The sequence below is a fragment of the Engystomops pustulosus genome, chromosome 1, assembly GCF_040894005.1.
Source record: "Engystomops pustulosus chromosome 1, aEngPut4.maternal, whole genome shotgun sequence".
NCBI lineage: Eukaryota > Metazoa > Chordata > Amphibia > Anura > Leptodactylidae > Engystomops > Engystomops pustulosus.
Genome location: NC_092411.1, coordinates 102,849,909 through 102,968,346, shown reverse-complemented (window position 1 = coordinate 102,968,346; position 118,438 = coordinate 102,849,909). Strand labels below are relative to the sequence as shown.

Sequence of the window (118,438 nt, the reverse complement as noted above, 5' to 3'; positions counted from 1 at the left end):
TTATTTAAAGGGGGCTCTGCTGTGGACATTTCATTAATGGAGGGCTCTGCTGTGGACATTTCTTCAAAAGGGGCTCTGCTGTGGACATATAAATAAAGATTATTATTATTAATAATAATAATAGGTGGCTCTGCGGTGAACAATTCATAAATGGGAGCGGGATGGGCATTTATTTAAAGGGGGGCTCTGCTGTGGACATTTCATTAATGGAGGGCTCTGCTGTGGCCATTTCTTCAAAAGGGGCTCTGCTGTCAACTTTTCTTTAAAGGGGGGCTCTGCTGTGGACATTTCATTAATGAGTGGGGGGGGGCCCTGCTGTAGAAATTTCATTAATGAAGTGTGGCTGCTAATGGACATTTCATTAGTTAGGGGAGGCTGCTAGACATTTCATTAGTGTGGGGGACTGCTGGACATTTTATTAGTGAGGGGAGGCTGCTGCTAGACATTTCATTGATGAGTCAAGGCTGCTGGACATTTAATTAGAGAATTTAATTAGAGAAGCAGCTGCATTTTCCTCTCTAGGTTTATACTTGAGTTAATAACTTTTTCCAGTTTTTTTGTGATAAAATTTGACTTGGCTTATATTTACAGTATTAAAAATGAATGACTACAGAAAAAACAGAACTATCAACAGAGGTCTACAGAAAAAAGGGGTTGCTGCAGGAAAGGGGGCATTTTAAACCGGAGGCTGCTGGAAATTATATTTGTTGGGGTTATATGTGAGCTATTTGCGGGGCAGCCAAATTTTCTCCAAGTCGCTGGAAAAAAAATTTGGGTGCAGCTGGTCCCCAGATACAAAAAGGTTGGGGAACACTAATTTACTGTAAAGCTTTTTTTTCTTTAGGGAGACAAAATAAATGGCAGCACTGTGAGCATACATAAAAAAAGCACTAAGCATTCTCCACATGTCTGTATTATAGAGAATGCGCACAGACATAGCACTACTATTTTTTATTGTACCGGCATCTGGAGGACTTGTGTACAAGTAGATTTAGGGAGGGTGAGCAGCTTGGAAGCATATGGAACTGTGTGTGTAAACCCTGGTTTTTTCCCCTGCAGGTTGCTTCTCAGTGCAAATGCAGTGATTGCACATGGCTAGAGTCATTTATGGTCAAAGCTCACAGTCTACCCGCATTGAGACCTTTCTGATGAGTCCAAGTCAAATATCATTTGCCAGAAGTGCTCTAATATACTCTGCTGCCATATTGTATTTACTACTAACTTTGTAACTAAAAGTTCATGGACCCCAAAATATGTTCCTGGGTACCTCATCATCCATGTACCTTTTTAATACTGGTACTCCGGATTCTCTCTAGCTGTGCCTCTGGTATATGGTATAAGGCAGTGGTGGCGAACCTATGGCACAGGTGCCAGAGGTGGCACTCAGAGCCCTCTATATGGGCACTCTTGCCATCACCCCAAGGCAGGGCTCGCCAGACAGGACCCAAGGCCTCTTGCAATCACAGGCAGCCCAGGACCCTAGAAGGAAGCTACAATGATGATCCAAACTTCTTCTCCTTCTTTCTACTGTATTGGTGTCCTCAGGTGTCTATAGATTTTAAACCTGTGACAGAGCAGGGAGTAATAAGTTACTGCTTAAATTGTGGCATTGGCACTTTGCGGAAAAAATGTGGATTTTGGATGTAGTTTGGGCACTCGGTGTCTAAAAGGTTTGCCATCACTGGTATAAGGTGTGGTCGTTTCACACTCACATCTCTTACATTTGCCTTAAGGTTCATTCTCACACGGTATGCCCGCCATGCGGGCATACCAACGTGTGCTGGAGGTGAGGATGAGGTGACCCCTCCTCCCTCCATAGGAAACAGTAGCGCACGGCCGGACACTCGCAGAAAGATAGAGATTTCTGCTTCTTGTGTGGCACCGTACTACCACCGGGCCGCCATCGCCATTGCTGTGTGCCATGAACGGCTGTGTGAATGAGCCCTTAGCATAAAAGAACTCATGGATCAGAGATTCAGTGTACAAACATACCCAGCCGTCCTATGCTGCAGAATATGTACATCCATAAACCTTTCTTCCTGCAAAGTGTTTATGGATACAAAGATATAAGGTTGTACTCATATGACCCGTAATGGAGACTGTCATGTGCCTGTGCACACATACTCACTTTTGTAATATAATCCTTTGTATAATGACAGCCTGAGATCAGTACAAACTGAGCTGGAAATATCACTGCCCATATCAAATTTTAATTTGACTATCTAATTCCAGGAGTTTGATGACATAATTAGAGGATGTGGAGCTGTAAAGTGCCTGATGCAAAAATGCCATGAATTATAAATTAACCCTTGACTTATCGATTCTAACTGATGTACATATACAAAAGAATGTACAGTACTGGATATCAAAATTAGAGAACAATATATGATCACTTGATTTTTTTTAATTGAACAACATTTGATGGATTTTTGGGGTTCTCCATTCCACTAGAACGGTGTTTTACAAAATTGACAAAGTATTTCAACATGTAACCTTTAAAAAAAATGATGATCATAATTAGAGAACAGCAATAATTGTAGACAGATTATAATTCAATTTTATGAAGTTTACAACAATCAGTATGACTTTAACACATGTGCATCCACAGGACATCACTAGTCTTTCACACTGCTCTGGTGTGATTTTGGTCCACTATTCTTACTGTTCCTTTACAGTTCTGTTGTGGATTTCTAGGCCATAACTTTGTCACCAAGGATTTCCCAGAGGTTTTTATTGGGTTTATGTGGACACTTGCATGCACTCTGCCATGTAGTTGTATGAGAAGTCCAACCTGTGCTGTAGAAAAAAATCCCCACACCATGTGCAACACCCTCGCCGATGCAATGGCGAGGTAGTGCTTGCGAATAAGCCCCATAACATGTCACCACATCACAAAGGGGAAATTGCAGTGGTTAATCCTGCCTGGCAAGGCAGAAGTTAAATCTGTATATGATGTAAAAGTCCAGTATCCAATGATCTGTGTTACATCCTGTCTCTGTGAACTGAGAGGTAATTGGAGGAGCAGCCACCACCTGACCAAAGGGAGGTAATAAAACCCCCTGGCCAGGAATGTTCTAGAGAACACTCCGAGAGGAGTCTCTCTCAGGAGAGAGAGGAGAGCAGATTCTCCCAGAAGGGAGAAGAGACCGGTCCTAGTCAGGCCCTCTGGGTCTGCAGGACGCAAGCAGAGAGTAGTTAGCTGAGCAGCAGCTCAGATTCTCTAGCACACCAGACCAGTGTAGGAAGAGCCTAGCCCCTGCCTGAAGTGGAAGATAAGACTAGAGCTAGTGTAGTGAGGAAAGGGGTATCATCCTACCTTTAAGGGTGATACCTGAAGAGATCCAGGACCGAGCTGAAGCCTCCTCTAAGGACCCAGCTGCCTCCCAGCCTGCCCTATACATCCAGGCTGGTGAACTACATCCTGTGGCTCCCTCCAAATACCTCTCCAGTACTCCACCATCTTGTTAAAGGCACGTTGCTGATGTTCCTGTCGGTTCCAATAAAGAACTGTAAGTTGTTTTCTTCAACCTCTGCCTCCGTCTGGTCCCTGCTACTACCCCTGCCTACATCACCGGGCACCCTGTCCATCACCCAGAGACTCACACTCGGGACATTAAGGGGTTGCCCCAGGGAGATCCGCTATAGCAGCCACTCCCTCATCTTTTCTTGCCAACACCACCCTGCTGGAGACCTGCCAGGCTGAAGGACAGCCCTCCGGTTACCCCGTACCAAGCACCGTGACAATAGCGTGCTTAGGCCGCAACCGCCAGCCACTCCGGTACCGCGGGCCCCGGCTGTCTCCAGGCCTCACCTCAAGGGCTAGGCCCCGGTGGGGGATGTTGCAAGTGGCGTCACGAACAGGATTGATACTTCTGTGCCTTATTACGGCATTAAAGACTTTCCTTTATTGAAAAGACTGTGCTGCCTAACCCTGCTGCCATCCGGGTTTAGGCCCAAGGACTTGTGTGTTTCTGGAATGAACTGTGTTATACTGCTGCCACGTGCTGTCGAGCGTCGCTCCCGCACTCCAGAGGTTAATCCTGGCAAGAACTGTACCAGCTCTGCTACATCCGGCGCTGCCGCGCCTGAAGATTTTTACCTCAGAAACTGTGGCGCAGCAAATAATTCAAGCCCGCCAAAACCTTCACTGGCGGGAAACCCAGATGACGCATCAAGCGCGAAGGGCGCGAACCCCGCCTCCTGTGGCGCAGGAAAAATTAGAGCCCGCCACAGTTCTTGGCGGGAAGGACTTTGACTCCTCCCACTGGCTCGAGGCGGACTTCCTGCCCCACCTCAGAGAAACGCCAGAACTCGAGTGGATTTTGGACAGTGAGGACAACATCATGTGGGGTCCTCTGCCCTTCCCTCCTGTGGAGCGGCCTGAGTTCTATGAAGTCCTAGAGACTATGGTGGTGGTCTCTACGCAGCCGGTCCGGAGACCTTCCGCTGGACATCGGCTGCACCGAGGATTGACTCGGGCCTTCGTCACCCGGACGTGTTATCAAACGGTGACGCAGTACCAGGTCCCACCCGGGCGGTTCCTGATACCTATCCCGGTTACCATCCCGGTACCGCAGGCCCACGTGGAGGCGCCACGTGGGGAGGCTCCGATTCCTGCAGAGCCAACGCCTGGGCCTACTGCGGCTGTGCCACCTGCTCCGAGGCCTACCATCCCTGCTGTTCGGCCTACCAGCCCTGCTGTGACGGTTCCTGATCCTCCGGCTGCTCCCGCTCCTGTTCCGGCACCTGCCCGATCAACACGGAGGTCCGAGCCTGCACCGGAGCCACGAGCCCCAGCACCGACACCTCCGCAGCCACGTGGCCGAGGTGAGGCCGCCCGCCAGCGACTCCGGGATGCTGTCTCGGAGCAGCGCCGCCGCGAGAAGGAGGCCCAACGTTACATGGCCGGCCGGTCTACAGCTGGAGCTTGGGTGGAGAAGAACCGCACCACCGGCATGGTCCGGTTCTTTGATAAGCAGCGGGGCTATGGCTTCGCCACCCAGGACTACACCGGACGGGAAGTATTTATACCCCGCCGGTCTGTCAAGAGGCCTGATCTGCCGGAGAGCCAGCACAACCTGAAGCCAGGCGAGTGCATTGAGTTCTCCCTGCAAGAGGGGCCCCGAGGACCTTGGGCGGCTGGTGTGATCCGGATCCCCGACTCCGATGAGGACCGCTACTACCCGCACGATGACTGGTATGAGGACGACGAGTGGCCGGAATCTCCGAACACCTCTTCTTCCTCGGCTGCGAGTCCCCGGGCGGTGACCCACGTGAATGCCCCATCCACGGTAATCGTGAGTACGGGTCCCATTGCCATCCATGGGCCGGGCATGATACAGGGCGCCACCCCCACCGTCTCCCCTGCCGGGAGCATTGCCAGGTCCCGTGGCTCTTCTGTGGGAGAAGACATCCCGGCTAGTGAACCTTGTCCGGAGGTTCCATCTAGGCCCACATCTCCCCTTGCCGGTTACCAATGGGGTGATGACCCGGCCCCGGAAGAACCGGAGCTGGAAGGAGCTGCGGCGCGGCCGCCGGGCTCTGTTTATTTCTTCCTGGACCCCTCCGTGGTCCCTGGCTCAGTTGAGCCCCCGGCTGGAACAGCCGACATCCCGGGCGACAGCGCTCCTCCCCCCTGAAGGTCCGGAGGATGTTGCTGCACCTGCAGTACCCACTACTGCCACCGGATGTCCCCAGCCGGCACCTACTCCCGCTGAGGATGCACAGGATTCCCTGCTGACTTTGGATCCTGTCCCTGCTGAACCCAGCGAAGGTGCATCTGACTAACCCCTGAAGGGCTGTAGCCCTCTGCAGGTACTATGTACAGATTGTGTATATTTCTCCATTTTCCCTAAAGAGCCAGAGACTTTCCTGAGACTCTTACCCTTATTTATCTCAGTCAAGAGATTACACACTGTCATGTGCTATGATAGCACCCTTCCTCTGCCACAGCAGAGATCTCTTCAAAGGACCCTGTCCCTCTACACATAGAAGAGACCCTTTGCTTCTCAGTGCACTTTTCCCCACCTCAAGGGCTGTACCCAGAAGATGGACTTTGTCAGTAGAGACCTTCTGTGAGACTTTTGCCAGATACTCCAGGGAAAAGTTGCTATTGCTATTGACTATTATTTTGCACTTAATGCCTTCCTTTTTAGGTACGGACATTCTGCATGCACTTTTTATGCCTTTTCTTTGCAGGAAAAGAGACATTTGCTACCGTGCTACTCTGAGTAGCCTATCTATCTGTAACGTTATGTTATAAGATGTGTACCCATTGGGCTCCTAAGCCAATGTGAATTAACCTGTTGCACACTGTCATATATGCCAGTAGTCTGCATTAACCCTTTCATAGGCTTTTCAGGTTGTAGTGTGGCTGTGTCGGACCGTCTTTTTGTGTAAAACACTGACCGCTACCTGATCCCTCAAACTGAGGTTTGCACATGGGGGTAGTCCGTAAACTGCGGGTCTTTAGGGGACCGGGGGTGTTACAAAGATAGCACCTGGATGCCACTCATACATGGGTAAGGTTGTCAGTCAGGAGGTACTCGTGTCGCATATGCTAACGCAATGCAGATAGACACCTTATATAATTGCCGCCAGGGAAGAAGCGTTGATCAAACAAATATACAGGCCTTGGTGCAAGGAGTGGATTACAGGACATGACACCACACCTTTCCTACTGTACAGTTCGGTTCAATGGCGTCAGCGACCAACTGTCATACAGCTACATGTTTTTTTGTCTTAGTCCGACACCAACCCAGGTGCCTGTCTCCAGGACCATGGGTGGTTTGTCCCTACACCTCACACAGCCTGCACTTCCCAGAAGTGCCCTTAGCCCCCTCTGTGCCCCAAAACATCTATAGTCGAGCCGAGGGCGGCTCTTTCAATTGCCCCCGGGGTATGCAACACCCTCGCCGATGCAATGGCGAGGTAGTGCTTGCGAATAAGCCCCATAACATGTCACCACATCACAAAGGGGAAATTGCAGTGGTTAATCCTGCCTGGCAAGGCAGAAGTTAAATCTGTATATGATGTAAAAGTCCAGTATCCAATGATCTGTGTTACATCCTGTCTCTGTGAACTGAGAGGTAATTGGAGGAGCAGCCACCACCTGACCAAAGGGAGGTAATAAAACCCCCTGGCCAGGAATGTTCTAGAGAACACTCCGAGAGGAGTCTCTCTCAGGAGAGAGAGGAGAGCAGTCTCTCCCAGAAGGGAGAAGAGACCGGTCCCAGTCAGGCCCTCTGGGTCTGCAGGACGCAAGCAGAGAGTAGTTAGCTGAGCAGCAGCTCAGATTCTCTAGCACACCAGACCAGTGTAGGAAGAGCCTAGCCCCTGCCTGAAGTGGAAGATAAGACTAGAGCTAGTGTAGTGAGGAAAGGGGTATCATCCTACCTTTAAGGGTGATACCTGAAGAGATCCAGGACCGAGCTGAAGCCTCCTCTAAGGACCCAGCAGCCTCCCAGCCTGCCCTATACATCCAGGCTGGTGAACTACATCCTGTGGCTCCCTCCAAATACCTCTCCAGTACTCCACCATCTTGTTAAAGGCACGTTGCTGATGTTCCTGTCGGTTCCAATAAAGAACTGTAAGTTGTTTTCTTCAACCTCTGCCTCCGTCTGGTCCCTGCTACTACCCCTGCCTACATCACCGGGCACCCTGTCCATCACCCAGAGACTCACACTCGGGACATTAAGGGGTTGCCCCAGGGAGATCCGCTATAGCAGCAACTCCCTCATCTTTTCTTGCCAACACCACCCTGCTGGAGACCTGCCAGGCTGAAGGACAGCCCTCCGGTTACCCCGTACCAAGCACCGTGACAATAGCGTGCTTAGGCCGCAACCGCCAGCCACTCCGGTACCGCGGGCCCCGGCTGTCTCCAGGCCTCACCTCAAGGGCTAGGCCCCGGTGGGGGATGTTGCACATGCGACTTCCTACACCACCTTTTACGGACTTCTTTACACACTTTGGCTTCAGTCTTTCCCGTTTGTCAATGAACACAGTGGGGTACATTTACTAAGGGTCCAAATCACGTTTTTCTGCCAGGTTTCCCGAATTTTTACGGTTTGCGCCAAATTGCCCCAGGATTTTGGTGCACACGATCGGATTGTGGTGCATCGGCTTTCATGTGACAAAAATTCATATAAAAAGAGAGATTCAGAAGATATAGGCTTTTCAAATCTGCCCCTTTGAACCTGTCGGCTGAAGGCAGAAGTCGCAGGAAAGTCTTAGCTACAAATGCAGAGGGCGCATGAACTGTAAGCTGAACGTGGGATGATAAAATGATGCTCTAAATATTTATATCATATTTTAGTAAGAGTTTTATTAGTTTACTTTGGAGAAAGCTTATTTTTTCATATTTGTAGTTATTTATCAGCTAATTTTATAAAGAAAAAATGTAATTAATAAGCTATCAATTTAAAGTCTTACATGTCATGAAAAAAAACACAGTACTTTTTTTTTATATGTAAAGCTTTTCCAAAGATATCATCTTTTAAAGAAATGCACAACAGAACTGCAAAAATTTACTTGGACATTCAGGCAACAATGACCCTCAGTCAAGTAGGGGTTAAAATAAACTGAGGAGAACCCCTCTGTACACACAACATGCTCCTCAGTAAAGGTGAGCCTAGCCAGATTCTTTCTGCTGATGAGAGGTTTGGTTACTGCAGAGTGGCTCTTAAGTCTAAATGCTCTCAAACGTTGAGACACTGTATGATGAGACAGGTCCTTACCCTGTTCAGTGCTATACTGGTGAGCGATTTCAGCTGCAACGTTGAATCGATTACCCATGGAGATTCTCTGCATTATCCTGTCCTCTCTTGCATTTGTTTTTCAAGGGCAACCAGCCTTCTTGGGGAACCTGAATTAGTTTATGATGTTGTAAAGATGCAATATTCTAGAAAGCATTAGGAATAACCTACTTCTCTTGCTATGTGAAAACTGAAAACAGAAAAGTTAGGCAAGGTTAGGGTCTGTCAGATAATTAAAGGGGTTTTCCGACTAAACAAGTTAGGCCCTATCCACAGGATAATGCCTAACTTGCTGATCGGTGGGAGTCTCAGTGATGAGACCACACAGATCATGAGAACGGGGGTCCAATGGGTTCCCAGGTGCCTCCATCGGACCCTTTGTTGCTCCCTAAGATGAATAGAACAGAGCATGCGGCGCTCGTCAATCTCAGTCAGCTCTATAGAGAAGAATGGAGTAGAACGGACATGTGCAGCCATCTGTTCCAATTATCTCGGGGAGCGGCAAGAGGTCCGACAGAGGTATCTGGAACCTCACTGGACGCCCGTTTCCATGATCTGTGGGGGTCTCATCATTGAGACCCGTATCGTTCAGCAAGTTAAGCCATATTCTGCAGATAGGGTGCAACTTGTTTGGTGGGAAAAACCCTTTAAGGAAAATAACACCAGGTAACAGAATTACATCAATAACTTGCAAGTGTCTAAAAATGTTGTCTAATTTTTATCATAATAATAATAATTCCTTATTTATATAGCACCTTCAGATTATGCAGCGCTGCACAGAGCTTGCCAATTTGGTCCCTGTCCCCTTGGGGCACACAATCTAATCAACCTACCAGCATGTTTTTAGAGTGTGGGAGGAAACAGGAGGACCCAGAGGAAGCTCACGCAAGGACGGAGAGAACATACAAATATCAGTGTTCTTTTAATATGATCTCATTAACATTTTTATTTTGTGCTTAAGGATATATACAATTTATGAAATAAGCTTAAAATACAGCTAATTTACTCATGTTAGGATATATTCACAGAAGACTACAAAATGACATTGACATTTAGGAAATTGTGTGTTGTTCTCTTATTTTTATCTCCAGTGTATATATCAAAAAAGAAACGGGAGGTAGGCAAATACTTGAATGTTAGAACTGATTAAAGGTATATTGTAAAACATTAAAGGAAGACTGTAAAAACAAAATAATTTCTATGCAGATCACAATTAGTAGTAATAGAAAGATGGTCATGACTCATTCTCAAGGACTCCCCGAAGGACAAAGTCACACAGTGGAATGTCTCCCCACCACTGTCTCTGCTACCAGTGTTTACTATTTAATACTGTTTATCGGGAACCTGTCACCAGCTTTTACACCACTAAATTAACAGCACCCTTAGGTAGGGTCTAAATAAAATCCTTTTCAGTATACTCACTTTTATGTTAAAGGGGTATTTCCATGAAGACAAGATCCTTAAATATACTCAGGATAACAAAATGCCTCTGGAACCGACCATGAATCTTGGGACTATGGTCGAATTTGTCTCTCTGCCTCTTTCTCCTCGCCCTGCTTTACAAGACCAGCTCAGACACAAGCACTTCCTGTCGGCAAGTAGTGTGTAGAGGCTTACTCTACAAGCTACAGACAAGATAAGGTCTTTATCCAGGAGGGAAGCATATAGCAGAGCTGACTTTGTGTGTGTTATAGGTGAGGGAGCAGAGTTTTATATCCATCCATGTTTCTCTCTCGATGTGTCAGATACTAGTAAAATGTTCAGAAGCTTAATAAAAATTTAGCTAAACCTTGTAGCCTGAAAATATAAGCACATTGTCAGCTCACAGCAGGGATCAAAATTTGAGAACTTTCTTTCAAGGGCAAAAAATCACTAATTTACCTATACAAAATTGTCTCCAAAGAAATGCAAATGAGCTGAAAAGCATTTTTTTTTTCCCTAAGATGAGTTAGGCTGAAAGGCTGACGAGGAAGGATCATTTCAAATGATCCTCTATACCTACAACCATACTTCTAGTGTCATTTGAAAAGTGAATTGTGATTAATTGAAGTGTCATTGGAAGTGCCATTGAATTGTGATTCTGTGTGCTATAGAACCGGAGATAGTGGTAGTTTCCAAGCACCTGAAACCAACTGATGCTTTGAAAGATGAGATTCCCAAATGACACTAGAATCCTTGGTCTAGGTGCTTTAGAGCCCAAGGTATGAATGTCTGAAGCAATGCTTCCCCTCAACCATCTCAAGGTGACTCATCTCGGACAAGAGGTTACTCTTTTCATCTCGTCTGCTTATGGCCCTGGAACTGGAAGCAATATTTTAAGGGAAAATGGCAGAGTATTAACATAAAACAGAGAATGCTAGAAACAGGGGCCTCTTAGTAGTGTAAAAGCTGGTGAAACGTCTTCATAGAAGATATTACTACTAAAGACATCTTAAAGGGGTTGTCCAATGAACATCACTTAACCCCTGTCCACAGAATAGCAGACAAGTTATAGCTTGTGAGAACCACAGCAATTGGCAATAGGAAGGACCAAAAGACCCTATGTGAATGGACCCCAGGTTCTCATGCTTGACTGGTGCTCTCTTCTCTTATGGTTTCCCTCAGCTCATATGTGCTCCTCCCACTTTCATCGCCAGTCTTTTTTTTTTAATCTCCTTCCTTTTTCTTCATTGAAGTTGAAGCTGGTACCATTATATTGGATCATGTGTGCAAACTTTAATAAAAATGGAGTTTCCAAAATCTCATAAAGCTGTCAACTTTCCCCCTACCATACATTGGCAATGTGCATGTGAGCACTTTTCACTTTTAAAGATATATAGATATTAATATATTATATAAATATCATATTTTTCAAAAATCTATCCAATAATACTAAACTTGGCCACTACCCCCACCTCTTGGGTGCAATTTTAAAATCTTAAATGTGAACCCCTATTTTTCTTTGCAAACGCAGATTCCCCAGGAAAAATTATAATCTGTAATAGGAATTCATGCTCTCTCTCAATAAGTCCACCAATTGTGAAAAGATATTAACACTTTGAATTAAAGTAGTAAATTGTAAACCTTGTTGCAGCCTTACAGGAAATCTACCATTTGATTTCATGCATTATGAATAAACATACCTTGAAAATGATGTAGCTACACTGATGCAGAAGCATATTTTGTTTAATTCTTGAGCTGAGGGGTTTTGCTGAAAAATTAATTATAACATTCAGGGCCTTGGGAAAGCTTGGGAACTGTCCAGACAGGACTAATCAACCTGAGCTGGATCACTCATACACAGCAGATGGGGGATGGTGCAGCGATTGATTACTTCTGCCTGTTGGGGACAACACAGTGATTAAATCATTCTCTGGTGCAGTGCATACTTAATGTGAGAGGAGAAGCGCTGAGCCAGACACAGGAGCAACAGAACTTCATTATCATAATTTTATAATAGTTTTTTCAGCAAAACCACTCAGCACAGGGATTAAACAAGATATGATCCTGCTTCAGTGTAGCTACAGCATTCTCAAGGGATGTTTGGTTCATAATTGGCAGGCTTCAGGGTGAGTGAACTCTATAGACCACTGAGGATGATGACACAAGCCGACACCTGGGACCAGAATCTAAGTGGCACCCGGTCTTCACCAGAGCCCGCCGCAAAGCAGGATGGTCTTGCTGGGGCGTGATGCTACCAGGTCGTTCCACGGGTGCGACTTGTCCGTGGTGGCAGCCAAGGTAGAAGTACAGAATCAGCGGGCAATCTCGTGGTCAGGGACAGGCAGATGGTCAATACAGGCGGCAAGGATGCAAAGTCGGGGATGGAACAGGAGGTCAGGGCTGGCAGCGAAGGATCTAAGTCAAGGTCAGGTCCGGGGTCACAACAGGAGGTCAGCATACAGGAATCGTAAACAGGAAGCTTTCTCATAGGGTAGTAGCACTAAGATCCGACAGGGGTTGCTGGGAGCAGCGGCTTTTTTATAATTCCGGAAGTGACCAGCGCCAATCAGCAGCGCTCTGGCCCTTTAAATCTGAGGGTGCCGGAGCGTGCGCGCACCCTAGGGAGCAGGAAACCGCATGCGATGGCCAGCAAGGATGGGAGCAGGAACGCGGAGAGGTGAGTGAGCTAGGGACGGGGCACAGCCACACAGAGGGGCACGGGTGTGCCTGCAATCTGATGCATGGATCGCAAGGGCACCCGTGACAATAATGCAGAAATCAAATGGTAGATTTCCTTTAAGTAAGTATACAATTGTGGTAAGTTTCTTTTGGTGGTAAAAGTGGCCTTCATCATCCAATGAAATCACAATTAATCAATCCTAAACTATTGGATATTCTTTTGATCTCTCTAACCCCTTGTGACTGAGTGTCTTATGGAGTGTGAAGCAACATACATCTAAGCATGTTTTATGCATAAGACAGATGTTGAGATGAAAGGAATGGATAAAAGACTGTTCTGAGCTGAGAGCAACACTGAGGAAACTGTGAAGCAGCTCAAGTATGAAAAGCCACAGACAACCCTGTAATTTGTATTAGAAGGACTATCGGTCAAATCTGGCTCAGCTTTGGGTGAAAGAAGAGGAGACCTTCCTCATATATACATCAGAGAGGAGAATAATTTACTTGAGGTAACAACACATCACATGTTCATGTGTTATCCAAAACGTAACAGATACAAATAAAATAATTTGTCGAGCTTATAACTTGGGATTATTCATCTTAGAAAAAAGACGACAGAGGGGAGACCTCATTACAGTGTACAAATGTCCATAAGAAGAAAAAAAAACTGGCACTCACCCGATTAAAACTTCAAGGCTTTATTTCATCAAGATTAAAAAGACATCGTTGCGGGAGGGAAGAACATGAACTGCTGGAGCCCACAAAAGGCGACGGTCCATTTCATTACAATGTACAAATACCTGAATGGGCAGTACAAGGATCTTTTTATACCTAGGCCTGTGACCAGGACAAGGAGGCATCCTCTACGCCTAGAGGAGAGGCGATTCTACCATCACCATAGACAAAGGTTCTTTACTGTAAGAGCAGTGAGACTATTGGAACTCTACCGCAGGAGGTTGTTATGGCGGACTCTATGTACATGTTCAAGAGAGGCCTGGATACCTTTCTGGAGAGAAAAAATACCACGGGTTATGGGGATAAAACATTTATCCAAGCTGCTTCCCTATGTGTCAACTCCTTAGGTTTTTTTTATAAATTATGAAAAGTTTTTGACTTTAAAGAGGACCTTTCACAACCTCACAAACGTGGAGATGAAGGTACCATAATGTAGGGACTGCTTAACAGATACTGAGGCACTTAGAATTTTCTTTCTAATTTTCTTACATAGCGTTCGTGTTTACATTGCATGTGTGTTTACCAATGTGTGTAACATTGCATTTTTGTTAACATGGTGTAAATGCAATGTCAACAGAATATTAGAATGTGTGTGAACATAGCCTTTAGATACACATAGAGAAATCTCACCACTGACAGCATGAGAAGATTAGTATAACACATGCCCCCAGCTCCACCCCCAGCTCTGCCTCTCTGACCAAACACAGATTAGAATGGTCAGATCTTGGGACTAATAACTCCGCAACTGTGGGAGCTAGAAGGAAAATTCAAAGTGTCCTTGAATCTATGTAGCAGCCCCTACAGAATCTCCATATAAGTGAGGTAGTGAAAGGTCCTCTTTAAACTATTACAGTCCAGCTGGCAGACAAGAATGAGATGTCACAGTGTCTCACAGAAAACATACATTTTTAGCAGCCATCTTACTTCCTGTTCCTCCTACACTGGAACAAAGGCACAGACGAATAAAAGGCCTAGTAGCATTCATCATTACATTGTATGTTCATAGCATTTTTCGGCTAAGGGAAGCAAAATTTTAAATAAGAACTAAACACATTTACCTTATATTTTAATGTCCCGTTTGAATATAAAAAATGCTTATTCTTGGAACATCCCTTTAAAGTTAATTTTAATGGTTAGATGGTGATAATACATAATGATGGGAAAATCCAGTATTTTGAAAATCTGTAAATAGGAGTGATGGTGACCTAATAAAGACAAATAAAGACCATTTAGCCACAAGAGATACAGAAGAACAGAAGGCAACACACAGAATATGAGAGCGCTTCAACAACAAGCCAAGTGGAAACAAATGAAGCACCTTTGAAGTAAACTTCCCCGCAGGAAAAAAAAAGCCATAAGAGCTCAGTGTGCTAAATGCCAAGGGAGTGTAGATCTAGCAATAGAAAATGTGGTTGGTGTGTCAAGTGCAGAAGAGCAATCAAAAAGAAAAGTAGCAGGAAAAGTGACCTTTTCCTTTGCCTCTAAGGTAATTGTTCACTTTTGTTAGCATCACACTGGTTGAATGTGCTGGGCCAAAACCAAACTGAATAGTTGAGGGGTTATCTGGGATTGCAGAATATGGGCATATCTTCTATTACCTTCAGTGCATTGGTAAGAAGGACGCTGCATGGTAAATGGAGAGTAGAGGAGAGTCAGGAGAGGGTTTCTTCAGAAGGACTGCAGAAAAAGGCACCTGTGTATAAAGAGAAGTCAAATATTAGTGATGATGGGTAGAGAAATTGGATCCGACTGAGTTTTAGTATTAGATTATGAGAGAAAGGGAATAGGAAGGGTTACACTGTGGCAGGTGTATTGATATGTCATGTCTGATGCAGGGATGTAAGCATTGAAGCCGATGGGGGAGGAGGTGATGAGTGCTGGATGTTGAAGTGTTTGTAATCAAGGAATTGCTACTTAAAAAAGAATTTGTTTCTCAGGTTATAGGAAGACACAGCTGGAGATTTAGGGTACAAGGACAAGGATATTTAGGGTACAAGGATATACTGTTTTATCAGGAGGGTTATCACATAAAGGATACGCAAAAAATGTAAAAAATGTTTACCCTGTAATCTAGAAACTATGGCGCATAACAATTGCAAAGTGAAAAACAGAAAAATAAAGAATCTAAAAATCCATACTATATGTAAGGGATGCAGTTTCGGGACAAGGCATTTTAGTACCCTAGGCAGACAAGTAAAATTGCACACACCCTAGAAATTCTAGCAAAAGCGCAGCAGAATCAGAGTCGACGGGAAACTATATGCCAGTGATGGCGAACCTTTTAGAGCCTGAGTGCCCAAACTTCAACCAAAAGCCACGTATTTATTGCAAAGTGCCAGCGCAGCAGTTTAAGCAGTAATTTATTTCTCCTTGTTCATTGACAACTTTCAATCGCTCAGCCTCCTAAAGACACCAACGCAGTTGAAAGGAGGAGGGAAAATTCATCTATCATTGTAGGAAGATTCTTTGAGTTCTGTCTGGTGAACTTCATGCTGGGGTGATGGCCTGGGTGCCCACAGAGAGGGCTCCGAGTGCCGCCTCTGGCAGCAGTGCCATAGGTTCGCCACCACTGCTATATGCTATGGCAGGGGTCTCAAACTCGCGGCCCGCGGGCCAACTGTGGCCCGCGGGACAATATTTTGCGGCCCCCACCTGGAAAAGCACCGCCCGCCGTGTATTCACGGCGGCAGTCGGGTCACGCTGCATGGAGAGGGCTCACGGGCTGAGCCCTCTCCATAGCCGGTAAGTCTTTGCTGCATATTGCAGCAAAGGCTTACCGGTAACACCCGCGATCGGTGCTAGCACCGATCGCGGGTGTTTGCACAGCGATAGCTGCCGGCAAAGCTGCCAGCAGCCTCAAAAAGATAGCGGCGCATGGGCGCCGCCATCTTACCTGGGATCGCCGCTCCCCGTGACGTCATCGGGGGGCGGCGATCCGTCTCCATAGCCTCGGGTCTTCGGAAGACCCGAGGCTATTTCGTTTTAACCCCTTCATTACAATGTGCTGATAGCACATTGTAATGAATGAGGAGGAAAATCCCCATATACTGCCATACTGCAGTATGGCAGTATATGATAGGATCGATCAGACAACCTAGGGTTAAAGTACCCTAGGGAGTCTGAAAAATAGTATAAATAAAAATACAAAAAAGTTTAAAAAAAAAAATTATAATAAAAAAACCTAAAATTTCAAATCACCTCCCATTCCCTAGAACTGACATAAATATAAATAAACAGTAAAAATCATAAACACATTAGGTATCGACGCGTCCGAAAATGCCCGATCAAAATATGATAACGGTTTTTCACTGCTTTTAACCCCGTAACGGAAAATAGCGCCATTTTGAAAAATATAAAAAATCTATAAAAAGTGATCAGTACAAAAGGTCGTACAGTCCTAAAAATGATATCATTGAAAATATTATCAAATTTCGCAAAAAAATACACCACCCACAGCTCCGTACACTAAAGTATGAAAAAATTATTAGCGCCAGAATTTGGCAAAATCAAAGAAATAAGTTTTGTACAGGAGGGTTTAATTTTTGTAAATGTATGAAAACATTATAAAACCTATACAAATTTGGTATCCCCTTAATCGCACCGACCCAAAGAATAAAGTAGACATGTCATTTGGGGCGCTTGGTGAAAGACGTAATATCCAAGCCCACAAGAAAATGGCGCAAATGCGTTTTTTCACCATTTTCATTGCATTTGGAATTTTTTTCCCGCTTCCAAGTACATGGCATGGAATATTAAATACCATCACTGTGAAGTGCAATTTGTTACGCAGAAAACAAGCCGTCACACAGCTCTTTACGTGTAAAAATAAAAAAGTTATAGATTTTTGAAGGTGGGGAGTGAAAAATGGACATGAAAAAACAGGAAAGGGCCCGTAACCGGTTAATCCCCTTCCCTCCGGTACTTGAAGAAGATGAAGTCGCCGCTCTGAACGCACTTGGTGCAGGTCAGAGCGGCGACTTCATCTTCTTCGATGGGAGGGACACGGGGAGGCAAGTACCGGGGGGGAGGGGGGCGATGGAGTGTCCCTGACTGGGCTCAGTGCGGTAGGAGCTTGGGACCCCTCGGTGCACAGGACGCGTTCATAGAGAAAAAACATGTCTCCCAGCTCGGGGCTTTCCTTGCGCTGGGAGACGCCATGACATTTGAATCTGAATAATGCTATTTTGTAAGTGCATTTTGTGTGGAAAACTTGATGCGGCCCAGCCTTACCCAGAATCTACCTCAAGCGGCCCCCAGGTAAATTGAGTTTGAGACCCCTGTGCTATGGTATCATCTAAATGATGCCTACCAGGAGCAAATATAGCACAACTAGGAAAATATGTTATTCCAGCAAAAATACTACTCATATACCGTATAAGCCTACCTGAATATAAGCCAAGGTTTGTAATTTTACCACAAAAAAATGGAAAACCCAGTTGACTTGAGTATAAGCCGAGGGTGTGTATTGGTCACAGCCTCCCCACAGGAAATAGCCCCCTGCCTCCAGTATATAGCCAGACCCTGCCCTCAATATATAGCCAGCCAGCCCCCGTCCCCAAGTATATAGCCAGCCAGCCCCCATGCCCCAGTATATAGCCAGCTAGCTCCCAGTTTATAATCAGCCAGCCTGTCCCCAGTATATAGCCAGCCAACCGCTGCCCCAGGGGCGTTGCTAGGGTCATAAAAGATTTGTGTCACGGATCCCAATGCATATGTATTGAGTTTAGTAACATCCACTCTTGTTCATAGCCCCCATATAATATGATTTTGCTCCCAAAACACCAGTTCTTATTTTATGCAGCAACACAAAAGACTGTAGAAATACCTACATATTACATCCACTGACATTGGAGTCATTGTCATCCCCACACGTAAAGGGATATTCTCATGAATAGTATTTATGACATTGTCAAGTTCTGCCCTTATTCACACAACCTCAGGTTCTCTAATGACTGATAACATTTACAGAGTTGAGCTCAGGAGAGATCAAACCAAGACAATCGCATGGTATAATATCTCAGTCTCTGCGTACTGTTGCCATCAAAAGTAAGGCAGATGTGAGATGCTTTATTTGTGTCACACAGTATTATACAGAAACCTGCAGTGGGGCAGGACAAAGGCTAAATTACTTAGGGATAAAGAAGTAATGTCCATAGTCCATTGGTTGGTAAATTATTACATGGGCATCGGAGACACTTCTCTGAAGTGGATACACAGTCGTAAATCCCTCTTGATAGATGTAAACATTGACTAAGAGAGATGCAAACAGCAGCTGTGGGGGGTCTTTCACTCCTTTGGTGGACAGCAGTGGACTTTGATCAGCTTCAGCCATAGTCAAACATCTTCTTAGTTTCAACACTCAGCAAGTATATGAAAAATAAAAACATTTTCATTAAACATAAAACAATACTTCACAACATATCCACAGCATATGTCATTAATACATGGTAGGTCAGGATGCCACCTCTGGGATCTGCAAATGCAGCTGGGCAGAATATGCTTGCACGGCCATTCTCCATTCAAGTCTATAGAAGTGATAAAAATGGGCAAGCAAATAGAATCTTCATTTGACCCATCTGCACAAAGGGAGTCAGCAGACCCTTGTTCTGTTTTGGAGATAGCCCAGAGGGACCTGCACAGGCCAATGTAATGAACTGCTTGAAGTATGGGACGTGTTTTAGTGGTGTCCTCACAATACTGAGGGTTCTGTACTGATGCACAGAACTGATGACCCTTTACTTAAAGGGGTTTTCCAACTGAGAAAATGTAGGCCCTATCCACAGGATAGGACCTAACTTGCTGATCAGTTGGTAGATCAGTGCTGAGACCCCCACAGTTTGCAAAAACGAGGGGTCTGCTCCTCTCTCCCCCACATTGTTCTGCCCCCTCCTAGTCCCGTACATTAGACCTGCTGAGCAACCGATGCAGCGGGACTCGGAGGAGGTGGGATAAGCCCCTACTATCTGCTCACATGTCCCTTATATGACACCTTCAGACATGTGAAAGGTAGCTCCACCCCTCAGCCAGCCCTGTCCTTCCCCCGATTTACAGTCTGAGCCCTGGAGAAAAAGTGATTGCCGTGGGGGAACAAGGGAAGAGGAGTATAGAGGGCAGGAGGCCACAGGAGGAAACTGGAGAACAGAAGGCCACAGGAGGAGGCTGGAGGACAGGAAGAGGATAGAGGACAAGAGGCTGGGGGATAGAGGACAGGAAGCCACATCATTAGGCTGGAGGACAGGCGGAAGATAGAGGACAAAAAGAGGATGAAGGATAGAGGACAGGAGGAGGCAGGAGGACAGAACGAGGAGGCTAGAGGAAAGGAGGGGGAGGCTGGAGGGCAGGAGGAGGCTGGTGGGAAGGAGGGGCCTGGAGGGAAGGAGGAGGCTGCAGGACAAGAGAGGGAGGTGCCACAGGAGGAGGCTGGAGGACAGGAGGCGACAGGTATAGGAGGATAGAGTACATGAGGCCACAGGAGGAGGCTAGAGGACAGGAGGAGGCTGGAGGACAGGAGGCCACAGGAGAAGACTGGAGGACAGGAGGCCATAGTATGAGTAAGATGAAAGACAGGAGCCCAAAGTATGAGGGGGATGGAGGAAAGGGGCCACACCAGGGGTGGGGGTAGGAATACGGATAGTATTATGTGTATGTTTGTGGAGATAAATAAAAGTGAAAAACCAAATGTAAAGGGAGGATAAAATTAAAAAGGGGTTTTATATGTTGCTGAGTTGCATTAGGGGGTATTATATGGGTCCATGGAGGGGGGGGGGGCTCAGTAATGGGGCATTATACTATGTGGGCCATGAAGGTAGATATTACACTATGCTTTTGGGTGGGGCAATGGCAGTGGTTTATAAAAATAGGGGGATGGACTATTTGTCCCTCTTTCTCTTACCCCAAAAGTTTGGAGGTATGAAAGTAGTAGCAGGTAGTTCAGTCCTGTTCTCTATTCCTACCCCATATGCTGAGCCTGGGGCAGTGGGAGGGAACTATGTCCAGAGCATAGTGTTTATCTGTGCTCCAGCACAGAAATCTGCAAGTGTTTGGAGGCAGAGACCTCCCGAGAATCTAAACCTTCCGCGGGACCAACGGAGTTTAAGACAAAAGATCTGGGACACGTGCCCTAAATCTTTTGACCTAGTGACACCTCTGCCCTACTCTACGTAAATAGCAAGCCCTCAGTATATAGTCAGTCTGCTCCTTGTATATAGCTAGCCAGCCCCTGTATATATCCAGCCAGCTTTCACCCAGTATATAGCCATCCAGCCTCAGTATATAGCCAGCCAGCCTTCCTCCAGTACACAGCCACCTTCCCCCAGTATATAGCAACCTGGGTAAAACAGAGGGTGCTGCCTGCCGCAACATCAATGCCTGCGTCAGTAATCAGTGATATGTGCATCTTAAAGACACGCATACCACAGATTGCTATTGAAGGACAGGTCAGTGCCCCCACGGTCGGCTACAGGTTTCAGTAGGCCCCTGGGCAACAGAGCCTCAGTGGGCCATTTTAAGTAAACTCACATGGCGGCATAAAACATTCAGAAACTAAAACAGTCTCCCGTTCCCTAAAGTATTCCCTAGTTTATCATCCCAAACAGCCCCCTTGTGGTTATTTTTTGGGCCCCGACACTCGCCCAGGTATGACCAGTGCTGGCGCCACCCCTGAGTTGCCCCCAGGGTAGAAGGCAAGGGTGGTTCCCTGAAAGGATATATGGTACAGGCAGTCCCCGGGTTACGTACAAGATAGGGTCCGGAGGTTTGTTCTTAAGTTGAATTTGTATGTAAGTCGAAACTGTATATTTTATAATTGTAGATTCAGACCAAAAAAATTTGGGCCCCAGTGACAATTGGAGTTTAAACATTTTTTGCTGTATTGCGACCAAGGATTATCAATAAATCTTCATTACAGACACCTTACAGCTGATTATTGCAATCTGTTACTATAGTAAAGCATTCAGAAAGCTTCACCAGAGGTCAGAGGGGTCTGTCTGTAACTATGGGTTGTCTGTAATTCGGGTGTCCTTAAGTAGGGGACCGCCTGTATTTGGCCTCCCATCACATGAGCATCCAATCTAGTCAATCGCAGACTGACAATCTGACCTACCAGGAAGATTTCCTGGAGGGACACTCAGAAATCTTATATATGGTTCATGATCTTGGACCTGTCACCAGGCTTTACCCATTAAACCACTAGCACTCTCAGGTAGCGTCTGAAATGATCTTTGTGGAATTACCTCTTTTATGTGATATCTCATCCATTTACCCCCAAACTCCCCAGCCTCTGTTCTATTGTGCATAGAATGCTTGGCTTATGGTTTTTGTGAGCTACAGAACCAGAGATACAGGTACAGATACAAGCTACAGATGAACATCAGATTTATTTTTCTATTTTTAACTGCCTGTTTGTCCAGTTCTGTAGCTGACAAACCCATAAACTTGATCGGATCTAAAAGATGAGATTCTTATCTTTAGTATGATTCAGTGCATGTGTAGTATAGAACCAGGTGAAAAAGAGGAAATTTTGGAAAGGATATTTCATACCATAACCTGCGGGGACCAGTAGTTTAGTGGCGTAAAAACTGGTGACAGGTTCCCTTTGACCATACTCCCTATCCTTTATGGGTTACTCTTTGTTTTTAGTTGCAAATTTTGTCTCTCTTTATTGAAAAATATATTCCAGTTTTTCCTATTTCTTTTACTTGATCTCTTTTCCCTATTTAAACCTTTTTTTTTATATTCCTGTGCTTCTACCACATCCCTTGGGTGTGACTGTACATATTTTCCCTACCTATCAAAGCTTTATACTACCCAGTTTTGGTAGCATTTCTTGGACTGTGTACTTTGTGTACTATTGTTCCCCTTTTTCTGTATAGATGTTCCTAGGGTTAGTGGAGGGCAAACTTGGTAATTGCCTAGAGTCCTCTTTTCCTCATGGACCCCTGCCCAAGGGGTGCCTTTATAGCACTTATTTAGGGGCAGTAGTTGGGAGCATCATGTATAACTAGCAGCAGCGGATCTTAACTGCTGTACTGTGGGTAGCCCTGGATGACTCTTCCCTTCCTTCCTTCCCTATAATACCTCACAGCAGATGGAACAGGGGGCAATGAAAAATGTTGGTAGCGGCAGACTATGCCTCAGTCCTGGGGTGTAGATAAAGCCCTGATACAACATTAGTTTCAATGTGTATCCCCCACACACAGCAGACAGTGGACATGCAGGTGTGCCAGGCGAGAGGAAGGTGGTGGAACGGAGAAAACGAATAGGGGCACGGCACCTTCAGACGTTGGTGGTAGAGAACGGGAGAAGGTAAGTACAAGTTTATTTTTTTTAGAGTCTCCCCATTCCACCTGTAGATTTTTTAACACACTCGGACAACCCCTGTAAGTCAGCCTTTAGGTGAAAACACATCTAGAAGACAACCTCCTCATCTCACTCCCCAATATAACCTCTATAAGCTTGGCTGGACAGTAAGTGTGTTACGAATAGAAGAGGAAAGAAAGCTCCTGCCAGACTCCTCAGACATTGGTTTACCTCTCCATGAACCAAATTAATGAGCATTTGAATTCCAATTGCCTTATCTTTATTTCTTCTTTGGGAGCCTCCTGGATATGTAGTATGATACATTTACTAAATATGGGCTGCTTTTCTAAATTACTATATGTTCTTTTTGTCAGTTCAGCAAAATTTTAAGGTTTTTAGACATTCATAATACTTTGTATTATTCAATAAAAAACTACCATATATAATCGTGTATAAGCCGAGTTTTTCAGCACAAAAAGTGTGCTGAAAAACGTCACCTCGGCTTATACACGAGTCTATTAAAAAAATATACTTATATACTCACCCTCCGGCGTCCCGATGCTCCAGACGGCTCCCCGATGTCCCTGCTGTCGGCGCGGCTCCTCTTCTTTCTTCCCCGCGGCTCCACTTCTTTCTTCTGTCTTCTTTAACTGCCCACATGGACGCGGCCATGTTATCTTCCGGATGGCCGGCGCATACTATGACGTCAGCAGCGGCCACTTCGTAGTATGCGCCTGCTGGAAGAAGACATGGCCGCGTCCATGCCGGCAGTTAAAGAAGACAGAAGAAAGAAGAGGAGTGGCGCGGAAGAAAGAAAACGAGCCGCGCCGACATCAGGGAACCGTGCCGACAGCGGGGAGCCGCGCCTAGCATCGGAGGGTGAGTATATAAGTTTATTTTTTTTAAGTGCTGTGGGGGGGCAGGCTGTATTCTACTAGAGGCTGGCTGTATACTACCAGGGGCTGGCTGTATACTACTTGGGGCTGGCTGTATACTACTGGGGGCTGGCTGTATACTACTAGCGGCTGGCTGGCTGTATACTACTGGGGGCTGGCTGTATACTACTAGGGGCTGGCTGGCTGTATACTACATGGGGCTGGCTGCATACTACATGGGGCTGGCTGTATACTACTAGGGGGTGGCTGTATACTACATGGGGGCTAGCTGGCTGTATACTATGTGAGGCTGTCTGTATACTACATGAGAGCAGGCTGGCTATATACTACTGGGAACTGGCTGGCTATATATTACTAGGGACTTGCTGGCTATATACTGGGGGGAGCCTGTGACCAATGCATTTCCGACCCTCAGCGTATACTCAAGTCAATAGTTTTTTCCAGTTTTTGGTGGTAAAATTAGGGGTCTTGGCTTATACTCGGGTTGGCTTTTATTCGAGTATATACGGTATATACGGATCTACAAAAGAGATCACCTTTGGCAGTCAATTTTACAATTTGTGCAATAGGCACTTGAACACTCCATATGGATTCATCTTGCTACATCCCCATATGTAACATAAGGGATTAAGGGGGATAAGGGAATATAGTGTACATTTTTCTCACTTTTTTTCAATCAGCAACAACTGATTTACATTTTTAACCATTTCCATACCTTTTCCTTTTTTGTGATTCTGTTTTTTACTCCCCTCTTTCCACAAGCCATATATTTTTTTTTTTTCAGTCAACGCTGACAATTGTATACTACTAGGGGCTGGCTGGCTGTATACTACTGGGGGCTTGCTGGCTATATACTACTGGGGGCTTGCTGGCTATATACTGGGGGGTGGGGGGGCCTGTGACCAATGCATTTCCGACCCTCAGCGAATACTCGAGTCCATAGTTTTTTCCAGTTTTTGGTGGTAAAATTAGGGGTCTTGGCTTATACTCGGGTTGGCTTTTATTTGAGTATATACGGTATATACAGATCTACAAAAGAGATCACCTTTGGCAGTCAATTTTATAATTTGTGCAATAGGCGCTTGAACACTCCCTATGGATTCATCTTGCTACATCCCCATATGTAACATAAGGGATTAAGGGGGATAAGGGAATATAGTGTACATTTTTCTCACTTTTTCTTTTTTGCTGATTTTTCAATCAGGAACAACTGATTTACATTTTTAACCATTTCCATACCTTTTCCTTTTTTGTGATTCTGTTTTTCCTCTTTCCACAAGCCATATATTCTTTTATTTTTCAGTCAACACTGACAATTGTTGACAAAGTTTACAATACAAACACAAATTTTTAGTTGGAACTGTAAAATTACTAGTATGCCTGATAGTAAGCAGAGGTACACGTACAAAGTCTTTGACAGGATTGGAGCAATATGACACAATGGAAGACAATTTAAAATTATGTAAATTTGCCTGAGAACATACAGCTTGAATAAGGATATGTATAACAACTTAGTGGAGTTGTTAAAACAGCTGTAAACCGAGGTGAAACCACTAATGAACTAATCGTGTTAGGAATGTACTACACTTAACAGACGGGTTTCCATAAATTATACACCTACCGGGACACTGGCATTCTTAATGACTTATAGATGTGAGACAACAGGGTTATGCATTGAACTCAATAGCAAATTAAATGCACTGGTGCGAGAGATTATCAACAGATACCCATCAGAAGAGCAGCATACACTCAATGGGGGGAATTTATTATACGCTGACGCTTGTGCAAGCCATGCCCCTTGCGTCCTGATGTATCTGGCAGGCGACTGTGCTGCCAGGCAAAACTAGTAGTTTTGTGTAAAGACCTGTGAACATTCACTGGTAAATGTTCATATGCTTTAGCGAGTGCACAGACACGAAGCAGAAACGCCCCACGCCAGCCCACTCCGCTACTGGTAGCGCTCTTGGAGTAGAGGTGACGTGAATGGCAAAAATAATCACAATGGTTGGCATTTCACAAGTATTTTTTGAATATTGCTAAAAAAAAAACTGCCGTACAAGTCCTGATAAAAGTCCCCTAATGTATAGAACAAGAAGAATAAAAAGAAATATAAAGACTGCAGTAAAGCAGGGCATACAGTTTTGTCAGAATTAGACCAATGGATGTTTTGTAACAATAGTAAAGCATAGACACAACCCAAGGGACATTAAATGAGGCATCCAAATCCCATATCACTTGGTGCCTTTTAGTACATGTCAATAGAAGTTGTAACTGTGGCATTGAAATGTGTCAATTTAATCAAGATCTTGTGGAATTTATCTGAATTTCTACAACTTAAACCGTCCCTTCTTGAGGGAAAGTGATTCAAAGCCCTTATGTAGTTTATCAAGGACAGCAAGAAAAGAAACACTTGCTGCAGTATTATGTGCCTGGAACATGATTCACAAATGAGCATGATGACTGTTTAAATAGGATTAATAGCTGGGGTAGTGAAAATAAAATCCCCATATTAACTGTGGATCCTAGGTAAGTACGATGGCTGAGTGGGTAGCACTATAGCACTACATCACTGGGGATCTGGATTCAAGTCCCACCCAGGTCAACATTGGCAAAGAGTTTGTATGTTCTCTCCATGGTTGTGTGGGGCTCCTCTGGTTTCCTCCGAGACATACTGGTTGGTTGATTAGATTGGGGGCCCCATTGGGGCAGGGACTGATTTGGTAAGGTCTATGCAGTGCTGCGTAATCTGTAGGTGCTATGTAAGTAAAGATTTATTTTTTCTTTAAGGGGCTCGCTTGTTAGTGTGAAGGCAATTAATGCACCCTACAACCTCGGGGCAAGTCAAATATTTTGGCAGCTTCTAGCTCCATGCCAGCAGATTCGCCAGGCTCCCTTTTATATGCTATGCATTTACAAAAAAAAACAGTGACAAGTTTCAATATTTTAAAAAATAAATAAATGAAAAACTACTTTTGGGTCCTAGATTTATCCCCAACAATCAACTTAAACTTGAATTTGACTTAAAGCAGGAAATTCATAATGGTTTCACTATAGTTCAATTTTGTAATAATAAAACCTTTGATCATTTTTGTAGAGAATCTGCCACTATGTTGTGCCTCTACAAACTGTTGTAATAAATGCATAGTTGAAAAGATAACAGTTGTGAACAATTTTGTTATTTACAAACTGGCAACACCCAACATTGGATGAGCAGAGGCCAGAGGCAAGGTCCATCTCCTGTTGCGAACTGACAGCGGGGGAATGCCACTGAATACCTAACTAAAAAAATACATATTCAAAATCAGCATTTTTTTTCATCTATCCAGTCACTACAGCGGTTTGGGTAGTTTCCATGGTGACAGACTGCATTAAAATCCACAGCGTTCAAGTAAAAGGATATTTTAAAAAAATTGATATATATGTATTTTAGGTGGCAAACTCCTAAGGCGGGCAGCACGGTGCCTTAGTGGTTAGCACTAAAGCCTTGCAGTGCTGGGGACCTGGGTTCAAGTCCCAGGGTCAACATATGCAAACAGTTTGTATGGTCTCTCCGTGTTTGCATGGGTTTCCTCCCACATCCAAAACATTCTGGAAGGTTGATTAGATTGTGAGCCCCATGGGGACAGGGACTGATCCGGCAAACTCTGTGCAGCGCTGCGTAATCCGTGTTCTTACTGGTTTACATCTTTCTATATCAACCAGAGTTTTTTTTAGCCCTTTAAAGGATACTTGCATTGACCCTTACCCCTGATGACCCTAGGAAATATAGGGGACTATATTGGCTATTATATGTTTTAATATATGCTACTCTGCACCCAGTTGGTTTAAAATATTTTACATTTATTCAATACACCAACAATCTGATTACAATATATTAGTTTTAGTTTCCTCCCCCAGGCTACTATAGTTGCTATTTTTGTTTATAAAAAATGTTCTTTGAAACAAATCTGTCACCATTAATGTCATTTTCAACCTGTGACCATCCTGCACTGTGCTGATTTTAAAAATGCCTTTGTCACCTTTCTTTATAATTTCAGCTTTTCAGTCCCGGTGATGGGGCAGCTGCCTATGGGCATGTGTGCCTGTGTCTCCTCATGCATTCTTCCTCTTCTCCACTCCATTCCCTACTACTCCTTCAGTGTGGAGTAGAGGAGACTGGCACAGGCACACATAGGCTGCAGCTGCCTCCCCCACAGGACTCACCACATGCTACTGACAGGGAGCCAGGTAATGTAAAATAAATGTATATAAAATGTAAAATAAATGTATATATACTACTGAAATTATTCAGAATGCTAACACAGACAATTGAAATTAGCACAGCATAGACTATTAAAACCTGTCACTAGCGAAAAATGACATTCATGATGACAGGTTTGTTTTAAAGGGGGTTTTGCTTTACTTTAGTGTCCCAGAATATGATCTTCCACTGAAACCCCTCTTTATGATCTAAAATAAAGAGCCAATGAATTTCCTCTTTATGGTAAAACATGGTACATTTATCTGGCCATGGCTAAAGTAGATGTGCCATGCAGACTCTGAGAGCAGGACAATTCTTTGAACATAACCCTTTATCTATATAATTTTAAAGGAGATTATTTTGCTGAAATCCAACTTCAAAATTCGAAATAAACATTGCTTATTTAGTCGCGCCTCGACCACAGCTCAAACACAGTCCATAAAGTGTAGAAACTCTACTGCCAAAAACTATGGTCATACATACACTATCGACTGCTGTGTGTAAACTTTGGCTTTCATCCTTAATTTTTTTTTTTCCAGATGTTTCAGTGAATAAGCATGAAGAAACTTGAGTGGAACATTCTAAAATGGTTTGGTAATAATTATAATGATCTACTATATATTGTATACATTTATTTTAAACTATATTACTGAGAAGTGATCTCAGACTTTCATCAGGACATGCCAAACAGGATCAAGACAGTTCTGCATCTGGTCCAGTTAGTACTAATAGAGAAGTCAACATCATGCATATACCACAGGTTTGTGTTCCTTGGGATGGCCATTACATTATAGCCCTGATCTCAGTAAGTAAAGTTAGGAGGTTTATATTAAAATATATATGTGCTTTTGCAGAAAAATAACTGAATACACTACTACTAGCGTAAGAGCACATTAGGGAGCAGTTGTTAAACTTTAAAAGTATAGATAAACAGTATCTATTTTTATCAATAAATATGGATAAATACCCATAATCAAACCATTACCGTGATATAATAATAATTTCTTTATTTATATGACGCACACAGATTACGCAGCAAATATTATAGTATCTGTGGCCCATGTCTTGAAATGATCCACAGACCAAAAAAAATTTCAAAACGATTCCTATCAACACCTGGAATTTTTTAAGAGATTTTATGATGTAGCCATCGATTTAAAGGCATATCACAACAGCACATTTTCCCAAGGTTGAATTTCTTGAGAGAAGCAGAAGCAGTTAAATGGCACAATGTGCCACCCCCATCTCTCGCCGCTTCCCTTCTTTTCACTGCCTCCCTATCTTACACACTCTCTCCCTCTCCATCTATCTTTCTCTCACCAACACATAAGCAGCACAGACTCTGTCTGTCTCTCTCCCTCTCAATCTCTCACACATACGCAGTTCTGCTGCTGGATCTGCTCTCTTTATCATCAACATCCAGAGTGAGAGACTGGGAGAGACAGACACCAACACAGAAGCCAGCTACCAAATGCAATATCCAGGCAAGAAGGGAGGATAGCACACCCATTCCACATACACAGCCTATGCTTCATATATACTGTATAGAGGACATACACAAATCCGCTATAAATACAGACTCCGTTATCACACAAATTTATACATACATAGAGACATAATAATATATACACCCTGTATACTACATATAAAACTAAACAGGTTCGCTCACTGTGGCTGCATGCAGCTGATGTTATGACAGAGCAAGAAATGCAGCAGCCATGAACCAGCTGTGTATGGAGCCCTGCAGAGCACTGCAAGGTGAGTTGTAAATATCTCTTACTCTCTTCATCCAATCTGCATGTATATTTGGCATTATCTTCTACAATGTTTTGTATTTTTGGTTCCTTTATGTTGCTTATTTCAGTACATATGATTATGAATTTTATATGCCTCTATGTGTCATACGCTTATTAGACATATCTAGATAATTTTTAATGCAACGAATCCCACATGTCCGAGAAAGATATTAAAATATAAGCTGATAAGCTGAATTGGACATTCAAAGGTTTTTTGGACATAGCGGAATTTGGAAGTAGTTATTATTATCCAAACTCCTTCAGTGTGCCCTCTGCTCTGGTTATCTATGTCTATCTATCTATCTATCTATCTATCTATCTATCTCTATCTCTCTCTATCTATCTCTGTCTATTTCTCTGTCTGTCCTGCAGACTACTGGCCTCTTTACTGTATATAAAATGTAAATTGTGTGTAAAGGAGTAACGTGTATGTGTTATAATTATAACATTATCTACTGAATGTTCATACATTATATGAATGTTCATATATTTTTGTCATTACAACTGTTGCTGGATAATGTCACCCATAACCATTTCCATCTAAGTGTAGCACACTGCATGTCTTATGTGCATATACTGTATTTTTTTGTGACATTGGAAAGATTCCCAGCCAGCAATATAATGGCACTATGGATTCTGTAGCTAGGCAGATACTGTATGGTAGTTCAGATTTACTGCTATGTTTTTCCTTTTCGTATCTCAAGTATCAATATGCTCAACGGATTGTCTCACATTGTCTCCCCAGACAGCATTAGACAGCTGCTGAGTCGGGCTGGAGGAGAGTTTCGTCTCCAGAGAGTGCAACTGGAGACCAGACCAAGAAAGCTAGAAGACAGGATACTAGTGAGTAGCAAATGTGTATGAGCCTCTCATCCCCAGCACAGATGTACCTGTCATCTCTGGCTATGGCTTCATATTCTAACTTATACAGATACAAGCAATTTCTTACTTATTCACAGACATGTTGGAACAGCATGGATTCCACCATACACAAATGGTGTCTACCTCGCCAATCTGAGTATCTGCGCATACGTAAAATAATGAGAATTTAGAAATGTAATATTCTGATGCACATAGCTTAATTACATTTAATCTACAATAGTTACCTGATATACTTTGCTGCTAAACTGGCAAACTGTAGCCTTTTATTGTCTTGACATAAAGACCTATTCATCTGCATTCATTTAAGATAATGTAACTGCCAGAACTATTCCATAAAGGATATGAATGGCACTTGATGGTCCACCATGTTATCAGAAGATAAATTTTTTTTTAACTTTGTATGATTCTAGATCGTTTATTACCAATGAATATTTTTTCAAACTTTTTATTGTTTTATTTTACCCATAAAAAGCTTATGTTGTAGAAATTGTGGTTTCTGTACTTACAGTTAGGTTGGATCATAAATTGGGATTGCAAGATTGAAAAACTACACAGCATAGCCAGAATATTGGTGAAAATAGGCGCGCAGGCCCTGCTTATGGCATATGTATCTGGTAGTAGGTCCCTTGCTCTGCTGATTCCATAAAGGGACTGACTTTCTAGAATGTGGCCCATTGTGGCAGAATAGTTCTTTTGATGTTATCCACTGGTTTTTATAAAATGATTGTTTATTATAGGTATGGTTGTGGGAAAGAGTGTAACAAACAATTGCCTCCACCACATTTGTGATGTGCCTTCAGTGTCATAGAGAAATATGATCAGTGGTGTGGCCAGTAACAAGGTTTCTTTAACTACAAGAAAGAAAACTTTTGCTAACTGTTTTAACTATTGAAATTAAAGACAGCTTTGATTCCTAACCCTTCCAACATTTAAAAATGGAAAATTTTCCAGATTAGATGCTCCCCGATGTTCGGTCACTGTATACCTACATTAATACATGGAATTCACATGGTTGCAAACACATATCTACACTTGCCACCTCTGCCTACACATCAGGACGCCTACCGCACCTTCACAATGAGAACTTGCTTACTAGATACATGCATGTAGGATTAAATACCCTTGCCTAACTGCTACTGAAGCAGGAACCAATACAGGTGTCTATTCAAATGTCTACTAATGACCAACCATCAAGGTTAAAATTTCTAGTAATTGATAACCAATAGGATATGGACATGGAATAAATGGTATATAATAGGAGCTGTCATAGGATAGTCAGCTGTCATAGGAAGTTAGACACTTGTCTTGTAGTTGCACAGAGTTTTCAGCTTAAAGGGCATCTACCACCAGGATGAAAGACTGTATGCAAATGAATCTGAGGGGCTCCAGGCTCCATTAACACCTATGGAGCCTGGAGCCCCTCAGGCTCATTTGCATACAGTCTTTCATCCTGGTGGTTGATGCCCTTTAACCTCTAAAGCAGAGGAATTCACATTTTTGCAGTATGATGGCACTGTCATTTATTAATAGAATATCATCATTGTTGAGTTTGTCTGACCCAATTAGGTATTTATACAGTCTCCAAAAATATTTCCAAAAAATGTAATACTAAATAACATTCTTGGTTATTGAAGGTAAGGTTACTTTCAGGCCGGGACCCGTGTAGCAAAATTTCCTCTGGAAAGGTGGAGGGATGAGCGCTGCTCTCCATAGTGAGGCATGGCACCTGGCCTTAAAAACGTGAAAAAGAGCATGCTCTATCTTTTTCCCATGGACAGCATGGTACAGTGACACAAGTTGTGCTCACTGTACCCGGGCTGCAAACTGGGCGGATGGATATAGGAGCCTTAGAAAGTTGATGCTTAGTATATTGATATAAAGTTTTGTGTGGAAAGATTTAGTATAACTGTGATTATTTTCCTTCTTACGGGAGCTCCATGCCAAGCGGTCATGGAAGGGTCCGTGCTGAGTGGCGGATGGAATGGAGCCCATTCAGGCACAGGTTGGAGAGCAATTATATGCTAGGCAGGGCCAGGCCTAGAATTCAACAGAAAATGACAGAGCAAACCCAAATTTATTGCATAGATTTTCTAATCTCGATTAGTGATTTATATCATTGTTTTAGTTAACCCTTGGATGACCAGGTGGACATGGCGGTTTAATAGCCCTACCTTTTTTTTTCTGGTGCGCTACCAGAATTTTTTTTCATGACACATTGGGCTGCTTCTGTATGTGTTGCTAATTTGCTACAAAATATGTCTTACACAATGTCATAAAAGACCCCCAATGCAACATTTGCAATGTATACTATTTTTTCCCTACAATTTTCATCATAACTGGGGCATCTTAAATTGACCCCGCCCAGCAGCTCTGCTTTAACTCTTTGACTTCCTGTGATCTTGTGACCACCGGATTCAAACGAGGCAGCGGCACTGTCTAGTCACTATATTGCACTTGTTTGATACTTTGCGCCACATTTACTTACAGGGTTACTGGAGTTCACTGAAAGTGAATTGTCTGTGTATAATGCAGCGTGCGGCAATTGACTAAGATCATGCGCGAGAAATCATGAATGTGTCGCTTCTCAGCACTGGTCCGACAGAGTTCACTATCTTTTTTGTGGTGCATTTTAAACACAGGGCTTGTGACACAATATTGAAAGTTAAATACCACACTCAGTCCGAATCAGTCGGACCGTTCTAAATTGTGTGGCATGGAAGCCAGCGGAGCTGCGCCACAAAAGGGTTGCGTACGCCACTATCCCGCGCACACACTTCTTAAATACCTGTACAAGCCATTTTAGCCGAGAAAAAGGTGCACAGTCTGACAAAAGTGTGCAATGCAACCCTCAGTAAATGAGCCCCTTTGTGTTGAAGAAAAGCAAACAGAAGCAGTAATAAACTACAGGGTTTTTTTTTTTTAAATAAAAAAGATTTACATTTTATTGAATGGTCATGGACGGCCACTTTTCTTCAAGATTTGCACATTTTCCCACAAGCAGGTCCTTCACCCCTGTTTCCGATTGAGAGTAAGAGCTCAACAAAGTGGAGCTGAGAGGAATGGTGAGCGTTTTTGTGAATTTTCTTTTGTAATAGACCTGTCTACTTCTGGATCCCTCCACTCTGTTGCATCCCTTCAAGTAGCAGATGGGGTCATCAATATAGATAGGGTTATAAATATGACTAGCCTAGGAAACCCTTTAATAAATCAGCTTATGTAACTTTTACTCAATATATTACTTTATAACAAACATAAGTTTATATTGGTAACTGAAATCATGGTAGGATATTTATTCCAACTTTATTTGTTTTTATTGATTTTAAATAGCCAATGTATTCAAGTGAACATCTGTCTATAACCACCATTTCTTTATGGTCCACCTTTATGTGCTGAATTACTTGTTAATGTGGCTTCACGACAGGAGTTTTTGACTTTTTATCATAGATTCCTTCAATATAAAAAAATTCTATGTAAATTTCATTTTTTAAGAGTTGCCTTTAGTAGGAACTTTGCCTTCAATATAATTTTGTTGCATTAGTGTTTAAGGCATAATTTCATCATTTAATGTTATTGCTATACAGGGGCTCTGCAAATCTGTATCAAATTGAACTCCCACACCTATAAAGTTATATTAGAAAACAATTCAGGTTGTGATCAGGGATCAATAAAGCTTTGATAAGATTTTGTAGTATTTGGGATGTTGAAATACAGAATCACTGATCAATGTTTAGTCCCAGACAGTCAGGTCACTCCCATATAGATAAGGTTGTGAGTGGAATCACTTATTTATCAGTGCATGGTTTTCATTTATGGAAGTAATTTGGCTTCCTCCTGTACATCTCAGTATCATTAGATCCTGCAGAAATCAACAGAATCCAATGTGCTGCCAGTTTATATTCTGTTGTTAGTGACTTCGGAGATTACAATTGCACCTTCAATCCAACCAGATAGCCACAAATCTTACCAAATGGTAAGATTACTTACTTTAGAAAGCAGCTCCTAGAGCGTTTTCCGGGATTAACGGTCCTTGTCCTGTTCTAAACCCAGCTTTAAAGGGGTATTCTCGTCTGGGCACTCACATTCAGTTTCATTAATCTGCCATACATAAACATTTCTTCAATTAGATGTTATTAAAAAAAATGTTCCTGTGTGAAGATAATTTCTCATAAATGTAGTCATGTTGTCCCTTAGAAACGAGATGGCTTCCTCGGATACGGCCACCTCTGCTGGAGGGATTGCACAAAGAAACAAATTATTTTTGTATATAAAATGTCCGGAAGTTACTACATGACATCAGTCCTGTGGTAATGATTGCTGAATCCTGATGGTCCAGCAGGACTCTATATCGCATGTCTGGCCACCGCTGCCGGAGTGTGACGTGGTCGTATCCGAGGAAGCTATCTCGTTTCTAAGGGACAGAATGACTACATTTATGAGACATTATCTTCACACAGGAACATTTTTTTATTAACATCCAATTGAAGAAATGTTTACATATAGCAAATGAATTTAATTAAATGTAAATGCCCTGATGGTAATACCCCTTTAAGTTCTTTGTGCCTCCTCCATATACTCCTTGACTATAGGCATGACGGCCGCCACCCTGTCCTGCATATCTGCAATTACACTTTTGTGGGGGGTGGGCTCTTGTTCCCATACCTCCTTGGCTATGTTCAATAGGCCCCTGGGATGTCTGCCATATACTAACTCGAATGGCAAAAACCAGTAGAAGCTTGTGGAACTTCATGGATGGCAAACATTAAATATGGCAAAAGAACATCCCAGTCTCTCCCATCCTTGTTTACCTTCTTTAGCATACTCTTTAGAGTTTTGTTAAACCGCTCTACCAATCCATCCATCTGAGGATGGTACACAGATGTGCGTAACTGTTTGATATTAAAGAGCTGACATAGCTCCTTGGTCACTCTCAACATGAATGGGATACCCTGATCCATGAGTATCTCCTTAGGTAGACCCACTCGGCAAAACATGGCAAAAAATTTTTTAGCAAATAATTTTGCAGATGTGTTCTGTAGTGGGATGGCCTCAGGATATCGAGTAGCTTAGTCCATGACTACCAGAATATGCTGATGCCCCAGGGCAGATTTAACCAGACGACCCACCAAATCCATAGCCACCCTTTCAAAGGGTACCTTAATAATAGGCAGAAATATCAATGGACTTCAGGTCAGAAGATGTTAGGGGCAGTCGCAAACCCTCTATGAAGGTTCTAGAACCTGGTCATTGTGTTATAGCTACTGTAGCCTCTGCCTGGAAAATAGTTAAATGGGCGTAAGATGTTATCCAATTATGTGGCTGTATTGTAAACTGGAATGTGATTGGAGAGGTGCTACCAGGGGGAGTATAAAACCCCTGTGCAGAGGGAGCACATGGTCCAGTCTGCAGAGTCTTTTTAACACATGGTGCAGTTCAGTCTGACCTCATGGTCTGAGTGAAGAGAGAGATACAGTGTGGAGTACACCTTCAGTGCTGACACAGATACCAATCCCAGGAACTAAGTCAGGAGACTCTAATTCAAAGCTGCAGCTTGCACAGTTTGGACACAGCTCCACCTCAATTATCCCAGCCTGCAGATACCATCAGGCTGGTGCCTTATCCTGCGGACTACTCTCCACGACCACTCCAGTACCAGAATCCGAACCTGCTGTTTGACCGTTTTGGCTTGTTTCCTGGTACCTGTTGTTCAATAGGTACCTGTTGTCTACTACCACGCCATTACCCAGGGACTTATCTTACAGACACTCAGGGGTTTCCTCAGGGAGAAACAAGTATGTCAGCCTCTCCCTCCATATTTCTTGCACACACCACCTGCTGGAGACCTGCCAGGCCGTAGGTCAGCCCTCTGGTCCCCCTACCAAGTACCGTGACATCAGAGTGCCCTAGGCTGCAATCGCCAGTCACTCCGGTATTCTGGGCCCTGGCTGCTTCTAGGCCCCAAGAAAAGGCTAGGCCCCGGTGGGGGATGTTGCACTTATAAGCCAGGTCCAATACAGTTTGATGATAAGGCAGGGGTACCATTTGCTCCTGGGTTTAGTTGTGCATCTTATCAACTCGGTAAAATAATTCCTGATTAACCACTATGCGAGGAAACCACTTATCAACATCTGGGTGCTGAAGTACTCTATTCATTTCTACAACATATTCACTGGCCTAGACCAGAGTAGGGTCCTGGAGTTGTGCGATACCAAAGTTGTCACAGGATACCTCCAAATCCGACAACTGCGGCCCTGTCACTACCTCCTCAGCTTCACTTGCTAATAAATCTAGGGGTAATGTGAAACTACTATCTTCTTCTATGGCTGATTGGGTAAGCACTGTGCAGCACTGTGTAATCTTTGTGTGCTATATAAATAAAGGAATTATTATTATGGTGGTCAACCCTATGACAGGAAGCCCAGTTTCCTCAGGTATTCAGGTATTCAGGTCCTCAGAACCCTCAGGTATTACTTGTGGAGAATGGATCCCCAACTCTCCATAGAGTCCAGAGCATGTGGAAGTTCCGTCCCAAGATAAGGTCATGGGGCAAGTTCATGACAATCCCTGTCTCATGTAGTGTCTCTCCACAAGAGGTCTAGAAGTTAAAAATTGTGGTTGAGTAGTCCTTTATGTCCCCATAGGTGCACAGGACTCCAATTGTGTGGTCAGGTTCACGGATCCTACCCATTGCTGGAACTCACCTGGCAAGGCCCTCAGGAAATGGTCCAAAACGACTGTCTCCACAATCTGGGCTGGGGTTGATGTCTCCAGCTGGAGCTACTTGTGGACCAGGTGAAAAAGTTGGCACATCTGTCCCCTCGGTGGTAGCGCCTCCTGGTAACTCCAGCTACGCACTCTTTGAGCATGTAGATGCAGATCCACTCCTAGTCAAACAACTTAAATTCAGCCTAAAAGGCATACCGTATTTTCCGGACTATAAGGCGCACTTAAAAGCATTGGATTTCCGTGGAAATCCAAAGTGCGCCTTATAGTCCGGTGCGCCCTATGTATGGCGCTGGGCACAGGGCAGCGGACCATACTTACATAGGTCCCCGCTACCGGAGACCGGAGACAGCAGATCTCCAGCGGGACCTGGAGCGGGACCTATGTACGTATGGTCCGCTGCCCTCCTCCACCTCCCCCTCACCTTCCCCGCTCACCTTCCCCGCTCACCTTCCCCGCGTTCCCCATCGCGTCTCGGCGTCGCGTCCCGTCGCCGCGTCCCGTCGCCGCGTCCCGTCGCCGCGTCACGTCGGGTCTCCGCCACGCCTCCGCCACGCCCCCGGACCCCGCGCCTTATAGTCTGATGCGCCTTATATATGTAATTATTACATATATAAGGCGCATCGGACTAATGCGCCTTATAGTCCGGTGAGCCCTATAGGGCAAAAAATACGATAAACAAAAACTTGCCTGAGTACTGTCTAACACAATAGCACATCACCTGGCTGCCACACGAGTCCTGTGACCTGCACTTGTGCAAAAAACGAGTACCGTAGCCCAGATGGAGTAAGCGTCCCACTACCGGCCGACCCATATGCTATAATAAGCAGGCCCAGTATGGACTTTAAAAAAGATGTCTATGCTAGCTAGGCCAACATAGACTAACAGACTACTCCTGCTCACCACATGTCTGCATTAACCCTTGGGTACTGCAGACAAATCCAGGGCTTATACAAACCACCCTTCATCTAGCAACGTTCTAGTCTATAAAAAGCATGCAAACTTACAGGACATGAAATGATAACAGTATATGGGCACCCATCTTGTCCATAGACATGAATAACTTTATATAAATCCTAGCTCACATCCATTTTTTTTGGTTTGAAAACATGCCTGCTGCCTGTAAAATAAAAACACGATGTATATATATCTTGATATTAACTGCGGAAATATCATATGCAAACTCCAGGAAACAATGCTGCTCTTGAGTGTAGTATGTATCACACAGAATAAATACATTTTCTACTGTTTCAGTGAAGGGGATATCAAACTCCAGTTTCCTAGTGACAAGCTAGAAAATAACTATTTATAGGATCTACCTGATTGTCTTTTCTCGGATACACAATTCAGTGGGGCACCACAAAATAAAGCAGGGAAGTAACCATAGCAACTGATCCACTTAACCACTTTCATTTGGTGCCATGGCTGCATATATTCACTTTCATGGTATTATAAGCAGCATCAAATCTGTCATATCTTTGTATTTATTCTCAGGTCACAACATGCTGGAGATTCTATATTTTCTACGTCAAACTACCCGCGAAGGTGAGCAATGTTTTATCAAGGTTCCCTGAGAGCCACTCATATAATCATGTTTATTGAGAAATTTTCTCTAAGATGGTAAATGTAAAGATTAAATACAAGTTGGCATATTTTGCTATCTTAGATGAATTGTTCTGTTCATTTCTTTCCTTTCTTTTCTGAATGATTATGTTTTGCCGCATTATTTGTGTAAAGAAAGATACACCATTTACATTTTAAAATTAGCCAACAAAATAAACAAAACAGATTTGTGATATGTTAGATAGCTGACGAAGGCTCAGGAGAGCCGTAACGCATACTATATCCTATATTTGTACACTTTATATCAGAATAAAAAAGAAACAATCATGACTACCTAAATGTGCCTTTTGTTTCTGGATACTTTGGATTGTTCCACGTGCACGAGGTAGTACAGGGATGAGTGCCGACCATCCAACTCTACAACATATGTTACAAAGTTTATTGTATTCACGTGCCCTACTTGTTTATGCAAAGGTTTGTTAAAAAATGACCATTTTAAGGGCTCCTGACCTTAGAACTTGTTAGGGCACCTCTACAACCTAATTTGCTGCCTATTCCTCTTTGACCATTATGTTCCCATTATTCACCATTATTCTTTCACCATTTCTCAAGAACTTGATTGTACCCTTGACTAGCTTTTTGACTATATTTTATTACTGTTACTATACTAATGTTAACCTTCATGTTTTCACATTTTTATTTAGATTGAAAGCTCATTTAGTGTGCTGGAAATTCGCTCTCTCACAGCTATCAGTCTTAGCCAGGTACTGAATATATTTAACTAATGCTGAGTGTTTATATCAATGAAACAAAAAGAAACATGTGCTATACCAAAATACAATCTTTATTAGTACATACACAGAACACACCAAAAATAGAATAAAAACATTTAAAAAGGATCAGAATCCTCTGTACAAAAACACAGGGAGGGTAGGGCATATGATAAATACCCATCAAAACAACATCTCCCTGTACAGCCCCCAAGCCTTAAACCTGTCCAGCTAAAGCAATACAAAAAAATATATGTCAGAAGTAACAAAAATGTACTACAACAATATGGCAAAAAATAAAGCCAGTGTACAAGACATGGTAAAACAGTGGGTGAAAATAGTTACCAATATGACGCTGGGCTGGCAGGCAAAAAGGACGGGGGGGGGGCTGGAAGGAGCCCCACGCGTATCGCCACTCACAGTGGCTTCCTCAGGGGTGACTGGTGTGATGAATGACAAAGTATAAATACCTGTGTTATTGTAATCAGTGGCGGCAGGTGTTGGAGCGCTATGATGAAAGAAATAAGCGTTCGGCGTCCGCCTTAGTGTAGTGCGCATGCGCCTATGTCCGCGAGTCACATGATGAAATGTCATGTGACCCACATCGCGGCGTGCGGCGCCGCACAAATCAAGCACAAAGGAGATCTTTCTTATATGTAAAAGGTGCCTAAGGTAAGTATATATTGTACCCGCTAGTCACATGATGAGGTGTCATGTGACCTCCATCGCGGCGTACAGCGCCGCACAGATCTGGCCCAGGAGGGATGGTTCTTATATGTAAAGTGCCTAGGATAGGTATGTTTGTAAGATAACAGTAAAAAATACCTCTAAAGTGCAAAGTGTGAATATATATAAACTAATCAATAAGTGAATAAATAAATAAATAAATGATCAATGTGCCATGATGTATAAAGACTGGATAAAAATCCTTCTACAATGACAAAATTCAATCCAACACAAAAAAAGTGTGACGAAAACAGTATATATATAAGTATACATAAAAAGTAAGATATAACATAAAAAGCTACTACATCAACAAAACATATAATGACAGACACATACATGGGCCCATGTATACACGCACACACACATTAAATACAAACACCTAAAAAGCCACCATAATTAAATACATAAGTATAATACACAGATAACTGTAGGTATCTATACTAGTCACGAAAACTATGTTGCAGACAATGAAGGATGAGCATGGCAGGTACACCCCAAATCCGTTGCAGGGGAAACCCAAATCATTGAGTAGTTTGTTGATGCCAGAAGATGAAGCAACCAAATTCGGACGAGCCAGAGCGAAGAGTGTTTATATCAAGACCAATATTATAGAAATACTAGTATGGTTGACTAACATTTTAGGTGCTAGTCTTATCCTTCATTTCAGTCCATAAATTCAGTGTGCTACATGCATCAGTTACTGGGTTATTATGTCTCTTGCCTAAACACTTGTGTTAAGTATTTGTCACCCATACTGCACACTATATTCCCTACATTGTGTCCAAGGATTGTCATGCCACCATTACCTAGTTTTCCATCCTCTTGCAGATACTTATTGAAACAGAGAAAGGAAGCTACCAGTTGACCTTGACTTCTCAGAATACAGATCAGTTGATCAGCGGCATCCAGGCCACGTTATCAAAAATTTTTCCTTCTCCAGATACAGTGTACGTTCCTATTCTGAAAACTACATCATTTCTATGCATTGTGACAGTAGCTACAATTGAGCTAATAAGGTTAACCTTTTTCTAAAAAATCTAACAGTTCTAATAAATAAATATAATAAATAGTAAGCATGACCTATGCACCTTATTAGATCAGGATGCATGTGTACATATTAGTGACCCTTCTACGATTCTGCATACCATTGAGCCATATGTAGGCAGTATGCAGGGGGCAACTGTTTGGAGACCCTGAGACCAAGGGACTCTACAGTACTGGCGTCTTCAGGACACAAACAAATTGAGAATAGAGCAATAAACCCTTTGCGCTGTTATTTGATGTGGAGCAATGCATTAAGGGACCCCAGAGATAACTTTGCTTGGGGCCCGGAAATACAAAATTCACACTTGCCTATTTATTCCAGTGATGGGGAATGAATGTCTATGTATTAGTGATACAAACTTGTTAACTATGCATATGGCCTTCTAAAGGAAACAATATTCAGTATTTTATTAAGTCCCATTGTGTTTGAGTTACTCTACCCAGTTAATTTATTATAATGTGTTCATCATGATTTTTTTCTTCATTTAAATATAAAAAGAAAAATACATTTTAAAGAAAAAATAATAATTGCTCTCAATAGGCTTTAAAATGATGAAGTATTTTGTATTATGTAGTTGCAGAATATCTATAATACAGTAATTACAAACTAGGTGAATAAGAGCATTTACTTCAAATCCAGTACATTTTAACTTTGATCCAAAAACAACTTAAAAACAAAAACCAGTGATGTATTTTGTGTTACCCTGACTGATTATTCTTACTAATGTGCAACAGATGTTTGGTCAGACGACAATATCCCGAGTCTGCGGACAGTTCGCAAAATTCATCCCCAAACTCCGACACTGCTGCTCTCCCGCCATCAACTGGGATCTGCGGTAAGACTAAATAGCTTTGAGATTACATTTTATGTATGCATAACAATGTATAATAGAAAATATAATGCGCCTACAATGAGCAATGAGGCTTCATTCCAAATTGATATGATTTTTTACTGTTGTATATGTGCTTGACAGTTTTGTGATTATGTGATGGTTATAAGATGTGGACTGGTGCTAGCCAATGGGGCAGATTTACTTACCCGGTCTATTTGCGATCCAGCGGCGCGTTCTCTGCGCTGGATTCGGGTCCGGCCAGGATTTATTAAAGTAGTTCCTCCGCCGTCCACCAGGTGGCGCTGCTGCGCTGAAAAGCATCGGAACGCGCTGGAGTTCACCGGCTCCCGCTGAGTGAAGGTAAGTGCAAGCTCCGCGACAGATTTTTTTGTTTTAAATGCGGCGGTTTTTCCGAATCCATCGGGTTTTCGTTTGGCCACGCCCCCGATTTCCGCCGCGTGCATGCCAGCGGCGATGCGCCACAATCCGATCGCGTGCGCCAAAATCCCAGGGCAATTCAGGGGAAATCGGCGCAAATCGGAAATATTCGGGTAACACATCGGGAAACCGCGAATCATCCCCTTAGTAAATGACCCCCTTATTTGCCATCTATGGTAACTTGTTAACTATGTGTTAGCACCATTAATATTAAATGCGTCTTGGCGTGTTCAGCATACTAAGAGATTTGATTTATTTAGCTAGTTCTCTGATTTTGGGCTTGTTGTATTCAGTATATAGTTACTGTTACAGATCTTCTCCATTTATGGATGAATAGTGTTGTCCTTTTTATGACAGCGAGTTGGATTATACCTCATATAGACTTCTTCTGAACTGACCGATCACTGGGGGTTTCATAAACTGCACCTATAGCAAGGGGTTGTGACTGTAGCAACCTCCTGAAGCCATAATAGTTATGCCTTGTGTTTTGGAAACAGCTAGCGCAAAGCTATGTGAATGGATGGTAAAATGATGTTGCCTTGTAAGTGTGCATGCACCGCTTGGAGAGGGTGTAAAGAATGGCAAGAATTATTTCTGTCCATTAAACTCATGATGGTACTTTCAATAGCAACCATGGCATCTAACTGGTTAGATGGAAGGAGGCAACTGTTTCTGTAAAATTTAAGGTGTGCCAATGGATTGCCAGGGAAGCAAACTTACTAGTGATATATGCATCATTGCTATCAGCTGTCAGTGATTAAATATACCTTTATATTTTGTCAAGACCATATGGAGTTACTATTGAACATTTTGTTCCAGTATAATAAGACTATTTTGCAGATCTCATAAATTTTACAGGAAATTGACCAAGCTCAATAGTCAATTTGATATTTTAGTGGAAAAAATGTAGATCTTAAATGTAAAAGATATAGCAATTTCAGTTGTACAGATGAAAAAAATCTAAGACTAAAAATAGCTTGTATTGCTCGGCTGAAAGGCATGGTACGAGGCAAGCATACATCTGCTATTGATTTATATGAATGAGTGCTATTACCTTGAGGTAAGTGAAGATTTTCACATTTTGGGCATCGAGATTTCCAATGTAAGTGAGCTCTGTACAGCGCTGCAGAATATGATGGCGCTATATAAACACCGATTTAATTATTATTTTATTTAGAAGACATCAGACCATTGTGACTCTAGCTGCAGATTAGTTTAACTCTGGTACATGTTTAATACCCATTTGTCATTCAGTTTTTGACAATACTGATAGTGTTCCACATGGATGGCCAACATCCCAATTTGTCAGGGGTTACGATAACTCATAAAATATTTCAAACTCAGGCTTCATAAATCTCATGTATATTCTATTAAGTATTTATAGCATCAGGATACATGCTTTGACTGATCTGAAGTATAAAAGATGTTTTCAGTAGTGAGTTAAGCCTTTTCTGATACAAGCATCAAATTGGCAAACTTTAGGTAAAGGTATAAATTAAAGTTATAGTTTAATATAATAAATGTAAAGAAAATCTACCATGATAAACCGGGGACACTTACACAGATCCAGGCACTATGGTAATTGTCTAATGTTTGTTATCCATTGCCTCCTTCCATCTAAAATAAACTTTTAAAATTATGATTATAAGCCTGAGAGGCCCTGGTGGGTGTTTCCAGAGCCCCTCGTGCTGCAGCATCACAGGCTGTTAGAATGAGCAGAACATGTCTCACCCAACCCCCTCCATCCAGGTTCCTGGATTTATGAGTAAGTGTCCCTGGTTTATCATGATGGATTTTGAAGGTAGATTTTTTTTAAGGCATATTGACAGTAAATGCTGGAATTTGTCTGAGACATGAGGTTCTGGGACCAACTGTGCTCTCCCCTTCAATCCTTTAATGGTACTTCAGACAGGAGACATCAATGTGGCCATATCAAGTTGAGGATATTTATATTGTATTACCGTAAATCAGACTTACTGAAACAAACAAGATTTTCACAAAAATGCAATTAAACCCAGTCAGATACAGTCATTTCTACTGAGAAATGAACGGAGTGGCTGACCCTAACCCCATATAAGAAGGTCCAGTTGCTGGCAGGTACATAGTGTAGTATTTTTGGAGACAGGATGTGACCACATTTTGTGCACAAGGGCCAATAACTTTTTCCTTCCCTATATCAGGGACTACTGGACTAGTACTATAAGGAGGCCTGGTACAGATTTTGAATTGGTGACTAGAAGCTTAGGTGTACAATGAAAAATAAGACCTTAACTATATTACGTTCCAGTGATCCAGCTTTGGCACATAGACGAACCCCAACTTTATTAAGGTGGCTGAGTTTGCAGAGTATTATTGGTAACTGCAGGGTTTTGGTCATGGGGTTTTCCCCAAAACTGATAGGCAGATAATACAGACTCAAACCACTGACAATTGGGGATTGGCCATCATTCCCTACACAGTCTGCAAATGTCAAAAAGCATGCTCATAATAATCATCAATAGAAGACAATGGGAGTCATTTACTAAGGGCACGATTCGCGTTTTCCCGACGTGTTACCCGAATATTTCCGATTTGCGCCGATTGTACCTGAATTGCCCCCGGATTTTGGCGCACGCGATCGGATTGTGGCGACGGACGGATTCGGAAAAACCGCCGCATTTAAAAACGGAAAATGTGTCGCTCGGGACAAGCTTACCTGCACTCAGCCGGCCTCGGTGAATTCCGGCGCGTTCAGATGCTTTTCAGCGCAGCAGCGCCACCTGGTGGATGACGGAGGAACTACCTTATTAAATCCCGGCCGGACCCGAATCCAGCGCAGAGAACGCGCCGCTGGATCGCGAATGGACCGGGTAAGTAAATCTGCCCCAATGAGTGAATTTCAGCTACAATCTGTTTAATGGTATCAAATCCGGGGAGATCATGGGGAGATTTGGCATAGCCATTTATGTTTTAGTTGTTACCTCTATTTTATACTCTATTTTATAATATGATATAATGTATACATATATAATAGATTATTTAGTTGACGTTTAGGTTACAAGTTTTAGTTTGGGTATCTAGGGAGAAGTGAATGCAGAAACAACACCAGCATACCCGGGCACATGCCGGGGCCCAGGGCTCCTGGCGGTCCCACAAAAAACTGTACATAATGAATCCATAGGGGGTGAGGGGTGCGTTATATAAAATAACCATGATATGATAAACTAGGGAATATTTTAGGTAACAGAAGACTATTGTAGTTTCTGAATTTTTAATGCCACTACGTGAGTTCACTACAAAGGGGCCACCTAAGGCTCTCTCACCCAGGGGCCTCCTGAAACCTGGAGCTGACCCTGAGTGAATGGCTAATGCTTACTTTCCCTGTATGATGTGTGACCGCAGAGTAGTTCTTTGATTAATAAGAGAAAATCTATTTCTGGTATTATATTTTCTAATTAAGTAAAAGCCAAATTGTGATAACACTTATAGTTATTTTAAGACATAAATAATAATATTCTTTTATTTAGGTGGTTTTTCAGAGACGTATGCTGCTCTTTGTGACTATAATGGGGTGTGTTGCAGAGAAGAGGTTCAGTGGGTAAGTAATATAAAATTATCTATATTAGGAATACACAGTAAAATAATCCATGTCGAGGCAACACTCCAATACTTACTTGTGGCTTTTGTTTCACCAACATGTTATACAGTGCACCATTTCACCCTCTACATGCATTTTCAAGCAGCTCATGGAAAGGGTGAAACGTTGTGCTGTAGACACAAGTAAGTATTGGAGTGCTGCCTCACCTTGGAATATTTTTATATTCACCGGTAAGGCAAGGCCAACCTTCCAGGATTAACACCCACTCTAGATGCATGTGCTGCTCCAAGCTCGCTGTATTGTAGAAATATTCAGTAGACCTGTCTGTCAATGATTTTTGGATCATTGCAAAATTCACAGAGGTTTAGTAGTAAGCGTCATTTATCTAGTTACGGCTAGCCACACTTTATCGATGCAGTCTTTAGTACAGGCAGTCCCCGATTTAAGAAGACCAGACTTACAGGCGACTCCTAGTTAAAAATGGACCTGCCCACTGTGACCTCTTGTAAGGCTCTCTGAAAGCTGTAAAATTCACTTTACTTTAGTCCATGACAGCAGAAATCAACCATAAGGTGTATGCAAAGAAGCTTTACTGTTAATCCTTGTTCCCTTGAAAAAGCAAAGATTTTTAAAATCTAATTGTTGCACAGACCAAAAACTAATTTTGATGGAGTTATATTTTTTGAATATACCTGTTCCAACTTATTCACAAATTCAATTAAGAACAGCCCTATAGAACCCGGGGAATTCCTGTAGTTGAAATGTCTATGTACAGGCAGTCCCCGGTTTACGTACAAGATATGTTCGGTAGGTTTGTTGTAGTCGGAACTGTATACTTTATAATTGTAGTCCCAGACAGAATTTTTTTGGTCTCTATGACAATAGAATTTTAAAAATGCCGGATTGGTATAAGAACCAGGATTAACAATAAGGCTTCATTACAGACAGCTTTTATAACTGTTACATCTGTTTATTGTAACCTAAGGCTAAGGTACAGTAAATTACCAACATCCAGAGGTCCGTTTGTAACTAGGGGTCGTCTGTAAGTTGGGTGTTCTTAAGTAGGGCCTGTATTTGAAAAAATGTATAATACTTCATGACTTCACTGTAAATAGGGCTTGGTGTGTGAGCACTGCTCTAACAATAACTATATCCCAAAGACATATTTAGCTTTTGCTTCTATTACGTCCCTTTCCCTTAATGTGCCTTGTTTATTGTCTGCTTATATTTTCTACAATTATTATTGAAAATAATCATTAACATCAGAGAAATTAAAATGTATAAAAGAGATAAAATAAATATACTTCATAGGACACACAATGATTCCATCCCTTCAACTCCCCTTCTGCATCTGACTGTACAGTATATCACACTACTCTTCTTATTTCTCCTCTGTGTATAAACAGTAGTGTGGAGTGTTATATTTATCAGTACAGTATACAAATAGGGGTTCAGGTCTAAGCTTGCATAGAATTGACCACCGAGTTCAGTGTAAACTGTTTCTCTACCTATACAGAAACAAGAAAGGGACATACAGTGACACAAATCGGTCAAAGTAGTTTAATTTTATTTCTAATTTTCCTTTAATTTTCCCTTCTTTCTGTAATTTCCTTGTCTCCTACTAGATTAACAGTTTATAGAGCCATATGTGTAATTTATCTAAAAGGATAAGCGATTTTGAGTAGAAATACTTCTTTGTATAGCAGGTAATTAAAAAAAAAATCTTCCGTGCACCAGAGGAGCCTGACTTGAAAATATCATTACCATTTCACCATATGATACTAACCGCTGTGCCTCTGCTTCATTTAATCTCCAAGCATATTCTGGTATAACATCCTGCATCAGACCCTCCCCCATCACTCACATCTGCACTGTATGTGATACTACATCCCTATACTCATCAGCAGAAGCAGTCAGTATGCAGAAGACTTTGCTGCTGCTCATCACATACAGAACAGCAGGTCTGGTGACAGTGATCTCTATGTGATGTTGTTCTCAACATGGAGAAAACAGAGCAGCTGTCAACCATTGTGACTGATGAGGGAGGATTTCTATGAAGGAAAAACTGCCCTGACAAGACAGGGCATATACATGAGAATTAAACTGGTCATCACACAAACAGCCAATGTGACATCCTAATATACATCCTATTACTAACATTCAATACATTCACAACTATACATCAGAAGCAGAAAGGAGAGCCACATGCCACCCTTTAAATGACACGGTTGAATGTGGGCAGATGATGTATTGCTCCTTTAACTCCTTAACGACTTGGCCTTTTTTAGTTTTTTCACTTCCATTTTTCACTCACCACCTTCAAAAATCTATAACTTTTTTATTTTTCCACATAAAGAGCTCTGTGGTGGCTTATTTTCTGCTTAGCAAATTGCACTTCATAGTGACGGTATTTAATATTCTATGCCGTGTACTGGGAAACGGGAAAAAAATTCCAAATGCAGTGAAAATGGTGAAAAAACACATTTGCATCGTTTTCTTGTGGGCTTGGATTTTTCAGCTTTCACTGTGCCCCCAAATGACATGTCTACTTTATTTTTTGGGTCGCAGCGATCATGGGGATACCAAATTTGTATAGGTTTTATAATGTTTTCATACACTTACAAAAATTAAAACCTCCTGTACAAAATTTTTTGGGGGTATTTTATCATCTTCTGGCGCCAATAACTTTTTCATACTTTGGTATACGGAGCTGTGAGTGGTATAATTTTTTGCGACTTTAGATGGTGTTTTCATTGCTATAATTTTTAGGACGGTACGGCCTTTGATCACTTTTTCTTAATTTTTTTATATTTTTCAAAATGGCAAAAAATGGCGACTTTGGGCGCTATTTTCCGTTACGGGGGTTAAACGCAGTGAAAAAACATTATTATATTTTGATAGATAAGTTTTTTATTATAATTCTTTTTTTTAAACTTTTTTTTATTTTACTTTTTATGTGCAATTAGCACTTAATGGAGCAGATTTATGAAGCTGTCTGAAAGTCAGAATATTTCCAATTGCCCATGGCAACCAATCACAGCTCCCCTTTAAAATATTCATGAGCACTGGTGAAATGAAAGCTGAGCTGTGATTGGTTGCCATGGGCAACTGGAAATATTCTGACTTTCAGACTGCTTGATAAATCTGCCCCAATGAATGGGTTAAAACGAGACAGCTTCGAGCCTTCGTGAGACCCAAAGCTGCCATGGCAACGGATCGCCGCTCCCCGTGACGTCATCTTTTTGATGCCGCCGTCAGCATTGCGATCGACGTTAAAACACCTGTGATCGGTGCTAGCACCGATCACGGGTGTTACCGGTAAGCCTTTGCTGCAATATGCAGCAAAAACTTACCGGCTATGGAGAGGGACCCAGCACGTGCCGTACTAGTATGGCACGCGTCGGGAAGGGGTTAATACCCCTTAGTTTAATGCCAGGTGAAGATGCCAGGTATCTATCTATCTATCTATCTATCTATCTATCTATCTGTCTAGTTATCTCCTATCATTTGTTTATTTCCTATCTATATATCTGTCTATCTAATCATTTATCTATCTAGCTTTTTTATAACTTTTTATCTATCTACCCATCTATCTCCTATCTATTATCTATCCATCTATCAAGCAATCAAGCTTCTATCTCTCTTCTACTGTATCTATCTATATATAATCTACTTTGTATTTATACATATATAATTCTATCATCTATCTATAAATCTATATAATTTTTCATATTTATCCTCTATCATCAATCTCCCTATCATCTATCTCCTATAACAGTGATGGCGAACCTATGGCACTGGTGCCAGACATGGCACTCGGAGGCATCTCTGTGGGCACACAGGCTGTCTCCCAGGCACAGAGTTTGCCAGACATGGCATCTTCCTGCAGTCTCAGGCAGTCCAAGTAGTGCCCTGATATTTTAAAGTGACCTATGCTGTGCTGCTTGGTCCTGTCCAAAGAGTGAGAAGGTTTAGACAGGGTCAGATTGGAGCTCAAAGATTCTGGTAGCAATAAGTTTGTTACTGCCTAAATTGCTGTGTTGGTACTTTGGGAAAAGCTAGTGTGTTTTGGGTCTCATTTTGGGCACTCTATCTCTAAAAGGTTCGCCATCACTGTCCTATAATATTCTCCTACAGTCCCATATTACAGATACTTACCTACTAATGCTTGTAATTGCAAAGTGATATTATTGTGCTAATGGAGCCTCTTACTGAATGTGACTGCTCATAAAATTGTTTCAATTTAGGCCCCACTTTTAGTTTTGCCCAGCACCCCACAAAACCGTCTCTGAACGGTCATTCCCAATCCTAAACATATAACATCAATATCAGATAATTGGGACTCTGACTCTTGGCATCCACCACAATCAGATGTTTAAAAGGCAGTCTGGTGGGTGGACAATGTTCATTGTTTAAAGTGTTCTGTATGCATGCACAATATATGTTGTAGCGGTTCTGCTGAGTATTGCATTTTGCTTAATAATCTTAGTGTACAGGATGCTGGTGCTTATCCAAATGCTTAATACCATCTATGGCTGCTGAGATTTAAACCACTACTGATCTGATATTGATGGCTTATCCTAAAAATAGGCTATTAATACTGTAATCCCTTTAAATCGTTTTAAGAAAAGTTTAGGTGCTCTGTTCTCGTTTGATAACAATAGTAAAGAGTCTACAGAGTAAACATGTATCTCCCCTGAAGATCTTTTTAGCATATTTCTAGGTTGTAACATGAATGAAAAATCCTTTTTTATTCTTTTTGCATGATAGTCAGGAAACCCCACCTCCTGCAGTCAGGCAACCCCGCCCCCATGCAGTCAGGGAACCCCGCCTCCTGCAGTCAGTTTACTGTGCCCACTCTATGAATCTGGCGTCCCAGCCCTGCTTCTTAATTGTGATGTCATTTTCTGGCTATCTAGAGATCTAGGAGGCAGGTGTGGGAAATCACATGCATGGAGTGGGCAGAGTAGACTGACTGCAGGAGACGAGGTTGCCTGACTGCATCCTACACAAGAATAAAAGATGAAATATGATAAAACGTACTCCGGGTGCATAAATATTACAGGAGAAGGTACTGTGGACGGTTGAGTGGGGGATTAGTATGGTGACAGGTTCCCTTTAAAGAAAGTCTCCCAGCTCCCATGTCACCCCAGAATTAAAAACTGCATTGTTAAGGACACTTCTTTACCTGTTTTCCAATGCTTTGTCATTTTAGAGAAATGTCCATATTTATCTTAAAGCAATAGCTGCAGGTGTACCTGTTTTTTTACACCACCTTTCTATGGCTGATGTCACTCTTTGTAAATGGGTTGTTATTGAACAGATTGTAAGCGCTTGCAAGTAAGATACACACTACTATGGGTCCATCGGACCATGTTATTACTCTGTAATTTCTTATTTTGTGCATGCCCCCCATTATTTTTAAAGTGCCACAGAATATGATGGTGTTCAGGGGTGCACCTAGCCTTTCTGCTGCCTGAGGCGAGCTATAGAAAAACGCCCCCCCACCCCTCTATACATGTAAAATATCAAGGAGTGTCAGGACCAGACCCAATCATATTGGTTAAATGTGAAAATAAAGCAATGCAAAATACATAGAGCTTCCCTCCATGTACTATATAATACACGCAGCGAGCTACCACAAAGAACAATATATATAAAACAATCGGCCATATAATATAAAATCAATACAGCATGCCGCCATATACCATATAATACATACAGCGTGCCGCCATATACCATATAATACATACAGTGTGCCGCCATATACCATATAATACATACAGCGTGCCGACATATACCATATAATACATACACCGTGCCGCAATATACCATATAATACATACAGCGTACCGCCATATACCATATAATAATACATACAGTGTGCCGCCATATACCATATAATACATATAGGGTGCCCCCATATACCATACAATACATACACCGTGCCGCCATATACCATATAATACATACAGCGTACCGCCATATACCATATAATACATACAACCTGACGCCACATACCATATAATACATACAGCATGCCGCCATATACCATATAATACATACAGTGTGCCACCATATAATACATACAGTGTGCCGCCATATACCATATAATACATACAACCTGCCGCCACATACCATATAATACATACAGCGTGCCACCATATGCCACATAATACATACAGCATGCAACCATATACCATATAATACATACAGCGTGCTCCCATATACCATATAATACATACAGCATGCTCCCATATACCATATAATACATACAGCGTGCTCCCATATACCATATAATACATACAGCGTGCTCCCATATACCATATAATACATACAGCATGCCCCCATATGCCATATAATACATACAGCGTGCAGCCATATACCATATAATACATACAGCATGCCCCCATATACCATATAATGCATACAGCGTGCTGCCATATACCATATAATACATACAGCGTGCCCCCATATACCATATAATATATACAGCGTGCTGCCATATACCATATAATACATACAGTGTGCCGCCATATACCATATAATACATACAGCGTGCCGCCATATACCATATAATACATACAGTGTGCCCCCATATACCATATAATACATACAGCGTGCTGCCATATACCATATAATACATACAGCGTGCCCCCATATACCATATAATACATACAGCGTGCCCCCATATACCATATAATACATACAGTGTGCCCCCATATACCATATAATACATACAGCGTGCCGCCATATACCATATAATACATACAGCGTGCCCCCATATACCATATAATACATACAGCGTGCCGCCATATACCATATAATACATACAGTGTGCCGCCACATACCATATAATACATACAGCGTGCCCCATATACCATATAATACATACAGCGTGCCGCCATATACCATATAATACATACAGCATGCCCCCATATGCCATATAATACATACAGCGTGCCCCCATATACCATATAATACATACAGCGTGCCCCCATATACCATATAATACATACAGCGTGCCCCCATATACCATATAATACATACAGCGTGCCACCATATACCATATAATACATACAGCGTGCTCCCATATGCCATATAATACATACAGCGTGCTCCCATATACCATATAATACATACAGCGTGCTCCCATATACCATATAATACATACAGCATGCCCCCATATAATACATACAGCGTGCAGCCATATACCATATAATACATACAGCATGCCCCATATACCATATAATACATACAGCATGCCCCCATATACCATATAATACATACAGCGTGCCACCATATACCATATAATACATACAGCGTGCTCCCATATACCATATAATACATACAGCATGCCCCCATATACCATATAATACATATAGTGTACCTCCATATAGTATATTTTACATGGTGGCACGCTGAATGCACACACATACATACAGATATATATATATATATATATATATATATATAAACAGTATATACATCAATATATACACACATACAAATGCACACAGACACACATATACATACACACACATATACATACATACATATAAGTTACCTTCACTATTTTCTTCTTTTCTCTTTGGCCTCTGGTGTGTGTGTGTGGGGGGGTGTTGCCGGGGATGTCGGAGCGCGGGGGGGGGGGGGTGGCTGTGATGGACCGAGGGGGGTGCGAAAACGGAGCGGGGGGGGGGGCGGAATCGGAGCAGGGGGGTGGGACCAGCGCGGACATTGGGCTGGGGCGGGGAGTGATACTTGTGCCGGGCCGGTGGATGAGATAGGCGGGCTGCGGGGGGTGGAAGTGTCAGCGGTCGCGCAGGGGGAAGTGTAGGGCGGCGCGCAGGAGGAAGTTTATGTGGGCGCGCAGGTACCTGTGCCGGACGCGGGCGGGTGGGTGTGATGGGCGGCGGAATGTGCGGGGTCCGGGGAGATGAACCGTCCGGAACACATGCCTGCGGGCGGGAGCCCGACGCCGCCCCCTAGTGTAGCAGGAAGCGCGCCGCCTGAGGCGAGAATCTCAACTAGCCTCATGGCAGGTGCGCCCCTGATGGTGTTATACAAATTAAGATTTGTTATTATTATTTATTAACAATAGAAAAAAGAAACCCGATGCACAAGCAGACATGGCCTGGTTTACCAAAAAGTCATATATTTACAAATACAAAATATATAAAACTTACAAAAGTCTAGCTTACAGAAAATATATCCCCAACACATACAGTGCCCTTCACAATGATGTATTTACTTGTGTGGTGATTTTTTATTTCCTTTAATATATGCACCACCTACCCCCATATACTTTCACATTGTATTTTCATGTTATATTGGAATTTTTTTCCTAGATTTTCATTTTTATTATTGTTTCTGATTTCAGGATGTGGATATGATTTATCACTCTCAGGACAGCAGGGAATTTAACTTACAAGACTTCAGCCATCTGGAAAGCAGGTCAGGGAAAAGAGGTAAGAAAGTGCTGTCAATACTCATTGGCCACTATATTGCTCACCTTGTATCTTTCTGCTTCTCCACAGGGACCTGGCTCTGGTTGTTGCAGCCCTGGCATATAATCAGTATTTTCTCAGGCTCCAGGCCGCAAATCTCAAATTGGTAAATAATACATTATCTTAACATTTTTTGTTTTGTTTATGCACAGATAAAGCCCCTAATTTGTTGTCTTTATGATACAGGGATCAGAAGTGACAGAGCAGATCCTACATTGCGTGGGCCGGTCACAGCACCTAGAGGAGCTAATCCTAGAGGACTGCGGACTGAGAGCGTGAGAGAGGGAGAAAGAGGGATATATGTAGATGTAATATTGCGAGAAGGAGAAATTAGTGAATTAAAGTTTTATATATTTGCTAATAAATTGGTCAACAAGTCTGTAGTAAGCATGGGGAGGGTGAGGGGGTTTTGAAGAAACATAATGGGGCGCATTTACTTACCCTGTCCACGGAGTTCACCGAAAGTGAATTGTCTGGCAATAATGCACTGTGCCGCGATTCAGATTGTGCACCCGATATCCTGCATGTGTCGCTTCCCCGCTCAGGTCCGACGGAGTTCACAATCTTTTAAGTAGTGTATGTAAGTGCATTATCTTGCGACACAATTTCAAAGATAAATCCCTCACTCAGTCTGAATCAGTCGGATCATCCGTCGTACCCCCATTTTGTGTTGCATAGAAGCCAGTCCAGTGCGCCAAAAAATTATTGTGTGCGACACAATCCCAGCACAGACACCTGTTAAATAACTATATCACCTAATTGAAAGGAAGGGTGAGGGGAAAAAGGCAGGAGAGGGCACATGTACTCACCTTATACTGATAAATTTGCATGCTTGAAGGACATTTGTGTACAGTGTGATAAGGATATTTACAACTAAGAACGTATGTGGAGACATAGAATTTAGCATTATAAGTTACACACTGTTTAGCACCTTTGTGGCAACTGCGTGGCCTTTCCCCCCATATCTTGAGGCCCCTTTTAATCTTTTTAATCTTTTTTAATGTTGTAATAAAAAATATTATACATTAAAACCCATGATTTTTTTTATTATTATTATGGTAAAGTTACTTTCATTTAGTTGATATATGTATTGAAATGGGGGACACCTATGTAAAAAGATAAGACAAAATTGATTTTGGTTGACCTGTGAAATATCTGCCCAAGCAGTGCAATCCCCCAAAAAAGGTGCAATGGAGTATATGCCATGGAATAAAACTGCTGCTAGATGAGCATTTTCTCTTTAGCCATACGATATCCATTTCTCCTACTATATCCCTCCCTCTCACACCACTTATCCCTCACTCTATCATTCTTTTTTCTCCTCTCTTGCAGTGATTTTGCTCTCCGCCTGGCTTCTGTGTTGTCAGATAATGCAGTCTCTTCTTTACATTCCCTGAACCTGTCACACAACCCACTGGAAGACCGAGGTAATCCATCTACTGCAGTGAGGTTACACAACATAAAACATGATACAGTAGTTGGTCCTATCTTCTAACAACATGATTTATATTTTCATATTAAAACTATGTTTACGGCTAAATAATTGTTAAGTAAAATCTCAATCAACACCCATTTTTTGAGATGCAGAAAAAATTCTCAATGCCCACTTCCTTCACCTCTGTGTCAGTATGATGTAATCTACCAGCCATTCATAGACATACAGTAAATAGTCCAGCCACATAACTGCATATGGCTGATTTCATCATAGGAGTAGAAAAATTTAACAAAATTAGAAATAGATCCATCATTTGACCCCTACTGCACCTGTCAGATTCTGTCATGTTAGGATCTCCATTATGGTGTCCACCATTTTACCAGAAACAAAGGACTGTATGCTATATGTATGTTTATGTGATAGTTATAAGTTAAAATAAAGTCCTTCCATATTGTAGGAGATTCAGCCTCACCCATCAAAACATCCTTGAACGCTATAAAAAAAAAAAGTCAGTGATGGCGAACCTGAATGATGGCCTTTGTGCTAGGTGATGGCCTGGGTGCCCACAGAGAGGGCTCCGAGTGCCACCTCTGGCTCCCGTTCCATAGGTTCGCCACCACTGACCTAAGTAATGATGAAAGTCATGCTGGCCTGACCCATCCATGAGCTGCCATTTTGAATACAGTGTTCAAGGAATAATCTTTTCTCATATTCAAATGGATCATAAAATATAAGCTAATATGTAATTAGTTGTTATTTAATCCCTTCCCGACGCCGGGTCCCGGTGCATGGAGAGGGCTCGCGGGCCGAGCCCTCTCCATAGCCGGTAAGTCTTTGCTGCATATTGCAGCAAAGGCTTACCGGTAACACCCGCGATCGGTGATCCATTGCCATGACAGCATCGGGTCTCACGAAGGCTATCAGCACATTGTAATGAATGAGGAGTAAAATCCCCATATACTGCCATATTGCAGTATGGCAGTATATGGTAGGATCGATCAGACAACCTAGGGTTAAAGTACCCTAGGGAGTCTGAAAAATAGTTAAAGTAAAAGTAAAAAAAAGTTTAAAAAAAAAAATTATATTAAAAAAACCTAAAAATTCAAATCACCCCCCTTTCCCTAGAACTGATATTAATATTAATAAACAGTAAAAATCATAAACACATTAGGTACCGCCGCGTCCGAAAATGTCCAATCTATCAAAATATTATAACGGTTTTTCACTGCGTTTAACCCCGTAACGGAAAATAGCGTCCAAAGTCAAAAATGAAATTTTTTTGCCATTTTGGAAAATATAAAAAAATTAATAAAAAGTGATCAAAAGGTCGTACAGTCCTAACAATGATAGCAATGAAAACGCCATCAAAAGTCGCAAAAAATGACACCACCCACAGCTCTATACACCAAAGTATGAAAAAGTTATTAGCGCCAGAAGATGGCAAAATCAAAAAAAAAATTTTGTACAGGAGGTTTTAATTTTTTTAAATGTATGAAAACATTATAAAACCTGTACAAATGTGGTATCCCTGTGATCGTAGCATCCCAAAGAATAAAATAGACCTGTCATTTGGGGCACACAGTGAAAGCTGTAAAATCCAAGCCCACAAGAAAACGTCGCAAATGTGTTTTTTCACCATTTTCACTGCATTTGGAATTTTTTTCCCGCTTCCCAGTACACGCCATGGAATATTAAATACTGTCACTACGAAGTGCAATTTGTTACGCAGAAAATAAGCCATAACACAGCTCTTTATGTGGAAAAATAAAAAAGTTATAGATTTTTGAAGGTGGGGAGTGAAAAATGGAAGTGAAAAAACTAAAAAAGGCCAAGTCGTTAAGGGGTTAAAATTAGAAAAATATTGTGGTCAGTATAATGGAGAATTGAAATGCTACTGGACCTTTAATAAGTTGTGTGACTTTTTCCCTTTGTAAGACACAGGACAGAAAATGGCTGCTGATTACATGACTAGATCACGTGTTCTGTAACTACCTGGGCAGGTCATGTGATCATCACTACTTTAGGCTGTAGTCTGTTGGTTGCAGTGCATCCAGTATGGTCAGTGTTGTGGAGAGACCCATCTCAGTGAGGTAATGTGCAGTAATGGCAGTTACATATCATTACTGTGGAAACAGAGCAGGACCGTGTGCTAAATCATCACTGGGAGCAGAGCATAAGAGCGAGGAGATGCTACTAAGGACTGAAGGATTATGGTAGTTGCAGTTGTGCAGTAATGGCAGTTACATATCATTACTGTGGAAACAGAGCAGGACCGTGTGCTAAATCATCACTGGGAGCAGAGCATAAGAGCAAGGAGATGCTACTAAGGACTGAAGGATTATGGTAGTTGCAGTTGTAGATAGCTGCCTTCTTGGAAATAACTCCCCTTACTTTAGAAAGCCCATAAAATTGGGTTACCGGTAATCATAAAGGCAAACTATTTAAGCTCCATTTGTAATTATTGACATTGAATTTAGTTGTATTCATTTATTTATAGAATTATGGAGTTTTGTATCAAAAGTTGATATTCCCTTTAAGGAAACGCGACTTATAGACGACATCTAGTTACACACGGACCTTTCTGTCCATTGTGACCTCTGGTGAAGCTCTCTGGATGCTTTACTTTAATCCCAGCTATACGGTGTTACTTTTATTGATAATCCTTGTTCCCAAGACAGCACAAAAAGTTGAAAATCCAATTTCATTGGGACAAACATATTTTACAATTATAAAATATCCCAGTTCCAACTTACATACAAATTCAACTAAAGTATAAACCTAAAGAACCTATCTTGTGCGTGACCCTGGGACTGTAACCCTAGGTGTATACCTACACCTACCTGGAGGTCAATTTCTTTTTTGGTTTATACCTCACACTTTAATATCATAGTGAGATTACCGAACAATGTAAGTGGTACAGGGGGCTTATGCTAATTTGCTTTCCTATATGAGTAGGGGAGGACAACATGTACCCTCCTGTTCTCAGGTGTAGAAGCATAACAATCTCTGAACACTGTAGTTACAAAAAACATTTTGCTCTTTTTAGGAATCTCTGCTCTGTCCCAGCAATTCCTGTATTTTCATGCCGGACTTCGGAGTCTCAATTTGAGTAAAACAAACATCACTGCTAGAGGTACAATAATATCTGATATTTTACTGCATGTAACTGAGACACTTTATTGTACTGTCTTATTGTGCTTACCCAGAGTGTCTTGTTTGTGAGAACCTGGGTGACTGCGGCACTTTGTGTGTGATAACCTGGCATGTGCGATGCTCTACATGTACGTATATTATTGTTGGGCTTTCTTTCTGTAGGAGCACTCTCTCTGTGTCAGTCTCTCTGCCAGAATGCTCTTTTCTCCTCCTCGTTGCACTCACTGACCCTCAGTAAGAACCCTGGACTTCTCGGGAGCGAGGAGACCAATGTGAGACTGACCCCTAACAACACAACCCAGAAATCAGCATGAATTCCTAACCCTCACTTAATCTCTTATTTCTAGTGTAATTCTTCACTGTTTCTACATCTTCTCTGCATGCAAGTTAGCGCCTCCTCTTTGTATCTAATATCATGTGTGCACATCCTTTAACTATTCTCCTGCCTGCTTTTCCCATCATCACTTACATTATGTTACACCAACATTCTTTTACTTCTATGTATTATTTATATATGTTGGTTAAGGGATATCTTAGCATTTCATAATCAATATAACATGTCACAATGGTCACATTTATTGAGATGCTTTTGATCATGTGTATAACTAGCTGCTATTGATGTGGCTGAATATGGGGACAATGAATGCGATAGATGAACAGTCATCTATACGTTGACATTGCTTATTGTTTTTCTTCCTAAAGGGGTCTGCTATGGAAAAAACATACATATCATGCATCCTACAAAATGCATTGCTAAACACACAAAATAGATTCCACAATATAATCAATAATGAGGAAAATCGCATATCTATTTACACATAGAAGCAGATACTGCAGTAAGACTCATTTTATAGCAATGATCACCATACTCTAAAAGGTTTTTTTTATTATTATTTTACAACCTCCAACTCACCCAGGTGCAGCATATATGATGGATCACTATCAAGGAAAATTCCAAAGTAATCACAAAACAACTCAAAGTAAAAATATACAGTCCTTTAATGCAAAAGCTTCATGTGTACAAAAAGTTCACACTTAAAAGAACATCTCCAGTTGTTCATTTAAAGTTGTTCTCCAAGCTTGTTGAAAAACGGTGCTTGAGGCCCCTTCTACACTGGCGTTTTTCACGCGCGAGTTCTGCGCGTGCATTTGACGCGCAGAACTTGCATTGCACTCTGTCCCATTGTATTCAATGGGTCTTTCTTCATTTGCGTTGTTTTGCACGCGCGTGCTTGCGTTCGTTTGCACGCGCGTCAAAATCGCAGCATGCTCTATTTTTGCGATTCACGCGCATTTTTCACGCCCCATTCAAGTCTATGGGGACGTATCAAAAACGCATTGCACTCGCAAACATTGCAAGTGCAATGCGAGTGCAATGCGTTTTAAACGTAAGGGTTGCTAGGTGACCAGAATAACAGTATTTCCCCTGCTCGCGAACGATCATTTAATTAAAAAAACACAATGAAGAACAGTGAAGAATAGAATAAAAACAGTGAACACAGTGAACACAGTGAACACAGGATCATTTAAGATAAAAACACAGTGCAGAACACAGTGCAGAATAGATTACAGATGTTCGGCACATCTGCTTACTTGTCGGGAGATACGCGCGGAGCGGTGCGAACAAAATAGCATGTGAAGAACAATATATATGTGTGAAGAAGACATTGCAGATGTATGGAAACATCTGCAATGTGTTCTTTACACACATATATATTGTTCTTCACATGCTATTTTGTTCGCACCGCTCCGCGCGTATCTCCCGACAAGTAAGCAGATGTGCCGAACATCTGTAATCTATTCTGCACTGTGTTCTGCACTGTGTTTTTATCTTAAATGATCCTGTGTTCACTGTGTTCACTGTTTTTATTCTATTCTTCACTGTTCTTCACATCTGCTAACTTGTCGGGAGATAATATACGCGCGCGGAACAGTGAAGAATAGATCGCAGATGTTTGCAACTTATCAGAAGACATTATTTTTCAATTAAATAAAACATTTTATTCCCGAACCTTGGTCCCTTTGAAAAAGTCCCATTGACGCGCGTGAAAAACGCACCGAAAACGCAAAAAAACGCGAACAAAAACGCAGCAAAAACGTCAGTTTTTCACGCATTGCACCCTGACGTGAAACGCAACGCTAGTGTGCAAGAGGCCTAAGAGGAACTTGCCAGCAGCACTTACACCACAAAAGTAATAGCAATATCAGTTAATGTATGAAATATTCTTTATAGCATTCCCTCTTTTAAGTTCACTTGTTTACCATTAAAAAATTGTCACCACATTCATATGCAAATGAGCTAAAAATAGTCACTGAGATGATTGACGGCTGTATGCCTTACTTCAGACCATGAATAAGGCCTGCATGCCAAAATCGGTCTGAAGGTATTTTCTATGCGACCCATTTTTATTTCTCAAAAAAGAATATTCCCTGTTTATCCTGATTGGTGATAGACTTTCCAATTTTGTATCCTGGCTGCTGTGGACATCTCCATGCACCATGTGCAAGGAGTGATGTAACTTTGTGAGCTAAATCGTTTGTTTGATATTAAAATAATTGCTGAACAAGGCATACAAAAGCAATTAGTATATTCATGTACTAATTGTCATAAGACATGTCCTAATGTACCCACTGCGTATTATTAACGGTGAATAAAGTGTATTTACAGTGCTATTTACATTTTCTTTATTTTCCATTTACTTTATTTTATTTTTTTATCTTAATAAAGAAAATGTAAATAACACTGTAAATCTATGTTATTGTGGCACATTTACTAAGCAGTCTGCGTAAGAATTCTGACGTAGACAGCACCTAAATAAATGTTGCACATGTATTTATAAAGTATTGTCTCACGGCTACACTGCATGTCGCGGCACAATCCTGCCTTTAACTTCTCTGTTTCTGCAGCACACAGAAGCTACATGATAGGGGCATCTGAAAAAACACTCCCCCACAAACCTCTCATTGTGACTCATCTTAGGCAAAAAGTAACTCTTTTGATCTTAATTGCATATACCTTATATGTGATCTTTTTTTTTTTTAAAGAAAAACAGACACATTTTAACATAAAACAAGGTATGATTAAAATGATGACTTATACCCTAAATGAGGATGCTATTAGTTTAGTGGTGTAAAAGCTGGTCACTGGTTCCTTGTGAAGGAATAGTCCCTAAGCCAGGGGTCGGGAACCTATGGCTCGCGAGCCAGATATGGCTCTTTTGATGGCCGCATCTGGCTCGCAGCCGGGGCTCCTATCCAGGGGCTTAACTACAGCCGCAGCAACTGCTACGCTGCCTGTCAAGACCAGGCTGTTGTGCCCCCGGCTGTAGTTATGCCCCTGGATGTATTCTGCAGAGCAGCGCAGGGTCCGCGGGGTTAATTCAGGGGCGGCGCCTCCCTCTCCTTCCCTGCAGCAGTCTCCTCCGTGTGTGAGAGGGAGGGGAGGAGACTGTCTGCAGCCAATCCCGGGGCTGGATGTAGCAGCGCGGGAGATTCAGACAGAGACCACCAGAGAGCTGCACACTCCGGAGACATGAAGGAGAAGGAGTCCAAGGAGAAGGAGTCAGCAGCCGGGGATCAGCCAGAGATAAGTGCTCCCTCCCCCCAGTGTCTCCTCACACTCTGCCTTAACCCCTTAGTGTCCTGTGTGCAGCTATGAAGCTCTCCTGAGAGCTTCATAGCTGCATCATCCTCACATATCTTCCCCCACCACTGCATTTCTACATTAATGTGAGGTTATGCAGCAGCTTAGACACATGTTGGCATCTGTATAGGGATGTTCTGCATTGGTTGGCATCTGTATAGGGATGTTCTGCAGCGGTTGGCATCTGTATGGGGATGTTCTGCAGCGGTTGGCGTCTGTATAAGGATGTTCTGCTGCAGTTGGCGTCTGTATAAGGATGTTCTGCATTGGTTGGCATCTGTATAGGGATGTTCTGCAGCGGTTGGCGTCTGTATAAGGATGTTCTGCATTGGTTGGCGTCTGTATAGGGATGTTCTGCTGCAGTTGGCGTCTGTATAAGGATGTTCTGCATTGGTTGGCGTCTGTATAAGGATGTTCTGCATTGGTTGGCGTCTGTATAAGGATGTTCTGCAGCGGTTGGCGTCTGTATAAGGATGTTCTGCATTGGTTGGCGTCTGTATAGGGATGTTCTGCATTGGTTGGCGTCTGTATAAGGATGTTCTGCATTGGTTGGCGTCTGTATAGGGATGTTCTGCATTGGTTGGCGTCTGTATAGGGATGTTCTGCATTGGTTGGCGTCTGTATAGGGATGTTCTGCAGCGGTTGGCGTCTGTATAAGGATGTTCTGCATTGGTTGGCGTCTGTATAGGGATGTTCTGCAGCGGTTGGCGTCTGTATAGGGATGTTCTGCAGCGGTTGGCGTCTGTATAGGGATGTTCTGCATTGGTTGGCGTCTGTATAAGGATGTTCTGCAGCGGTTGGCGTCTGTATAGGGATGTTCTGCAGCGGTTGGCGTCTGTATAGGGATGTTCTGCAGCGGTTGGCGTCTGTATAAGGATGTTCTGCATTGGTTGGCGTCTGTATAGGGATGTTCTGCATTGGTTGGCGTCTGTATAGGGATGTTCTGCAGCGGTTGGCATCTGTATGGGGATGTTCTGCAGCGGTTGGCGTCTGTATAAGGATGTTCTGCTGCAGTTGGCGTCTGTATAAGGATGTTCTGCATTGGTTGGCATCTGTATAGGGATGTTCTGCAGCGGTTGGCGTCTGTATAAGGATGTTCTGCATTGGTTGGCGTCTGTATAGGGATGTTCTGCTGCAGTTGGCGTCTGTATAAGGATGTTCTGCATTGGTTGGCGTCTGTATAAGGATGTTCTGCAGCGGTTGGCGTCTGTATAAGGATGTTCTGCATTGGTTGGCGTCTGTATAGGGATGTTCTGCATTGGTTGGCGTCTGTATAAGGATGTTCTGCATTGGTTGGCGTCTGTATAGGGATGTTCTGCATTGGTTGGCGTCTGTATAGGGATGTTCTGCATTGGTTGGCGTCTGTATAGGGATGTTCTGCAGCGGTTGGCGTCTGTATAAGGATGTTCTGCATTGGTTGGCGTCTGTATAGGGATGTTCTGCAGCGGTTGGCGTCTGTATAGGGATGTTCTGCAGCGGTTGGCGTCTGTATAGGGATGTTCTGCATTGGTTGGCGTCTGTATAAGGATGTTCTGCAGCGGTTGGCGTCTGTATAGGGATGTTCTGCAGCGGTTGGCGTCTGTATAGGGATGTTCTGCAGCGGTTGGCGTCTGTATAAGGATGTTCTGCATTGGTTGGCTAATGTATGGGGATGTTCTGCATTGGTTGGCGTCTGTATAAGGATGTTCTGCATTGGTTGGCGTCTGTATAGGGATGTTCTGCATTGGTTGGCGTCTGTATAGGGATGTTCTGCATTGGTTGGCGTCTGTATAGGGATGTTCTGCAGCGGTTGGCGTCTGTATAGGGATGTTCTGCATTGGTTGGCGTCTGTATAGGGATGTTCTGCATTGGTTGGCTAATGTATGGGGATGTTCTGCATTGGTTGGCGTCTGTATTGGGACAAGCTCGAATGTAAATTATCTATTTTTTATTTTACAGGGAATTACAATTGTTTTGGTCCAGTGGAAGCTTAGTACAGGGGGGGAGGAACACTCCTTGCTGTACTAATGACTGCTGGAGCCATTGTTCTGTCAGTGTCCCTTTAAGCATATTGTACGGCTCTCGCAGAATTATATTTTAAAATATATGGCGCTTATGGCTCTCTCAGCCAAAAAGGTTCCTGACCCCTGCCCTAAGCTAAGCCAAGATTGAATACTACAGAGAGCTCTGTCTAGGAAGGCCAGAGAGATCAAGTGATAAAATTACTTATGGGGCCAGATTTGGTAGTTCATCTCCTTTTAGATCATAGTCATCATGTGTAATTGGTCCTTTGAGTTGATCAAAATATGTTTATATCCACCACTTTATAAACATTCATGGAATTATTCTTCAATATTTTACTTTACATCTCTCATTATCTTTTCATACAAGTACCTCTAATAACTCTTGCAGTTCCTATTACTTAACCCTTTCCCTGCATGCTTTCCCAACATTATAATGTCAATGTCTCTAAATCCCTCCACTTAATACTCAAATAAAACATATTAAAGTCCCATTCTCCATCTGTTCACTATTACTGAATAACCACTAAATCTCTGTTTTCTAGGCACTTTATACTTTCTTGTCTCATCCAAATTCGTTGGTTTATTTGGATCTCTCAGGAACAGACTGTGCTGTGGACACTGTAAGAGAATGAAGGCAATACTAAAAGGATGCAAATTTGCCAAGTGTGGGAGTAGTGTATGGGATATTAGCAGTGCATGATGTGGCTGGGACTATATTTAGACAGAACAGAGTGCTTTGTATCAATTATATAGAGGAATGAATGCAAAAAAAAACACTTAAAGAAGCTGAGGATATTATAGTTGCGCTTTCTTTTGCTTCAGATTTTTGGCGCATTAGCTCTTGGTTGTTGCTCCTGTCTCTCGCATCTTGACCTGTCTAAGAATTCACTATCACATCGGTGAGTGTCCTAAACTACAATGCTAATAATATAGGCTGTAATGTTATATTAGAACAAATAAAAAATAAATCTACCATCAAACCAGGGACAAACTTGCACTTTGACTGTGGTAATCGTCTTATATTTGTTATCCATGTTCCCCTTTTTACAAATATTGAAATATTGTCTTTTAAATTTGCTAATGAGCCAGCAGAGCTCTGGGGGCATTACCAGAGTCCTCCATGCTGAAACTTCACAGGCTATTACAATGTACAGAAATACCTCCCCCTCCCACTGTGTTCTCTCCCTCCTGACTGTAATTTTACAGAGAGGAGGGTGAAACAGTGTAACAGCCGATGAAGCTACAGCATGGTTGGGCTCTGGTAATTTTCACAAATCCCTTTCTGGCTCATTAGCATAACATTAACATTATTGATTTTAGAAGGAAGGAGATCATGGATTAAAAATATAGGAAGATTACTACAGTCACGAAGTCTGAGTCTGTGAGTAAGTGCCCCTGGTTTATCATGCTTGATTTTGATGATAGATTTCCTTTAAGAATGTTAAGCGGTTTTTTGCTCAATTTTCAGTGATGATATAATGTAATTTATTTATTTTTTTTAAACTTTAAGCAGTACTATTGACTCTTTTAGTTCGTCAATTAGAAATGTGGCTCAGTGGACTTTGCAACTGTAATGTGCTTTCTTGATTTCTTTCTAACAGAAGAACACCAGAGACTCTGCCATCTGTGGAGAAATTTTTTGGCAGTTCATTGTCACTGTCCCATGTATCATTAAGTGGAACCAAAGTGCCCCCAGAACTTTTAAGGTAAGAAGCAAAGCTTCACTGTTTTATAAGCTACTACTACTTCAGTAGAATATATGTAATATCAAAACTCAGCAAATCAAATGAAATTGAGGGAAATAAAAAATTAAGGGAAAAATCACTTGCATATACATTAGCCAGTGCTTATTCAACTTATGGATATCCTATACACTAGGGAAATAAATGTGATTATATATCTTTATTACCTGCCTTCTGAATTATTATAAACATTCATTTTCGCTTCAGTCAAGTATGAAAGTGTGCTCAATGGGTAAAAAGTTAGAAACTACGGCCCACACTTCTGGGGGAATTTCATCTCCCTTTAAGATTAAGTTCAACATTGCTTGTTCCCTGATAAATGCTGAACAAACATCACAGGTGGGTCAGTCTCCCTGAAATTTCAACCTTATACCTATATTTATGGTCATGGTCTGCCTTTACTCTAATGTGTATGGAATGTTTTGTCCAGTTAAGGTTTTCAAAGAACTTGTCATATCAATTTGAGATGTTATTTTTCACAGAATTAGATTAATATAAGAAAAAGATGCATATACCAAATCTATTTTCTTAATGTAGAGCCATGCTTCAGGGGCTGTGTTCCAACACTCACCTGCAAGACGTGCACCTTGACTTAAGCAGTTGTGAGGTAAGTTGTGTGAAATAGAAAGTGATTAAAGATGAGGTGACTGTGACTCATCTTGTGTGAACAGGGGTGGGGTGCTCGGCCAGAATAGAGATAAACGCTTCGCAGGACCCCGCCAGAGGCTAGTCTGCTGCGTCGGCAGGGCTATCATGTGCTGGCGCACAAGCTCTTGCTTTATGTAAAAAATCTATTAAAAACATTCAGACATGGTTAAACAATTCAAAAATAAAGCACACAAAAAATTGGGTAGCTACTGTAACTATTTTACTGACATGATATTACACTATTTAAAGCTTACAATTCTGGGACAATTTTTAGATTTTCCACTTGAATTTGTTTTGTGACGAAGGGACTAACTTGCTGATCGGTGGGGGTCTTAGTGCTGAAACCCTCACAGGTCGCGAAAACGAGGGGTCCAACCTACCCCTCTCCGCTCCTCAGACTAAAGGAGCAGATGAAGCTGATGGAGATCGCAGAGCGCCGCGCCCACCGATATCCGTCGGCTCGATAGAGATTAATGGAGCAGAAGAGTCAGGCACGGCCGTCTGCTTCATTGGTCTGAGGAGCGGCGAGGGGTCGGCCGGACAACTCGTTTTTGTGATCTGTGGGGGTCTCAGCACTGAGACCCCCACTGATCAGCAAGTTAAGCCCTATCCTGTCTTCGTGGGAAAACACCTTTAAAACGCTAGTCCTTTAGAATGATGTGTGCCAGCCTGTGTGTGGTCTGTAACTCAAGTCATATTTGGTTATCATTAAAAACATAAATACGGTATATAATAAAAAAAAATCCCAGATTTAACAAAAGGTTGAATAGATATTTTGACATTTGTGGTTTTAACAAAATGCTATTTATGATACTTTTCTGCTATTTCTCTAGTTGAGATCTGCAGGTGCACAAATATTACAGGAACTTTTCCATCCAATCAGCAGTGTTGGAAGTTTGAATATTTCTGATAATGGTGAGAATTGGTGCTTTTATGTGATTCGATTACAGGTTTCATGGTCCATATGGCCCAAAAATTGTAACCACTCAAGCAAAATGTCAATATATACAAACAATAGAATGAAAATTGAAAGTGTTAATTAAGTAAAATATAATGTAGCCAATACACTCTCTATAATGATCTGTTTTTATCATCATTATCAGTTTTAACCTTAACCTTTGATTTCTATTAGGATTAGACTCTCATTTACTCACCCTTGTCCCTGCTTTGGGCAGAAGTAGACATCTGAAACACCTTTCGATTGGCAGAAACTTCTCAGTTAAGTCACGGTGAGAATGAATAGTATACTGATTAGCATAACATTCAATGAATTCTAATTTTAAAAAAAGGCTAAACTAAGAAATCAGAAATGAAAAAAAAAACAATACGGAGGGGAAAGATTATTACCTTGACATTACACATGGATTTACAATGCAGTTGTCAAATGTAACACATCTATGAAGCTGCATGCTATTGTGCAAAATAGATACATTTTGGGAATTTTTTGCAGATTTTAAAGAAAATCTACCATCAAAATCAATCATGATAAGCCATGGAAATTTACTCATAAATTCAGGCACCATAACTGTGGTAATCTTCTTATTTGTTATCCATGGCCATCTTCCTTCTAAAATAAACATTATGCCAATAAGCCTGAGGGGTTCTGGTGGATGTTTCCAGAACCCCTCAGTGGCGTGTTTTCACTGGTTTTTACAAGAGCAGGTCTCCTCTCCCCCTGCAGTTCCTGTTGCTGCTAGATTATAGAGGCGGAGGGAGGAGGGAGAAACCGGGGGGAGAGTGAGACATGTGTAACAGCCTGTGAAGCTGCAGCACTGAGGGGCTCTGGTAACACCCACCAGAGCCTCTAAGGCTCATTAACATAAATGTAAAAGTTTATCTTAGAATGAAGGAAGCCATGGATAACAACTATAAGAAGATTACCACAGTTACTGTGCCTGGATCTTTGACTAAGTGTCCCTAGTCACAAGATATTGCCAATGTAAAAAAAATACAACAGAAAGTTGAGAGTTTAGTTGTTAATACATCTGCAATCCATATATTTAGAAAACATTGCAGTTTTAAATAAAAGGGTGTTTAATTCTGTTACCTCGCATTTAGGGTCCTAGAAGAAATCCTTCAAAGAATTGTGAATGTTCTTCAGGATGAAGACTGTGTGAGTACCAATGAAATATCCACAGCAAATCTATTGCAGATAAATTGATAGACTGTTCTTAATCCTCATGGACAGTGCATTGTGCTAATCTATACAAATATTCCAGTGTTTACTAAGGGCACAAGTCAGTGGCGTAACTACCGCCGTAGCAGCCGTAGCAGCTGCTACGGGGCCCATGAGGTTCAGGGGCCCGGGGATGCACGGACCCTGTGTGCAGTGCTTTGCAAAGTGGTCCGGGAATGCACTACCGGGTGCCTGGCAGATCGCGTCCCCGGGCCCCTCCCTCTGTCCCAGCTACCGCCCACCTCTCTCCTGGCGCACCCACCTCTCCTGGATCGTCCAGTCCCTGACCCCCCCTCCCTCCACCTCGCTGACCGACCCGCCCGCCTGCCCGCCCACCAGCCACCTCCCACCTCCCTTACCAGTCCGCCGTCACAGGTGAGCGAGGCCCGCCTACCCCACTACACAGGACTGCACAGTTGACGACCACGCCCCCCGCCCTCCCGCCCAGCGAACACACCTCCCGCCCTCCCGCCCAGCGAACACACCTCCCGCCCAGCGAACACACCTCCCGCCCAGCGAACACACCCCCCTCACCCTCCCGCCCGGAGAACGGATCACCCTACCCCCTCCCTCTCGACCCGAGCGCACAACCCCCTCCCCCCGCCCGAACAACCAACAGCTCCAACCCCCCCCCTCCTGCCCGAACAACTACCGGAACACCCGCCTGACGCCACGGCCGCGTGGTTACCCAAACAGCCCCCAAGCATCCTAAAAGGTAAGTATATATTCATATGTATTTATCTGTGTGTATATACTGTGTATATGCTATGTATATACTGTGTATATATTGTGTATATACTGTTTTTATATGTATATATTGTATATATTGTGTATATACTGTTTATATATGTATATATTGTATATATTGTGTATATACTGTTTATATATGTATATATTGTGTATATTGTGTATGTACTGTGTATATTGTGTATATATTGTGTATATTTATATACTGTGTATATAGCATATATATGCATATACTGTGTGTATATATGAATATACTGTGTATATATGCATAGATGCAAATGCTGTATGTATTGTGTGTATATATATATATATATATATATATATATATATATATATATATATATATGTATATATATATATATATATGTGTGTGTGTGTATGTATGTGTTTTTGTATATGCTGTGCATATAGTATGTATGTATATGCTGTATATACTGAATGTGTGTGTATTTGCTGTATGTGTGTATATTCTGTATGTATATGCAGTATGTGTATATGGTCTTTTTATACTTCATGTATGTGTATATATGGTCAGTGTATACTGTATGTGTGTATATACTGTATGAGGCTACATTCACACTGCCGTGAGCCCGCCGCACCGTAGCACGGCGGGCTCACGGCAGCGAGGCGAGAGGAGGAGGTGAGCGCTGCTCACACCCGCCCCTCTCCATAGGAAGTTATGGTGCACGGCGCCGTATTACGGGAAAAGATAGGACAGGTCCGATCTTTTCCCGGGGTACGGAGGGGTACGGTGCCGCACGTGTGCTGCACCATACCGCTCCCGTAGGGCGCCGTGAGCCCATAGAATTGTATGGGGAACGTATATCGGCCGCATATACGTCCCCCATACATGTGTGTGAATGTAGCCTGAGTTTGTATACACTCTGTATTAGTGTATAAATGTATATGAGTGCATAAATGTGTGTGTATACTTGTATGTATATGGGTGCGACAATACATGTGTAGAACTTTATGTGTATATAAGTATATAAAGGTGTGTATGTATCAGTGTATAAATGTGTGTAATTGTATAAATATGTCCGTGTAGGGGTGCATTCACAAGAACATATGGGGGATGTATATCTGGCTGCAAATTCGCTGACGGATATACATCCCTCATAGGCATCTATAGTGCCTGGGCTCGGTACAGTGAGCACAACAAGTACTTACTGTTCCTAGCCGTGGCCGCAACAGAGATAGAGAGTCCTCTATCTATGGCCATAAGAACGACCATGCGGCTCTATTCTCTATGGAGAGGGGAGGGGTGAGCCGTGATCACCTCTCCAGCACGCCCGATGTGTGCCTGCCTGGCTATAGCCGGGCGGACACACGTTTATGTGAATGCAGCCTACGTATGTATATTTTTTTTAAGGGGAAGGGGGGCCCCATGCAGAAATCTGCTATGGGGCCCAGTCTCTCCTAGTTACGCCACTGGCACAAGTATAGCAATGTGAGTTTATGCTTTTATTTATATACGCTTTCATAATGCTTTTCTTATACTTTTTATGGCCATTCAATAACCTTTCTTCTTCTGTCATCACTGAGGAGTTGTATGTTGAGAGGTTTTCGCACTGAATGGAGAGTCTATAAACAATTCAGTTCACATATGCACATTTTGTAACATCATTAAAATCCTATGTCTGCTGCTGGTTAAAGACCCAAGCTAAAGTTATAATATGGAATGATGGTGTGAACAAAGAGCACCCCTGCAATATTGAGCATGCAGCATTTGCCAATACTTTATTCATTTCTGTTCTTTCAAAAAGTAAGAAAATCTGCTGCCTGAAAAGTGTGTAGGAAATGGTCACCAGGCCGTGTGAAAAAAATCCACCGTGGTGCTCCTTGTTGCTAAAGAAATAACTTTTTTATCAACTTAAAATTATCCAAACATTAATAACTATATGGCAGAGCTATTGACCATACACATATGGATATTTGGCGCTTAAAAGGAGACATGTTTCGTATCTGAATCAGATCCATCCTCATTGAATCCATCGTGTAAAGTATCACATTCTGCATGTGACTAAGCCATACCATGTACCTAGGCATTAATGCTGTTATTTTGGGACACAAGAATTTAGTTCAATCAATTTGTGATTTACAAAGTTATTCACACAGTACATGGATTACAGGGGCGTAACTACAGGGGTAGCAGCTATAGCAGCTGCGATGGGGCCCACAGTGTCTTGGGGCCTTTGCATCTGGGGTATTGGGTGTGAATATGCTGCATGTGTGTGTATATGTGATGTGTATATGCTCTAAATGTGTGTGCAGATGTGATGTGTATATACTGTGTGTCTGTGTATATGATGCATGGGTGTATATGGTACTGTAAGTATTTGTGTATATGCTGTACGTATATGCTATTTATGGTGTGTATATACTATATGCATATTTTCTAAGGGGTAACTAGGGCCTCATTCAGAAGTCTGCAATGGGGCCCTTCCTCTCCTACTTACGCCCCTGATGGATTACATCATTATAGTTTCATGAACCCACCATAATATCAGTTACCCATGCACCTGTGTGTCCATCCTATAACTAGGACAAACTTTCATACCCTGAATTTGAATAGTAGGGAGTACAATTAAAAAACAGCAAGAAGAAAATCTCAAAATGCAGGAAGAAATTATATTATATAATAGTGGATTATGTTTGCTGACAGAAAATACCGATGTGTGACAAAACAAAAGATTAATGATAATACTGTTATAGGATAGTATAGAAATATTTATAACTCAATAATAAATATTATAATAAATGGCAAAATAGAATCAAAGATGTTCTGGCAGTAACACCGGAGCACAGAGATCAAGTAATAAGTCTCTAGCTGAGATCCACCACTGAAACTATAGTCTATGATTCATTGTCCTTTGATGTGAAGTCTGTGATCGAAATGGAGGTGACAGATGTAATTCCAGATTAGAAGATACTCATGCTTCCTCCAGTGTGCCTGCTGTCACCCAGGGTGAGATTAGCAATATTCTACTGACTGCAAAGATTGTGAATCAGTACTGCATCTTGTTAATCCTGCCCCTATGGAGAAAGCCATTCTAAATATTTACTGGTCCATTCCTGCGTAGGAACTTCTCCTTCATATATACCCAGTTAGCGAAAGATTGGAAATGTTGTTAGGTTAACAATTATAAATGTATAATTTTTGCTTTTTGACAATGATATTAAATATATAGGAGCATTTTAATCCTGACATTGTCTCCCTGTTTCTCTTAGTGCCTACAGTCTCTGTCTCTCGCAGACTCTCGGTTGAAGTCTCGCACATGTATTGTTTTGAATGCTCTGGGGAGTAACACATCTCTTCAGGAGTTGGATATCAGTGGTAATGGGATGTCTGACATTGGTGCCAAGATGCTAGGAAAAACCTTGCAGATAAATAGTACACTGCGGTGAGTACATAAGAATCACTTCTTGTATTATTGTTGAATTCAAAGCCAAAGTGCTCATTAATGGGAACCATTAAACTAATTGCCCCTTAAGTGTATAAAATATAATCTCTAGAATTCCCTCTTTTATGTTAAAAGTTGCCCGTTTACCTATCAGAAAAATTGGCTCCAATGCTCGACACATATATGCACACATTTTGATTTAGACTACTATCCATTATCACTGTGCTAGTTGTTACTCTCCGACTGTGGCAATTATTACACAGTTAATAAAGATTCCTAATACCTTTCTATATGGAATATAGTCTAGATATGAAACTTGTAATTTGTCAGAAAACATGCTTCATTCTCACAGAATGGCATTACACACCCCAATGGAGGGATAAGCTATTGTTGATAACGGTCAAATTTCCAAAACATGTAATTATGGAAGCATATAAGATTTGATATCTGTTATAATTCCCATGATTAATATCTAGCATTAGATATTAAAGAATTATTAATTATTATATTAAAATCCATAATGATAAACACTTACTCATAGAGCCAGGCACTCCGATTGTGGTAATCTTCTTATATTTGTTATCCATTGCATCCTTACTTCCAAAATCAACTGTTATAATTATTCAAATGAGCCTAAGGGGCTCTAGTGAGTGTTTTCAGGACCCCTCAGTGGTGCAGCTTCACAGGCTGTTACAATGATCAGTGCATGTGTCCGCTCCCCCTGCACTTCATGCTTCTAGATTACACAGACAGAGGGAGGAGGGAGACATGTTCTGCTCATTGTAACAGCCTGTAAATCTGCAGCAATGAGGGGCTCTGGTAAAGCCCTTTAGTTTCATTAGAATAATTGTAAAAGCTTATATTAGAAAAAAATGAGTCCATGGATAAAAAATATACAAATATTACCAAGGTCATGATGCCTGCATCTATGAGTAAGTGTCTGTGGTTTATTAGGCTTGATTTTGATTACCCAATGAACTAACCATGAGCCATGTGGTTGCAACAAACACACAAATACTAGGGCTGATTTTCATCACAATGCAATGCAATAAGTGAAATCCATTAAAAAAAAATGGAAAACAGCCAGATTTTGTTCTGTTTCAGTCATGGACTTACCCTGTCATGTCGAGATATTTATTAAGCATAATTTGCTTGAAATATCCTTTGTTTCCAGACAAATATGCATCATAACATCCTTAAGGTACAAAGCCAATACACAGTGCACAGAGCTGTGGTAGTTCCACTACATACCTGCTGAAAGTAGATAATTGGCACGGATGCTGAAAGCCTGTCCCTTACTCATCTGATATCGAAGAGCTAGCCTAAGGACAGGTTGTCAATAGTATTCTCCTGTGTTTCCCCTATCTACCATATCTCACTGTCTTCTGTCTATTTGCCTTCAGATCTGTTCTCTGGGACAGGAATGCTGTTTCAGCTTCTGGATTTATGGACGTAGCGCGGGCCCTTGAAAAGTGAGTCAACAACAGAATACTGTCCACTTTTCTTATGCTTCCACTTTTGTTTTGTCCTTCACAACATGTCATTTTGATACCACACAGAAATAAAACCCTCCGCTTCATGTCCTTTCCTGTTGGAGACATTTGCCAGGCATACCAGAGACACCCTGAGAGAGCTGAAAGTGCCTGGAGGAAGGTAACATGGGTAGAATGTAACATTTATCAGTATATGAAACAAATGGTCTAATCTGATAGAAAGTTCTTATCTGTAATCTGCCTGTATATCACAATGTATCATTTTGATAGTTTGCAGTGATCAGGTTCTGGGCAGCTTCTTTGATGTGGACATCATTAGCAGGGTTCAGTCTCAGACTGATTGGTGGGACTTGGACTTATGGAACCCCCACTTATACTTTCCTTTATATGAAGGAGAATAGAGGTCAGTTAGGCCTAACCATTAACTTTTATAGTAAAAAGCAGAGCATGCAGTGGCATAGCTACAGCACTGGGTTTACAAATACTGCAGTCACACCCAATGCACTATTATTCCCCGGATAAGGAAGAATATGGGGGTACATTAATCAGTGCTTCTACAACGGTTTTCTGGCTTAGATGCACTGAAATAATCACAATTCCTCACACACTGCAGGAAATTGCTATTTATATCGCAACTACGCCACCTCCATGCCATGTGGACAGCGGAATGGGCCAGCATTCTGTGCCTGGACACTTTCTAAAAGCCTGCGGACATTTACCGCTGAATCTTCTAAGGCTTTTAAGCAAAACTACGTCAGTTTTGACCAGGCATAGTTTTGTTCACCAGCGAAGGTGCCCCATGTGGCTTTAACATACGCCAGTGCCCAGAGCATGATATGATGGTGTATTCTAGATCTCCCCCTTGGTATTTTATCATGGGCCAATCAACTGGCTGCTTTATCAGGAACACAAAACAATTATTTACATAAATGTAGTTAGCAACATAATACATACAAATTTTGGAACATTATTTGTCATATTGCAATGAAATGGATGTGACATAATCAGTTGTTATATGTATTTAGAATTTATATAGAATATTCTTCATGTTTGTATATAGACTATTTGATAATAATATTAAAATATTTCAATTCTCCCAGATACATAGCTGTCTTCTTCGAAACTCTCAGACATTGGCGGTCTCTGACCAAAGAGCACTACGGCTACAACAGGGTGTGACAAGTAGCGCAGAACAGGTGCATTATGCTTGCTTTCAGCTTAATCCTGTGTGCTTAACATGTTATATGTTCTTGACTGTTATCTGTATTTGCTTCTTGAACCAATAGATGCTACATACACTCTCCATGCTGATACATGATCACATTAATGCTTTGCGATCCTGTGAACTGGAAACTGTACAAGAAGACATCATATGCGCGAGACAGCTCCTCAGAGACGCCAAGAACTGTCGAGCTGTGAGTGTCTCATTTACAGGTTACACTTCATATTGTATGGACATGAAGACGTGTGACATGTCAATTCACAGTAAAATAATGAGAAGACATTTTGAATATCAAGATATATAACAAGATTGTGTTAACGGTAATGTTTTTATACTAGGGGGAAATTGTACTTTAAAATAATTAGTGAAAGGCAGATATGGTTAGTTTAATATCACAGACGCAGTAGATGTGACCTTTATCAAATATGCATGGGTAGCCTGTTTTACATATTTTTCTTACCAAGTCAGCATTCCATAATAAAGAGCAGGAAATTACTGCAAAAAGCAGGTGTTTAATGACTTGAAAAAGAACATTTTTATTTACAGCTTTACAAAACTTATTTTTTTTTATAAAACTCTACACCTGCTCTATCCAAAATGCATTTAAATATTTAGCTTTTTCCCTTCTCAAATGATATGCCCTCATGACAGCTGCAGTTCCCATAGCTTTACTGAATAGAAAACTTCATATGTTCTGCATACAGGATTCTACAACAATGAACTACCGTATATAAAGTGCTGAAAGGGCTTGGGTAGAACCCATGAACCAATGTTTTGATTACCCATAAAAATCCTGGGTGCTTTATACTTGTCAAGGCAAAGCTGGGAAAGACATCAGGCCTCCTGCCATGCTGTCATCCATGGAACCATTAACACTGGGGGCTGGCTCCGAGCAACATTCACAGACTGGATGAAAGGAATTAATTTCTTATTTCCCCACACTTAAGTAACCAAGCACTCATAATTTATTATATACCATTTATTGCACAGTGGAGTCGCCATAAAAAGTATGGAAAAATCCAAAGTCCTTTGAGATTCTGGGAATGCGAAAGAGCAGCAATTGGATTTCAACTGGTCATTTTCTTTTGTACCTTGAGCGATATGTTGACATCAGCGATACAGTACCTGGAAACTGGCTCCTTCCCATATAGTCATGACACAGCTGTCAGCTGAACGAGGAGACAGTTTTCTTGTATGTATAGCCAATATAAGGAAGTGTGACGTTCTTGACCCCTTAAGAGTACCAATATACCTCCTACATGGACCAGATCAGGACGTCTGATGAATTCTAACTTATCAATGGTAGATCATAGTACTATTGTTACAGTGCCATCAGACGCGTCTGGAGCACTAGTATCTTTGAACATAACCCACTATCTATGCTCCCATTGAGAGTTCAACATATCTCCTCATCCAAGGCCTGCAGAATAGATTGAGATCCAGGTGTGCATTCACCTCAATCTCAAAAATGTATTTGGCATCTAGCAAGGGTGGCCCATAATTCCATAAGTGACATATGAAGTTATTGGCCATATACCCTTTGAAGTTCTGGAAGGAATTCTCAGTGCCGATGAGTCTGCTCAAAGTGTGCAGTGCCTTGTAACCCCCAATGAGTTATTTACCCTACACAACTTCTATTGAGGATAAGGCTGGGAGAGGTGGGGGATAGTTGTGACCTGTGTAATGCACTGATATACAAGAATAGACCTTACATATTATGTTCATTTCTAGGCTTTATTGTAAAATTTTCTTCACAGATTATTATGCAAATGCTCTTCCTTCCTTTAGTTATTACCACGTCTTCTGGAAGCAGGCAGCTGGCTGTCTCCTTCTGGCCCTGCTCAGAGACTTCTTGAGACAGTCTCATATGAACTTTCTCGGGCAGTGGACAGGGAATTGCAGGTAATTAGTTTAATGAGATCTGTTTCCTTGATGTTAGTTTCATCTTGAATGTATAGTGCCAACACTTGCATTAGTATTTGTCCCCAATGGGATTATCTAACATTCTTGTATCAAACATGTTAGACAAGATGAATACTAAGCCTGTTAACCTATTGGTAAGTTTTAGAATATACCAAAGCTTTCAATATGCTTCAAGATGCCAACATCACATATCAAAGTTAAAAGAAACCAAATGAAATAGCAAATAAGCAGGTGCACACAATCTGTTGATCTTGGTTCAAGAGACCCTTTAGTGATACTCCATATCAGGTGGTTTGGGTGGCTGGCACAGTTCTACACCAGGTCCAACCTGGCATAGAAATGCGCTATAGCCTGCATTGGCCCACTTCGCTGCCCCCTCCCTGCCCAAGTGGTGTAGAGGTGGAATGAGTCGCAGGTCTCTACATCGGGAATTGCCACTAAGTCATGGCTTCTATGCCAGTATGGTGCAAAGGTCACAGCAGTCTGGTGCAAAAAGTAAGTTGGTTGACTTTATTTTCTACCAGATTGACCAAAAGCAATAACTTTACTTCATTTGTATTAATTTCCATATTCATCCATATATTCTGAATCTTTTAACTATAGATTCTATGGGTCTGAAACTAAGTCCAGTACTTGCTCATCTATGGGGGTCAGTCTCTCCGGAGTGTAGGGCTTAGTATGAACTAAAGGATCACTGGATCAACAAATTGCTATTAACAAATGTACATTTTGTGTGCTAGCCATTATTTCAACAACTGGCACACATCCCCATATCTTTCTATGAGCTCAAACACATGGTCGTACTGTGAAATAGTGTTGTTTCTTATCTACTCACACTCTAAATCATCAAAATGATAAACCAGGGATACTCATAAACCTAAGCACCATGGCTGTTGCAATCTTTTTATATTTGTTATTCATGGCCTCCTTCCTTTGTAATTCAACATTATGCTAATAAGTCAGAAGGGCTCTGGTGGTGTTATCAGAGCCCCGCCGTGCCGTAGCTGCAAAAGCAGTGAAAAAGCACTTCCATTTACCACTCTCTGATCACTGCTGCTGAGATAACAGCAGGAAGTGGGAGGGTAATAGGGATAAGTGCAGAGGGAGCAGGGTGGAGGGTGAGTGAAACATCTTGTGTAGCTACAGCACAGAGCGCTTCTGGTAACACCCTGAGAACCCCTCCCGCTCATTAGCATAATCTTGGAAGTTTAAAAGGAAGGATGCCATGGATAACACATATAAAAAGATTACTACAGTCACGGTGCCTGGATCTATGAGTAAGTGTCTCTGGTTTATCATGATGGATTTTGATGGTAGATTTCCAATAAAAGTGTTAACATTTTGCAAAAGTACTTTTATAGTGTAACTAAACCTTTGAAGCTGTTTTTTATTTAAAAAAAATCTGGTGATAATGGTAAACTTTTTAATATACTTCAAAAAGTAAAGCAGCTTTTCTGTGCCTTCCTCCTGCAGTGAGCAGTGTATCTGAAATGCCTCCTAAGCATTATATTATAATTCAGCTATGTAAGGGGATTAGACCATCCACTGTAAATACTCTGCATCAAGATTTTCTACTGCACAGTCTGTCTTAGCAGAATAGAGTAGTTTTTGTTGATTAGAATCAGTTTTGATAATTTTTTTTTACTTACTTAGAACATTGCAGACACAATGTGGGAGGCTACTCAGGATCTTTTCCCTGGAGCAGCACGAGATGCACAGCGTGGAGGAGCAATGCTCTGCAGACTGCGAGAACAGCATGGGCTCAGTCCCCCCCATATCCGCGATATGTTGAGGCAGGTGGGGAGTGAAATACATAACAAACTGAGGTAGGTGACTGAGAGAACTGACTGGAAGGGGAGATCAAAGAAAAACATACATGTGATTTAGAAAAACTGTCCTAAATACAGAAACTGTAAGAATTTAAGGGATAAACATTATACTTTACTAGCAGGATAGAATTTGTTTCAAAGATTACACATACTGTAAGTGATTATACCATACCTACCGTCTGTTGAAAGTTGAAAGAGTAACAAAATAATATGCCCCCATTTATAAGGCACTGATCTCGATATTGCTCTCTTTCATGTTAAGTACTCCATAAGAAAATCATCTCTCCTGGTTCCCCCACAGAAGCCCCTCTGCCTTCACTACCACTCCAGGTGCAATGATGTCATCACATAGCGTCTGTCCGCCTATGCCACGTACAGCAATTTAGACTCAATGGTGGAGTGGGAAGCCGACAGCTCTCTGCTTTTCCATTACATTCAACTTTGTTGAACCCTGGGGTATACCCAGGGGCGTAAATTGAGGGGTTGCAGATAGTACGGTCGCAACCGGGCCAAAGTAGCTTAGGGGGCCCATAAAGTGTCACTTTATCATATGAGAAAACTAGTACTATAAACAAAACATCAAAGTCGGAGGCACAGACTTTGCACTGGGGACCATGAACTTCAAGTTACGCCACTGGGTATATCTCCCGTAAATATGAAAATTTGCAACTGCCCCACTAAATCGGGGATGGTTTAGAAGTATTTAACTAATAGTTCATTTTTTAAAAATTAACTGAAAATTTTTCTAAATAGCCCATTCCTTTTTCGCAAAAAATCCATAAGTTTACTTAAATCCATAAGTTTACTTATAAATAGGCATTAAAAAAAAATCTCTGCCTTAGTACTGCCTTGGACATTATGCAGTGCAGTTGAAACTTGAGTAAGGCCCCTGTGTGGCGTATAAATTTTATTCTAATTAAATTTGTTCCCTTTTTGTATGAGATGCTGTTAGCAGATTTATTTTTTTTCTTCTATTCTAAAGAGAAGATTCTCTCTGGAATATAATATTACAGTTCATTGAATTAAACATTTTGGACTCTTTTTACCCGTGATGAAGCCTACTTGGTAGGCAATACGCGTCGGACATGAACCAGGACTAGTAATATGTTACCTTATTCCCTTAGCGTGCATTTGTATATCTTTTTTCTACAACATCAATTGCAGCACTGGGCACTTTACCATGTATCCCCTAGTGTTGCTACTGATACTTGTATGAATTTGTAAACTATTTCTTTATTTACTGGGTTATGCATCATGAGATATATTGATATCCAGTGTAGTCTATACAGCCTACTGCTATTTGTTTATCAAGGCACACTATGCGGCAGATTTACTTACCCGGTCCATTCGCGATCCAGCGGCACGTTCTCTGCCCTGGATTCGGGTCCGGCCGTGGTGCTGTTGCGCTGAAAAGCATCGGAATGCGCTGGAGTTCACCGGCTCGGGCTGAGTGAAGGTAAGTGCAAGCTCCGCGACAGATTTTTTGTTTTAAATGCGGCGGTTTTTCCGAATCCGTCGGGTTTTTGTTTGGCCACGCCCCCCGATTTCCGTCGCGTGCATGCCACAATCCGATCGCATGCCCCAAAATCCCGGGGCAATTCAGGGGAAATCGGCGCAAATCGGAAATATTCGGGTAACACGCCGAGAAAAAGGGGAATCGGGCCCTTAGTAAATGACCCCCTATATAACATCTTTGCCCAGTCAATCTTGCATTCATGTCTGTATATGTTTTGAAGTCCCATTTTGGACTTTTTTTTAATGGTTTTTATTTACTTTTGTGATCAATAATAAAATCTACCATATATACTCAGGTATAAGCCTAGTTTTTCTGCACAAATAATCTGCTGAAACCCCAAACTTGGCTTATACTTGAGTAAAAAAAATTATATCAAAACTCACCTTTCTGGCTTCTCCCTCTGCTGGCTATAGGCTGGGGCAGGCTATATACTGGGGCAGGGGGCTGGCTATATACTGGGGGATATTATTAGGGGCAGGCTATATACTGGGGGTAAAATTAGGGGCCTCAGGTTATACTTGAGTCGGCTTATACTCGAGTATATACGTAATGTCTTTATTGGATATATGCATCCTCCTTTCCTTTTTTTCATAAGTGAAGTATTTAACTAATAGTTCATTTAAAAAAAAAATATTTTAAATAGCCCAATTCCTTCTCATTGCAACTTTTGTTCCGGAATCCATAAGTTTACTTATAAATAGGCATTTTAGAAAATCAGTCATTACTGCCTTGGACATTATGCAGTGCAGTTGAAATTTGAGTGTGTGAAATCCCTGTGTGGCGTATAAATTTGATTCTAATTAAATTTGTTCCCTTTTTGTATGAGATGCTGTTAGCAGTTTTATTTTTTTCTTCTATTCTAAAGAGAAGATTCTCTCTGGAATATATTATTAAATTTCATTGAATTAAACATTTTGGACTGAGTTAAAGAAAATAAAGGAAGCAATATCTGCTCATTTTTGTTGCTTATTGGAGCCTCGGTGGTTTCTACTCAATTCCTTCTATTCCCAATGACTGAATTGAGCATTACATGTATGCCAGGATGGTACCAGGTCTAAACCCCATGAGTAACTGTTTTAGTATTCAAACAGAAGCATGCTACAGCAGGATGGGGGCTGTGCAGTAGTACAGTAAAGAAATCTCACACACCAGTTCTCTGAATCCAGCTACAATCATGGAATAGACATGCATTTCTCACAGTCGTGCTGTCACTAAAATCACATACAAATGTATGGCCGCACAAATCTCCAGAGCCAATACCTAATACTGTCTATAGCTTTGTATGGCCAACGCTGCTGAAAGATTCACTTTAAATGTGTTTCCTGTCGTAGAAACTTATACAATACAATATGCACCACTGTTTGCCCTAAATGTAACCTCCCCCGTCCCCAACTCTGGCACATATCACCCATAGAAGCATAAGAAGACAGAACAAGAACTACAGAAAATTGTGTTTTATTGTTAAATTATGTCTATGCTGTAATTCCAGGGCTGGACAACTCTCCCTCATGACACGCCTTAGTAATTCTGTTTTGGAGCAAGTTCTACAGGAAATGCAAAGGACACATAGAAAGCTGGTAAATATACATAATAAGAAGTCCATAATTGGATAGGATAGCATAACCCGCAACTAAAATGTCAGCATTTTATAATTGGTCGGTCATAGTTTAAGTAAAAATACATTTTCAGAACTCACGGGTGGCCTTTCTATTGTGGATTTTGACTGACATGCCGAATATTTCTCGTGCAATCCACGTAAATTCTGCTTAGAATAGGGGAATTGTCTTCTTTTCAGTACCCAAACAAATTTGCTTGCTAAAAAAGGCCCAATATTTTACAATCGATGGGAGAGGGATTTTCGCATGAATTTATGGATTTTCTATGTGAACTAGCACATACAGTGGGTAGGGAAAGTATTTAGACCCATTTAAATCTTTCACTCTTTGTTTCATTGCAGCCAATTGGTAAGTTCATTTTAGCTCAGTAATATACACTCTGCACCCTATCTTGACAGAAAAAAAACAGAAATGTAGATATTTTGCTAAGTTATTAAACAAGAAAAGCTGAAATATCACATGTCAGAAGTATTCAGACCCTTTGCTGTTACATTCATATTTAACGCACATGCTGTCCATTTTCTTCTGATCCTCCTTAATACGGTTCTACTGCTTCATTGGAGTCCAGCTGTGTTTATTTAAACTGTTTGGACTTGATAAGCAAGGCAGACACATGTCTATATAAGACTGCACAGCTCACAGTGCATGTCAGAACACATGGGAATCATGAGGTCTAAGGAACTGCCAAAGGAGCTCAGAAACAGGATTCTGGCAAGGCACAGATCTGGCCAAGGTTACAAAAGAGGGGTTGGGGCATTGTTCAGCTGCAGGGACATGACAACTGGTTGCAATTGAAGAAAAGATGAATGCAGACAAGTACAGAGATAACCTGGATGGAAACCTCTTCCACAATGCTCTGGACCTCAGACTGGGCCAAAGGTTCACTTTCCAACAAGACAATGACCCTAAGCACACAGATAAAATAACAGTGGCTTCAGACCAACTAAACACAGAGAGACTTGAAATGGCCTCTACGAACATTCACCACCCAACCTAATGGAACTGGAGAGGATCTGCAAGGAAGAATGGCAGAGGATTCCCAAATTCTTGTTTAATAAAGTAGAAAAAATATCTACATTTCTGTTCTTTTATCTGTAAAGATGGTGTGCAGAGTGTACATAAATGAACAAAAACAGAGCGTTTTTAATTTTACCAATTGGCTGCAATGAAACAAAGAGTGAATACATTCCATACCTACTGTACTGTACTTTACTTCTTGCTAAACTACTGAATGTAAGTAGAAGAGAGATGACATGGAGTATGACTGCAAGATTAGACTACACAAAGTGTAGTCTGACCAAAGAGACACATAAATACAGTATACAATAAATAGCAGGAATAGCACATTATAGGGGAGATTTATCATTAGGCAGGATTTTGAGCAGTTGTCTATGTGTTAGACTGGCAGGTTTCCAACTGTAGGATTTATAGTCTGGTGTATGTGCAGTGTTAAATGCCTTCTGATATGTGTTCTCTATGAGAATAGACTGCACCAGTCGCACATATGTTTAACATCTGCTCAATTTCTGCCGTTTTGCGATGTTTTTGCACAGGAAATTCTCAGATACCTCAAACATAAAATTGAGGAAAAACTTTAAAATTGAGCAAAAACTGTAGGAGCAATGGACCCACATAACCACCTCCTGTGTGGTGTACTTTTGTGATTACATTTGCGTTCTTTTGAAAATTCTCAGTTGATAAATGTAGTGTTGCATGGCGTTGCACACTCTGTGATGTATTTTTTCCGACATTGTGTGACTTTAGATTTGTGTTTTTTTCTCGCTAAAAAACCCAGCATAAAATGATGTTTGCACAAAAATTTGCAACAATTATACCCAAGAAGCTACATAGGACTAATGATAAATCTCCCCTATATGTGCATGACTTACTGCAAAGTTGCAAATACTGAGGTAGTATAGAAACATGACCATGCTCATTGTATTTGCCATATTATGGTCTTTATTGTTTCTTATCTTTCCTCATGTGAGAAAGCAAGATGCATTATACGTTTAATGTCTATTATCTCTATCATCCATTATCCAATGTTAGTGCTATAGACACTAACTTCATTTCACAATAGTAAATTACATGTATGTTTATTTCATAAACCTGGCAGGCCCGTCATAGATCTCAGCTGCAGGCTCTTATGGAGGAAGAGCAAAGGATTTTGGGATATCTCCCACAGACACCACCCAGGAATAAACAGGAGACACATGAAGGAGAGATGTATTCCAGCATTGTAAGTCACAGGGACTTGTTTGATATGTCATAGGTTTGTATGACACGGGGTCATTTATTTTTTGTTTAATACAGTGTATTTGTTGGTGGTCTATATATACCTCCCCACTTTTGGAAATGTTAAAGAGGGACAGAAGCTGCATAAAATTTGTTGCCATATTTTACTTACCCAAACTTTCCTCTACTGCCTGGAGGAGCCATGGGTCATGTAGCGCTCAGCAATTTCCGTCAGCTCCATAGAGATTAATAGAGTAGAACGATCATGAGTGGCCGTCTGCTCCATTACTCTTATGGAGCGACAAGGGGTCGGTTGGAGCTGTCTGTTTCCTGCTCCATCCGTAGTATCAAAACCCTTATCGGGTAGAGGTGCCCAGTATTAAACACACACAATCAACTTTTAAAAGGGTTGTCCAACTGTTTTCAAAATTCTGCAGATGGGCTGCGGAGGATTTAAAAAAACAAAGCTGCACTCACACTCCCGGTGTCCCGCACCGCCGTCGCTCAGGAAGCTGCGCTGAGTTATCGGTGGCTATCTCCATATCTCAGCGCATTATACAGTGCTGGGAATGGGGACAGGTGGGCGTGGCCGGTCAGAAGCTGAATTCAGCGCAGCGCGGCCTGGAGAGATGGCGGCGTGGGACAGCAGGAGCGATGGAGGTGAGTACAGCTTTGTTTTTTAAAAATCCCTCCCCAGCCTGTCTGCAGGATTTTGTAAACAGTCAGACAACCCCTTTAATAACCTATCCCTTAGATAGTTTACTAATAGTATAGGGTCAGAAAACTGCTCCTAATAAAGAACATTATTCCCTGATGTCATATGCTTCGATAATTTAGAAGTGAACAGGTGAACTGAAAAAGTATCAAAATACAAATCAAGTTGATGATATATTTGGTTCAGAACAGGTAGAAATACACCTGTATATTTTTAGCCCCTTGCCCTTGTAACTGTATTAGAGCAAAAATCAAAGGGTCACTTTTATTTGCATGATGAGATCTAACCACCTCAAATTACTGGTATAATACTGATCTTATATTCATTGATGTATTCTGTCTACAGGATACCATGGTAATAAAGAAACGTCTTCAAGGCAGGAAAATCCGTCCGGTGTCTGCGTTTATCAGTGAGATCTCTCATACTTTCTATTTTCTCAAGTTCATGCACAACTTCAACTTTTTCTTCTTCATTCTGTATGCTTTGTGGAAAACATCCCTTAACTTTTCTCTTATGGCTTCAAACAACGTATTAACGTATAACATATTATAATATAATAATATTAACTGGATCCATATGCCCCTCATTTGGTAGGTGTGAGTGAGCAGGAATTAAGCCCCAAGGCCCTAGATTTGGGTTCCCCTGGCTCCCGTGAACTCAGTTCTCCACCCGCGCTCTCCTCATCTGCTAGCAGTCAGCTCTCTCGCTCTCTAAGCGTATCTCTAGAAGGTCTTTCTGAACTACCCACAGAAGGGAGTAAGCTGCAGCACCAGACCCGGGACAGGCCGAAACAACAGTCACGCAGAGCACCGGGAGGAGGCAAGGTGAGTATGATGATAAATTTACCTTCATTTTATTGGCTAATTATTAATAGGGTACATGACTATTTTTATTCATTTCTGAGGCTCGAGGTCCTGCATCTGACTCAGAACGCCCTGATCCTGTTATAGATGAAGGTCTGGATGAATTTTTCCATCGGACAGTATTAACACAATCAAATAGGTATGATTAACTTTACACAAATTACACAAACAAATGTAACTATCTTATCATGTAATGAAACTTTAACCATTATGTGTTCATCAGTGTATCTTCAGCTGCACAAAGTGATACAGATGCCCCACCCAAAAGAAGGCGTAGGAGCTTGTTCCATTTCCGCAGAAGTCGGACCCCAAAGAGAGAAAGAGACAGAGGGAGAGCTGTGCCTCCACCTTCTCCTGGTCCTGAACCTTCAGATCACATAAAACTGGAGAACTTTCCAATTACTAATGGAGCACCAGTCAGCAATGGTGCTGAACTACACAGTATGGGAGGAGTGAGGGGGTTGCCAGGCAGAGGGACACCAGTAAGTGGTCATTACAACATTAGTAAATAAAAGAACTAACAAAAAATTAGTGAACAATAACAGAAAGACCACACTGTGAAACAATGAAATATTGCTTTAATTTTTTTTGTTAGTCTTGTGAACAGCCACGGGAAGAAGTGCAGCCTGCAAGAGTACGAGGAGTTCCCCTTCCTGGAATGGATGGAGTTCGGGCATGGAAGGAGGTACGTGGATTAGACGCGGTTCCGTACCTGCCATTTGTAACTAATGTACTAAATGTACTGATTATAATATGGTAATTTGCTGCTGTTACACTGAAATGATGCACTTTGATTTCAGATGGAATCAGCAGGAGGAACTAATTGTCTACCAGATGACAGAAGACGTTCCTCTGGGGATGGGGGTAAGTATTTACTTAGTCTCATCTTATCTGACCCTTGGTTTTTCTATATCTTACATTCCACATGTTACACTTCATATCTCTGATCTTTCTATCTCATAAGCAATTCAATCCATGCTGGCTCTTTGTCTTTTTTCTGGTACTCTACTCAATTTCCCCCTATTATGTGTGCTTTCTATGTGTTTTCGGCTTTGTCCCTCGTATTCCCTACACCTTCCTGTCCCTTCTCTCTCTGTCTCTCGCTCTCTCTCTCTGTCTCTCAGAGGAGGGTGCTACGTTTGAGGACAGACAACCTTGTTTCTCCAATGGAGACAGAAACAATCAGAAGAATTTATCAAGAGAAGAGGTAATGCCACATTCATAGCTTTTAAGAACCAGACTCACTAGGGGATACCATAGTGAGAGTAAATATGTGAATAGATTTCGTATCACAGAAATAAGGACAGATAAGATAAAATAATATGAAGGCAATTCAATGTCGATTGACTGCTCCCTTTGAGAAATGCATTGAGAATCACACAATACATGGTGTAGGACATCATTGGCCCAGACAAAGGCTTAAAACCTTTGCAATGCCCAACATCACATTCATATTGTATAATGTTCTGAGAAAACTGAATATTTTAAAGACAGCCTATAAACACATTGCAGGATGAACTGTACAACACATTTATATGCTGGTTTTCGATGGTGAAAGTTGTGTGGTAATCTGTAAAAACCCAGTTCTGTGACTTTGTGTTATATATGTAGTAATATGTGTATAATTTACTTGGTAAGTTAAGCTTCTTTCTGTTGTTACATGAGTAGAACAATAGCGCTATAAAATTATTTATTTTACCACTTTATGAATATTGGTTGGTTTTAGGTTAAGAATTAAATTTTGTGTATGGTGTGGAAATGATTAAGGTGGTTTGAAGCATATATCTTATACATCCTTTCGGAATTGTTGATAGAGGAAACAGCAAAATGTACAAGGCTGTTAGCTGTAGATGTTGGCTTTAATGTCAGCCAATTGTAAAGCAGAGTCTTCTTTATTGCCCCACAGCTGCTAATCTTAATGCCCCTTACGACAATGACGTACTGGTAGAAATGAACCTAAGGATATGGTCTTTGCAGACCAACTCTATTTGTCCTGATATAACAGGGTAACATAGACTGTTTACACCCAATTCACCTTCCCCTCCCTTGTTTTTCCAGGGGGGTCTTACTGATTCCTGCCCCCCTTCGGCAGAACTGCGGCCAGTTGCTGCCCCGCGAGGTAGGAAAGTATCTTGTGGGGGGGGGCACGGCGAGACCGAATTTTCAGAAGAGACGAGGAAGGAACTCCCAGTGCCCAAACCACGAATCAGAGAACCTGGGAAAGAGGCGGCCCCCCCAGTGGGAGGTGGGAACTGCCCAGTGCTCAACTGCAAACACTTTACACCATACAGTACCCTCTCACTCACCACATAGACCCTAGGGTCTATATTTTCTAGCTGCATCTGTTTTCGCTTTTTCACATTTCTGTTTATAACTGCACGCTTTGTTCTATCTGATGTTCCTGATGTTTATTTCTCCATTCTGCATGTGTTTTTAATTCTAATGTTCTCAAACCATTCAGTTGACTCTTTACTGTTTGCTGTCAATAATCACTCCTCAGGTCCTTCTTGCCTCCTTCTGTCTATGATCCTCAGTTATATAACTCAATATACTCCTTTCTTTGTCATCAGATAATGTACCCCCAGTCCGACGGCCACCTCTAAAGCCACAACGCTCTCGAAGGATGCAGTCTTGTGACTCCGCTGATACAACAAATTCTGGTAAGAGAGATTTTTATGTAGTACATTATTCTGAAAATGTCAGTTCTGCAGCCACATGCATCATGTGCTGAAAAACGGGGACATAAATTGGTGGTGCAAAGGGTGCTTTTGCACCTGGACCTGACACCCTTAAGAGGTCTATGAGGTGTATCTAGCTCATACAAATAGACCAGTACAATAAACAATACATTATAGTTACAGAACCTGGTACAGATTTTGTATAGGGCCCAGCAGCTTTAAGTCAAACATCTGCTGAAGTTTTCTTTTAAACATAAAGTCTCCCCTTTCTGGTTAATATTGAATGTATAAACGTTCTGATTTGGAATGGTCATTAGTTGTTATTTTGTATTCTAGTGGCTGGCACCAATTTGACACTGCATACAAATGAACAAAAAATGTCTCAGACAGGTGATGCCTTGCACCGTGGAATGCGCCACACGGCCGGTAAGTCTTTAGGCCACAGGGGATAGAATAAACAGCAGTTTTGTGACCTGCTCAACATATGTGTGTAATATACCAAGAATACTTGAATGAGACAGACGATAGACAAAAAACAATGGGGGAGATCTGTTTACGCCAGAAAACTGGAGTAATCTGCACCTGAAATGCCCTTGGCCACGTTTACTGAAAGTTTTAGACCATTTTTACACTATTTTCCAAATCCACTGAAAAAGGGCGTGTCCACAGTATTGTTTATCCATGGCCTCATTGCTTCTTAAATCAACTTGATCAAATTTATTCTAATGAGCCTGAAGAGCCCCTGAGGTTGTTGCCAGAGCCCCTATGTGCTGCAGTTTGCCCCTGCTCCCTCAGCACTTCCCCCTCCCTCTGCCTGATATAATCTCACAATAGCAGTGGAAGTTTCTGCATACAGTGGAAGGGGGGGGGGGGGAGTGCTGCCGCACACTATAACACCCTGTGAAGCTAAAGCGCGGAGGGGTACTGCAAACACCCCCAAGAACGCTTCTGACTCATTAGCATAATTTTAAAAGTTGATATAAAAATTAAAGAGACAATGGGTAACAAATATAAGAAGATTACGCGGTTTCTGGATCTTAACTTTCACGGTGCCCCTTTTTAATCATACTTGATTTTGATGGTACATTTCCTCTAAGCTGTCCATAAAGGTGTTGTCCACTTTCAGAAAATAGATGTTATATGCTTATATTATAAGAATTTTCATTATTTTTTCTGTATCAATTCCTTGCGGTTTCCTTGATCTCTGCTTGCTGTCATTAAACTGGAAGCTTCATTGGTGATGTCACACAGGAGCACAGCTTGTTATATCTCAGACAGTAAGTAAAGCTTTAAAATGGGTCTTGCATGGGTCGACATCACATGACGATTCCTATCCATAGGAAGTACACAGTGAAGCTTCCTGTTGAATGACATTCATCAAAGACCTAGAAAACAGTGTGGAATTCATACAGAAAGGATATTGGAAAATTGTAAAACTTTTCATTATACATACAATATCAGTTATTGCCTGAAAGTGAACAACCCCTCTAAACTAAAACAAAAGTGGACAGAAGGCCCAATTATGGACCATCCATAAAAGTAAAAAAAATATGGCTTATTGTGCTATTCTATTTTTACTATCAATAGCGGAAATATGAACCTTCCAAATGCATGCAAATTCATACACAATCATGGTTAATAAATCCAGGCATTCTGTACAGGCAGTCCCCGGGTTACATACAAGATAGGGTCTGTAGGTTTGTTCTTAAGTTGAATTTGTATGTAAGTCGGAACTGTATATTTTATCATTGTAATCCCAGCCAGAACTTTTTTGGTCTCTGCGACAATTGGATTTTAAAAATGTTGGGTTGTCATAAGAATCAATATTAACACTAAAGCTTCATTACAGATACATTTGATAACAGCTAATCATTGTAGTCTAGGACTAAGGTACAATAAATTACCAATATCCAGAGGTCCGCTTGTAACTAGGGGTCGTATGTAAGTCGAGTGTTCTTAAGTAGGGGACTGCCTGTACTTAGATTTACATATCTAAAGCTAAAAATGTAATTTACTCTAAAGTGAAAGATGGTTAGGAACAGGAGAGTTACATCTGGAAAACATATAAAGCGTCCTACCCAATGCTGTTTTTACTTGTGGGTGGGTTGGGAGATTACTTTTCACAGAATTTCTTTACATTTTGGGATGAAAAATTTAATAGCAATTACTTTTAGTCACATCAATACACTATAAGCTCGTATCTTCTTTGGCACACTCATTGTTTTATTCTCAGATGTTTTGACACAATGTCCCGGATTTTTCAGGTGCAATTTGCCTTACTCTTGTGCACTATATTAATATATATATATATACGGTAATATATTGTTGCTAAGTCCTTTTGAGTTGACCCTATAAACGTTCTATCTTCAGAATGTGTCATCTGCTGGTCTTCATGATTCTTAATTAAATAATTGTGATTTGAGTGATAATATCTATAATCTTATTACTATTTTACCATCTTCCTTATGTCTGTTTTCTATGTTTTGTAATAGAAGCCAAAGAGAGAGATGCTAAGGGTCTGCCAACGTCTGCTTGACTCTGATCATCTGGAAAACTTGAAATGTGACTTACTGGAAATCTGCCTGTGAATACACCACATACAGTCTGCTCAACCTGAAAAAGGGTTGCACTGAGAGGCCTATAATAAATGATTGTGCATTTTCAGCACCTAATAAAATGGTAAACCTTGGAGACTGTTTCCTTTATGTGTTAATTTGTATAAATTTAACTTACTAAATTTACAAGGGATGCTAGAGCTTTTTGGTTCGTTATATGGATTACTACCATGCTATGTGGTAACTAGAGATGAGCGAGCACTAAAATGCCCGGGTGCTCGTTATTCGAGACAAACTTTTCCAGATGCTCGAGTGCTCGTCTCGAATAACGAGCCCGATTGAAGTCAATGGGAGACCCGAGCATTTTTTAAATAAAACTGAACAGTAAAAGAACAGTGAAAAAAAAAAATTTTCAGATGTTTGCAGATGTTTTACTTGTAAGAACACATTGAAATAACACTATTCTTCACTTTGCAGGTGTTCGCGCGTGTCTCCCGCTAAGTTAGGAGATGTGCACGAACATCTGGAATGTGAAGAATATTGTTCTTTCAATGTGTTCTGCACTTAAATGGTCCTGTATTCACTGTTTTTAATGTTTTAATTCTATTCTTCACATTGCAGGTGTGCGCGCATATCTCCTGATAGGTTCGGAGATACGCGCGCACAGCTGCAAAGTGAAGAATAGAATTAAAACATTAAAAACAGTGAATACAGGACCATTTAAGTGCCGAACACATTGAAAGAACAATATTCTTCACATTCCAGATGTTCCGAACATCTCCGAACCTAGCGGGAGACACGCGCAAACACCTGGAAAGTGAAGAATAGTGTTATTTCAATGTGTTCTTACAAGTAAAACATCTGCAAACATGTGTAATATTTTTTTTTACAATAAAAATACTTTTATTCAATTTATTTTATTAATTTACTGCTCGATCTCGAGCCGGCGAGATACTCGTCCGAGTATGCTAATACTCGACCGAGCAGTATACTCGGACGAGTATACTCGCTCATCTCTAGTGGTAACCCCTTGGAGCATGCACTGTGGTTAGATATTGCTAAAAGTAGTTCAGGAGTTACAGTATCAAAGTAATGGTTATGTAATAGCCAGCAGGGCAGTCAACTTGCTATGGCACCAACATTTTGGCAATGCAAGGGTACACTGTGATAGCGGACAGTGCTCATATCTGTCAACATAGTGAGTATTGTGAACAGTGGCTCTTAATAATTTACACTCGAGTAGTGATACACTTCCATAGTATTATAGGGATAGGTATATAAGGATAGTATTATAGCGACAATGCATGTCCAAAACAAAAATAAAAGTTGTTTCCTTTCCCCAAAAAACTCAAAGCACCCATCTTAAAGGAGTTTGAGCATGAAAGAAAGTTCTCAAATGTTGACCCCTTAGTGATGTTTACACAAAAACCAGCTTTTTTGCCCTCTTACTTTACAATTTTATGCAGTTTTATTGATATTGTAGCTCCTGTAACTTAGTGTTTGTCAGTGTAAAATTTCAGGGTGTGGGCGAAGACTCCGTAAGCCGACTCATTATAGTCCCTCTACTGCCGTGAGATGCTGTGTGCTGACAATGTGGTTAGATTTTCAGGGCCCAGGTTCATCTACACTTTCATTTGGGTTCAAGTTCCAGGGTCAACATCTACAAAGAGTTTGTATGTTCTCTTTGTGTTTGCGTGGGTTTCCTCTGCTTTCAACCCACACTCAAAAACATACTGGCAGGTTGATTAGACTGTGAGCCCCATTGGTGACCGGGACCGATTTGGCAAGCTCTGTGCAGCGCTGCGTAATCTGTGTGAGCTATATAAATAAAGGAATTATTATTATGAGATGGGTATAACACACAATGACAGCAACTATCCTCAAGATTCCATGAACCTCAAAGTATTTTTTTTGTGTACTGACACTGTGGCTCTATAGGTTAAATGAACAACAAAAAGCGCAGGGGAGATCCTGCAGAATTGTGAGATCATGGGTAATACAAGCACTTACTGTAAAGCCTCTTGCACGCTAAAGTGAGGGGGACTGATATTCAGTTGCACAATTAGACAGATGACGTCATTCATTGGAGACATTTTCTTTCATCTTAAAAATCGCCATGTCAGTTTCAACAACAACAACTCGTCTCTGTACATTTTGCAAAACAAACATGTACAGGTTCTGCACTTCCTCCATATATAGTACAGTAGCAAATATAATTATAGTGCCCCTCAGTAATCTATAGTCAAAGTGATCTCCTTTATACAACATTCACAATGTTCCCTATTAGCCTGCAGTCACAGTGCCCCTTTTAGACATCAGTCACAAAGCTTACTCTCACAGAAACACCAGTTTAGCCACCAGTCATATATCCTCCCTTTAAGCAATTAGTGACAGTCCCCCCCTTTAGCCACCAGACACCCCCCCCCCCCCCCGTCAGCCACCATTTATAGAGCCTCCCTATGACTCTCTATATAGAGCATTAATAAAATCATGAAACACAGCATAATAGGGAGAGAGCTGGCTTTTTATAGTAGCACAAGAAGGATATGACATATTAGACGCTAAGCTGCCATATTCATCTAAAAATTGTGATGTTTCCACTGGGTATTTAGCCATTACACTTTTTTTTAAGGTAAGTGCAGTATGAAAATGGTTCCTTTCCCCTTGATTAATTCCTTAAAGAACATCTACCATTAGATTTCATGATGGAAGATGCCCCAAACTTACTTGCCTATCCCATCTGTCCGGGGGTGATCTCGCTTTTATGAAATCTTTGGACATTGGCGTTCTTCTAAAAAAAGACTTTATAAAGATATTCAAATGAGCTGGAAGAGTTCAGGGCTCAGAGCTACAAGGAGTAGATTTTCAATGGCAGCAAGAGCTTGACTTCAGTGTTAAATTCTCTGCCTCCCTGATTTAATACATCCAACTTACATCTCACTTTAATGTTGATTTTCTGGATGATTCAACCAAGCTGGGCCATGAAAGAAACATGATGTAGAAGCTGCTCAACAGCTTGTCAACATACTGGTAGTGGTTTATTAGGCTTATTTCTGATGACAGGTTCCCTGTAACACTCGCGATCAGAGACAGCTCCTATTGCTCGTGTTAGAGCACGGTGTCAGCTGAAACCCACTGCTTCTGGTGCCGGCTATGCTCGTGAGCTGATGCCAGAAACTGGACATGATAGCACAACCCTGTGCCAGAAGTCATCCAGCAAGGACATACAGGCGGTCCCCTACTTAAGAATACCCAACTTACAGACAACCCCTAGTTACAAACGGACCTCTGGATGTTGGTAATTTACTGTACTTTAGTCCTAGGCTACAATAAACAGCTGTAACAGTTATCACAGGTGTCTGTAATGAAGCTTTATTGTTAATCCTGGTTCTTATGACACCCCCAAAATTTTTAAAATCCAATTGTCACAGAGACCAAAAAAATTCTGTCTGCGGTTACAATAATAAAATATACAGTTCCAACGTACATACAAATTCAATGTAAGAACAAACCGGCAGAACCGATCTTGTTCGTAACCCGGGGACTGACTGTACTGTTACATCCTGCAGCGCGAAGGGGTTAAATCATCCCGTTCTATCAAAATATAAAAAAGATTATTAGCAGCTGTGATGAAAATATAGGAAAATGAATGTACCTGGGGGAGGGAGCATTATTTTCATCAGTACAAGTACCAGTTATCCAGCCTCATCTCGAATAGCTTAATTGAGTCTCAAAGCATTTATTGAGACGTTCTGACATCGGCTGTTTCAAAAGGTTTTTCCTCCACTTTCAGACAAAGGGTCATATAAATCCCAAACCAATATAAATATCTCTAAATGGGAGCATAAAAAATTGGTCATGTCTGGTATTAATGGGATCCAGGTATTGATACGGATCCTATGAGCCCAGAACCCTGACTGTAGGGCTTCTGATTGAGAAGCTCGAACTCCTCCAAAGTCCTGGATCTGATTTCAGGTAGGAGGGTCCCTAGTGCCTACAGGTGCGAAGGGGTGTGTCTGTACCTATTATAATCAGCGCACCACCACTTGTGCCCATTGTCTTTGTATGGGGGAATCTTCAACATCATCAAACACAGGAAGGATCTTAAAATCTGGGCTGATAAGGTTCAGCATTGAGGGTTGTGAGCCAGTGTTGTGCCATATCCGGACAGCCCTAACTCACTTCCTGCATCTCTCAGAACCCGTGCGTTCAGAAAGTGTCTATAAAAACAATAATTAAATGACCATGCGTACCCCTGAGGGTGCAGTCAGACGTTGCAGTTACAACTGCATCGCAATCAATTTTGAGGTGGTTTTAGGTGCAGTTTTGTTAATTTCTGGCACCGGCCCGCTCATTACTGCTGCGACATCTATCAAGACCTTCTATTTGAACTGTGAGCTGCAGAAACATGTCATCAGCCAGCAAAGGGAGAGGAAGAAAAAAAAGTCTCATACGTATGTGATTTTTTTAAGGCCCGAAGAATAAGGGGGATGTGTGTTCTCAGCCACCATTCTTGCCACCTCAGCCCCAACAGACAAGCAGTCCCATATAACATATCTTGTCACCTCAGCACCTGCTAGACATGTAGTCCCATGCAACATACAGCTCTTACCACCTCAGCCTCCACCACACATGTAACATACATCTCTTACCACCTCAGCCCCCACCACATGTGCAGTCCCATGTAACATACATCTCTTACCACCTGCTAGACATGTAGTTCCATGCAACATACATCTCTTACCACCTCAGCCTCCACCACACGTGCAGTACTATGTAACATTTTTCTCTTCCTCACCAGGCATGCAGTTCCATGTGACATATATCTCTTGTCACCTCAGTCCCTACCATTAATACAGTCCCATGTAACATACACATATTGCCACCTCTGCCCCCATGAGACTTGCAGTCCCATTTAACATACAACTCTTGCAACTTCTGCCCCCACCAGACATGCAGTCCCATGTAACATCCCTTTCCACCTCAGCACTCACACATCTAGTCTTATGTACTTGAGCCCCTGCCAGAGGTGTAGTCCCTCTTATCACCTCAGCTCAAAGCATACCCACAGTCCTATGTAACATACATTTCAATATACAGTCCAATATAATGAACATACATCATCCCTACAAATACAGCTCCCCTGACATTTCTTCAATCCTATAGCATCTCCTCCATGTGTACACAGACAGATGCTTCTCCTTCACAGTCACGTGTAGCAGACATCACAGCCTATGCTTCTAGCAGTCAGTGTACACAGTCCACCACGCCCCCTACTACGGAAGCTCCTCCCTTCCCCTGACATCGGACACTACAGGGCAAGATGGCGGCGCCCACGATAGGTGAGGAGGTGAAAGTGTAGTGTGTCGCTGTATCCTATAACGCTGGGTATCTTGCCCTTTAGTACCTAAGCTGTAATGTCCTTGTCTCCTATAGCGTATACATATATCTGTAGATGAGTGTACACCGTGCAGCTGTGTGCACGGCGCCTGTCATACATCTCTATGGAGCACGAAGTGTCCGTCCAGCCATGGAGTCTCCTAGATGTCTTCTAGATGCCTAGACCGGCAGAGAATGATGTCACTGAGTTAATAGGATTATTTTGCTTCTCTTTTTCATCGGCTGTAATCCAGTAGTTGTAGTGGATTATATTATAGGGAACCTGTCACCTCAAAAATGCCCTGATAAACCCTAACTAGTACCTTGTACTGTACTTTACTGAGCAATCACTGTTTTATTTTTATTCTTTTAGATTGCACCCTAATTACAAAAATATGTTCTAATCCAGATTCTTCATTCGCTAAGGCCCCTTTCACACAACATATATGGTGGCCGAATGCCGTACAAACAGCAGCTAGCGTACGACCAACATAGAAGTTCATTGTGCTCAGTGAGAAACGCCATGCCATCACCAGAAAAATTAAAGAGCGTATGTATGGCCTGGAAGCATGTCTTGCTATGGAAAGGGGAGGGTTAGGAGTCCTCACCCCTCTACATTTCCAGCCGAACGTATGCTACGCTTGGGTCCCGCCTCAGGTGTGGTATATGTTCCTGTGAAAGCTAAAGGTTACCTGCACACAACGAAAGAATCAGAACATGTGCTAGCTGTATTTTCTTAAGCTATACACGTCCTCATTTACTTCTATAGGGTCATGCATATGGCTGGGGATTTCACAGCCCCAGTGCATGTGAGGACTGCCAGAGTTGCAAAAGATAGATCTTATCCTATTCCTTCCATGTATGGGTCCGGGGCGGTGACTTTTAATGGTCATCATCTTGTGACAATGCCCTTTTTCCATTTTCCCTTTCAGTTTTTCCTCCCCTTCTTTTCAAAGCCAAAACTTTTTTTTATTTTTCAGTGTATATAAACATATGGGGGCTTGTTTTTCTGTGTAACAAATTGTACTTTCTATTGTCACTGTTCAATATTCTTCGCAATGTACTGGGAAGCTAAAAGAAATTCCAAATGAGGTGATATTGACAAAAACATTTTGTACCATATTGTTGTGGGTACAGTTTTCACTACATGCTCCAAATGACACTTCACCTTTATTCTTTGGGTCGATACGATCATGGAGATGATGATTTTTGCTCAATGTTTCGTTTGCTGCATTTAGCAACAAGCACCCATTATGCCCTCTTAATAAGTGTTGAGCGGTGTCCTTCAGTACTTCATCAGAGCTTATCCCCATGGCACCAACCTTCCGACGGTGCTGGGTACTGTCATTTCAGGGAGAATCACTGTTCCCTATGACTTCTTCAGGAGAAATGCTCCACCCCAAAATGGCCATGCGCAGTGCTGTCCGCAGTTTAGTGCCACTACTTGCACGCCCACAGTAGTTTAGATGCTGTTGGCAACTTTGGAAGTGGCATTTAAACAGTTAACACCCGTGATCAGTGCTGAACTCGAATTTCAATGGCTCTGCTCATCTCTTCTCTTACATTCTTAACAACACCATGGCCTACACTACTATTCCTTCTTGCGTTCTTAAGGTATAAATGAGGGACTACATTAAGTTACAGGTGATTATCTACTCTATTGTGTACAGAACTTCATGGTGCGTTTCCCGCATAAAAAAAAAACGGACCACTCAGTGCCACCTACATATATAAAAAATACCCCTTCCAAAAAATTAACATACTGTGCAAAAATTACTATACATTTTTATTATTAAAATATTTTATTCACTAACTTTATATGGGTGTATTGCGGGTCCCCTAAATCAATATACAGTATAGTGCTGCTATTTTATGTATAATAGACAGCACTCCCTGAATTAATATTATAAACTGTCTCTTGTGAATATTATAAAAAACACTCCCTAACTATTTATATAAATACAATCCCCATAATTAATTCGTATATATCCACTTATTTGCGAGCCATGAAAAATTATTTTTTTTTTTATAATCAAAAAATCTCATACATTGATGTGCTAAAAATTACACCTCATCCCACAATAAATACCCCTTACCTTGCTCTTTAAAGGAAATATACAATTTGATTTGATGCATTATGAACCAAACATACCTTGAGAATGCTGTAGCTACACTGATGCAGAAACATATCTTGTTTAATCTCTGAGCTGAGTGGTTTTGCTGAAAAGACAATTATAAAATTCAGGATAATAAGGCTCAGTCACTCCTTTGCCTAACTCGGCGCTTCTTCTCTTGCACTGCTTCATAGAATGATGTAATTAGTGTGTTGTGCTTGACAGGCAGAAGTAATCAATCGTTACACCATCCCCCGGCTGCTCTGGACAGTTCAGGAAGCTCTGTGCAATGTGTTTATGAACAAGCAGCATGCAACCTTTCCAAAGGTCCCCCGCAGATCATGAAAACGAGAGGTCCGTCAGATCTCTTGTTGCTCCTCAGACTAATGGAGCAGACGGCCGTGCATGACCTTTCTGCTCCATTGATCCCTATGGATCTGACGGAGAACCCATCTGCGGGGTTCTCAGCACTGAGACCCCCACTCATCAGCAAGTAAGGATAGGGCCAATCTTTCCTTCGTGGGTTAACTAAGATAGTGGATCAAATGCTTCTTTATTATGTATTGCATTTAATTTTTTGCCAACTTTTCGTTTCCTTACATGGAATATTTAATACTGACACTAGGAAATACAATTTGTCTGCAGAAAACAAACCCTCATATGGCTCTGCAGATGGAAAGAGTCATTGCTTTTTGAAGAGGGGGAGTGAAAAACACAAAATTGGAATTTGTTTTAGTCTTTAAGAGGTTAAATAATATGTGGAAAGGACCCGCCAAGGGGTCCGTTTATTCATATTATTCCAGGGCGAAAAGAAAATTGTTACTGCGGGGAAGCTCATGGAAATGCAGGTCTTTACTAAATCATATATGTCAGGGAAGATGACAGCTCCTCTGTAAAGGGGTATTCTGCGTCAGTAAATTATGGCATTTTTCCAGAATACAACTGATCCTAAAATAAAAAGGCTCTAGTTTTCCTGCCCAGCTGAGCCCCTGCCACCCACTGTGCCCGGAACCACAACACTGTTATATACTCCATCCATCCGTTCCCTTATCAGCGGGTTCCCAGTCTGTGTGTTTTTACACTGTTTCTTCAAGAATGCTGCCCAGTAAAATATATTTTTGGTTGTCTTGTATACATATTTATAATACACCCACATATATAGTCTGGAACCAGGAAGGATCTGGCAGCGCCTTAAAAACTCAAATCTGAACACCAGACACATACTAGACACTTATTTAGATCTGCTAAGAACTAAAAAACATATATATATATATATATATACGGTATATACAGGCTGTTAAAATAAAATGACCCTCTCCGGCACTCCCGTTGTCTTGTACCCCCCCCCAGCCAGATCACCTGTATATATTTTTTAAACACCCGGAAAACCCCTTTAATGAGCGTTCATGCATCCTCCTCCTTACAGTGTGAAATCAGTATAAGAATGGTGACAGGTTCTGATGTCATTTACATCTGAGATTCTGTTGCAGGTTTCATTAAAGTGGTGCTTGGGGGCCACTGTGTCTTAGACATATGTGCTCATATCAAAGTGCTTTCATTTTATCCTTACCTCCTAGGGTAGTTTTAGGAAAGCATGGTGAACCCTTTAAAGGGATTGTCCCATGAGTAACATTGATCACCTGTCCTCACTATTGTGGATGATGTAGGCTTGATAGGTCCCCAAGTACCTGTAAGACTAGTAATGAATTAAAGTAATCCATGTCATTATCATTTTTAGTTTTTTTCCCACTTTGATATTGACATGTTTTTTGGATCACTGTAGGAGATGACAGTTTCATAATATCCTTCTTCTTTCCAACTTGACTCTTCATATTGTTCTGTCCCTAATATTTTCAGTGCCACATAGTCATCCTTTCCATGTTTTCTTTAGAGGAGAATTATTTTGACTCAATAAGTACAAGAATAGAGATCTTAGGTCACTTATCCAAGAAAATGTATGCCTTGGCTGAGGAAATTGGACCTTGCAATGGTGTGAATTATTAGCCACAATATACTTTGAAATGTTCTTGAGATTATTCATTAACTAAATCCAAACCAACTGTGTCAAATGTAAAGTCTATGACACAGAAAAAGGGGCTGTCCACTTAGCACAATCCCAAGAAATGGAGTCCCCCAGAAATGAGCAGACAATGTGCCATCATTTTATTTTCTAATATCAGTCATAATATAAAATCTGAACTTTTTTTCCTTGTTTATTTTTCAGTGACCCGCCTGCAGGCAGGACTGTGCCACAGTTTTTTATGGAAGCGAAGTCTACATAGCACTACTTTGCTCTGTGCCGGACAGGAATGGAGAATTAAGTAAGTAATTAAAGGGTTATTCCCATGAATATTAAATATACTTAGGATAACAAAATAAAAAATTCTCTAATTCACTGTTCTTAACAAATGCAGCATTTCACAGATATAATTCCAACTTGTCTCTATCAGTTCTAGTGTTAACAATTTGCTTGCCCCTGGATCCGACTGTGAATCTTCTGTCTATGGTCGGACTCTTCTCATGAATAGCTTCTCTTGTCTGCACACTTCAATGCTCTCTGCCTCCTGCCCCTCCTCCTGCATTACAAGACCAGCTCAGACACTGGCACTTACTGCTGACCAGCAGAAGCGCTGTGCAAAAACTTTTTCTATTAGCTACAGAAAGATAAGATCTTTATCTAGGAGGGAGGCACGTATCAGTGCTGACTCTGTGTGTGTTATAAGTGAGATAGCAGAGCTGAGAGTGTCATTGTGTGTTATATCCATCTTGTGGATCTCATCATCTCTCAGCTCTCTTTTTATATGTGTCAGCTACTAGTAGAATGTTAAGAAGCAAAATAAAAGTGTAGATAAACCTATAACCTGTAATCTGTATACAAAAAACAGAGAGACGGCGATGGTAAGTTTAAGTTTGTTGTTGTTTTCTTAACCTTCACCAACTCCCGAACCAAACACCTCAGCCCAAACCCCCCCCCCCCCCCCCCCGGGCGTTTTTATGTTTTTGATTAAACCCAGACAAACTAGAGCATTTTCTATTCCTAAAGTTATTTTTTTTCTCTTAGGCACGGTTTTGCTCGCAGTGGTTCTGAATATGGCCCCTTAACCGATCTTCCAGATTGGAGTTTTGCAGGTACATGATTTATTTACATGGTAATTCTTTATGCTATTTCCTTTCAAAACATGACGATCCACTCAGAATTTTACTTTTACAGAATTGTATTTGATTGAGATGACTGGGAATATAAAAATGATGCAATTTCTCTATAAGAAAGACATAAACTTGAATGAAACTGAGATGTAAAGAAATCGGTGTCTGATCCCTGGAGTGTATGGACAAAGTAGCCGATACTACATTGCCCGCAAACTGCACATGCTCAGTAGCTACAACTGCAATTTTGGCCCCTGCCTGCAAGAAATGTTATTTCATATCTCTGGGGTGTGAATAAATTGTGGATGTTGGTGGAATACACAGATAACACTGGTTATGCAGGAGTGGTGTTTATACAGGGAATGTAGGAGCTTGTGTGGGCAACCTGTTCCTTTCCAGAGCTCCTTGACTACTCTTTTTCTGAGGACTGGCAGACTTTAACCCCTTAACGCTCAGCGTCCGATATATCGGACGCTGAGCTCAATGACTTAGCGCTCAGCGTCCGATATATCGGACGCTGAGCCCATGCCGGTTCAGCTCAAGATCTGAGCCGAACCGGCATCGGGAAACACGGGGTGCCGGCTGTAACTAATAGCCGGCACCCCAGTGTAACACCCGCGATCGGAGTTGACTCCGATCGCGGGTGCTTAACCCGTTAAATGCCGCGGTCAGCGCGACCGCGGCATCTAACATGCCTCTGGGGGGTCTTTCCCCCACGATCGGCCCCCCCGAACCGTTTTCGGGGGGCGCCGATCGTTGCTATAGTAACTCTGGGGTCCGATCTGGACCCCAGAGTTACTTGCTAGAATTGCCAGTAAGATGGCGTCTGTGACGTCATCTTACTGGCACAGTGCCAGCCTATGCAAGTGTATAGGCTGACACTGATAATACTCTGCAATACATGAGTATTGCAGAATATTATCATGAAGAAGCAATCAGAAGATTGCTTCTTCATGTCCCATGGTATAAAAGTGAAAAAGTAAAAAAAAAATGTTATTCAATAAAAAAATAAAGTAATAAATCACTAAAAATGCCCCAAACCCCCAAAACATATAAAGAGACATATAACTAAAAAAAAAGTCTAAATCATAACACAAACCCCACATATATAGTATCACCGCGTCCGTAACAACCCGTAGAATAAAAGTAAATCATTATTGAACCCCCACGATAAACGCCGTAAAAAAAAACTGCTATAAACCTTCCAAAAATTATGATTTTTAGCTATTCAATCCCACAAAAAATGCTATAAAATGCGATCAAAAAACCATGTGTACTCCGACATGATACTGGTGCAAATTACAACATGTCCCGCAAAAAATAAGCCATCAACCAGCTCCGTAGCCAAAAAAGTAACAATGTTATGCCACTTGGAAGACGGCAATACATAAATGATAGATTTTTCCCCACATTAGGGTTTTGTTTGACAAATTTAGTAAAACATAAGAAAATATATTCAAGTCTGGTATCCCCGTAATCGTATCGACCCATAGAATAAAGATAACAGGATTATTAGTCTATACCAGGGGTCGGGAACCTATGGCTCGCGAGCCAGATATGGCTCTTTTGATGGCCGCATCTGGCTCGCAGCCGGGGCTCCTATCCAGGGGCTTAACTACAGCCGCAGCAACTGCTACGCTGCCTGTCAAGACCAGGCTGTTGTGCCCCCGGCTGTAGTTATGCCCCTGGATGTATTCTGCAGAGCAGCGCAGGGTCCGCGGGGTTAATTCAGGGGCGGCGCCTCCCTCTCCTTCCCTGCAGCAGTCTCCTCCGTGTGTGAGAGGGAGGGGAGGAGACTGTCTGCAGCCAATCCCGGGGCTGGATGTAGCAGCGCGGGAGATTCAGACAGAGACCACCAGAGAGCTGCACACTCCGGAGACATGAAGGAGAAGGAGTCCAAGGAGAAGGAGTCAGCAGCCGGGGATCAGCCAGAGATAAGTGCTCCCTCCCCCCAGTGTCTCCTCACACTCTGCCTTAACCCCTTAGTGTCCTGTGTGCAGCTATGAAGCTCTCCTGAGAGCTTCATAGCTGCATCATCCTCACATATCTTCCCCCACCACTGCATTTCTACATTAATGTGAGGTTATGCAGCAGCTTAGACACATGTTGGCATCTGTATAGGGATGTTCTGCATTGGTTGGCATCTGTATAGGGATGTTCTGCAGCGGTTGGCATCTGTATGGGGATGTTCTGCAGCGGTTGGCGTCTGTATAAGGATGTTCTGCTGCAGTTGGCGTCTGTATAAGGATGTTCTGCATTGGTTGGCATCTGTATAGGGATGTTCTGCAGCGGTTGGCGTCTGTATAAGGATGTTCTGCATTGGTTGGCGTCTGTATAGGGATGTTCTGCTGCAGTTGGCGTCTGTATAAGGATGTTCTGCATTGGTTGGCGTCTGTATAAGGATGTTCTGCATTGGTTGGCGTCTGTATAAGGATGTTCTGCAGCGGTTGGCGTCTGTATAAGGATGTTCTGCATTGGTTGGCGTCTGTATAGGGATGTTCTGCATTGGTTGGCGTCTGTATAAGGATGTTCTGCATTGGTTGGCGTCTGTATAGGGATGTTCTGCATTGGTTGGCGTCTGTATAGGGATGTTCTGCATTGGTTGGCGTCTGTATAGGGATGTTCTGCAGCGGTTGGCGTCTGTATAAGGATGTTCTGCATTGGTTGGCGTCTGTATAGGGATGTTCTGCAGCGGTTGGCGTCTGTATAGGGATGTTCTGCAGCGGTTGGCGTCTGTATAGGGATGTTCTGCATTGGTTGGCGTCTGTATAAGGATGTTCTGCAGCGGTTGGCGTCTGTATAGGGATGTTCTGCAGCGGTTGGCGTCTGTATAGGGATGTTCTGCAGCGGTTGGCGTCTGTATAAGGATGTTCTGCATTGGTTGGCGTCTGTATAGGGATGTTCTGCATTGGTTGGCGTCTGTATAGGGATGTTCTGCAGCGGTTGGCATCTGTATGGGGATGTTCTGCAGCGGTTGGCGTCTGTATAAGGATGTTCTGCTGCAGTTGGCGTCTGTATAAGGATGTTCTGCATTGGTTGGCATCTGTATAGGGATGTTCTGCAGCGGTTGGCGTCTGTATAAGGATGTTCTGCATTGGTTGGCGTCTGTATAGGGATGTTCTGCTGCAGTTGGCGTCTGTATAAGGATGTTCTGCATTGGTTGGCGTCTGTATAAGGATGTTCTGCAGCGGTTGGCGTCTGTATAAGGATGTTCTGCATTGGTTGGCGTCTGTATAGGGATGTTCTGCATTGGTTGGCGTCTGTATAAGGATGTTCTGCATTGGTTGGCGTCTGTATAGGGATGTTCTGCATTGGTTGGCGTCTGTATAGGGATGTTCTGCATTGGTTGGCGTCTGTATAGGGATGTTCTGCAGCGGTTGGCGTCTGTATAAGGATGTTCTGCATTGGTTGGCGTCTGTATAGGGATGTTCTGCAGCGGTTGGCGTCTGTATAGGGATGTTCTGCAGCGGTTGGCGTCTGTATAGGGATGTTCTGCATTGGTTGGCGTCTGTATAAGGATGTTCTGCAGCGGTTGGCGTCTGTATAGGGATGTTCTGCAGCGGTTGGCGTCTGTATAGGGATGTTCTGCAGCGGTTGGCGTCTGTATAAGGATGTTCTGCATTGGTTGGCTAATGTATGGGGATGTTCTGCATTGGTTGGCGTCTGTATAAGGATGTTCTGCATTGGTTGGCGTCTGTATAGGGATGTTCTGCATTGGTTGGCGTCTGTATAGGGATGTTCTGCATTGGTTGGCGTCTGTATAGGGATGTTCTGCAGCGGTTGGCGTCTGTATAGGGATGTTCTGCATTGGTTGGCGTCTGTATAGGGATGTTCTGCATTGGTTGGCTAATGTATGGGGATGTTCTGCATTGGTTGGCGTCTGTATTGGGACAAGCTCGAATGTAAATTATCTATTTTTTATTTTACAGGGAATTACAATTGTTTTGGTCCAGTGGAAGCTTAGTACAGGGGGGGAGGAACACTCCTTGCTGTACTAATGACTGCTGGAGCCATTGTTCTGTCAGTGTCCCTTTAAGCATATTGTACGGCTCTCGCAGAATTATATTTTAAAATATATGGCGCTTATGGCTCTCTCAGCCAAAAAGGTTCCTGACCCCTGGTCTATACGGTGAACACCAAAAAAAAAAGAGTAAAAAATCCAGTACAGAATTGATGCTTTTCTACTCCTGCCCTCAAAAAAAGTTCCTAAATTTTCAACAATAGGTGATACCAACCCCAAAATGGTAACAATGGAAAAAGCATCTCATCCCGCAAAAAAAATGCCGTCACATGGCCCCAATAACGGAAAAGTGAAAATTTTATAGCCTTCAAAAGGGGCCAATGAGGAAACTAAAATCCTGGCAGCTGCAGGGCGCTCCTTCCCTTCTGTGTCTCGCTGTGCGCCCATAAAACAAGTAACGGCCACATGTGGGGGGTCTTTGTACTCAGGAGAAATTGCAGAACAAATTGTATGGTGGGTTTTCTCTTTTTATATTTTGGAAATGTGTAAATTTTAGGGCTAAATGAACGTATAAGGCAGGGGTCGGGAACCTATGGCTCGCGAGCCAGATATGGCTCTTTTGATGGCCGCATCTGGCTCGCAGCCGGGGCTCCTATCCAGGGGCTTAACTACAGCCGCAGCAACTGCTACGCTGCCTGTCAAGACCAGGCTGTTGTGCCCCCGGCTGTAGTTATGCCCCTGGATGTATTCTGCAGAGCAGCGCAGGGTCCGCGGGGTTAATTCAGGGGCGGCGCCTCCCTCTCCTTCCCTGCAGCAGTCTCCTCCGTGTGTGAGAGGGAGGGGAGGAGACTGTCTGCAGCCAATCCCGGGGCTGGATGTAGCAGCGCGGGAGATTCAGACAGAGACCACCAGAGAGCTGCACACTCCGGAGACATGAAGGAGAAGGAGTCCAAGGAGAAGGAGTCAGCAGCCGGGGATCAGCCAGAGATAAGTGCTCCCTCCCCCCAGTGTCTCCTCACACTCTGCCTTAACCCCTTAGTGTCCTGTGTGCAGCTATGAAGCTCTCCTGAGAGCTTCATAGCTGCATCATCCTCACATATCTTCCCCCACCACTGCATTTCTACATTAATGTGAGGTTATGCAGCAGCTTAGACACATGTTGGCATCTGTATAGGGATGTTCTGCATTGGTTGGCATCTGTATAGGGATGTTCTGCAGCGGTTGGCATCTGTATGGGGATGTTCTGCAGCGGTTGGCGTCTGTATAAGGATGTTCTGCTGCAGTTGGCGTCTGTATAAGGATGTTCTGCATTGGTTGGCATCTGTATAGGGATGTTCTGCAGCGGTTGGCGTCTGTATAAGGATGTTCTGCATTGGTTGGCGTCTGTATAGGGATGTTCTGCTGCAGTTGGCGTCTGTATAAGGATGTTCTGCATTGGTTGGCGTCTGTATAAGGATGTTCTGCATTGGTTGGCGTCTGTATAAGGATGTTCTGCAGCGGTTGGCGTCTGTATAAGGATGTTCTGCATTGGTTGGCGTCTGTATAGGGATGTTCTGCATTGGTTGGCGTCTGTATAAGGATGTTCTGCATTGGTTGGCGTCTGTATAGGGATGTTCTGCATTGGTTGGCGTCTGTATAGGGATGTTCTGCATTGGTTGGCGTCTGTATAGGGATGTTCTGCAGCGGTTGGCGTCTGTATAAGGATGTTCTGCATTGGTTGGCGTCTGTATAGGGATGTTCTGCAGCGGTTGGCGTCTGTATAGGGATGTTCTGCAGCGGTTGGCGTCTGTATAGGGATGTTCTGCATTGGTTGGCGTCTGTATAAGGATGTTCTGCAGCGGTTGGCGTCTGTATAGGGATGTTCTGCAGCGGTTGGCGTCTGTATAGGGATGTTCTGCAGCGGTTGGCGTCTGTATAAGGATGTTCTGCATTGGTTGGCGTCTGTATAGGGATGTTCTGCATTGGTTGGCGTCTGTATAGGGATGTTCTGCAGCGGTTGGCATCTGTATGGGGATGTTCTGCAGCGGTTGGCGTCTGTATAAGGATGTTCTGCTGCAGTTGGCGTCTGTATAAGGATGTTCTGCATTGGTTGGCATCTGTATAGGGATGTTCTGCAGCGGTTGGCGTCTGTATAAGGATGTTCTGCATTGGTTGGCGTCTGTATAGGGATGTTCTGCTGCAGTTGGCGTCTGTATAAGGATGTTCTGCATTGGTTGGCGTCTGTATAAGGATGTTCTGCAGCGGTTGGCGTCTGTATAAGGATGTTCTGCATTGGTTGGCGTCTGTATAGGGATGTTCTGCATTGGTTGGCGTCTGTATAAGGATGTTCTGCATTGGTTGGCGTCTGTATAGGGATGTTCTGCATTGGTTGGCGTCTGTATAGGGATGTTCTGCATTGGTTGGCGTCTGTATAGGGATGTTCTGCAGCGGTTGGCGTCTGTATAAGGATGTTCTGCATTGGTTGGCGTCTGTATAGGGATGTTCTGCAGCGGTTGGCGTCTGTATAGGGATGTTCTGCAGCGGTTGGCGTCTGTATAGGGATGTTCTGCATTGGTTGGCGTCTGTATAAGGATGTTCTGCAGCGGTTGGCGTCTGTATAGGGATGTTCTGCAGCGGTTGGCGTCTGTATAGGGATGTTCTGCAGCGGTTGGCGTCTGTATAAGGATGTTCTGCATTGGTTGGCTAATGTATGGGGATGTTCTGCATTGGTTGGCGTCTGTATAAGGATGTTCTGCATTGGTTGGCGTCTGTATAGGGATGTTCTGCATTGGTTGGCGTCTGTATAGGGATGTTCTGCATTGGTTGGCGTCTGTATAGGGATGTTCTGCAGCGGTTGGCGTCTGTATAGGGATGTTCTGCATTGGTTGGCGTCTGTATAGGGATGTTCTGCATTGGTTGGCTAATGTATGGGGATGTTCTGCATTGGTTGGCGTCTGTATTGGGACAAGCTCGAATGTAAATTATCTATTTTTTATTTTACAGGGAATTACAATTGTTTTGGTCCAGTGGAAGCTTAGTACAGGGGGGGAGGAACACTCCTTGCTGTACTAATGACTGCTGGAGCCATTGTTCTGTCAGTGTCCCTTTAAGCATATTGTACGGCTCTCGCAGAATTATATTTTAAAATATATGGCGCTTATGGCTCTCTCAGCCAAAAAGGTTCCTGACCCCTGGTATAAGGGAACAATTTGACCATTCTAAATTTCACCTCCATTTTGATTCAATTACTATGAAGATCTCAAGGGGTTAACAATCATCGTAAAAGCTGTTTCTGATAGCTTGAGGGGTGCAGATTTGAAAATGGGTTGGTTATATAGGGGGTTTTGATGCTAAATATGTAAAATTTCATTCCAAACTGTATTTATCCCCAAAATAGTCAATTCTGAAAATCCGGAAAAGCGATATTCTTTTTGTAAGCCGCGTGACATCAAAATAAATTATCCAGACATTTCAGAAATTATGAAAATGTAAAGTAGACAAATGGGAAATGTTATTCAGCAACTTATTTAGGTGGTAAATCTATCTGTCTGGAAACGCAATGATTTTGAATTTCGAAAATGGCAAATTTTTCAAAAAATTTATCATATTTTCTTTTTTTTTGTAAATAAACGCAAAACTTATCAGCCAAAATTTACCACTAAAATGAAGTACAACATGTGGGGAAAAAACAATCTCAGAATCGTTTTGATAAGTAACAGTGTTCAAAAGTTATAACCATATAAAGCAACGCAGGTCAGAATCCAAAAAATCGGGCTGAGCCTTAACCTGCAAAATGGCTGCGTCCTTAAGGGGTTAATAGTGATAGAGGAAACATCATTCAGCCAGCAGATGGCAGCACCAGACAAGGCAGCTGTCTTCTGATATCAGGAAGGCAAGAGATTCGGGAAGAGTATTGGACATGGGAAGAGGGAGAGGCATAGAGATATGGAAACAACAGAATCCATTGTTTTCGGAGGTCATGTAAGTGTGGATGGAGAACACATGTAGTTGAACTCTATATGGGGTTTTAGTGGCTGCACGTGGTTGTCACTGAACTTGGAGACAGGTAGCCATCAAATGGATCACATAGCTTGCCTTCTTAGAGAGGTGGCTCAACAAAGGTAATGTGGGATTGTTATAAGCATTAATAACTTTGAAAGAAAAAAATGTGATTTAAGTTGTTCGTGTGCATTAACTTTTGCATTTGAAAATATTTTTTTCTTTGTTCTTAAATTATTATAATCTCTTTTCAGATGGTCGACCAGCTCCACAATGGAAAGGACAAATAAGGAGAAAAGAAGAGAACAAAGAGTTTGCTGTAAGTGATTTTTCTGTGTACAGGGTTGTAAATCGCTTATTACTTTCCAAGCCTCTGTTCAATTTAACATAAATTGAAGTTGGAAAGATTAGGATTTTTGGTTAAACCATTGACAGGACAATTTCTTAGGTACAGTATTTGTACACCCAACTTCCCTAAACCTTGTAAAAACGCCAATAGTTAGAGAGGCGACTGTGTAAGAGGACCAGAACAACACAGTTAAGTGTCTCTAAATTGTATTAAAAGAACAAGACAACAATGTGTTTCAACATCAGAATTATGTTTTCTTCAAGTCAGATATCTATTAAGCCAGTGGTGGTGAACCTATAGCACGGCTTCCAGAGGTGGCACTTGTAGCCCTCTCTGTAGGCACTCAGGACCTTGCCCTCTTGCACAGTTTGCCCGAAGGACTGTAGGGATGTTACAATAATAATACAAATTTGCCCTCTATCTTTAAATGCTATTGGTGTCCATTAAGTCGAAGATACTGTTGGCAGAACAGGGAGCAATAAGTTACTGCTTAAATTGCCCTGTTGGCACTTTGCAATAAATAAGTGGGCTTTGAGTCGCAATTTGGGCACTCAGTCTCTAGAAGGTTCACCATCGCTGCATTAGGTGATGGTCAATTAAAGTAGTTGTTCAACAATTCGGAGAAGGATATGCAGGCCCTATTATAACATTCATCACTTCAAGATTATCTGACCTGCAGAGGACTTTGTTCCAACACGTTGTTTTGTTGTGTTTTTAAATAGAATCCACATAGACACCCAATTATTTTGTGATAATTTTCACCAGAGGCAGTCGTGCTTTGAATACACAGCTCTCCCAACCTACAAATGATTAAACCAACCCTTTTTGGTACCTGGAAGGTATAAACATTTGCTAAGTGTTAGTTATGTTCCTATAAAAGGGATAGGGGGAGCCTATACCTTCTGAACCTGTAGAGTGCACTGTCATTTTTTTATTGTAGAAATTAAATGGTTAACTGTCTGTGCCTTTTTTCTGTCCCTACAGTATATCTGAAGCAGCATAGAGATAAGGAAAGCGGGGTTAGACATAATTTACCATCCAATTCATACTGAATCCTCTTTGCACCCTGATGCTGCATTTGACCTTGTAATAGTGTTTATGGTCTCCTTTTCTTAAAGAAATGTTTTAAAATATGCTAATCAGCTACAAGTTGTATATGGGGGAGGGGGGTGTTATTGCCTGTGCAGCTGGAGCCTAGAGGGGTTCTGGTGATGCCCCCTGAAGCACTCGCTGCTCATCACTTTTTAGGGAAAGGAGACCATAAAAAAACTATTACAAGACCAGATCCTGTACCAGGGTGCCTTACACCTTCCATGCCTGCAGAATATTTCCCTTTGTGATTCAGCTCTCTGGGGAGATTATACTATCCAGGGACTGTCTGTAAATAACTTAGGACTGAGTCATTAGGACTTTATCTGGTTTATCTATCAGCTGAATGTCTTTTTTGTGTACTGTACAGAACAGAAAGCCGATTTACACTAATTGCTTACATAAGAAAGAAAGACAGGAGGGGAACAGGAGGTCACATGAACATATTTCTTTAATAAAGTATATTATAACATTTACTGTTCTTATCTGCACGTTAGACTTGGATACAGAATAAGACGCTTTTATATATCTGTGGCATTTAAAGTTAAACTTTACACTGTCTAACTTAAAGACACTTTTAATAAATCTACCCCATTGTGTTTTTTATCTGTTTTATTGAACCATAGATTATTGTATACATTACAGCCAATGCTCTTTGAATTATACCAAATTATTCATACATACCCCGATGTGGTCTGATTCCAAGTTTGGCATATTTGTCTTGATATTCTTGTATAGTGACTTATTTTTGTTTCCTTATGCAGAATCGTATTGTAATGCTCAGCAATGAGATAGATCAAGGAATGAAAAATTGGACGGAGAAACAGGAAAGACACAAGGAGCAACAGCTTTTAAAACAGAAGAGTCAACTAAAAACCAAAGCTATATTTTCGAAAAAATCATGAATTAAGTTTTCAGCATTTCTGTTCATTTGTGAAGGTTACCGAATTTTTGTCTGTGCAGATCTTTTGGTTATTAAAGTATAAGAAAACTACTATTATCTCCACAGACATTACCATATCACCCTTCTACCCATAATCTCCAAAAATCCTTACAGGATCAATTATGTGCGTCTTCATGAGATATTTGAACCAGCAGCCTGTTTACAGATGGCCCCAGACACACAGGAGCGCCTCAGTTCATGGAAATATTAATAAGCAGTGAGTGACACATGTTAGAAATGGGAAAACCCCTTTGATTAACAAGATGCAAATGGAAATTTCACAATGACAATCACTGGCAAATATATAGTTTTTTTTTAGGCTGTGGGTATATTTATAGGGCGAAATTTTATGCAGATTTTCCTACCTTAGGCTTTTTCAATATGGATTTCGACTTCCACGTCTTTACATTTGTGGCCGAATACAGTACTTAAATCAGTTAACAAATATCATATAGATTTATGCAATACTACTGTATGTCTTACAGCAAACCTGACACCAGGTTTGTGCAAGAAAAAAGGGAGAGCAGAAAAAAGGAATGGCACTCACCATCTGGAGTCTTCTTAGTGTTGCATTTATTAGAGAATACGTACAAAAACTTTATACAAGCATGGCACAAGCCATAACAGGGAGGGAGGAGAAAACAAAGGTACAAGGCTTCAAATCAAGACAAAACAGTGTATGTAAGTGCATGTATTGCGACACAATTTTAAAGCTAAATCCAGCGCTCAGTCCGAATCCGTTGGATTGTTCGCGTTGCGCAGAGGTCCTGATAAATATACCCCAATGTCTCAAGAAACCTTTAATGATGGAGGACATAGAGCCTGGGAGCCTAGATAGTAAGGTGATCTCTGGCTTTGTGGGAATGAAATCTGACCACAGTCTGTTATATAAGGTGTACACTGCATCCCACACCTCCCTCGGCACTCCAACCATACATGGAGCATAGACCCCACAGCCTCACTGCACCACCAGCTGACGTTGAGGGAAGATATGGAGTTTACCCATTATCCCCACCCACACGACACATGGTTGAGACTTGATTATTTTTTTCTGAGTTTGACCCTAATGCAAAAGATTGTACAAATAGGAGACACTCATTTCTAACCATTCAACTGTTTTGTTAGATCTAGTCTAGGTGACCCCGAAAGGCAGTGACATATTGTGGCGATTCCCATCCTTCCTGACGAAGGATAAATACTTTGTGCAATTACTGCGTGGGTGGTGGATGGAGTATACAGAGGGATATGGGAGGCATGCCACTGATACCATGTTATTCATGGAATCGGGTAAGGTGGTTGTTTGGGGGCATGTTGGAGACCATATATGGGCACTCAAAAGCACTACTAGGGAGCAATTCAGGAAGGCAAGTAACGAGTTGTGCAGGGCTTATTCAGACTTCCTAGAGATGACATTGGAAACCACTAAGGCCGTATGGGGAAATGAGGAGTTTACCATCTGGGTGGAGCAGAAGGAGGATTTTACCAGGTCGAAGTTTGAGCTAGAACTCCAGTTGTGGCCGGCTGTCGCAGGCTCAGTTGCCAACAACTGGGGCGGCCAATGGTAAGGCGCCAGGGCCGGATGGCTACATGGAATTCTAGGTCACCCCCACATTGTCTAGTCTATTCTCTAAATCGGCGGGTTCCCCCATGTCCACGCACATGAATATACAGCACATATCGAATTACTTGTCAAGGAAAGTAAAGACCTGGAGAGTCCATCTTTCTACCGCCCCATTTTGGTGATGGACGTAGTCATTAAAATACTCTAAAAAATCCTGGCTAACCGGTTAACAGTATTGATGCCGTCACTTATTTCTCCTCTGCAGTGGGGTTTACTGTTGGACGATCAGCAGTGACGAATGTGCGGAGGGCTCTGCTGGCAATGAATGTTGCGTCTCGTTCTGCCCCTGGGGGTTTGGCACCTGCCTTGGTCACCATAGATGTTGACAAGGCATTTGATAATGTTAAGTGGGAATGGACCCGAGGTTTTCTCTCGCAGTTGAAAGGCATGCAATAGGGGTGTCCCCTATCACCATCTATACTGTTTGATTTGGCTTTGGAGCCCATGGTGTGTGGATGTGCCAGGTACTACTAGGTATGAGGGGACGGCGGTGAGGAATAAAACCTTGTGTCTAGCTGTGTTTGCCGATGATATTATTTTGTTCATGAAAGACCCAGTACATCATTTGCCAGCAGTTATGGACCTTTTTGAACATTTTGGAAGGTTTTCGGCTAACGTTAAAGTGTAAGATTCTTTTTTTTGGGACTGGCGAATCGAGAGGGTCGTATACCTCGTATATCTGTGACATTCCAGCGGTGCATCACTGGGTTCGTTACCTAGGGATCAGAATTGGTAGGACTTCTGAACAGTTATCCAGCCTTAACTATACCCCATTGCTTCAGAAAATTTCCAGGGAACTGCAGCAGTTGCATGAACTCTCCCTCTCATTGTTCTGGCGTAATTGACTCGTCAAGATGATGAGTATTTCGAAATTACTGTACCCAATGCAAACATTATCGATCCTTTTGAAACATAGTGATGGTGATCCTTCAATAAAGCAATATCACATTTTCTATTGAGGGGTTAGAGGCCTTGGATAAATGCGCATAAATGGGGTCCATTCCCCAATGAAAGATGATGAGGGATGAACTTACTGGATGTGAGAATTTGGCATGTGATGGATTGGCTCAAAGGTTCAAGTAATTTCTTAAACTTTGCTCTGGAATCTGCTTTCTGTTTCCCCTTGGATTTACATACCTTCCTACATGTGCCACAGGGTAAACGGCCAAGAGGGGTAAAAGGGTCGGTGGCTATAAGGAATACTATAGCTGCGAGGAAGAGCATTCTGAGGGGGTAGAAACTGCTGTGCAAAGTCTCTAAATAACTCCCTCTCTAGCACCATCAGGGATTCTCACAAGGGCATCAGGGCTTTTCGTGGAATGGAGGGATAAAGGTGTTTTGGCTGAAGGGGAGCTGTTACACTTGCAGGAGCATAGGTAAAGATAAGATTTGATTTCAAGATATGGGTTGTGGGGAGCGCAATTCTTTCAATACATCCAGGTGCACACAAAAAAATTAGGTTGGACAAGCTCCTATCGATACTATATCGGGTGCTACTAAAGGTTCAGGATCCAGCATAAGGCCATTTATGCGTTCAATTTGCCACTGTCACCGAGATTTCCAAACCTTTTGACTGCTTGCCCCAAATGCCAGTCACCTGCAACTGATCTCCTTCATGGCCTTTGGGAGTGCCCACATACTTTTTGGGAGGAGTTGTAGAGGATGGTGACATAAATATTGGGGCAGACAGTCCCGAGAGATCCCGTCACATACTTATTCCATCATGATCAATCACAAGAAGAGGGGACGCATATTTATTTCACAAAGTCAGTTTAGTCGCGAAGAGGTGTCTGCTGCAGAGGTGGTTGGAACCACACACTCCAATGAGGGGGCATGTGATCACCCAGATGAAAAAATTATTTCATTTATAGAAGCTGACGGCTAAGAGGTGGAGGTTTTTTTTTATTAAGTATTACAGTCTGAAAGGGGGCACATATTTCGTGTGTTCACTCTGACCTGATGGTACTTGCTGGAACAGTTGAAAACAGCATGTTGTGACATATATTCTATGTTTTTAGGGCCTTCAAAGGGCCTTTGTTGTATATATGCAAAAATAAAATAAAAGATATAGATACAATGTGCATTGCTCAAACTCTTTTCTTCTGGCTGTCCGAATTGGAAAACCACCAAGGGATCTACTATTGGACACCTTTGGAGTCCCAAATACGCTACTGAATTTATTGCTGAAGCATCGGCAGACGGGTAGGATTCAGTGCTAAGGAAGGGGCACTATCCAACCGAGCTAATCTGGCTCAGACGGTGGAACGTGACTTCAGATTAAAGTCAATACTTTGTGGTATTCCTTTTGAAGGTGATTTTAAATGTTTGGCACAGAGTTGGACACAATACTAGAAAAAGCGGCAGATAGAAAAAAGAGGTTTCCAGAAAGGAGGGTTCCATATAAAGGATAAGGAAAACAGGGTAGATGGAGCTTCCCCAAAGGAGGTAGAGGAAGAGGTTTCCTTCTTAGCTCCAGCAATAATAATTAACCCCTTAACGCTCTGCGCCGTAGCTCTACGGCGCAGAGGTATAAGGCATGTATGAAGAGGGCTCACAGGCTGAGTCCTCTTCATACAGAGGTGGGGGTTGTCGCATATTGCAGCAAACCCCCACCGCTAATAACCACGGTCGGTGCTTGCACCGATCGCGGCTATTAACCCTTTCAGCGCCGCTGGCAAAGTCGCTGGCGGCGTTTAAGAGACGGCGGCGTGCGAGCGCCGCCATTTTTATTACGATCGCTGCGCCCCCGAACGTCAACGGGGGGGCGGCGATCGGTTGCCATGGTAGCCTCGGGTCTTCGTTTGACCCGAGACTATCTGGCATCTGCAGATTCGTTACAATGAGCCAGTGGCTCATTGTAATGAATGTGCTGCAAAAATGCCATATATTGCAATACAGAAGTATTGCAGTATATGGTAGGAGCGATCTGACTATCTAGGGTTAATGTACCCTAGATGGTCTAAGAAATAGTGAAAAAAAAAAGTTTAAAAAATAAAAAACATTTATAAAATATTAAAAATTCAAATCACCCCCCTTTCCCTAGAACGGATATAAAACATAATAAACAGTACATAATATAAAAAATGAAATAAAAGATGATCAAAATGTCGCACAGACCTCAAAATGGTAGCAATGGAAACGTCGCCTCATTTCGCAAAAAATGACCCCTCACACATCTCCGTGCGCCAAAGTATGAAAAAGTTATTAGCGGCAGAAGATGGCAAAAAATTTTTTTTCTTTTTTGTACACATTCGTTTAATGTTTGAAAATGTATTAAAACACAATAAAACCTATATAAATTTGGTATCACCGCGATACCAAAGAATAAAGTAGGCGTGTTATTTGGAGCGAAGAGTGAAAGTCGTAAAAACTGAGCCCAC

General features: G+C 41.9%; 2 protein-coding genes across 6 annotated transcripts; both read left to right on the top strand.

Annotated features, from left to right (window-relative positions):
• The first annotated feature begins 29,282 nt into the window (after window positions 1–29,282).
• Window positions 29,283–92,611, top strand: CARMIL3 (capping protein regulator and myosin 1 linker 3). Of its 5 annotated transcripts, none has more exons than XM_072150607.1 (41): window positions 29,283–29,780; window positions 30,564–30,661; window positions 38,915–38,965; window positions 39,688–39,747; window positions 41,308–41,426; window positions 42,259–42,359; window positions 46,301–46,371; window positions 54,755–54,828; window positions 54,912–54,987; window positions 55,068–55,156; window positions 56,214–56,308; window positions 59,363–59,449; window positions 59,632–59,741; window positions 65,658–65,735; window positions 65,938–66,014; window positions 66,717–66,821; window positions 67,395–67,464; window positions 68,339–68,420; window positions 68,638–68,734; window positions 69,564–69,618; window positions 73,660–73,832; window positions 75,236–75,304; window positions 75,392–75,485; window positions 76,426–76,521; window positions 76,612–76,740; window positions 78,336–78,449; window positions 80,124–80,296; window positions 83,305–83,392; window positions 85,548–85,670; window positions 86,727–86,790; window positions 87,132–87,205; window positions 87,286–87,383; window positions 87,468–87,726; window positions 87,840–87,929; window positions 88,045–88,108; window positions 88,369–88,451; window positions 89,303–89,489; window positions 89,815–89,904; window positions 90,259–90,348; window positions 91,152–91,199; window positions 92,415–92,611. In XM_072150607.1, exons 1-41 carry the CDS (start codon window positions 29,741–29,743, stop codon window positions 92,456–92,458), a joined length of 3,885 nt encoding a protein of 1,294 aa, XP_072006708.1. In that variant the 5' UTR covers window positions 29,283–29,740; the 3' UTR covers window positions 92,459–92,611. The 5 variants fall into 5 exon arrangements, 4 of the variants coding, with proteins under 4 accessions (XP_072006708.1, XP_072006698.1, XP_072006703.1 ...); XM_072150597.1 differs by having other exon boundaries at window positions 86,976–87,205; XM_072150602.1 differs by lacking the exon at window positions 91,152–91,199 and having other exon boundaries at window positions 29,284–29,780; window positions 86,976–87,205.
• A 5,050-nt stretch (window positions 92,612–97,661) lies between these two features.
• On the top strand, window positions 97,662–113,488 carry MRPL52 (mitochondrial ribosomal protein L52). Its single transcript, XM_072150589.1, has 5 exons — window positions 97,662–97,819; window positions 102,195–102,291; window positions 103,032–103,099; window positions 111,311–111,375; window positions 113,259–113,488. The coding sequence occupies exons 1-5, from the start codon at window positions 97,801–97,803 to the stop codon at window positions 113,397–113,399; spliced, it is 390 nt and encodes a 129-aa protein (XP_072006690.1). The 5' UTR covers window positions 97,662–97,800; the 3' UTR covers window positions 113,400–113,488.
• The last annotated feature ends 4,950 nt before the right edge of the window (window positions 113,489–118,438 follow it).

Bases quoted from the DNA above. Each gene is read 5' to 3' on its own strand.
- CARMIL3 (XM_072150597.1), top strand. From the start codon at position 29,741: ATGAACCAGCTGTGTATGGAGCCCTGCAGAGCACTGCAAG. The intron at 42,360-46,300 runs GTAAGACTAAAT...TCTTTTATTTAG, and splicing joins GCCATCAACTGGGATCTGCG to GTGGTTTTTCAGAGACGTAT. The intron at 89,905-90,258 runs GTAAGAGAGATT...TTTGTATTCTAG, and splicing joins CGCTGATACAACAAATTCTG to TGGCTGGCACCAATTTGACA.
- MRPL52 (XM_072150589.1), top strand. The intron at 102,292-103,031 runs GTAAGTAATTAA...TTTTTCTCTTAG, and splicing joins GGACAGGAATGGAGAATTAA to GCACGGTTTTGCTCGCAGTG. The intron at 103,100-111,310 runs GTACATGATTTA...ATCTCTTTTCAG, and splicing joins TCCAGATTGGAGTTTTGCAG to ATGGTCGACCAGCTCCACAA.